This window comes from Fringilla coelebs (genome assembly GCF_963513975.1).
Source record: "Fringilla coelebs genome assembly, chromosome: 16".
Classification (NCBI taxonomy): domain Eukaryota; kingdom Metazoa; phylum Chordata; class Aves; order Passeriformes; family Fringillidae; genus Fringilla; species Fringilla coelebs.
In genome coordinates, this window is record NC_140042.1 from 9,674,886 (window position 1) to 9,809,967 (window position 135,082).

General features: G+C 38.5%; 1 protein-coding gene across 6 annotated transcripts; it reads left to right on the top strand.

The window, feature by feature from the left end:
* The first annotated feature begins 5,942 nt into the window (after nucleotides 1-5,942).
* Nucleotides 5,943-72,774, top strand: MRTFB (myocardin related transcription factor B). Of its 6 annotated transcripts, none has more exons than XM_084216870.1 (17): nucleotides 5,953-5,966; nucleotides 8,167-8,210; nucleotides 22,743-22,916; nucleotides 45,909-45,974; nucleotides 46,954-47,009; nucleotides 47,558-47,633; nucleotides 48,139-48,300; nucleotides 48,822-49,006; nucleotides 53,128-53,268; nucleotides 54,689-54,936; nucleotides 56,510-56,663; nucleotides 58,814-59,836; nucleotides 61,199-61,354; nucleotides 63,692-63,850; nucleotides 64,137-64,274; nucleotides 65,626-65,686; nucleotides 67,346-72,774. In XM_084216870.1, exons 3-17 carry the CDS (start codon nucleotides 22,763-22,765, stop codon nucleotides 67,882-67,884), a joined length of 3,318 nt encoding a protein of 1,105 aa, XP_084072996.1. In that variant the 5' UTR covers nucleotides 5,953-5,966; nucleotides 8,167-8,210; nucleotides 22,743-22,762; the 3' UTR covers nucleotides 67,885-72,774. The 6 variants fall into 6 exon arrangements, with proteins under 6 accessions (XP_084072995.1, XP_084072999.1, XP_084073000.1 ...); XM_084216871.1 differs by lacking the exon at nucleotides 5,953-5,966 and adding an exon at nucleotides 6,359-6,430; XM_084216869.1 differs by lacking the exon at nucleotides 8,167-8,210 and having other exon boundaries at nucleotides 5,943-5,966.
* The last annotated feature ends 62,308 nt before the right edge of the window (nucleotides 72,775-135,082 follow it).

Consider the following 135,082-nt stretch of genomic DNA (forward strand, 5'->3'; position numbering starts at 1 on the left):
ATGGGGGATGACAAAACTGGGTTACATGGCTGAGCCATCTCACAGTCCTCATCCCAAGAAACAAGCAGAACAGGGGCATGAAAAGGATGGGACTTAGAAGGCAGAATGAACATGCATAATTAATTTTCAGGGACTGCAAGATAATGTGATCACCTTCAGATTTTCCCCATCTGTTGCTAAGCAGCATTCTTAAGTCACAAGCTTTGCCTTACAAAATGAACAGCAGTCTCCTCACATTTTGCTGTTTTTCCATTTTACACCGTTCTTTTGCCAAGCTTACATTTTAACTATATTTCAAAATGCTTTAAAACAAAGATGAGCACTAATCTAGCTGCAATCTTTGGGAAAAGGTTTCAGTTACTACCTGGGACTAGCAGCCCAAGGACTTGCCAGTCACCAAAAAGGAGTTAGAAAAGCCTCCATCTCACATGTACCAAAGCAGTTCCTTTCTGTCTCTCATCCCTGAGCTTCACATGAGAAATTGAACTTGCATCATGGAAAAGGCAAAAGTATCATACATTTGGGCTATATTCATTATCAGTCTCAATCTGTATAAACAAAATCTTAGAATTTTTCCTGTGGTGGTAGCAAATTAATTGTATTTATTCATTTGATCTGTGCTAAGGATGTTGTCCCAATGATCAAACACCCATTCAATGCTCTGGGCATTCTGACAAAAATTAAAATTAAATCAAGGAGCTCTCTCTGTTAGAAATTCTCTCTCATTTAATTAGAAGTAGAGGGCTGGCTGCCAGTGTTCTAAAACTAATACCAAACATGCCCACTGCAAACACCCTCTCCACAAATTATTCACACCAGAAATTTCAGAAATCCTCATTCTTGAAGACCAAGAGAGGTAAGTGACAAAGAGTTCAGGATCTTTCAGCAACTGTGGGGAATTAATTCCTCACACTTAGGTCCCACATGTCTGCAGTTTAACCACTCTACACTGTTAGCTCAGTTACACAGAATGAGCAATCATTTTAAAGTGCAAAATGACCATTAGTTCCATCTTCAATATTCATGAAATGAACAAATCATAAAGCTGAATAACATCGGTGATCCTGTGGAGTATGCTCAACTCTCTAGAGCATGTACCCTCAGCTCTCTAGAAAAACATTTCGCAAAGGGATAGCCCAAAAGTTTCCCAAGTCTCCTTGGCTAACTGTAGCAGCCTTTAGAGCCCCACAGCCAACAAATGCTTCTCACACAGCCACTGGGCCCAAACCCACACACATTGGTCTATGACTTTTCGTAACCTTCCAGATGCCTCAGCACGCACCAAAGCAACAATTCTACCTGGTCACTCCCCTAGTTATAAACCCCAAACTTGAAATAGCTGCTGTTCTGCCACTGATTAAGCCATCACTGTTTTGGCAATGAATATTGCTTACTGAAGAAGATTTTTGTTTCACATAAATTCAGATATAAACAGAATAGCTTTAATGACCTAGGCATTTATATTCACCTATTTCCCAGAAGTAGCTGGGGATCTATACTTTACATTTACACAACTATATGTCCAAGCCAAATTTGTTCCACTAGCTCACCTGATAGTGCATTTCTCACTCTTTTTGGTATATCTGTAGGAAAGAGAAACAGAGTCAGTTTGGGTTTTTTTTTTCCTTTGTTCTTCTCTTTTTGTCTCTACCAGCTGTTAAGTAAAAGGACAGGGAGCAGGTAACAAACCTGCAGCCTAGGGGTAGATAGGCAGACTCCTGTTGCCAACTCAATCTCCTCCCTGCAAGCCTCCAATTTCTGCAAAACTTCAGGACTATGGCTGAGCCACGAAAGAACAGCAGTGTCCTGTTACTTAAAGGAACAGGCAAATGAGGAGAAAAGAGGCATGAGGAGGCTGCAGAGATAGAACATACACATATTCAAAGGTGAGGTTGCATCTACACAAGAGGAAAAACAGGCAGAAAGGTCTAATGCAGGCAAAATGGACTGATAGAGGGGATACAGGTACCCCATAGGAGAAAATAAAAGCATGTTATTAGGAGAATTAGAGGAAAGAAACTAATGGAAAGACCAAACAAAAATGAAAAAATAGAACTTAAATGCCATTAATAAATATCCATTTCTTGTGACAGACTATTAAAGCTTCAGTGCAAGACTGATTTTACAATTAGTATGAATAACCACTGTTTGGCAGTGTTAAAACCTAATGTAATAACAGCCAATGTGATCAGCTATATTATTTTCTCAGATATAACCTAAAGTGTAATGCTGTTTTCTTTTATGAGAAGCCACTGATGACCTGCAGTGAGCTCCATTCAGTAAGGTCAGCATGACTATAGTTGGCAATGGAAACCAAAACTGCAGGAAAGCTGCTCTCAGACATCGAGTCCCTTCTGTAGAATCACTGGGCTCAGATGTTTGCAAGTTTCTCTAGGGAATACCAAAAACATTATAGCAGAGATAAGGTCAGCCTAATGTTTCTGTAACATAGCTGTTTCAATATAATAATCATTTATAATGCTTATTTAACCTACTAATTTAACCTGTAAGCTGGTGAGAGGTTTTCATATTTTTTGCTTTTGTTTTTAGCTATGATGTTGATAAATTCTGCCTTTTCCTCTTTCAATTTCCTTGTCAAATAAGAACTGGTTCTGTGGTTTACACTGGAAGTCCATCTAGTCCAGCACGTCCCCTTGAAGAGTAGCTACAACAGGATACTCCACAAAGACATTCCTGTCCTTTGATTTCTACTGAACTCAAGGAGTTGTTCCCCAGTGAGAGAACCGCCCCTTGTTAACTATGCTGCCATTTTGTAACTAGAGTGTTAAAAGCTTATACAAATGCAAATAACGCTGTATCAACAACTCATCCACTTCCCCCTCACTTACAGCCCTTTGGAGAAAGCTCTGTGGAGAAAGTATTTATTTCTTCCTCGCATAACATGTTTTGTCAATCTTTTGATCTCAGACCATTAAGGAATATATTGAAACATAATAATTACAAATTATTGTAATAGGAGAAGCTGTAGTAGTTCTTGCCCTACTTTCAAAGTAGCTTGCTCAACTGCAAGCCAACTGCACTACTATTCTGTAATCCTGCAAATTAGGTGGCAAAATGGATGTCTTTACTCAATGAATTTCATCTAGAAATTTAATACCCCCATGGAATATGTAGTTGACACTACTACAGAATATATTATTGTACGTTTTAAATAATGAAGTCTTTATTAACAAATCTAACCACAGCGTTTACATCTCTAGAATAATCAAATTCTTTATATAAAGCCTGTACTAGACTTGAAAAGCATAGGTTATTTCTGAATAATTCCCAAAAGATATTTGAATTGTTTAATTAAACAAACAATCCTTCCCTAAAATATGCAGCTTACAATTGCATGATTAAATACATATTCACTATACATCACAACGTTTTCATTTGTGCATCAATTGGAATATTAAAATGCTGATATTGTGTCATTTATCTGCTTTTCATGTTCTGCAGTTTCTAACAGGAGAACACTAGTTTGAAAGCGAGAGGGAGAGGGGAGTTTATCCTTTCACTTCAGAGCACTGCATTGCTCTGCCAACTTCAACCACTGCACCAGTGCTTCTTATCCTTATCCTGTTATAAAAAAGGGGAATATAGAATCCATTGTTATTCTTGGAGGCATATGCCAAAGGCTCTTGTTGAACTATTCTGTAAGAAGAAGGAAGTGTTGCACATGTCCATGCCCAAGACAGGAAAGGCGGTGCTCAAAAGTCAAGAACAATTGTGTGCAGCTGAACAATTTCCATAGAGTGATCTTATGGAAGAAACTGTTTATAAGTAGTTAATTACCACTTTAAATGTGTCTTTTTCATTGACTCCTATCACCATGTGGCTTCATAAAGCACAAATACTTTCAAGAAATGAGCACCATCTGTGTTTAATGTCAAACCCTTTAACACACCTTTGTCTCAGACATCTTTTTTCCAGGCTTTTCAAGTTCTATAGTATTCTTTAGCAAGGAATACTCCATGTGTTCTGCAATATGATCCATGTCTATACCCTTCTAATCAATGAATGGGCAATGCCCATTAATGCAGCCATTGGAATAACTAGAATTATCAAGGCTGTATTGCAATATTAAAGAGATTTCCACCTCTTGCACAATGCAATGTACATTGTTGTTTTTAGTTTGCTTCTGGAATTGGATAAAAACTAATTAGCTAACTGGAATCTACTGAAATATAAGAGAAATTTACCCTGTTTAGCAAAGCTTAACAGAAAAATAACGTTCCAATCCATCTAAAACAATTTGAACAAGTAATTGTTTCACTGTCAAAGTATGCATTAGTAGTGAAGTGTATTGGAATGCTGTCTTAAAATCATAAGGAATCATAACTGATTCTTTTTCTGTGCCTGTGGTATCACTGCTGAACAAGTACACTGAAAAACTTTTGGAGCGGGGAACCATGTTTTGCTTGGTCAGCACATAGCATAAGCTCAATGCAGTCTCTTAGCAAGCTCCTGGACATCAGCAATGGCAAATAATTAAAAAGCTGTATTAGACCATAGCACCAAGTAGCAGCTTAGTACTTAATTTGTGAGCTAAAAAAAACCCCAAAAAACTCAAAAGCAGGGTTGCATAATACTGGGCCTGATGCAGTATTTACTTACAGAACAGGACTGGCTCAGTGTTAGTAAAAGTCAATTTGTTAGATTTTCGCTGGGAGCATAGTGTTGCACAATATGTGCAATAAATTACTGCGTGCATGCATGATCATATTCTGATCACAGAACAAATGCCTGTGTTCTCTATTGCACATTCTCAAATGTAAGTCATCAGGTTTCCAAAACTTCTTTGAAGAATTTTTTTTCCTCGTGATTGGTTTGATGTTGAATCAAGTTCAGCCACCTCAGACACTGACAGCTAAGCCTGAAGGTGAAATACACGAGGTATGAGTCCCATCTTGTTGGTGAATGTTTGCACAGCCAACATTTGAAGCCATACCCAATCTATCGGCTTCGAATTTCAAATCCGTGTGACTGCAGTATCCCCAGAAGAGACACTGGCACCGTCAGCCTCCGCCCGCCCCGGACAAAGCCCGGCGGTCGGGTCGGTCCGGCCCTCCCGCCAGTGCCCGGCGCCCCCAGGAAGAGGCGGGGCCGCCGTGGCCAAGGCACCGCTGTGAGGGACGGGGCGATTTGCCTGGGCCTGGGGAGTGATCCCAGAGAACTTTCAAAAATACCTGCACCAGGAATAGTGTGGCCAGCAGGACCGGGGAAATTATTGTCCTGTACTTGGCACTGGTGAGGGCACACCTCGAGTGCTACATCCTGTTCTGGACCCCTCAGTTAAGGAAGGACCTTGAGGTGCTGGTGTATGTCCAGAGAAAGGCAACGAGGTTTGGGAAGGATCTGAAGCACAACTCCTATGAAGAGCTGATGAGGGGGCTCAGCCTGGAGAAAAGCAGGCTCAGGGGGGACCTTATTGCTCTACAAGTACCTGAAAGGATGTTGTAGGAGTAGGGGTCGAACTCTTCTCCCAGGCAACCAGTGACAGGACGCGAGTACACAGTCTTGAACTACTCCAGTGGAGGCTTAGGTGGGACGCACCCGGAATTTCTTTCCAAAAAGGGTGATTAGACATTGGAATGGGCGGCCCAGGGAGGTGGTGGAGTCACCGTCCCTGGAGGTGTTTAAGGACAGGCTGGACGTGTCCCTAAGTGCCACAGTCTGGTTGACACGGTGGTGATCGGTCATAGGTTAGAGTCGATGATCTCAGAGTTCTTTTCCAACCTCAACGGTTCAGTAACCCCGTACCGGAGGAACCTGGGACCGGCACCCCCCAGCCTCGCTCTCTGAGGGCGCGAGTGCCCGGATGTGCCACCCCGCCTCCCGCACGTGCACGGCGCCAGCGCGCGCGGCTCCCCCGCCCGCGGGCCAACCGCCGGGGCGCGCGCCCGGGGAGGGCGGTCCCGGGCGCAGAGCTCGCGAGAGGAACATGGCCGCGGCGGGCCGGGGTGAGCGGGGCAGCGCGGGCGGGGGGCGCGGGGCGCTCACGGTCGGGTGCCGCCTCACCGGGTCCGCGCCGCACGGGGCGGCCGCGCTGCCGCGCGCTGGAATGGGTCGGGCAGGGCCGGACCGGGCCGCGCCGCTGAACGAGAGCGGCACCGCCGGCAGCCATCGCCGCCCGGCCCCGGGGTGGGCTGCGCGCCGCCCCGCCCGCAGAGCCTTCTGAAGGAGGTTGAGGGGGGCGGGAGTGCCGAGAGCGGCGGCCGCCCCTTCCCTGCCGGGGGCGGGCAGGGTCCCCGCGCGGCCGCAGCCGGGCACACGGTGGGGGGCGGCCCCCCAGCCCCGCCGGGCCGCTCTGGGCCCCGAGCAGGTGGAGGTGCCGGTGTCCGCACCGCGCCCTGGGACGCGGCTCGCACCGGCCCGGCCGCTGCCGTGCGGCCGCTGTGGATATGTCCCGTGTTATTATTTGCTGGTGAGGAACGCTCGCTCCCGGGGGAGGTGCGGGGCTGCGGGCAGCAGGGCGGCGCTGCGGGCCCGGCCCGAACCCTGCGGGCGTTGAGATGGGAGCGCCGCGCCCGGGGGAGACCGGAGCCCTCCGTGTCCCCGATCGTGGAGCTGCAGCGGAGGTCCCTGGGCTGTGAGGAGATCTGCGACCCTTAGACCAGGAGCTGTTAACGAGTTCGACTCGTTTTCTGCGACATGCGTGGATTTAGATGGAATTTGGTCAATTCACTTTAGCGTGGTCAAGCATTGCAATAGGTTGCCCAAGAAGGTGGTGGAGTCACCATCCGTAAGGCGTTTAAAAGACGATGTGGCGCTGGGTGATGCGGTTTAGAGGTTCAGTGGCGGTGCTGGTTTGATGGTGACTGGACGATATAAAAGGTCCCTTCCAAGCCTGATGATTCCACGATTCCGGAATCAGCGTTGTTAACAAGTGTATGTATCCACAGCACCTGTATGCGCAGATCCACATCGCGGGTGCAGGTCACTTGGCTGGCACTTGCGGCAGTGATATTCTTGGGGACACGGGGAGCCAGGTGGAGAGCTGTGCTGCCGTGCCGTGCCTTTGTGCCAGCGAATACATTTGCCTTTGTTTCATTTATGTGGGTTTTGTATTGTGTGCAAGTGTGCACTGCAGAAAACTGCTGTTAGTCAGTCAATCTCAGACTGTCAGTGCAGTCAAGAGATACCAGGACTTGTGCCTGCTGCAGACAATTGGCTGAAATAAAGGCCACAGGATTTAAAGTGAATAACTTGTTTAGCTATGAAGTAAATATCAGGAAAATGATCTTTTTATGAATGTTTCAAAAACACCTCCATAAGGTCTCGTATGTCAATATGTCTAAAATATTTAAAACTTAAACATTACTCACCTTTTAAGAAAAAAAGCCAAGATTTCATTGTCCTGTGAGTACAGCATGTTCTGAAGTTCTTATTTATGGGAAGGTGTTCACATTTCTTCCTCACGCTGTATCTTTTTCTTTATTTCTGGGACATTCTGAGTCTGATACCTGCGGGTTCAAAGCCAAAACTAGAAAACTCCATTAGTGTTATAGTATGAAACAGCATTTGATAAATGCCAGACTTTAAAATACCTGATTTTTTTAAACTTTTCCAAATACAGTGAGCAGTAGGTTTCTATTGACTTAATCATATGTGTTTGTATATGTATATATGTACGCACACAGTCTGAAATATTCCAATAAATGAAATGTTGATGTTGGAACAGGTCCATTTGAGTTGGTGACATGGCAGAAAGACAAAATGGGGATGGGAACAGTTTCCCTTTTTTGTAAACATTCCATTGTATTGGAATCAATAGAAAACTAAATTACATTTCTGTTTATAATTGGCAATTCCAAGTGTAAAGACTTGAAGCAACTAGGGCTGAGTTTGTGCATTGCAGTTGAGTTAAAAGGAGCAGATGATGCCCCTCTGGTACTGCTGTTCTTGCCAGAGGTAATTGGAAAGACAAATATCATCTTAGAATTTGAGCAGGAATATGAAAAGTGCTAAAAGATGCACATAGAGTACAGAAAAATCACTTTACTCTCAGGATTTTAACCTAATAACACACTTTTACATCTGAACTAGTATTCTTAAGGCTTTAATTTCTCAGGTAGAACAAAATATGTAACTTTTTAAATAACAAATCCTTGAGACATCTTTGTGATTTTTATTTTTCCTTTTTACTTTTCAACCAACCAGGAATGTGCTGAAACAGACACTCTAGAAGGGTGCTAGAATACAAGGTAAGTGCAGTATCTTGAAAAATTTTAACTTTTTAAATAATTTTTTTAATAAAGCTGCTGTGCTATTTTTTTTAGTGAGCAGTGTATCCCTTTAAGTTATGCTTAAGGTTTTATAATCCTGTTAAAATGGAAGGTTTTCCAGGAGATCTCTTCCTATACAAACAGAAATTTGGTTATATGTAGTACTAGTATTACATAAACTTAAGAGCAAGTTACTGTGATTTTATGCTTTGGCCTATGATATGAGTGGGTTTTAATCACCTCTTAAGATTTTGACTTAACTACTCATATGCTGATTAAACAATATTTTCTCTTTTTAAAGGGCTGTCATGCTTGCAAGCCTTCATAGATGTTAGCTGTTTTCCAAATGTGAATAGTTTTGATATTAAAACTTTGGCCTGTAGAACATTTTGTTTACTTTTGTTTACTTAGTTTTTCTACAGTGACTCAGACTTGTACCAGCACAGCACCTCCAGAAGGACTCCAGACCCCATATGGTTTGGTTAAATCAATCCAGTTATAGATGAGGAAAATTCTCTCTCAAAGGGGTCACCAAGGGTGTTTGCTACTGCTGATAGTGCTGTTTCAGGTGTTAGGAAGGGAAGTCCAGCAGCTCAGTAAAACAAGGAAGTTGGGTTATATTGACTAACACCTTCTCAGTTCTGGTACTGTGTGCTTCTGGAGTTTAGCTGGCTCCTAAATGGTGAAAATTCTGATCCTGCCCTTCCTTCCTCATCTTCAGTGTGGGAAAAGAGGGTGGGACAGGTTGCCTGATTTTCAGGATAACCAAGACTTAAAGCCTCTTGATAGTTTCCACTGAGGCCTCCTAGATGAACCAGAGCATTGGTTCCACCTCTACAGAAAAAGCAGACACTGCACACGACTGTCATGGCTAAGAGCTGCTGCAGAGACTGGAAGAACAAGCTGTACAGAACTGGATATACACAGAAGGGGGTATGTATCTGTAGCATTGATGTATTCCAACAAACCCCAGAACTGTGTTAGGCAAAAAATCCCAGCTAGAAACACTTAAAGGTAGGGGAGCTTCCCCTAACCTGAAGGCAAGGTGTGTTTAGGGTTGTATGCAGGCTCCATGAAGAGCAGGTTTGATTAGACTTGGCAAACCAGTTCACTTTGTGTCCTCCTTTAGTAAATCTACAACTTTTGGTTCTTATTGTGAATAAATCTGCTGCTTTTTTAGCTGCATGTCCAAAATAAAGATGAACCACTGAAATTAAGACTATTTGCACTTGACAGCCATGAATGTTTCATGTTTGCTTCTTCAAATGAAGAAATGCTTCTTTTTCCATGCTGTGCTGTACTCCTAGCATTGTTTTAAAACATTTTTAGCACCTGAAGTTCAAGAGTCAGAATTGCCCAGTGTTAGTTACAGAATACAACTTTTTTCAAACTTTCCTTCTGTGGCAAAGATTGATGTCTACCACAAAAATCTTCCATATCCTGAAACTCCAAAGCAAATGCACATTACAGAATTTATTGAAGTGTTCAGATTACTGTTATTAAATCCAGATGTTAATGTAACAGTTTTGCACTTGGGCAATAAACTGGATCTCTCTGATTGTTGACTCAGTAGAGAGTATTTTAAGATTTCCTATTTGGTACTTGGCTTAAGCGTTAATTAAATGTTTGAGAAGGGGCTTTTACCTGGGCATGGTGCCAAAAGCAACAAAGTGAGAGAGAAGTCCTAGTTACACTCAATTTTGATCTTTACATCAACTAGTGGAACACGAATTAACAAAACACAACATAAAGACAAAAAGGAAACTCACTAGTTTTCTATCCTGCTAAGTGAATTTATGACATAGGTAGTCCTAGTTACCTACCTGAGAAGGACATGCAGTTGTGTTCAGGTTTCCACATTTTATGTCTAATACTGGAAGCCTGCTGGAAGGCTAGGGAACTGTTGCTGAAAACTTGTTTACAAATTCTAGAGATATTAAAATTAGAGTCTTAGTCATTCTTTAATGTAAAAGAGGTAGCTCATAAAAATTCAGCAGAGAAACTCATTAAAATGAGTTCAAATTGTTAGTGTATTAAGTCCAGTTAATACTTAAAAATGGTTCTTACATCTCATGTAGAGGCAAATTTCTCAATATTTCCTACGCAAAAAAGCCAGAAGAGACAGAGAATTCCAGCTACTGAAATTCTATCTAATTACATTGCTGCAATGCTTAATTTTGTTCCCCATATTTTTAAAATTGAAAATGTGTATCTTGGTAAAGTTGCAATCCAGGAAAGCTTTAAGCCCGTGTTTCTGACACTAAATGGGTTGCACAAAGTTGAACACATGCTTAAGGCTTTTCATTATTTAGACCCACGTGTTAGTAAAGCTTTAGGAAAGCAATTGTGTGACTCAGGCAGAGCAGTGTGTGTGAGGGTGTGGCTGTGGTGGCTGTCTCCTTGGAGTTCATACTGCTGGTCCTTCCTGCACTGCTGCAGGTGCAGTCCTGTGTGCAGGGGCTGTCCTACACTGGCAGGGGTTTGTGCTTGGCTGTTGTCTGAGGGAATGCCTGATGTCACTGTTAATCTCACGCTGTGTTTTTAGAATGCTGCTAAGTGTCTTACCAGTCCTTTTGTGCATTGTGCCTTGGCTGTCTTGGCACATTCCCTTGTACCTGAGTGGCTGGAAGTGTGAAAGAAAGGAGTGTTTGTACTTTTATAATCTTCCCTTGGTGCTCAGGCAGGTGAGGGTTTCAGGATTGGTGTATTCTGAGAATGGAGCTTGCTGAATATACAGAGATGGCTATACAGAAACTAATGGGGATCTCCCTGTTCATTAAGGTTGGCCTGAATGATACCATTTGCATGTCATTTTAGGAGTTTTTGAATGGACCAATAGATCTCTCTGGACTATTTTTGAGTGTGTTTTTTCATTAGGTATCACTTGGTACGCTATTTTTTTTTAGGATTTCATCTTTAAAAATAAAGTTTTTAACATATTTTTCCATGGAAAGTACAACTAAGGTACCAAAAAAGAAAAGCCTTAATATTTGGCTAATGTTTTTGCTAATGTTTTTCAGTAATTTGTAATTTGTACTCTTTGTACAGCTATACTCTTTATAAGTATACTTAGTATGTTTATAAGTTTTTTGTTAAAGACTTGTAACCTGTATGATTTAGGAATTTATAAAAACAACTAGAAACCTCACCATTTTCCATGTAAGGTTTTCAACACTAATTTCGTTTGCAGTGTCTGGACTGCAGAAGGTTTTTAATTCCCAGTTTATGAGGTAGAGCTCAGTTATGGTCTTTCTAGTAAATACTTAATTAAAGAGAAGTTACTGCTTTATTTTGCAGTCTTTATTATTTCTGAATTTGTATGGGTTAATTACAGTAATGCTTCTTTATGTTAATGTCAAATAATACAGCAGCACTTAAATATAAAGTACTGAGCAAATACTGTCAGATTTTGCAAAATACAAACTGTCTCTATGGTTATGGGAATTATAAGTCTTCCAGTTTGAATCAAACCCTAAATAATTCTCTCTATATCTTCAGACAATTTTAACCAACTTTCTTTGCTTCTATGAATAACTGAGTTTAATTTGTGATTTCTTCTGGAATCAGATCCTTCCTCCTCTGCCAGATGTTCCACCCTTCCTCTGCTCTGCCAGTTAAACCATTTGATGATTCTTTTACCAGGTCCTGCATCAGAAGCCTAATTTTAAAAACTTGTTGTGCAAAATTGGTAAAAGAGAAAAGTGGAATCTCTTGGAAGGGGTGAAATGCAGGTGGTGAGAATCTGCTCTGGCCCATGGTTCGTCTTTGCTGTCCTGGGAAGGCTGTGGGCAGGAGCACAGGTGGGAATGTGGAGCCAGCCCAGCCATGTGACCTTGGGGATGGGTAAACTCTGGGACTGCTTCCCTTTGCTGCAGAGTAAACCACACTCACTGGAGACCCTAGGACACAGTTCTGCACCAACTGTTCCTCCAATACCTGGGGCAGCTGGGGCCTGAAGGTGGTGCAGATGAGAATTCCATAGTGTCTGCCATCTGCCTGTGGGTTCTTGGCATAGGTAGTAGACTTTGGAAAGCCTAAGCCAAGCCTTCTGCTGGCTGGCTGAGGAACATGGTCAAGAAAAGGTTATCAAGGGAGGATGGTATACAGAGCATTTTTGATAGGTAAAACTGAGTTGAGGTGATTTAGTGATAGATGGAGGATAGAAAAAATAGAGAATACACGAATAGAAATCGGGAAAGTGGGTATTGAAGTAATCTGGGGAAAAAATAACTATTGTCTGACACTAGAAAAAGAACAATGAAAATAAACCAAGAGAAAAAACTCCTTGGCTACAGTATTTATATCTGATACCAGATTATATTTAATGAATATCTTGTTTTCATCACATAATCAGTATTTTCCAACAGAGTTTCTAATAAAGCTTTGTAGTATCTTTTAAAAATATTTTGAGTGCTGCTCAAACTAAAAGAACTACAGAAAGTAAATGTGTGACAGCTGCTAAGTGCAGAAATTTGTAATCTACTGTAAACAATTTTATGTTACCATCTATTTCTTACTTATTTTTAAACAAGCAGCTTTGTATGGAATGAAATATTGGAACACAATAGTTTAACAGATAAGACTTCTTTGAAACTGGCCTTAGGCAACATAAACTCTCCTGACCCAGAGTTTCTGCCCTATTAGCTAATTTCAGTAGGGAAAATGGAATTCAAGTTCGTTTTAGCTTTGGAGATCGTGAGAAATTGGTTCTTAAAGTACTGAGGGCATGGACTGTGGATTATAGCATTAAACTGTTTGGAACATCAGAGTTTTCAGGCACCATACTAATAACATACTTTTTCTGATTATTTAGAATATGGGTGTTGATGAATCTTAGGCTTCATCAGTTATGACCTTGGATCTGTATTTATGAAGAAGCAATAAGTTATATTCCTTCCTGTGGTCTTACCCTTTTCCTTGTTAGAAGAAACGTGTTTGATTTGAAAAGTAAAAATTTGGCTTCTGTTAAGTGAAGAGTGTAATTTTGTCTTTATCAAATTACTTGTTATGCTGTTAGTCATAATACTATGTGTGTGGTATATCTTCGTGCTTAATTTCCAGTGTTTAGGAGTGTCAGGGCTGGGATTTTGTGGTTTGTTGTGGGATTTTTCTTCCTGAAGTGTGCTTAACTGTATGGAATTCAACATTGTTTCAATCTGCATCCTTGTTGTTTCTATTTAAAAAACCCCTGACTTTAATTCTTAGGAAGATGCTGTAAGGTGTCAGTCTAGTAGAAGTGATATAATTGCATTCAGATTGTGACCTTTTGTCACTGCTGTATAAAAATGAGGCCATGTAAGACGATGTGGGATTAGAAGAAAGAAACAGGAAACAATATTGTAGATGAACTCTAAAGCACTTGGTGTTAATCAGGTAAAGAATGTACAGTAAATAGCTGCTGCTTGTGATGTACCGCAAGTTGATTTATATATTTTTGCAATTAAATATTAATGTGTCACCTTCTAAGTTTTCCTTTTGTCCATTAGCAGATTAAATATTAGAAGTTTCATTTTCAGAAGTTGGGAGCAACAAGTTGACTGGTTTCCATGGGAGCTAATTCAAGTTACTGTTTGCATTGTTAATACCTCAAAGGAGCTGTGTTGGTCCAAGTCAATATGCAGCAAAAGGTTTGTGTGAGAGAGATTTTCTTAGCTTTCCTGAAGTTGTGTGTAGGGACTGCTTAATTGAGGACCTTCTGCACATTACACTGAATTTCATCTCAGACATAATGATTCCAATTTCTGCAAGATCCCCTAAATTGAAGTTGCTCGTAATCTCTAATTACACTTACATTATTTTGAATTAATGTCTAATTAGCACTTAGTTTCTTGCTGAATTTAAATAGTATGTTAAATTCTGTCCAATAGAAGTTGATTGTATTTTTAAAGACAAATTTAACCCCAAATATTACAATAATAAAATAATTACAATAATTAATAACCAAATTTCAATAATAAAACTTTGCTAATCTTTGTAAAGTGTATAGATATAAAAAGAAGCAAAGCATAGATTTTTCAAGAAATCTCATCTACTAGAAATAATTGTGCAATATTCAGTCCTACTTCTGACAGGAGGTAGAAAGCAGCACATTCAACGGGAGGCAGTCCTGCAGTTCCTTCCTCTTTGGTTTGAATCCTTGTGCTTTCCTTGCTTTGTTCAATTCAAGGGCTTGGTTTGCAGGCAGTAAAATAAACAGAGTAGCACCTGCAGCTTAGTCATAAATGGGAACATCTCGCAGTATCCAAGCAAACAAATGAAATCATGGAGTCATCTAACCTTTCCTGAAATGCCTTAAGAGCTTTACCAACATGCATTTTTAAGATGGACCTCTGTTTTGGCTATCAAAGGTCTCTGAACATATAGGGAAAGATTGTGATCCATTTCATTGATAAAAGTTACAAACTATGTCCAAGCCATCAAGTGCCTTTATTATGCAAAAACAAATACTTGGGTTTTGATTTTTTTTTCTATGTGGAAACTTCAATTACATAAATAGATTCTTCTGGCTACACCTTATGTTTGCTGGCCACAGAAAATCATGGATCACATGGGACCTTACTAATTCCTTTCACAAAGTTCTGTCATAGACCAGAAGAACTGAACTTGCTTTTGAGCAGGTTAATCTGAGTTGATGTTGTAATTACTCAAACACTCCTGCAAAGCACTTCATATTAAAACTGAATTTAATAACTTAGGGATTTTTGCTGATTGGAATTCAAGTAAGTTGCTTTTGAAGTCATACGTCACAGTGTTTCATTGGAGAAAGATATTATTTAAATATGTAGATATTTATGAGGGTGAGAAACTAGGAGCATCATTTGTTTGCACAGCACACTAATGCAGATAGCTGTTGTTTGGTTGGTTTCTTTGTTTCTTTGCCCTGCTAAATTTAGGTGTGAAACTGACCTTGTGTTGCTTTGTAAATTCAGCCTAAATGTATTTGTTGCCAGTGTTAATGTCAGCTTTTTAGAGTATTAAAACAAATTGAGAATATTGACAACCAACATCATCTTCACAGTAACATGTAAACAAGATACTACTTTATGTTTTGCCTATCTAGTTTTAAGTATTTTTATGAAGCTCTTTATTTTAATAGAACTAGTGAGGATATGTGCTATGACAGCTTTGTATTTATTTAATCAAGTGGAACCAGCTGAACCACTTAACATTGCCTTAAGAGGAGCATTGTTTATTAAGAATATCCACAGAAAAGATGAGATTAAATCAAATTATGTCTGCTCATATCGTGATTAAAAGTAAAAAGTTGTTGAGGACTGTTCCTGAAGTCCTTCACTTACAACAAGTTATGGGGCAATGTTTTCTACACTTCAGGTATTGTGGCCAGAATTCTGGTTGCTGCTGAGTGCTCAGGCAGCATCTTAGGGAAGATGGATTTAGTTGTAGATGAAATAAATCATTGTCTTCTCATGATTCAGAGTTTTCAGCACAAATCTTTGTGAACTCTGCTGCGAACACTGCAAGTGAACACAGCATAGCTTCTGTTTATGAAGCATTGTGTCAGTAGAAGGTGAATTGAAGGCTGTCCTGGCTTGTCAGGGTGGGTTAATGGATGTTTGCTTCCATGCCAGTCTTAAACAGCTCTCTAGAGATGAGCATCTCTCATGCAGAGTGGAATTACAGAGCAGTTCAGACTTCTCCTTAAAAATGGAGGTTGTTGACTGGGTGGTACCTTCATGAGGCAGCTAATATTAGACTTCACTTTTCCTTTGGTCCCTCAGACTGATTTATTGGTTTTGGTGCACACTGTGGAGCTTTCAGCTGTTTCTTAAAGGAGGATGACATAGTTGAACCGTTTTATATAATCAGTAAACAATTTAAACTTCACTTCTGTCTGAAGTTATGGGTTCTGTTTCAGTGATGACTGTTGTGCATATTGAACCTTTGCTTGCTATATTTAAAATATTTGTAAAAAGTTTAGCATTTTGAATAAATTCTATTATTATAATTTTAAAGCCCTTGAAATGTGAATACAGAAGATAGTTGTAATATTTACAATTACTTAAAACATTTGTATGAAACCTTCAGGTAGGTAAATACTAAGCTTCACAACATTGCTGTGAGGTAGTGAAGGTTCACGTGTCGCCCAGATTTCACGAACTCTTGTTTGAACAGGTTAGTTTGAGAAGGCAGTAATGTGAGAAAAGAATAGATAAATCATCTCTATGGCCCTGCACAGCGACAGGGTAGGCTTTAGTTTCCCCACACTTTAATGGAGCTGTGGGAGGCTGCCTTTATTCCTCACAGCCCCACACTGCAGGGTAATTAATTTGCACTTAGCAGGGCTCAGCTCCCATTACCAATTACTGTGATTTTTTTTTCCTGCCTGGAGGTAGCAGTGGAGGGAATGTATCATCAAGGATTCTCCTGACTCATCCCCAGCCTCTGTCCAGGTACAAGTAATTCTCTATACATTACCTCGATGTGCATTTGCCACTGTAGCTTATTCATTTTTCATTTTTGGATCAGTCCAAAGACTTAAGATTTCAAGACTTCCACTGAAGAATTAGTAAAGAGAATCTCAATGTAGCATTGTCATCAAAATATGCAGAAGTGCTAAATGATTTTCTGGAGATCTTTTGGTGTCTGCTCAGTGGTATTAATTTAGCTAGAGCAGACAGTTACAAAAATTTAATCTCAATTATTTAATAAAAGTGGATATTTTTCTGCACTATCAACCAGTCCAGGAGGACTCTGTGCTCCTGGAAGAAACACATTATTCCAGGTACTGGAACAGGGAGAAGCATGACAGGACCTCGGTTTTGTCAGATACTTCTGCACACTGTTTTTTAAAGAAATGAATAGTAATAGTGAGTTTTTCATAATGCATAATCCAAGGTGATTACTCATGGTTAGTCAGCTGCTGCTATTTCTCATCTTTTTCTGCTTTTGTATAATAACCTTCATAAAAATAACTGTGATTGATTTAAGTCCTTATTGCCCTGTGTTTGACCACAAAACTTAATTAAGTTGTGTTTTAACTGTGAGATTGCACTTTCTCTTTCAATATGGTAATTAAATGTGACTTTTCATGTCAAAGTTCCCGTGCTGCAGTAAGGTGGTGTCTGTAGGAAGGCTGTCAGCCCAGCAGAGGTGAGGCTGTGCCTGTCCCATTGGGGCTCGTGCCCCCACAGCCCTTGCTGCGTTTCTGAGCTCCAGCAGCCGCTGGGGCTGGCTGAGGAGCCTCACCCTCTTTGGAGCACAGCCTCTCTTTGGTGTTGCTCCAGGAGCTGATGGAGACTGCAGCCAAGCCATGATTTGTTTCTGTACTTCTCTTTACCCCTTGCTGATAGGCAGCATGCCGAGAGGAGCCATCCTTTAAAGCCCTGCAGCTCTTCCTCTCCTTGGAGTGGTGTTCCATCCCCAGGGCTTGTCTCCGGGAAGTCACTCCCGGAGCTTCCAATTCCCGGACTCTTCAGTGAGCTGAACGTTCCCGACTGCTTTGTTTATGTTCAGGCCTGATGTGTGTTGATCCTTGGAAGAAAGGAGAGACTGAGCATTCCAAGGGTCTGACCAGTGGACTGGACTAATTTGTAGCCTAGGAAGGAAGTTTGCTGCAGGCTTGTGTAGGCATAGGTAGGGTCTGCTGCATTCTGAAAGCACAGTCCTTGCCCTTCTTCATGAGAAGGGAGGGGGAATTGCCAAGTCAGTCTCAGATTGTCACTTTTCACATTCTCTCAGGTCATTAGTGCCCACTGTTCAAATAGGAGGAATATTTAAAACTCTAACAACCCCCAACGTGCTTATTGGCCTCAGTGTCAGAAATCACTGTTCCCACTGCACGGATCACCAAGTCCTTCCAGGCACTGACAGGGATGCTAAAAAGCATAATGCAATGGCCTGCCTTGGCAGCTGTTAGTTAACCTGCTGGATCTCACCATTTTTGAGGATCTTTTTTAGTGTTTTCCGATACATTGAAGAAAAAGGTAAGAAAAACAAAACAAACCCAACATTTTACATTTCTGGTATTCTCCCCACTAAAGATTCTGGTGTATTACAGACTGCTAGAGTTTTAAATTTTGCTGAGTTTTATAAATGGAGAACCAGAGTGCTCATGTTCACACTGTGATTCTGTAAATCCTGGAGCTGATATTCCTAATATCTGATGACTGTTAATTCAATATTGTACTGGGTACAGTGAGCCAGGTTCTGCAGGTGTGAGTGAGTGAGCAGTGTTAATGTCAGCCAGTTGACTTGGCCAAAGCTTGAATGCATTGTCATTCTCGAGCTGTTATTTTCCAGCAGATTGCTAAAATAAAAGCTGGTTTACTACTGAAGTGTCATCCAGATTTCAGAGCTTGTGCCAAATAACATACCCGTTCTGGTGTCTCAAGTAGCAGGGAAGTATAAGATGATAAGATTTTTCCAAGGAAATACATTTTGTCTTTTGAAGATAAAATGTTTAAAAATAAAAGGAGCGTTTGTCTTCAGCAGTTAAGAAGATAGCAACCACCTACAATCTGTGAGAACACTTACATAAGGCTCATACATTGTACAGGAGTTCTGGTTTGCCAGTGCTGGAACACTGTTCCTATGTACTTGTCAGGGAAATGTGCAGTGAAGCCTCCTAGCAGTGCTGGTGCAGATTCTATTTTGATAATGTATTCTAAAGGCTAAGCAGGAAATTTTTTTTTCTAATTTTCACTCTACTGTTAAACATTTTGCTGTTTCTATGTTTAAAAAAACCAAAAAAACAAAAAAACAACAAACCCAAACCAGCTACCTGTAATCATTTAAGATTATTGGAACAATTGAGTAATGTGATTTTTAGTTTCTGGAAATAAGTTGGTATTATGCTTTCCAACAGTTCATAAGCAGAAATGGAGCAGAGTGATGGCTCACACAATTTTGATTTCAGGTGTCTTAGTTGCAAGGAAGGAAGTGGAAACCCCTTGAGTGACAACTGATTTTTGTCAGATCAGCCTGGTATAAAAGATGTTTTCTTGGATTATGTTAAGTAGAATATTGAAACTTTAGTAGAATGGATTTTTTAAAATTGTATTTTCCTGTACATTTTTTAACTGTTGAGTTTCAGTTATGTTATTAATATACTTTGTGTGTAGGTCTGCTTCAGTTCAGGGGTTACACAGATAATGATTACCATCTGTAAATGCAGATGGCACATCTGAAATAATTCTTCAGGATTGAGGAGGCTTCAAACAAATGAGATAGGGGAGACAAATTGTTATCTTTAATATAAAATGTGAGAGTATCATGGGCTTTACATTCCAAATTAGAGGTTTCTCAGTTTTGCAGATGGTTGCTGGATAAAGTGTTGTACAGGGTTTGATTTTAAACAAGGTGTTTTCTACAACTCATTTTCCTGTTTGGATTGTTGATGTACAAACAATTGATTATATTAGAAGCATCAGAATGAAATGGCTTTTGAAGAGTGAAAATAGATGGGAAATTCTGCATATCGTTAGTTGAGTTTTATGTGAAGTAAATGCTGCTGGTTGTAGCCTGCACCTGATGCTAAAGCAGCTGTATGCATCTGGAGCTGTTAAAATGAGTGTGCTAGAAAATGGTAATGGTTTATTATCGTACACGAAGCAGTGTAAAAATACCTTTACAGCAATGTTTACAGATGGGTTTTGTCCTCATTTATTTCTTTTTTGTTTGTTTGTTTGGAAAGATATTTATTAAAGTTATTTTTACGTTCCTAAATTAGTTCTTTCAATCAATAAGGAAAACCTTATGTCAAAGGTAAACTATTAATTTCATGGAGGCCAGGTTCAGGAGTTGTCTTCAGAAAGTTGAACAGCTGAATGAATTCTTTATTAGATTCTAATAAAACAAGAGGTAAGAATCAAATTAATTGTTATTGCCAGTCTTCAATTTGCCATCTTTATAATATTTTTTAGGAGTTCTGTTCATTGATTCAGTAAGGAGCTGTAAGAATCCTAGTGTATCTATGCCAGATGTTCATGATGTAGGTCACTGATTTTTTTCCCCCTACAAAAAAACCCTGGAAATGTTGGGTGGGGATGTGTGTTTTCCTTTTTGGGGAAGGTTAAGAGAATTTGTTGTTCTTAGCTCAGAAATATTTCTGTAGTCTGATACAGCAGCAGTTCATAAGTAATAACAAAAAGAAATGAGAGCAAAATGTGATGCGAGATATGAGTAAAGAATTTGAGGAATTTAGACTTCCTGGGAATTCTAGAGTGTCTTTTGTTCAAAGATTATGTAGCAACATAGCAATAGGGTTGTTGTAGAGTTAAAGGATCATTTGAGAACATACCTGGGTTTTTAGCAGCCTATCTAAAAGATTTAGGAAAAGGGAAGTGCACTATCTGGGACTTTTCTGTGAATTGGAAAGTTTAAAATTAGGGTTAGAGTTCTGCACTGGAGAACTTTGGATTTAGAGGTCTCCTAATGATGATGTTCATGTACTGTATGAAACCACTGTGAAAATAGGGTCCTGAGAGTCATGATCAGCAGGAGAAGAAATTCTGTGTGAAGCAGGTGGGAGGAGCATTCATGCTGAGGTTACCCAGAGGTGGTGAAATTACCTGCTTTGGTGATTTTCAGAAGCTGACAAAGCAAGTTCCTGAGAGCTGGTAATCCCATGAGATGGGGGATGGACTAGATGACCTCCAGAAGGTCCCTTCCAACCTGACCTATTAATGTTCAAACCACCGATCAAGCACGCTCTGTGTGGGAAGTCAAACCTGTTCTGAGTTGTGCTGCTGTGCTGCAATCAACATCATTTAATTGCATGCTGTGTTCTCAGTTGGATCTGGACAATAAACCCACATTTCTGTACATTCCTGAAACAAAAATTAAGGGATGGACGTGTTACCAATTCTGCAGTGCATTGTAGATGTGGTGAAAGTCAAGCTAGTTTCATTCAAAGTATGATGTTTACTTATCTGTCATGGGGAAAATTAGTCAAAGCTAATCTGCAGCATAACAAATGCTGAGCCTTAGTACAAGAAAGTGTTTCTATTAATTTCATCTGGTTTAAAAGCATGAATACAGCTCACGTGGCTTAATCTCTTTGAAAAGTGACTCCAAGGCAACTCATAACTAGTAAATTGTGGATAAAATGCTGTGAATATGAACAGATAAGCAGCTAAATTTTCAGTTAAATTCTGCTTTGAAGAGACCTGCTTGGTTAATAATGTACTTAATTTGTATGAGTGAGTGGGAGTTTGAGGAGAGTGTAATGTCAGGAAATCGAGTGAGAGCTGAGTAAATTATGCTTCTAGAAGCTAAGAACAAAGAAGAAAAATCTTGCATAACAGTAAGTTAGTGTGTCTTCATTTAATGTGAAAGCTCCAGTTGGTAACTGGGGAAAATAATGAAAAATATGCACTTAACCATGATAATTGTTCTGTTTAGGTGTATATCAAGCAGTATTTGCTTATATTTCTTATTTTTCAATTCACACTTTCAGAACATGATTCTCTACCCCTCTGTAGTGTAGCCCATTCTTTGGTGGTCATGATAATTTTTTGTCATCTTGGTTTTTTAAATATCATGTTAACACTTGAAATATTTTGGTATTGATCATTGAAACATGTATTGCATTTTCAAAATTCTGAATACTCCCCCTAACACGTGGAGTGTTTATATTCGGAATATTTAAAGCTTAAGGCTGAGTATGGCAAGCAGTTGTCTTTCTTAAGAAAAAGAATTTAAAATTAACAAAAAATCTCACAATAATAAGACGTTTCTTCTTATTTTTTTATCTTTCTGAGTTGTTAATATTTTGTGTCATTCAAGTTTCCAAGAATCCAGGGATAGGACTTCACTGATGTCCATATTGATTTTAATGACTCAAGAGTTTTATGAGGTATAAAAAGCCTGTACCAGTAATTCATAGTTCTGTCTCTCCTTACTGTAGATTAAGTACTACACTAATGATAGAAAGGAAGGCTATAGTAAATTGGGACTTTTCTTCAACTATTCAATAAGTAGCTAATATGCAGTAAAATTAATGTTAAAATATTCATGGCTAAAAGTCTTCCTTGCTGGAGAGACTGAGGATTAACTAGTTCTGATATACTCCTTTGGTGGTGTGAAATCCTCTATAAATACTGACGTTGATCTGGGATCTGAAGGAGAGTTGTGTAGAGCTTCAAAATATTAAAAGCCATTTGTATGTTAGCACAATATATTAATTCAGCATTCTCTAATGGAAGCTATTGGGAAAAAGGGATGTTGTGCTGATACGCGGGTGGGGCACAGGGTGGGGCACAGGAGCTTCTGGACATCCATGGTGTGGGTAAACCCTGGGTGATTTCTGTCAGTGTGAGCGGAGAAACTGTCCTGCTTTCTGTTCAATTGCCTCTGAATCCATTCCCTGACTATATTTTTGCCAACCCCGTAATATTTGTGGGAAATCAGTAGGTAACGTCCATAATTGTGAAGCAGAATTTTGCGTGCAAAGGAACTGCCCAAAGCCCAGGTGTGAAGGCAGAGCAGTGTCCGAAGCGTTTGTCGGTGTTGCCGGAGCAGAGAGTGACCAGAGCCGCGTTGTTTCCGCAGAGCGCCGAGGCGTGCCCAGGATGGAGCCCGCGGGGCCGGCGGACGGCGAGGACGAGCCCGGGCCGCCGGCGCGGCTGGCGCCCAGCCCGCACAGCGAGGCCGTGGCGCACGAGCTGCGGGGGCTGTCGCTGCAGGCCAGCCCCTGCCTGCCGCCCCTCACCGAGCGCAAGAATGGTGAGTCATGGGGGGGACGGAGTGCCCGGGGCCGCGGGAGGGACCGGGCGCTGACCGCGAGGGACTCTCCTCGCCCGCTCTTACCTCGGCCGGCTGCTGCGGGATGTTGGGAAATGGGTCCCGGGAGCTTCACTCGCCAGGGCAGCTCTTGGAGCGGCAGCAGGCACTCTGGAACCTAGAATGGAGTTGAGGAGATTTTTAAGTTTTAGTTTAAAAACTTCAGCCGGTGTATGCTACAAGTATTGATGAAATATTTTTAAGAGTTGTATTCTTATCAGGCAAAAAGGGATAATTTTCAATAATGGAGTTTTTTTTCTGCATAAATAATACATAATTTATGTTTTGCATTCTATCCTACAAATTTTAATTCAATATTACAATACTTCTGGAAAAGGTGTTTTTTCTTAGTTGCCTGTAAAACTGAAATGGATGAGGTAAGTATGTGTGTCCCGTCAAACCTCCAGAGCAGCCAAACTGTTGCTCATCTGTAAGTTCAGATTTAGTAATTTTAGTTAATTTGGTTAGAAATAATTTTTTGTAGAACTGATGAAAGTCAGAAGCAAATTTGTAAAAGTGAACTTTGAACTTGATGGATTTGCATTTAGTTTTAATAATTTAGTATTTTTTACTTTTTACCAAAAATTGGATATTCGCAGGAGTATTTTAGCATGTCACTACTTTATAAAGACTATAAGCGTAAGAAATTGCAGTTCACAGAAATACAGTGGCACTTAAAAAAATGCTGAAATGTTTAAGGGTATTTTTTTGGTAGGATATTTTTATGCAGGAAGCATTATGCTTACTGTGAGCTCTGGTAGTGATCCTTTAAACCTTTTGTTTACTTGAATGAGTCTTTTGGCAGTAGTCCAGTAGGAGACTGAACTGTTCTAGTGTTGTTCTGCAGTGTTGTTAAGCTGACTTGCACAAGTTAGTACAGAAACTGTGTTTCCAGCTTTTCCAATGTCACTGCAAGGGTAGGAGGCTTCTGCTCTGGTTTGGTTTTGTTTACCGTGGAGGTAATCACAGCATGCCTGGGTGAGCCAGCAGTCACTGGAGCTGTTACTACCTTCTCCTTTTTCACATTTTCCTCCTCTCCCCTGCCCTCTGCCCCAGAGATCCCAGTCACAGAAAAAGCAGGAGTAAGAGTTCGGGTGGGCAGAGGTCGGTGGGTTTGCTGCAAATTCTCATGGTTAGCTTAAGCTCCAGTGGAATTATTGTCCCTTGAGTTTACAAAGGAACATTTATATGCTGTGCCAACTCTGTCAAAGAGGTTTTAACTTCCAGCAGAGGATCAATAACAAAACAGTTGGAGTGCATTCGGAGCTTAAGATTTTCTAGTCACTTATTACATGCAGGTATTTACTCCCCGAACAAAGACAAATGGATAATTTTGGGAGGTAGATGTTATATGTCAGTCACCTGGACTGTCATAATTTTAAGGTTCTCCTATTTCATTTGTTTTCAAGCTCATGGCTGTGGGCAATACTATATTGCTAATGAACCTAATTTCAGGTTCTCATTAGTCTGCATCTTTCTGGATAATTAGGCAGTACATTCAGTGCATTGATCATGTAAGCATGTGCCCTGTCTATTGCAGTGGTTTACCATGCCTGTTCTCTGGAGGCAACTCTTGCTCCACTTGATAAAAAGCAGCAAAAGTTATTATTTCATTGGTTCTGCTCTTCACACTTGTCACCTCGTGAGTGATGACAGAGATGTATCTGTGATCCTGGCAGTCTCATGACAGCCATGGGTGTACAGTCCCTCTCATGAGCAGTGGGCCTGCTCACATACATGGAGTTTGGGAAGAGGCTCTGCGTTTGCATCCCTGCCTGAAGGAGGCCAGGTTGGGTCCAGTATGTGCTTTTTAGGCTGTGCACTTAGGAAGGACAGCTTGGGGGAAAAGTGACATGGATGAGGCTCTTTGGAAGCAGGAGGGAGAAGACTGATGCCTGGGTGTTGAGTTGGGCTGCGGTGGAGGAAGGCTGACAAGAGCAGCAGCAGCGTGGCACGGCCCAAGTACCAGTCAGAACAATGTGCTGCCCACACACTGTGCCACAGTTTCATGAGCTTCTGTCTGAGAGCCAGGAGGTGGCAAGGGAGGGAAGGATAGGCTGTCTGCTGCTGACAGCAGGAGGGTGGATGGGAATGGTGCTGCCTGCAGTTTTCCAACCTGCTGTTTCAGAGCCAAATGATGGGAAGGGATCGCACATGTAGATGCCATCAAAAAAAGGAAGCAGTGCATGACCAGAGCTTTTTGCATGCTGAATTAATACTTTTCCAGAGCTGGTGATCATGCCACTTTGGCTGGAAGAGGGAGCAGTGAAGGGCTGGGTGTGAGGAGCCATACAATCATTATTTCCAGGTATACGTAAAATAGAAAGCTCCTAGCTTGTGTATTACAGCAGCCTCTCCTGGCTGTGCAGTGGCTTCCTTGACTATCTCATTGTGCCAAACTCTTCTTGTGACAGTGGCTACTAGTGTCTGATAGAGACATGTTTCTGAAAAAGAGACGTGTAAGTTGCTCTTGTGCAGTTGTCATCTGCAAGTGGGATTCTGGTTATATTCTTTAAAATGAGTGGGTAAGTGGCTGGCACCTGTCTGGGCCATTGAGTGCCCTTCGGCTCTCAATGGCCATTTATTTTGGCCATAAATCCTGTCAGAAGGAGTGTGCCCATTCCCTGCCCTTTGTGTGGTGTGGAAAAGCAGTTCTGTTCCAGGCAGTGGGAGCTGTGAGGTGTCTGCTCCTCCAAACTCACAGGCAGCATAGGAATGGGATTGCTTCTGCTTCCCTTTGGGGTTGTGCATCATCAGCTGGAGGAGGAGAGGGAAGGTGGTGCTGTGCCTCCCATGGCTGGCAGCAACTGTTCTCCAGCAGAATTGGGCTAATTGAGAGAAGAACCAAGAGTCTTGGATATTTTGTAGGAAAAAGGCCTTGGGACAGTAAACATCTTAAAGTAAAAGTAAGACTGGTAAAATCTCAGTTAGGAGAAAGCAGTTCCCCTGGCTCTCTAAGAACAGGAACACTCAGGAGCAGAGACCTTGAAGCATCGAAGGTCAGGTGAGAACTGCAGCTTCCTGTGGGGTTGGAGAACTTGTGGGGTACTGTGGGGAATTCAGAGGAAGGTGGAACACATACACACATAAAATCCAACACAAACCCAAACATAAACAAATACTCCAAATGGTGTATATTGAGTCCTCCTAAGGGACCAGTCAAGTCAGCTGGGAGACACAGTTCTTAAAATAACTCAATGAAATCCACATCCCACTTAACCTAATGGTATTACTTAAATAAATTTGATGATCCAAGGGATTTTTTCTGGCATCTAAGAGTTGTGGTATATTAGTTTGCCTGTTATCTCTTATCTTCCACTCCCTCAGTATGTAGCACTGGTAACATGCATTCTTGGCATAGTTTTATGGCTTCTGAACAAATTCTCAATCCTCTGTGCAGTTAATAGATTTGAACTGCAATTTTGATATTAGGGAATCAGGTGAGATTTGGGACATTCTTCTTGCATCTGTGTATGACAGGTTTTTCTCCATTCCTCTAAAATCAGTGATTAGGTGTGTTTTTTCCTCTTGTAATGATATATAGGTAGGTCACTGTGCTTAGAATTTTTCTTGAGAGAGCTGGGAGAGACGCAGTGTAGAAAAGATGGCTAGTGGAAAGACTAGAGAATAACAAATGGAAAACTTAGTTCTGATTAAAGTAATAGCGTGGCAGGGAATATAATTGAAAAAATCATCAAATCATCTTAAATTCAGCAGTTTCATAATCACTAAACTGAAAGCAGTGAGATCTGGAAAGCAGCATGCAGATATTCTGATTAACAGCAACACTACCAACAATAACATCAACAAACCAAACATAAAAATCTGCCACAAACCAGACCTCAAAGGAAGTGTATCCTGAAAGGCCAATCTAGATAAAGAAGTGCACAATTTCTGTAAGCTTACAGTAGAAATATGTGTGTGCATTTATAGTGTAATCATCATTGTGTGTGTGTGTACAGTGGTGGTCCAGAGAGGCTGTGCAATCTCCACGCATGGAAATACTAAAAGTCAGACTGGTCACTGTCCTGAGCAAGCCTGTTCCAGCTGACCCTGCTCCAGCAGGACTTGGGCCAAGGGATCTCAAGAGGCTGCTGCCAGCCTCAGTGATTCTGGGGTTTGCCTTTCCATGAAGGTTTTAATAGCCCATGGAACATCCAATGTAAATGTTATATTAAATAATCTTTACTAAGAACACGCAGCGTATTGTAATTAATATATATTTGTGTTTATGTGCTTTGGGGTTTTTTTTTGTAGTGCTCTGTTTTCTGGGGGAGTTTGTTTTTGGGTTTTGTGTGGTTTTTTAACATGTCCATAGAAAAACCCAGAAGTCCCTTGGTATATATTTGAATGTCATCCTATCTGTTCCGAGAGGAGAGCGCAAACTGAGTAGGTACTGATTTCCCAGTAAGTCTGTCTTTGTCATTGGTACTGCCAGTTCCCACAATCCTAGCATTCCCAGGCCATCAGTCAGTGTCTACAAGGAACAATTTTCAAATATTAAAGCATGTGAAAAGACACACAAGCCAAAACTCAGAGATCTCTAGGGACTGTGACCTCTTAAATGGAATATATTCTGACATTTTCACAGGCTACATGAAAGAATTCCAGCAGGGTCATTCCATTTGGTAAACTTCTAAACAAACATTCCATCATTTTAGTTTGATTTATAGATATTATTTTTTTAAATTATCTGCTTATTGTGAAGAGATTAACACAGGAGACATGACCTGTGACTGACTCAATTCAAGGCATCTGGTATATGTGAAATCCTGTTTGAGGGCCTGGCATTTGAGTGATTACAGGAGATACAGAAAGCATGTTTTCCTTTAAAGAGATCACTTGATCAAACTGTCTTATTCTGACCTTTTTTCTTGAAATTCCTTGTGCATAACTAAATGCATAGTTAGAAAAGAATGTTGAGTTAAATTCCACTGCATAATTGTTTTAATTTGTTAGAACTAAGTCCTAACTGCAGATGTTGTTGTTGAAGTGTCAGTTTGTGACAGAGCCACTACAAGAAGGTAGCAGGGAGCAAACAGAACTGGTAATTGGTGTGCAGCAGTTATTATAGGCAAATCAGAGGTAGCACAGTGGATGACTAAATATTCTCCTCTACAGGATATATATATGCAGTTAAATGTAGATCTGTGTAGTTAAACATATACAAAAATGCACATTTTTATGTACTCTATATACACATTTAAAAATATTTATTAATTTAGATATGTATATGGGTAAGACCAAATGGAAGGTGGTTTTCATTTAAGCAGTGAACACTGCCAACATATGTCCTCCCTTAAAAGGAATTTGTGTGGGTTTTAGTGGGAGTAGAAGAACATGCAGACTTATAAATTTGACATCACTGTAAGTGTTTGGTATTTTTCTGGGAAGGGTGACTGAGGTAGATGGTGACCATTATTTGTGTTGTTTGGGTCTTTATTGCCACAATAGTGGAGAATATAGGCAGAACAGAGCTCCCCCAAAGCAATTCCCCTTAATTAATAATTTGAAGTAATGTTCTTAATGTTTATAGAAGTAATAGAATAAATTATAATAGGGGTTATGTAAACTGATGCTTTAGTTTGTGTAGTCAGAGCACTGTTTTCCTATGTGAAGAAATTATTACACCATGATCGAGAACTAGATTATCCTAACACAATATAAAGCACCAAGATATTCATCAAGGTGTATGTAAAGCCAAGGTGAAATAGATATTTGAGTAATTAGGCTTTTTTCCCACTTGAAAATGTTATTATGGGAGTGAAAGAGTTTAAACACCCAAGGGCATTTGGTTTGGTTTTGTTTTTCTTTTTGATGGGATTGCAAAGGAATGAGTTCCATATGATGTGAAGAGTTGGAATGTACTGTTAAAGCAATTGTTGCTTAGTTACTTGGAGTTTAATAAGGTTGTGAAGCAGCTCCCAGTCAGTGATGTCACTCAGCACATCACTGATGCTTCACCCAGATAAGGGTTTGTTGTGAGGGACAGACAGGCAGGCACTGGGGAGGTACCATGGGGCTGCATTGCTTCCTCCTGTACTTTGGAATTTTAGTTTGTATCTACTAGACACTTCCACCTTTTAAATAACACTTTTGCTGTAGGCTGAAGGTTGGCAGAACACTTTAAAGTCTGTGCTGCAGAACAATGGAAGGAACAAGGGCTGATGACCTTAGATGTAAAGCAAATGTTTGTGAAAAACTTGTGCAATACATTGCTCTTAAATGAGATTCTGGCTTATGAAACTGACAGAAATGTTCCATTCTGAGGCCTTTTTTCTTCATTTCACCCACTCTTATGCAGTACATTCAACTGTAATTGAAATTCAAATGAGAGGTACTTCTGCCCTCTGAAAATAATGCAAATTCTAACATTTCATTTTCACTGAAACCAAGAGCTGCTTGTGTGTCTTTTACTTCAGCTTCTGGTTTGGATACACTGATTGTAATGGAGTTCAGACCTGTAACTGAAAAATACAACATGCAGGACTCAAGATTTTCTTCCCGCTGAAAGAGATCCTTTGGTTTTCTTGTTTGATAGAGACCAGACCCTCAGCCACAAGTTTTGTTTCTAGGTCATTATAGGTTTCTCTGTGATTCTCAGTTTCGTTTTGCTATTTGTAATGGTAAAAACAGCTCATTTGAAACAGGTACATGCTCAAATTGCAGAGGTTTTATGTCCAATGTTTAGTTTGGAAATGAGTAGTTCTCTCTATTACAAAACATTCTCTATTTAAATAGTCAGCTGCAAAAAGAGAAGATGAAAAATCTGCAATTTGAAAAAGTTTTCTGCCTGTTTTTAACAATGCCATCAATTTCAAATGACAATCCAAATTCCAGCTCAGTTTTAGACACTGAACACAAAATCATTTCAAACTCTGAGTGGAGTTGTAAGATCCCAAGCTTTCTCTGTCCCTGATTTATATTGTGCAATTCATGGGTTGTTCTATTACCTGTATTACTGCTAAAATAAAGAGCAGTAAAGGAACAAACAAGTTGCTATTGTTTCACTAATACTTACACTAGAGGATTTTTTGTGGCAGGCCAAAATGGGTTATTTGAATGGGAAGGTGGTAATTTCCCACCTGTAAATCACAATTTCTTTTCAGAAAAATGTGGAATTAGGGTCCTTTAAAACCACCAACAAAAGTAACTGAAATACAAAGCAGTTTTTATTTGTCAAAACAATCTTCAAGGCAGATACTGCCCAAACATAGGCAGTGTGTTTGATGTATCAGTGTGGTGGTAGTGGTTCATGACAGAAATTCTGCTATTTCATAAGAGCTTAAAAAATTACCATCAGATTTGAAAGTGTGTGAGTAAATCTGAGGAGTCATTGTGGTGCTTTAGCAGTCACAGGTAAGAACAAATGTAAACCATTCTAGAGGAGTTACAAATTTATTTCATTTGGCAGGGAAGAAGGAGTCCTTAAATGGCAGGTGGGTCAGACTCTGTTCACATGGGACCTGCTCATGGGACCTTTGAACACCTGGGTAGTGGTAGTGAGCATGTGAATTTGGTACTGGAATGTGCTAACAGTGTCTCTGTTCCTTCTAGTGCAGCTCTTAGGAATGTTGACAAAGTCCATCATAAGAGCATGCACTTTTCCCATGTTGCAGTGCTGTGAAGCTGGGAATTGGGAGATGCCTCCAGGTGAAGAACTATATTGTTGCACACTCAAATAGCCAGTAAAACCAAGTTATCAATTGAGCTTGGATTAAGGTAAATTCAAGACTGCTGGGAAAACAAAAGGTTGTTGGAATAGGAATATTTTTTCATTATGTGGGAGATAAATGTTATTCTTCATGTAGGGATTTAAGAGAAACTTATCCCTGAGCAGAATATCCAGATATTCTCCATATTCACAGTATAACTGAATCTGGAGCAGAACTATTTCCTCCTTCAAATGCATCTTTTCTTTGTCTTCATTTGTTATGTCTGCCCTCACCCAACGATTCCATATTGTATAGCATTTATTGGCAACGGCAGTATTTGGTTACATGAAAAATACACAGCATCATTTTGACCTTTCATATCTCCTAGTCTGTACAAGAATTTCCTCATTCTTATTTTTCATAAACTCTGTAATTCCTGCTTTTCATACTAAAGATTTTGCATGTTACTGTTGAGATTTTGATCAGACTTCTTAAGGGTCTTCTAAAATTTTCATTTCTGTGTTAAGCTCGTATTGAACTAAGAGGTGAAATTGAAGCAAAATATGAGGTATAACTTCAAGTAGCTGAAGCATAAGCATAAGGAGTGGATAGGCACCAACTCCTGGCTAAGCTCATCTTTCTGAACAAGAGAAAAGCTCCTGAAGGCTTGAACTGCTCCCAGCCAGCTGCTGTACTGTGGTCAGCTTTCACCTGAGCACTGGCCACTCCCAATTTATATAAAGCACTATAAAGGGACAGGAATGGATAGAACTTCCTTCAGAAATATGGTGTTTCTTTAATTACACACTTCCTCATTAGGGCATGGAATTTTTTAAATTTCAAAATACTGTTTTCTGAATCATTGGGAAATCAGTTCAGAGTGTGTGAAGTGCACTGTACCCTTTTCATAAAACAATTTGTGCTGTTATATATTGCTAAACTTAGAATATAATTCATCAATCCAAACAATTAAATTCTCTCTTGGTACAAGAAAAATGTGGAGTTATAATCTGTTATATCAGTAAGTGTGTAATACTCTGTTTATTGACTGTGTCAGAGTTTAATGTGTGTTTAAGTTTAAGCAGTATGTGTTTGTATTCTGCTTGTCTGTTTTTATTTTCTGAATGTGTGATGTTTCTCAACAGTAGTTTTGTTTCTTAGGCACAGTAAGTGTTCGGCTGCAGGCAGTGAGGAAGTTAATTTGATTTATGAAGGAGCTTTTCCGCAGTATTTTTTCCTTGCGTTCAGTAAAAATCACTGCAAAAGCAAATGTATTGGAATAGTCTGTAACTTGTATTTAAGCAGAACATAATTTAAGCTGATAATTTTTATACAAATGATGTGCAGACAACTGATTTTTAGGCTGGGAGAGTGGCCTCAAATCATTCATGCTGCAAAGAGTTTTTTGCCTGTATTGTCAGCTCCTTACATGTCAAGAGGTTGCTAAAGCCTGGTGAGCTCACTCCTCCTTGAGTCTGCAGTTCTGAGCAGATCTAGGTCTCCTTCTCCCAGCAGCAGGCAAACAGGGAGAGGCTTCCAAATCCTGCTGGCTGGGCCAGGCAGCTTCACACCCCGTGGTGTCACTTGCCCTGGGAGTGCACTGACTCTTCACTGTCAAGGTGAAGAGTCAGTGTTCAGTGACTGTCTTGTAGAAAGATCCAAAGAGGAAAAAATGGGGGTTTTTTTTCTAGTTTCCACTTGTAAAAATTCCGTCTCTCAATGTATATAGGTATTTTCAAATCTGATTCTATGGAAGTGAAACATTTTATCTGAATGGACATGTCCTTTATAATTTCAGGTTGAAGGATTTAAAACAGAAAGTAGAGGCATTGGAAATGTGTGCAATGATAGCATTTTTAGGCCAAAGGGAACGGAAAATACACCTGCCAGAGTTCCTAGTTGATATGTAGAGACTCTTTAACACTATGTATAGTTTCTTTTCTCTAAGTACAGGAAATTAAATGCAGACTTTTCTGCTGTTCCCTTATGGCCAATGCCAGGTAATTAGAGGGGATCAATTTCCCTGAAATCTTCCAGGTTGACACTGAAGTTGATGACTCATGGAAGATAAATGGGATATGCTGCAGAGAATGGCAGATCAGAAGCTGTGGGAGGAAATACTCCTGTAACTGTTGGGAATAATGAGATGTGTAACTAATGCAAAACGGAAAATAATAAAATACTCAGGGTTTTGACTTTTACAACAAGGAACAGAGGCTCTCATACTGCAGGGAAAGGCATGGAAATAATCACTGGTTTTCCCAGTTACCTCTGCCGGGTAAATGTCTCTGGAACCAGTCCTGGGCTTGATGGGTGGGAAGGTTCCTTAACATAACTAACTTTTTCAAATGCCGCTGTGCAGCTTTATTTACTGGTGAAACTTAATGAGTAATGAATGTGCCGGTCAGGCAAAGATGAAATATTTCTGCTGCCTGCAGCAGTGTTCCGAGGAGTGGGGGCAGGGAAAAGGAAAGGGGGAAAGGGAGAGAGACCTCAGCAGTAATTTGTCTTAGGTATCAGCGAATGCTCTCCAGCAACTGCTGGATTTATTTTTAACCGCTTGACTCATTCTTTGTCAGATGATTGACCACCGAGCTGCACATTGAACACCAATGTGCAGAGGAAGCGAGCGTAACTACAGGCAGAGGAGGAGTGTCTGTCTGGGAAGAGAGGCGGGGTTTGGGAGTTGTGCTTCACATGCTCTGTGCCCGCGGTGAGAACCGGCTGCGGGCTCGGAGCGGGCATAGCGAACTGGGCTGAGCCGAGCCGAGCCTAGCCGGGCCGGGCCGGGCCGGGTTGAGTCGAGCCGAGCCGAGCCGGGGTGGGCTGGGCCGGGCCGAGCTGAGCCGGGGTAGGCTGAGCCGAGCCGAGCCTAGCCGGGCCGGGCTGAGCCGAGCCGAGGCGAGCCGTCGGGGCAGCGCCATGGGCGGCGCGGCGGCGCCCGGGCTGCGGCCGTAGGAGACCGCGGCGGGCCCCGTGCGGACCGCGCTGCGCCGCTGCCCACTGCGGCCTGCGTTTTTTCGGTGCTGGATGTTGCCATTCTAAAGGATTCCACCATGATCGATAGCTCCAAGAAACAGCAGCAGGGCTTTTCCGAGATCTTACCTGCAGGAGATCTTAAGCCACTGAAGGAGAAGGAATGCCTTGAGGTGAACAGCCAGAAAAGTCTCAAGGAAGGTCAGTCACTTGCTGCTTGGGGGACAGAGAATGCAGAAGTCCTGGGCACATTCAGTTCACCAGCATGCCTGATGTAATGCTGTAGGTCAGAAAGAGTTTTTGTACGTTAAATGAGGTATTGTTTTCCCTCTGGAAAAAAAAAATCCTCTAAAAGCTGAATTTAAATTTTTCCTGAGACTAGTAAAATAATGATGATGATTCCTTGATAGGAATTGTAGTATGAAGAAAAACGAGCAATCAAGTAGTCTTTTCAGGGTATCATTTAGTGCTGAATTAATGAAAGACTCTGAAATTGTCCTGTAAATATTGCACAAAGTGCTTCAAAATGTCTCTATTGAAATAAATATAATGAAATAAACATCATTAAATATGGCATGTCAAAATAAAACCCCACACACCTTTAGCGTTAGACATATTGCTACCTCATTTTCAACAGTTCTTTTCTCAGCTCTTTTCTTTCTTTGGAATTCTGTTCTCCCCTCATACTTTGAATTTTAATACTGGTTTTGAGAAGTGTGCTTTTCAAACCCCATTGTCTTTTTAAATGATTGTATTTCAACTGGGCATTAAATTGATAAAATGACGGGCATTAGTTTCTGAAATAGCAGTAGTCTGAGAATATTTGGAACATCATTTAAAGCTGACAAATAGAACTCGATGAGATTCATTTAAAGTAATCTTTGTTAGCCTGAGGCAATAATGCTGCTGAGACAGGGAAATTGTTTTACTCCTGCGGGCAGGATTCTTCCTGCTGGCCTGGGTGAAGGAGGAGAAGGAAGAGACCTCTGGAGGTCGGCTGCCAGCCCTGCCCAGAGCCGTCTGACACGGGTGGGAGTGAACACACCAGGCTCTTGCAGCTCTGGGCTCAACTCCAGCTGCTTAATCAATAGGACACAAACTGTATTTGTAGTAGACAAAATTCCTGCTTTCCTTTTACAGCACTCTACTTTGGCTTTTCCTCCAGATATCTCTGGATTGTCTGGTGATTCAGAGATTTCTCCCTTGGTGTGGTGGCAAGAGTTCTATATGAGATCCTGCCTTTCTCAGAATTTAAATGCTGGGTTCGTTTGGGGGTTTTCTTAATTTCTTTTTTAAATTTGGACCTTAATAATGTTTCAAATGGCAAGAAGATAGCCCATATTCAGTATTAAATTCAGTACCTGACAGGTTAGTTTAAAACCCCCATTACTTAGCTTAAAGTTTGAGCTGGAGAAAACCCTGATCTTTGTGCAGTGTACTGATACCGAAGGTGTGTTGGTGATCAGGAAGGTAGGGAGAGGTTGAGTGTTGCTGCCTGTGGCAGTGGCTGAAAGCAGAACAGTTCTGCCTCCTTTGTGGCAGGATAAGTACTGACTGGGGGACAGTGACTGAAAGAAAGGGCCAGCAGCGGCCTCTGGCCTCTGGTTTTGCCTCACAACTTAGAACAGGCCCCATTAAAGCCCTGCTGCTGCTGCTGAGGCTCTGGGGACAGCAGCGAGAGAGAAGGGAGCCAGGAGGGTCAGAGGGGTGGGCAGTGCTGTAGGAAACAAAACCTGTCTGGGGTAAGCTACCAAGAAATAAAGGGCAGAAAACCATGGCAAAGCCAGCATGGTGGGTAGTGTAGGTGGGCTGATGAGTAACCACAGTAATGATTATCTTCAGGCCTCTTCAAGCATGTCAGTTATGGAGAAAGTGGATGAAAGAATGTACATTACAGTAATGATGGTCTGTCAGAGTAGCAAAAAACCTGCAATTATGGGATACTCTGCCAGTCTAAATTCATTAATATTTTAGAGCTTAAATTATTCAGTGCATACAAGAAGATATATTTTCCATAATCACTACTTTTGCTTCCTTTTCTGTTTTAGTACCTGTTCTCCATTTTCACTTTCCCCACTGAATATTGCTTATTCTTTTATCTCTCCCAGGTTTGGCAATGTAATGATTAAAATAATGAACCTCTTCTTGAGAGTTTGATTGACTACAGGATCTCCTCTTCCAGCCTTTCCTCCTTCTAAAGCTTAGAAAAACAATAATTTTCTTTCTTGTGGTATATAGAATGAGTTATTGAAAGCACTCCAAATCTTCTTGATTTACATCTAGAGGGACTAAAACAGAGCTTCATGTTTCCAGTTTATTATGTTATGAAATATGTAGTTCAGGCATTTTATAGATTTTTAAAAATTCAGTTGTAGTTGTTAGTTTAATCCTATTTAAATAATACTACAGGTAACAGATTTTACTTTTTTAAAAAGATAAATTGTAGGACAACTTATTTTACAGAACAGTATCTTCTAAATTAGCTTGTGCCATTCTCTCTTTTTTTTGCCCTCCTCTTTTCTCCTCCTTTCTTCTTCCTTGAAATGATGTGGCTGATTTTGCCACGAGTTCTCAAACGTTTCTTCCTTAGGACACAAAATACTTAAAAATATGATATATGAATTATAAAACTTGTAAAGCTTAAAAACGTAATTATGTAGAGATCCAGCAATTCAAAAGGTGCCTTTGTTTCATAAGCTACTTTGCACAGGTTTGATAAATCTAAAATCTTGAGATAGGGCAGTGCTTATTTCAGCAATGAATACCTTAAGAGAACTGCAAGGTGCAATTTTTTTTTACTTAGCATTTCTTTATAAGAAAAGGGATTTTTGATGGATGCAAAAACAATAACACTGTCTTCAGCAAATTAATATTAAGGACATTAGCAGTTTAGATTGCAAAGGTGAATTTTTTTCTTTCCTTAGGCTATTGATACACATTATAGCATCCTGTAGCATGGAAGGAAATCCTCTTAATGATCCTTCTTTCTTGTAAACAGCTCAGATACTATTGTTGCATATTGTATTTTTTGTGAAAAAAGTTCTTACTTTTATCTGTCTGATCAAAATTACCTTTTGTCTGAGCAAGGAACACAAGATATTTTCTGTCTCTGAGGTCAACCACACAGTGCTAACTAAACAGCTTTTTCAGAAATTCCTGTACCATTGACTGTACCTCCTGCAGCATCTTGTACCACTGTCAAGTAAGCAACCAAAACATTTGGAAAATTCAAGTGAGGAGCCTTAAATGTGCATACAGTTACTAAGGAATAATCAGTGCCATCAAACAGTGCATGTATTAGGACCTGGGAATATATCTGGACTGCAGATTGAAAGGTTTCCAACAGCACTGGAGAGAGTTGAGGAAATCTTGTTTTATACCCTGAATTGTTTCAGTATAAAGATGGATGAGCTGTATGAACATACAGAACTCTTGAAGACACAGTATTAAATTGGTGAAACAGATCAGTCTGGTGCTTAGGTGGGATTTAAAAGGAGGCTAAATCCCAGTTTGTTTGTACCATATTTTTCATAACATAATCTGAGTTTCAAAGTTACCAGTTGCCTGCAGGCTACTCTAATTTAAAAAAAAAATAGCCAGGAAGGAAATTTTATTTCCACCTTGAAACACAATTTCTTTCCAGGATTTGTTATGCATTTTAAATTTACTGGTTTGTGAGGAACTGGAGACTGGCAAGTGCTGGAAACAGGATACAGGGTGGAATGAGTGGATTTCTCAGGTGTGCACTAGAATTGTCTTTGTGCTGCCTGAGTAACAGATTACCAGGTGTAGTCAGGAAGGATTTCTTCCCTGATCCCTTGCAATCAAATCCATGTTGCATGAGACTTGTTTATTCAACAGACTTCCTCCTATTGCTGGCATGTTGAGTATTGATGATACTCTTGACCTCTTCTGCTCTCCTGTCCTGGCATGGTAAAGATTATGCTCTTGGTTTATTTGGGTTGGTTGTTTTTTATAAAGAAAAAGCTCCAAGTTGTGTTATCTGGTGTTTAGAGGTGTTTTTATAACCCCTTATCAGTGGTAGTCCATCAGGTATGTTTCTTGAGACACAGATAATGAGAAAAATACTGGCAAAAAAAGTGTTATTCCTTTGTTAATAAAGGAAGCACTGTAAATTCTGTGTACTGATCCTGCAGGGCTGTGCTAAACTCTACCATAAACAGGCTCTTTAATGTCATGGGATAATTGTGTGTCGTAAAAGTAAATCAGCACTTACTCCACAGAATTTTCCTCTTCTGTGTAGCACTTAATAATAAATATATTGTAATACCATTATAATAAACACATGCTTAACTACTTCAATAAACCAAGACTACTATGTACTAATTTGATTTTATATGTAATCTATATACAATTAGAAGACAATGGTGGCTAGCCAAGAGCTTTTAAAAAACTTGCTATGGCAACTCTAAGATTTCTTGAAGTTTTTACAAAAGGATTAGGACTGCTGCTGCCAAGAGCCAGGGATATTCCCATCCAGCCCCACCCTCTTCCATGCAGCCTCTTTCTCTTGTTGGCATTGAGAGTCACACAGCCCAAAGTGAGTGGATATTGCTGAAGAGCACTTCTTTCACGGTGCTGCCTGGCCAGAGCACGGACCTGACAGGAGGCACTTCTGCCAGTGTGAAAGCAGCAGAAACAGCTGGGGGTGGAGGGAGGCACAGACCATTGGCTTTTCCTTGGTAATCCTGTGTTAGATCATATTGAGTTATGAAACCACACTCTGAAACCACTGTCTGCTTTGCTGCTCTGCTGGGGATTCTTCTTTCCTGTCACATCCAACACAACACGTGGGAGCATCAGCCTCTAGTGCAGGGTCCTCCCTAATGCAGCAGCTTCCCCGTCCCTGTGATCAGCTGGACTCACCCACTGAGCATCTGCAGAGTCTGGAGCTGTCTGCAGCAGAGTTGACTCAGTACCATTGTTCACACCCCCATTTGCAAGCAGGCAGCTCGGTGGCAATCCACCTTGCTCTGTTTTGAATTAATGTGTAGTCTCCTGAGGTGGAGAATCTGCTTGGGTGTGTTTTTGTTTGCTGTGCCTAGGAATAGCATGGACAATGGAGGGGGCTTGGCTGGAAATCATCTGTCATCATTCTATGTAATACACTCCAAATTATCACAAAGGAAGTTGTAATAGACGTAGAATTTAAACTCAAGTTTCATGAGTCCCTTCACAGTACACTTTTTGGCTAATAGTAGTATTTGAAGAAATGCAGATTATTTTTTTAAAAAAATCAGAGGTCTGTGCTAAGCAGAGTAATATTTGCAGATTTAGATGTTATTGTTAATATACTGAAGTTATGCAATTTTACAGAAAATGGAAATATAAGCTTTAGTTTGTTAAGACTTCTCACCCAAGATGATAATGATTTTTCTCATTTTAAAGATGTAGACAGAATAATGAAAAGTATAGATTTTGCTTTTTACATATCCATGCATATATATATATATATTCATCCCAGCAGACATCCCAGCAATTTGTTTGAAGGCTTGTGTATGTTCTGGCTGGTTTCTAAGCAACATGTTCCATGGCAATAGGATACAACACAGATTGTCCTATATCCTAGTGATTTAAGCCTCTCAGCTAATGATATTGTTAGAGTTCATATGTTTGTTTGAAATGTTGAGTTTACATGCAGCTCTCTTTGCCATCTAGGTTTTCATTTTCTGCTTTCAGTGGATGCTGTTACTGCTGGAAGCACTCATCTGAGCATCAGCACTGGCTGCAGACAAAAGCTTTAAATCACAGTGGTATAATTTGAGAGATCTGGACGTCCTGCAGGGCTTCCCTCCAGAATTCTAGAGAGATGAACTGAAATGGCCCTCAGTAGTCTCCTCTCATTTACTTTACACTTACACAGTACATTTCTAAGCTGAAATGGAAGTATCGCTCAATAATTGTTTAAAATGAATATGCAAAAGAGCTGCTTCAACTTTTCTTAATTATTTTGGATATAGACTTAGCAGAAAAATCACTTACACAATAATGGAAAAAAGAACATTAAAATTATATAACAAGTAAGTAAGGGGTTTTTTTTAACAAAAGCAAGTTAAACTATGTAAAATAGTTCCTTTTTAAAATTATATCCTGGCATGCATGCAAGTTTTGAAGGCATTCACCCATGATTAGATGATATCTGGTACTTTTTACAAGATGAATTGATGATAAATTATTTTTGTTTTAAAACTAAGAGTAAACATGCTGTTATTACCATCTTCAGCTGATGGGGAATAAGTACCACAATTCAAAATGCAACTTATCTTAAAATTTCATACAACTTACTTAGAATCATTTCCAAGAAATTAAAGGTAGCTACTTCCATGATTTTCCCTCCTTTCCTTCTTTGACATGCCATATAAATGAAGTGAACATTATATTAACAAATTTCTGACTCTGGACTGGTGGAATGTGTAATACCATGTACAAACTACCATATTCCATAGCCTTCCTGAATTACGTACCTTGCATATCACTTGCTCTTTCTTTTACTTACTACACAAAATATACTTTCTAATATTTTTTTTTATTTGCAGAACAAATATTAGTGGGAAGAAAACCCCATTTTTAATAGATAGAATATAATACCTCATCATAGAGTTGAGGGAGGAATCTCAAATCAGGAGAAAGCAGAACCTATCTCTGGAAGATTAACCCAGCATGAAGTTACGGTGTTTAGAAAACACAGACTTTAGGATGTGAGCAGATGGGCTGTGGGGTGCAGGGCAGCAATGCAGGATGCCCAGAGAGCACTCGGTGCTCAGGTTCTGAGGGCTGGAGCTGCTGCCCTGTGAGGCTGGGCCACAATTCCAGGACAAAGGCGATGCTGGGGTCACTCCGTGGTTCACCTGCCCCCGGTGGAATTCTCTGCTCTGTGCAGTGCCACACGCTGGTGCCACCCTCGCGTTAAAGGCACAGCTTCAGCCCAGGGGACACTTCTGTGTGCACCCTCAGTGCCCCGTGCCACTGCAGCCTCTGCCGGGAGCCTCTGCCCTCTGTGCCCCAGCCTCCAAGGGGCGCCGGCTGCAGAAGAGCTGTTGGCAGCTGGCAGAAAGAAATGGAGGCTTTCAGTGTAACAGCTTCTCATTGAAAGGAAACGGCCCTGTTTCCAGCACTGTCTGTTTCCATGGCAGCCAGCCTAGCAGCCTGTGCTGGAGTTTCTGCCGCTCTTGGAAATTTCCAAGGGGTTATGGAGGAATGTTGGACATTAAATTTTCTCATTTCCACTTGCAGTTTTAAGTGTTTAAATAGGTAATATCTGTTGGATTTTAACTTCAAGAGAATAATGAGATGATTACATACAGAACATTAAAAAAATCTCAATGTGTTGTTTTTCCTCTTGCTGCCATTTGAAAGGACTGTGTGGTGTCTGCTGGACCCTGTGTTCATGGTGAAACGTTTGTTTCAGCTGTGTAATTGGGAAATGGCAACAACTATTTGCTGTTTCATAGTTCCTTCTATAAAAAGATTAAAATTTGATCTTAAATTAATAGGCTATGTAATTAACTGTGATAGATGTGGAATTATTAGTGCTGGAACTGTGCACAGTATATGTTCTGGTTTTTTTCAAGGCAGGAAGCAGTGGTGAAAGCTTGTCAATCAGTGTAGATAGCATTGTTCCTGCAGGACAACTATTGATTTATTTTTGGCCTCTTTACATTCCAGTGCTTGTGATTGTCTAGTACTACTTTGAGTCTGCTCTTCTATAGGATACACATTACTGATTCATAACAGGAGTCACTTGCTTAGCTCTGACAAAAGCTGTTTGTTGTGGGTGATTTAGTAATACACTTTATTTCACTCCTTCTGCCACTCACAGCTAGTAAGACATGCCCAGAGCACTCTGTTGTTGCCTTTCCAAGGTATACAGAACGTGCTGTGTCTCCTCAAGTGCCTGTTGGTGGCACTTCTCCTGCTCTCACCCCCTCGGAGCACTTCAGCAGGAGATTGAGGAGCTGCTGGTTCTGGTTATCCTCAATCTCTGCCCCTTTGGGGCACACTGTGTGAACCTGAACAGGACTCCTGGTGTGAGAATGGGGCATTGGCTTTATAAAAGTTGCTGCTTTACGAAAATACACTTCCACATAACCAAGTGCATTGGTTAACAGATGAGCTCCCCTTTCTGCACCATTACCTCTATTCCCTGGTCAGAAGTGTTGATTCCCTGGTGTGCTAACACTGGAAGGAGCTGGAAGAGTGGGAGCACCAGCCTCTGGCACCAGCCTCTGGCACCAGCTTTTGTGCTGGCTAAACACTTTACCTCTAGTGCAGTCACAAGACTTCTGCTGACTCTGAGAGTCAGATAACCAGATGTTCTTACTGTGAGGAGGGATTATGCTTTTTTGTTTTGTCAGTAAGTATTAAATAAGCTAGTCAAGCTTTAATGATCATTTTATTGACTTAAGAAGACACATGGAAATTTTGGAATCTCTCCACCTGGTGTTCAAGTGTTAAAATCGTATGCTTGGTTGAAAACAAAGAAGAATATCCTCCCTTCTCCCTCGGTCAAAGCAGGAATTGGTCTGGCCTCTCCGTGCATGGCTTTTATTCAGAAGCAGTTCACAGACAATTTTTAGAGTTGTGGTGGTGTGAAGGAGGATTCCTGCCAGATAATGTGAAGTGCAAAATATTTGTACTGTCTTTGAACAACTAGATTTGCTCAGCGGTGTTAACATTGCCCTTTTGCACGTGTACTTTAAATAGGGGGAACAGTACTAACAACATTAATCGTTTATCAGCATATGTAAATATTTGTTAACATTGTGCCTTCATTTTGGAGATCACTTATGATTTTAGATGTTATCTAGGTAGCTTCCTGATTTTAAAGGTGTAAAAGTGATCTGGCAGCAAGCTGAATGGATTTACTCGGCTAAAAACCATCTGGAAAACACAATGTTTGAGTAAATACTATTCCAGGGGCAATTTTGCTTTCGAGTTCTCCCTTCCCCACATCCCATGATGGTTTGTCTGTAAATGGTTCTTTAAAATAAAGGACAGAGGGAAAAACAAAAGGAAAAAAAATCCAAACCCTGACCCATACTAGAACAAGAGTAAAAAAAAAAAAAAATATATATATATATATATATATGTATGTTGTATTTGGGTAATGCTTCAGTAGTTTTTAGTTAGTTTGGTTTTTGGTGTTTTTTTTTTTTTTTAATCTGTGTCCTCTTATCTCATCCAGCTTTACTAGATTTACCACTTTGTCTGTTTCTGACTGTTCTAGAAATCTCTTGCTCTATGGATTTCCATATATATGATAAGTAAAGTCAGTATTAGCTTTAATTACATTAGATTTAAACCAACCTGCGTTCTGTTCTAGATAGTTTCTCACAGAAATACACGAGCAATTCTTTGCCATAAGTGGAATTCTCATATGGCTCATCCTTGTCTCTGAAGATAATTTCATTATATTTTCCTTATTGATTCAGTTTCCATGACTCCCATCCTCCTGTCAGGCTGGCTGTTCTTTGAGCCGCTTCTTGTGAGTGCCCATTTCCTTCTGAGCTTTTCCCAGACCTCACTCCTGTTCCCTTCATACCCACACCAGCTTCCCCTGCAGTATAAAGAGACAGACACATCTGTCTGCGCCTACAGAGACAGTGAAGGGTCACTCCTGACTCTGGTGTGACCACCTGCTCTGACACCCTGACTTGTAACCCAGGTGTGCTCTGACTGTGTGAAGTTTTGCAACTCACAGACAAGTGTTTCTGTTTCTTCCTTATAAACAGCTCTGCTTTTTACTTTGTGTCACTGTAGGGGCTGAAAGAAGCTGAAAGTATTTTAGATCCTCTAGATCCTTGTATCTCTTTTATAGAGATATCAGTATTGGCTTTTTTTCTGATTGATTTGCTTTGGAATAGCAAAACCTTTTTAGCTTTCCAACTTTAAAAAATAATATATTTAGAGGTTTTATTCAAGATTGCTTTCTGTTTGAAATCTTTCTATTATTTAATAATCCATTTGACTGCTCAATATTTATCTTTTTAAAAGTGTAGATATGAAACACTTTTTCAGCGTTAGTTTTGGAGTTGATTGCAAAAGCAAACATCTGGTTTTCATCCAGCTTGGTTTCTGTTTAACCTCCTTGCTCTGGTCAAGTCAAAATCTTCAGTTATTATCTTATACCATCTTTCTAACTATGAGTCATCTCTTCTTTAGCATTCCCCCTGCAGTGCTTTCCTATTAGTCATGCTACAGGCTGTCCTTTCCTTATTATGTAATATATAAGTTCATGATATTTATCTAGTAAGTGAATAACTACATGTTCTATGTCTTCTATAGCTCTAATTTTCTCACTCTTTCTATGACTTGTCCAGATACAGATGGGACAACTTCAGAATCATCCCTTATTGGTTTGTAATGCCCAGTGTAGATGAACAGATGATGGGCAGACAAGTAATGTTATGAGAGACAGACATGTTTTTCTTTAAAAATGCTAAAGGTTCACACATGAGCACATAAGGTTTATGTGCAGGTACATTCTTACTGTTCTCCTCTCCCTTTTGCTCTAGTCCCACTGCATATTCTCTTTCTACACTTTACGTTGTTTAGGATATGGCTCAGTTTTTAGTCTTTCTGTAAAGCTTAAGCCAAATATCTGACCATAATTGAAACCACAATTCATAGATACATTCCTAAACTACACAGCAGGGCTTCCCATCATTTATATTTAGAAATAATGTTCAGTATAATATATTCAATAATAATGTTTTTTCCCACTTGTGATTACTAATAGTGAAAGCACATCCCTAGCACTGCTTAGGTAGTTACAGCTGAACCAGCTCCACCTACAAAATGAGAAAGCTTAGTGAAAAAAAAATTGTAAAAGAAAATTTTAAAGTCTGAACAGATCTACTGTGCCACAGCCCTGAAATGTTTGTATTTGAACTCTCAATGTTTGTGTGATACAAGAAAATAATGTCCTTGTTTTCAGGACTTGCTATTCCCAGTCTTAATGCTTTCGCCAGAGGAATATCCTTCCTGTACTGCAGAACAGGAAATAAGCTGGTTCCTTTTAAATTCTGGAAACAATGAACTTTGTCCTTAGCTTAATTTTTTAGAAATTACATTCATTTTGATGTTTTGGACAATGCATTAGCTTGTTTTGCTTCCTTGTGAAATACAATAGAAACAGCATACCATAATCATACACCCATAATAAGCTCTCAAGTTGGAATTTCAGCATGTAAATATTACATCTTTAATATACTTTGTCTCTTAACTGTCCCTTGTTCAGAAGATGAAATTTCACTTTGGGGTAGTAGCTATATGTGTCAAAGAGATAATGAAGCATGATGATAAATTGATATAGAAACAAGGGGAAGGGAGGACTAGAAGAAAGAAACAACCTTTTTTTTTTTCTTTTCCCCCCCTCGGCACAAAAAGCCATAATCTTGAAAAGTATAAAACTTCTATGTCTGCCTCTTAACCCAGGTTTTGCGGTTTCTGTTGTAGTATTTAATATATGTCACACTGGTTGACACACAGAAATGTGTGAGAAATATTTCTTGTAATGTAATGAAATGTAAGAAGTTACCTCTGGAACTTTATAAGCTGTTTTTCCACATTGGATAGTACTGGATTTACTCTGTACTTTAAATAATTATGATAACACATATCTCAGTCAAAAAAACCAACATTTTCTGATGTTCAGAGAGAGAATAAGGTGTGTTCCTGATTGTAACACTTTTTTGTTGTTTTTAAATAAAGCAGATAAAATTCTGCTTCTCTTCAGTTTTTTGTGTTTCAGCAAGGTTTATTTAAATGTACAATCAGTCTTTATATTAAAAAAAAACCTTAAGAAGAAACAATCAGTGAGATACACACAGAGTTTTTCTTCTAAAATGCTCTGCACAGTTCATTTCTATTTCAGCACAGAGAAGTCATGTAAGATGGTTCAGGATACACAGTAAGGCTGTATAATCATTATGGGCTCCAGTTTATGGTTTAAACTCTTTTTACCTCACTGTTTTCTTGTTGTAAGCTTAAGACTCCTCATGAGGTCTGACTGATAGGAAAACTGGATGTACATGGGAAATAGAGTCCTGGCATCAGATGAGATTGAGAAGCAGCAAACTCCAGTGAAAGTGGGGGTGGAAGTAATCCCTGGGAACTGTTAACAGCAGCTGTTTCTAGGATGGCTCTTGGGGGGTTACTGTCAGGTCTGAATATACAGCAGAATGTATTTCTGAGGTTGAAATACTTGGTATCACTGGAATGGGGGTTTTGCACTCTATGAGGAGACTGTGCTCACACAGGAATCAATGTTTTCTTTTGTCAGTACTTCAGCTGAGGCTGCAACAGAGACGGACACGAGAACAGCTGGTGGACCAGGGCATCATGCCACGTAAGACCTACATTTAGTAATTTGTATTTCTGCAGTGTTAATTATGAATTGAATATATAAAATGATGAAGATAAGCATTTTTGTGGGATAATTAAAAATAACTTTAGCATTTGAAAAGACTTGTGGGATCCTTTTGATAACCTAAGTGAGCATGTAGTGAATTCACTGTGCTTCAGTGAATTCATGTGCATCATGTTTCAGTTAAAATAGCCATTGTGACAAAAATGCAAGGATTTGTAGACATGGTCTGATTCTGCTTTTATTTTCTCTATTTAAATAATTATGACTAATTTACTAAATAAACTAAATTACTTAAATAAGTTGACATTAATAATAAAACCAGCAGTTTTTAAAAAGTAGAATGACAAAGGTTGCCAAACAAATGAGGGGTGCGCAGAAAACATGGAGGATCTCTAAGTGGATAGCACTGAGATGGAGCACTCTACAGTTTATGTTATTGCTAGGTGAACAGTGGGTTTTTTACTCTTTTTGGTTATTTAGAAGATAGATATCATTCTGTTTTCTAAGATGAACATTTAAGGCCTCTACATTTTTCGACATCATTTTTAAATCAACGCATAGTTCTTAAGGGAAGGTTCTCTCTAATAACAGCCAGTATGAGGTATGGACAGCCAGAAAATTCAGTGGAATAAATTAAATTTAATTGCCATTTTGGCATTCTAAACCTTACCTCACAAAATTTCCTCTGTGGGACAGTTTTGATAAGTAAATAAACATCTTTGTAGATAGCGAAAAAGTTAACCATTACATGGTAATACTCTGTTAAATATTCCAGATATTCTATAAAGGAGTATTCCTCATCTCTGCTAAATATAGGTGGATACAACTAGCACAAATCAAATGTAATCCTGCAAACACAACTCTGAGGTGGTGTTAAACACTCATACACACATTCTGGTTAGCATATTTCTTTCGAAAATGACTTCCTGTCCGTTTAACTCTTGCTCTCCCTTCACAGCTTTGAAAAGTCCAGCTGCATTCCATGAGCAGATAAAGAGCCTGGAGCGAGCCAGGGTAAACCACTTTGTGTAAACTTGTGATTAACATCTGGAAATGGAGAGTCAGTTTTTTGTGATACTAAATTCCCTGAGTACATGGAAAAATTCTTACCATTACAGTAATAATGTGTGCTTTTATTTTGGGAGAATTTGTTAAAATAAAATATCAAATCTGAGAGGAACTTCTCTGAGCCTTCACAGATCAATGGGGATTAAACTTATGGGGGGTTAACCTCCAGTTAAGGATTGGATACTTGAGGAAATTATGCTTGTGCAGTTTTTTCTATGAAAAATCTATACTATTGTGATTATGTGGTGGTGTGGAATCAAATCCAGAAACATTCCCATCTTGTTTGGGGAAGTTGGAAATCCATAAGCCCTGCTTAACTGCTAGGAAAACAGAACAAAGCAAGAGGAACCCCTCTACTGCCTGTGTTCTGACAGTGCTACCCACCCATCTGAATGGAACTGCAAGTATTCATTGATTCGGTGTGGGTGATTTGTCAAACTGCTTTGAGTTTTTAAGTGAACAGTAGCTAATGGTGTTTCCTCCTTTCTTTTAAGACTGAAAATTTCTTGAAGCACAAGATCCGGAGCCGGCCGGACCGCTCGGAGCTGGTCAGAATGCACATCCTGGAAGGTATGTGCCAGCTCTGCTCAGAGCTGCTCACAGCGGGGCCTTGCTTGTGCTCTCAGTTGTCTCCCTGAATGACACTTTGATGGGAATTATTTCTAAAGGTTTATCTGCTCTATTTCTCTACTTCTACAGTGTCTGTGGTACTCTGTATTCTAAATCTGTATATTAAGAGGTACATCTATGGCAGTGAAGGTATTCTCAGCAGTGTATTTATTTGTTTGCTATTGCATATTGTTCTTGATCTATAATGGTAATTATAGCATGAGGTCTGTACATGGAGTGTTTCTATTGCTTCAGTTTCTACACATGCCCTAAAATGACCTGACAGCCTTGTGCTCTGCCCTGGCCCTAAAGAACCTTTAATAAATGTGACTGTTATCCTGTTATCTGTTATACTTGGCTGCTTTTTATACAAGTGGAATGGTTATTGCAAAGAAGAGACAATGTTGCTTGTCATGAAATTGGGGAACAATTGGAACAGAGTATTTGAATCAATTTATCCTTTTAGAGACCTTTGCAGAGCCTTCACTACAGGCCACTCAGATGAAACTGAAGAGAGCTCGGTTGGCAGATGATCTGAATGAGAAGATTGCTCAGAGACCTGGCCCTATGGAATTGGTAGAAAAAAACATTCTTCCTGTAGACTCCAGCGTTAAAGAAGCCATTATAGGCAAGTAGAAGTCCCACAGCTTCTGTTTGTGATCTATGTGGCATTGTGGAAAATAAATAATTTAACTCTTGAGGGTAAAGTTCACTAGAAGATCGTATATGCTAAGTTTATTACTACTTACTCTTTCAGCTTCTGAGACCTAAACTTTGTTATCATTTAAATGAAGTAATCCTATTTTTACATGAAACTTTGAAAATACCTTTTTTAAAATAAAAATCATTACAAAGTAATCAAACATCTGTAGCCATTCCTCAGCCTGTCATAGGTGCACTCCACATCTGTTGAACATACCTTTTAATCTCTTACTAAAACCACTTCTGCTCCACACTTGGTTTTATTGATTCCTTGAATATGATTTAATATGGCTCTCATATTAAAAACACAATAAATACTTAGGTGCTATATGTTTAGACTGCTGAAAACTGATCATTTTCCAGCAATTAGCTGATTCTGCTATGAATGTCTAAATTCAGTTTGTGCAATTTAAAAAAACGCTGTTTCTTTCTATGTAAACATTTTAGCAGTTGGACAAGAGAATTACCCTCAAGCTTTGGATGATTTTTCATTTGATGAAGACAGCAGTGATGCTTTATCACCAGATCAACCAGCCAGCCAAGAATCTCAGGGTTCAGCAGCTTCCCCTGGTGAACCAAAAACAAGTGACTCACCCTCACCAATAACCCCAAATGCTTCTACATCAACACAGGTACAGTTTTTAAATGTTAAGATCTTTACAGAATGGTTTTTGGTCTGGCACTGTAGAGATGGGGCATGGTTTCAAACTGAATGAATACATCTGCTGCTACAAAGGAGTATTTGGGACTCTCTTTTCTGGTTGGGAGTGTATAGAGTAGAACCCTGGCTTAGCTGGTGACAGTGATGAAATTCCCGTAGGCTGCAGTGAAGCCATAAATTCCCTGAAATTCATTATGACCCATACAAGATCTGCAGCTTTCCCAGAAGTTGTTTAAAAGGTCATGGCCATGGTTTACTCCAGCTGTTATTGATTACTTAATGTCTGTCTTCCTTCTGGGCAAGGTCTTGAACTCATTTAGAATTAAACTTAGCTGAAACAACAACAGTTGATGTCAGTTCCATTATCTTCAGAAAAGTCCATAAAAGAGGCTTCCCACATAATTTAAATATTCTTTCCTATATTTTTAAAATACTGCCTAAGGAATTTACTATTTAAGAAATCAGAATAGCGGTTGTGTTGATTTTTCTGAGGTTTTTAGTATTTTCTCAAGGTACTTACAAAGAAAGGAAGTAACTGTGTCATGGCAGATAAAATGTTATCTTTATAGCAGAGCATTTAAATGTGTGAGGATTTAGAGAGCTGTGGATTTGCTCCTTACTGCAGAAGGTAACGTAAAAGTCAACCGTTAAGTACGTAAAAAAGAGATAGCTCTTGTTAATGCTCCAAAGACTATATTGTCTCTATGACCATGGACACTTGACAGCTGAGTGGTTCAGGATCTGGTGTTACTCTCCTTGGTTGTCTTATTACCAAAGGAGATGGTAAAAGTATTGTAAAGTTCATATGCAGAAACAATGCTGGACACAAAGTACAGCACATCCATTTTATTTCATTGTTCCCTAACATACAGATTAAGATATGAGTTGGGTTTCACATTGAGAGAACATAATTTGTGTTGAATAAATTGAAAAGAAACCACATGAAATTAGATTCCTTAGCAAGGAATTAGGTTCCTAATGGAGAGTTACATAAACATACTCAAAGCAATACATGCCAAAAGCTTTTCAAGTAGGAAGCATAAGAGAGATCTGTGATTGCAGAAACAAAAAGTAAGGCACTTGAACTTGATTGAAAAAGCGCTTCAGATAGAACTTAAAGCCTTTGCTTCTGGATTTCATATCACATTACAGCCGCTTCTGTGCACACATCTAAAATGAAAAGTTGTTCTTTTGCAGAATAAAACAGATGCTCACCTTGTTGTTCCTTTTGAATTAAAGAATAACAGCACAGCAGGTCTCTACAGGAGATGTGTCTGGGAATGGCTCCTTTATTCTTTTAATTTCCCCTGATAAATTTTAAATTTTATTACAACAAAAAATACAAAGAAAGTTTTGAATAAAGCAGAGTGCATCCAGAGTTCTTTTCAAGGCTTCCTCCTCCGCACATTTCCAGACATCAGAGGATGTAGCATAATTTTGAAAACCTTCAGCTCTTGTTGACTGATGACCTAAAACTTGCTTTAACCAAGTGTACTTGCATCTGGTAAGGATTAGGCATTTTAGTCATACTCTAAACAGATCAAATTGGGGTATTCACAATTCAGAAGATATTAAATAGTTGTCTTCAAAACAGTTGAAGAATTTTGCTTAATGGCACAGAATGACAGTTTCCCTAATACATTCTCTGTAGCTTGTTGACCTGCTAGATTCTTGTTGGAATCTAGCAGGAAAGGTACAGAAATCATATTATTTGGAAATAGGGATCTGTTCAGATTAAATAACGACTAGTTTATGAAGTAATCAAGTGAAGAAGTCAAGACCTGTTAAATCTAAGTTTTTGAATTTAAAAATAAATTATGTGCATGGTTCATTGCCTCATCTAACACTTGCAGGTGAAATTGGGAAGTCTGTAAAAAGCTTTGTGTGTAGGTAAGGATAATGATTAGCATAAGGAAAAATAATTTACTCTCTGGCAAGAGGAAAATGTTTAACACCATGATTTTCACACAATGTTAAAAGAGGTAATTTGGGGTTTTGGCGGTGCTTTTTTTTTGTTGTGCAAGTCCGGCAAATAACAGATACTGTGTAGATACCAGATGCTTTCCAGAGCAAACACTTCGAAGCTTGGATATAAAAACAGAGACATTTGTATCTTTAGCCTGCCACCATAAACTGACAGGATCCCAGGCCAGGCATGTGCACAGTATTTCAGTGACTAGGGAGGGCATGGTAAATCTGCTGTTTAATAAAGCAATCAGCAGTAGCTGTTCCTCTGTGTGGCTGCAAGACAGGGATCAAACCCACTATTCAGTTTTGCTGGGTTATAGGAAGGCAGCTGTAGTTGCCTCTTGGCAGCTGATGGTTGGGAACACAGCGGGATGTCTAAATGAAACATGAAGATAAAATGGAAATTTCTTACAAATTAATTGTGAGCAAAAGTCGGAAAGCTTTGTTCATGCAGACTGGCACCTTGGGAACTGCTATCCCAGAAACACGAAAGAACCAGGACATAGAGCTGCAAAATGTGCACCAAGTTAAGTCCTTTGTGGTACAATCTCACAGAAAAATACAGGAAAGATACAGGAAGAAATGAAACAGAAAGTACCTGTCAGACTTCATTATAATGCAAATCTTGGAATTAATTTGGAAGAAAGAGGATGTTTACTGATAGGAATATAAAGAAGGGGCTTTTACAAAAGGAGCATTGTACTAGGTGATCTAATTGCTTTCTTAAACAATGGAAGTGCAACTGATGTCATCTGGTTGGATTTATTACTGGATGATATTAAACACTAAGAAAATGAGGATGGAGATTACCAGAAATGAGATAGAAAGAGGGAAGTCCTGGGCTGAAAGGAAGCTGGTACCAGTGCTCTGTGGGAGTTGATCTGGGACATTCTGGTTTCGTGTTACCATTAACAACCTTGACGTAGGAACAGGTCACCTAACAAAAGTAGGAAGGCATAGTCAGCACACAGGTGGATTGTTATTATGCAAAAAGAACTGATTGATTTGGCTTTTAGGAGAGAAATGCAATTCCAATAGAATGAATAGTTCTTGGAAAGAAAAATACACAATGCCCCTTTTTCCCATGACAAAAAAATGTGGAAACCTGGGGAGTCTTGACTCAAGAGAAAACTGAGGAGGAAGAGAGCTGGGCTGCAGTGTTCAGCAGTGGAGTCAGGGAGCTACTGTGGACATCCTCTGTAACACTGCAAGCCTGTCAGAAGAGATGATTCCAGTAAAAGTGCTAATGCCACTGTAAGGATGCAGTGAGACTCTACATGGAATATCCTGTACATTTTCAGTTACTTATATCCAAGAAAGACTAATGAAAACTGTTAACACAGTTAACTGTAACAGGAAGATAATCAGAGAATGAAAAATCTGTTTCTGAGAAAAGGGTAAAGATTTCTTTGTATATCTAGGAACACAAGGACTGAGATCTGTTTATGTAGAGTCTGTATTCCATCAGAGGATTATTCACCAGAGAAGGAAATAATAAGGTTTCTTTAAGACTTAAAATCACAAACCAATTTCAGCTCAATAAAAATTGGTATGACAAATTTAAGATGAGCAAAGTTTGGGTTTACACTTCTGCTGGCATAAGATACAGAAGAAGGGTACCTCCTGGCACAGTCAGAGGTGGGGTTCTGTGAAAATACCATAGGAAGGGTGAAAATACACCTTCTGTCCTGCTGCATGATCATTCTGAAGCAAGAAATTTGTTTGACTGTTGAAGTTTGACCTTTATGAAAGCAATGCTTTCCTGACAGTACTTGTTTGGGTGATAAGATTCTCCTTGTATACACAGAAATCTGACTTCACAGGCAAAAAAATATTGAAGGCCTCAATTTTATAGTAATAAAGGAGTGTTTTCTTAGCTAACTAAGAAATCAAAGTAAGAAACCATTTTATTTTATTTTCTGTGCTTGAAGTGTGCCAAAATGTGCCTTTACAGAATACTTATACACATGTACAGGAGTTCTGTTTTCACCATTCCTCCAAAAAAGTATTTTGTGAATTTGACTTGATAGTAAAATGTCTTAACTTTTTTCACATTTTTTCCAGTTACTCAGGCGGTCAATGTTTTTAATGTTTCTCTTTTTCCTTATATTTTTTTAATATTAGTATCCACCTTTAACCTCTCCAGTTCCTGAATTCCTCAAAACTCCCTCTACAATCGAACAGCACGTGACTCGTTCCACTGCTGCAACCACCCTGACCACAACCACTGTATCTGCAGCAAAGCCTGGGCCAACGTTAGTGAAGGTGGGTACCTGCAACTGTGGCCCCTGAGGACAACATTCTTCATCTGTGTCCTAAACACACTGTGCTGTGTTTAATGAAAAACTACACAAGTAACCTTACAGTGCCTGTAGCTAAGAACAACTTCTGCTGCTCTTCAGGGGAGCATCCTGGGCTGGTGACTCTTAAGTTTTTGTGTGCTAAGGTCAGCAAGTAGCCCAGAGACCAGCTTATTATTCCAAGAGGTCCTTACAGTACAGTTGATAAAAGTTTTCAGGCAGAATTGTGCATTACATTGCTATGGAAGTTTTTAAGAAATAAGGACAATGGACTTTGCAATACAGAGTTTCTACTTTCTATCTGCCTTCTAATCTAGTTTTATGTGGAGGATAGCTGAATAGAAAGAGTCAGTGCATTCACAGTCTGTCTGTAACCAAAGTGGTAAACAGCATTGCTCCTTTTCCACAACTATTTTCTTAATTGGTTTAATGTATAAGCAGAATGCATTGTGAGGGAGAAGTTACTGTATCTTTGTTGAAGATCAGAAGAACATACTTAATTCTCTTTTCTGCATTGACTTAGCCAGCAGCATTGAAAACCCTTTCAAAGTTAGAGAGGGATTTCTTTTAGATGCCCATTATGTTTCATTTCAGTAACTTCACTGTCTTCAGCTGTGTTAATGAATATATGTATGTAGACTTCTACTTACCTAAGTGAAATTAACTCAGTTAAATGTGCAAGATGACCTCTGGCAGTCATCTTCCAACATAAATTTGGCTATATCCTTTGAAATCACTGGATATGTACCAGCTTACTTAATGCAGGACCTTAATTTAGATGTGTCCCAAAAGAAGCTATCTGTGTAGTAAACAGGCATGGATCAACACAGCATTTCTACTTTGATACCTTCTGCATGATTAGGTAACTGCCTTCAATTTTTCCCTCAAAATAATTTCAAAGAGCTTGTAAAGGAAGAGTTTTAACCACTAGAGCATTGCTAATGAAGATATTGCTGTGTGTAATTTATAGGAGTGTCTGTCCATGCTTTCAGTCTAGACCTCTAAGTACCTCAGATGTTTACAGATGGAATTTAGAATACTGGCTTTTACTTCCACAAACTGCTAAGTGGCTTTGAACTTACCTGCTTAAGAAGAATGCCTCTTTGCAATGACAGGTCATGGCTAGTAGAATCCCTTAGCCGTGCCACCTTTAAAAAACCATTCACAAACTGTGATTTGATGACCCCTGCATGTGCAGAGGATAAGCCAACTGGAATATGTTAACCTTCCAAGGATGGTTCATTTGAGGATATTGTCAAGGACAATTGTTTTCACCCACTCTCTACAGTAAAAGTGCTCTGGTCTGCTGCATCTCTGAGCCATGCACAACTGCTTTAAGTGACATCTGTTGTGGTTTTGTTTCAATCTTTTCCATCCATAAACAGCAAAGCCACCCAAAGAACCCCAATGATAAACATCGGAGCAAGAAATGTAAAGAACCTAAGCCAAGGGTGAAAAAATTGAAGTATCATCAGTATATTCCACCTGATCAGAAAGGTGAGAAAAATGAGCCACAGATGGACTCCAACTATGCTCGTCTGCTACAACAGCAGCAACTGTTTTTGCAGCTGCAGATCCTGAGCCAACAGCAACAACACTACAACTACCAGACAATTCTACCTGCACTGCTGAAGTATGTGAAACATTGTTTGTTGTCCTTTTAAGAAAAAACATATACATCAGGTATAGGCTTAGGGCTTTAGAAGTAAACATGGTTTGCAAACATCAAAGAGACAGTTGGAACCCAAGAAAACTTTGAATGGTATTATGCATCACTGTGGGTATTATTTGCCTTATTTAACAAGGTGATGAGGTTGTTCTCTTGTTAAAATAACCCTGGAGTCTGAGAAGGTGAGGTGGTCCTAGTTATTTTTATGTGACATGGAAACAGAACATCTTACCTGTCAGATGCATTTTTTCTAACCCAAATGCATATTTGAAACTCAAAAGCACTTGTGCAAAATCAAGAAAGTTTTGACACCATTTTCACTCAAATGTGAGATAGGTAGGCAGGGGAGAGGCTTGCAGACCATGCCTTTAACAAAGGCATATACTATTCCTATGGGTTTATTTTTTTTACATCAAATTCACAAACCACATTCTTGCAGTTTTACAAATAAGACATAACAGTCATTTTAGATATTATAAGATCTGTCTGTTGTTTATAGCCTCATCTCTAATGCTTATATGAGTTCCTCATTAGTACTGATGTTTAGCACTTTTAACAGTGAGAAGTACAGTCACTGATTTATAGGTAGAAACAGTCAAAAAAATAAATGTTTAAAGAGTTGCCAGCATCCCATAACAAAACAAGAAGTTGATTATCTGCAGAGTTTCATTCTTATCATCCTAGACCAATCTTTTCTTAGAAGTGCTTAAAGTGTAACATGCCACAGTCACACAACCCTAAATTCAAATTGACTTTGAGCTATTTTTTTTAAATTAGTTTTCACTGAGTTCTTTTTCTTCAGCAAGTGAGGCTAGAGAAGTTAAAGCTACCATCTGTGGTTGTATTTATAATTACCATGTATCCTAACATTTGGACTGGCAATGTTTCTGCCTGCTTGCCCACGCTTCTTATGTTCCATTTACTGACATTTCAGAAACATTTCTTCATAAATCAGCTGAACAAAATAAAAGAGCTGACTTGTGATACCTAGTGTAAATGGTGGCATTTTTAATTTTTTATGATTACTTCAGAATCCTTATATGAGATTCTTGAGTACAGCTGATAAAAATGCATCATCTTCAAAGTGAACTGCTTTATATCAGTCCATACTGTGTGTGAACATTAGACATCTATGGAAGGGTTGCATCACAGAGTTCAGTTCTGGGGGTGGTTATTGATGCCAGACAAAAAAACTAACTAATTGCCCTGGCTGGTGATTAATTTGTGTAAATAGAGTTTGCAGTCCATAGTGTTCTTTGGAGATACCATGACAATAATCAAAACTATGAAGCATAAATTGGTATGCTTAACTACAAAACCAAACCAAAATAGCAACATACTACTCTCTGTTTTCCTGTCTGTTTTGTTTTACTGAAAATACTTAACAGTAATGTGTTAGGTTAAGCATGGATCTGTAAAAAAAGTTAATTTGTTCAGTACCTTCATAGACATGAGATTCAAAATCACAGCCTCTTGATTGAAAACATAATATATTTAGCATTGACGTTCTTGTCCCTCTTTTTCCTATTACTTGAAGGCCACTGAATGATAAACAGAGCAACAATGGGAATTCACCACTGAATACTCTGAACAACAGTACTCCAACATCAGCTGCCAGCTCACCAAGACAGAACAGTAATGTTCCTAGTAGGAAACCAGGTCCTCTGCCTTCAAGCTTGGATGACTTGAAGGTAAAAGATGGATTTGTCCATTCCTGTGCATTACCGTAATTCAAAACTTGTGAACTGTTACTGTTGAGAATATGCCTGCTAATGTACCAATGAAAACTGTCCTTTCCTCCTAATTGGTTAGAATAAGATTGTCAAAGTTTTCATACACAACCGTCCTGGACTGAAATATTTGATTCCTCATATGCGTATGTTCCAGAACTGACATTTCTTTCCCAAAGAATTAGAAGAGGAGGAATTTCAGACACATTGCATTGGTCCCTCACTTGACACCTTGGGTGAGCTGTGAGGTTCACTTCATGTGAAGTTTTTCAGCTCAGGCAGATTCAAACACAGGAGCAGTAATTTCCTCATGACAATTTCAGTGTATCAGTGAAGAGGTTTAGTTAAGCAATATAAATTAGAAGATGCCCTAATAAAAACATACTCTGAGAGGTCACTGCTATAAATAGAAACAGAAATAAGACTGTAAAGAGAGAACAGAAAAGATCTTACCAGAGTTCAACACATCTGAAAATGAATGCTAAATTCCAAAGTTTCTTGAACTTATAACTAACTGTTTAGATTGTTCAGCTTGCACTATGAGGGCATTGCATAGGATCTTCTTCCTTCTGAAATACATGAGAATGAATAAAGACTGTGAGGGACAAATCTGAAGCAGATTGTGGGGGTTTACGATTCAACAGCTGTAGGAATGTGCTAAACTTCAGCAGCAGCATAGGGACATCTAGTGGGCAATTAATTCCTTTCTCTCTGCCTTTACCAAGGTTTGTGAGGGGTGGGAGGGAGGTTTATTTTAGATTTGAAGGGATAAAAAGAAGAAATTTCAGAAGATTGGATTCTCAAGATGGTAATATATTGTCCTAAGTTAAAGCCAACCTTTTAATATAAAATAAGTCTACAAAATGCAATTCAAACAGCAGCGTTTGAAATCAGTTTTCCAGTCTTTAAATTTTTAACTAAAAAATTGTGAAGATATTTACGTTAATACCTGGAATTGTGCTTCACAGTGATTAAAGCTGTTCACTTATCTATTTCTTGGCACAATTTATTGGTATTCCTGTTGATGTGGTAACACTAACATAAGCCTTTCTTGCAGACCTGCTGGTGGTGGTTTTACCACTGAATCAGCTAAATCAGTTCTGAGTTCAGAAATGAATTGTTGAAAAAGGGAAAAATTAGAACACACTCTCAAGTGCAGAGGGTACCAGAATGGGGGAAACAGTTGATAGTCATTGGCTAGGGAGTTATTGAACATAAAATTGCTGTGGGTTTTAGAGATATAAAATGTATTGCTGTGAACTTTTCATAATTTCCAAATCAAAAATACCTCCAACTTAAATTCTAGGCTGGCTGAGTACTGAAATACTACTGAGGTCACTACCTTTTGTTCTATTAGAAGTAGCTCTATTATGCAGGGAGCCCCAACTCTGCAGTTAGTTGTGGTGCATGTTTATGATAAACAGAAGTCATTCTTTCTGACTGCTTTTCTTTAACTAATATTTTGAAGAATAGAATCAATTTACACTCAACTTACTGCACTTTACTTCGTCTGTAAGCTTATTGGATAAAACTGAGAATGTTTTTCTGTCAGAAAGTAATTTTGACTGCTTATACTGTTTTTGTAAAGGAAATACAGATGGCACATAGGGTGACTGTTTGGTTGCTAATTAGCAAGAGAGCCTTTTGTGTTTGATGGGTCTATTGAATCATCAGCTGACCTGATAAAGTTTCTCAGAAACAGATCTCTCTGTCCTGATGGTGTAACAAAGGGGTTCAGCGTGCTGCTGCTCACTGCTTTTATCTGCAGTGCTGCCATTGTCTGCTGGTTTGCTACAGAGGTTTTTAGCTCAGAACTGGAGCTGTAGGTGCATTTTTCCATGTTGAATATTTATGAAAAAACATCATTGGTTTGCTACTATTCACTGAACAACTGAACACTGCTAAGATTTTGGCCACTTAAACACTGAAATGAGTAGGAGGCCATGGAAATGTGTTCATAGATAATGCATGCTGTCAGAACCCAGAGGTTTATTAACCAGCAAATATGGGAATGAAAATAATTTTCATTATTAAGATGTAATAAGAATGCATACCAGTAAGTTTTAATATTTTCCTTTTTTATTATTGTGTTTTATTTTAATTTATTTCAGGTAGCAGAGCTTAAAATGGAGTTGAAACTGAGGGGATTACCAGTGTCTGGAACAAAAACAGATCTTATTGAGCGTCTGAAAACCTATCAAGATCTTAACAACAATGGGGTTGCTACAAGTACCTCTGTGACAGTGACCACTTCTAGTGGGGCCACAGGTAACACTGGGGAAGTGACTGTGGCATTTCCTGTTGCAACAGCAAATAAACCAGTGGCTAATACAACATCCAGCTTCCCTCCAGAAAAAACATCTACTGGACCTGGCGGCAAAGCAGTCAGTACTGAAAACATCAACTCTCCCCTGCCTATATCTCCCTCTCCCTCTGAACAGTCCAGTCTAAGCACAGATGATACGAGTATGGCAGACACTTTCCCAGAAATGACCATGATGTCACCATCCCAGTTCCTAAGTACTTCACCACTGAGGGCAAGTACAAATGAGGATAATCAGAATCGCGGCAGTGGAAACATCTCAACCATGGAGTTTGATGTAGCAGAAAAGGACCGCAAGCTTCAAGAAAAAGAAAAACAAATTGAAGAGCTCAAAAGAAAACTGGAACAAGAGCAAAAACTTGTGGAAGTATTGAAAATGCAACTTGAGGTTGAAAAAAGGGGGCAACAGCAACAGTCTCAGACTTTTGGTAACTCAGCTGCTTTGGAACAGAAGCAGTTCAGTGCTGCTGTCAAAGATGAAACTGCTCCTGCTGACTGCTCAAGTACCAGTCAATCTGTACCTGTAGCCAGCCATTCCTTAGGGCAGTCAGTGTACACTGCTGGCCAGAATCCAGTTGCCAAAAAGGCGGTTGTTATCAAGCAGGAGATACCTGTGGCCAAAGCTGAACCTCAGAATGCCATTTCTCAGTTTTATGTTAGTCCACAGAGGCAGCCACAAACTGCAGTTGTTGCCCAGCCTCAAGCTTTATTAACTACCCAAGGAACTGCCCAGCTGCTCCTCCCGCTGTCTATCCAGGGACCCAATGCTGCTACTGCAGTGCAGTTACCAGTTGGAAATATCAAGTTGCAGGTAAGGGTGTTTCTGGTTTTTTTATCATGTAACCTGCATGGCAGTATTTCATAACTTAGTGTAAATAGGTAAATGTGCTGCTTGTAAGATTAACTTAAAACTCAGGCTTAGCCTGTTTCTGCTTAAGGGAAACAGTGCAAAAGCTTGAGCTGATCTTGTAATACCTGCCTCTAATACTTGTTTCTTTGCAACTTTTGTTCCTAGATACTTTTTCCTGAAAAGCAATTGCCTTACCATTTACTGCTTCCATGCACAATTTGATTTAAAGTAGCATATACCGTCATTTTGTTAACTGCAAATTGCAATAGAGAACTACAGTCTCAATACTTTATTTTGAGACAGCCCTGTTTGCAAAACATATGTGAACTACCTACTATGTGGTGGTGCTTCAATATATTTAAAAATGTGAATGCCAGATTGTAGAACTCTCCTGTAGAAAAAGAAACCATGGTTGTGCAAATATTATTTCTAGGCTGATTATGGGTAGTGAATAAATACAGCATAAACCAAGACAGGCTATAAATACAGAGGTATAGGAGTAATCTGACCAAGCTGAATCAATGTAACCTGTTGGTCTGAACTAAGAATAGTAGAATTAAGCAGCAGTGCACTTCCCAGTGGCATTGTTTGAACATCCCCTGCCACCCATCACGGCCGCAAAGTATTCTTCCAGCTGCAGTGTGTCCCTGGCTGTTGTGCATACTGTGGGCCTAGGCTTGCTGCAAGCCTGTGCAGCAGCACATCCAGCAACCTTTATGAGGCATGGAAAATTCTGGCAAGGATGGGCCCCAGTCTGCAGTGCAAGAACTGTTCCTAGGAGTTATACACCCAGATCTCCACCTGAATTGTTCTAAAATCCTGCTAGAATTCTGTAACAACCTTAAGCTTGTCCTGGTATTTTACTTCATCTATACCCCAGGAAGTTTTCCAGTATCACTTAAAATGGTTTTTAATGAGGTTGGACACTTCTTGCCTTTCACTGGCAGTTAAAAATTACCATGGTCTTAAAAGCAAGCTTTTTCTTGCATTATCAGTTTTGTCTTCTGATTACTCAGGCCAGTTCTTATAGTCTTTTCTTACTGATATCTGCTTTCTCTGTGCCCTGTTATTTTTAGCATTTCCACTGGGCTCTCTCTCCTGTTTGTCTTTGTCTTAAACTCTGTCGGCAAAATAAACATCATCTTTTAGCTGGGAACTCCCCAGTACCAAACACAGTAACAGTTTGGTTTCCTGTACAGTTCCCACCCATCCCTCCCAGAAAACATGTTACTGCTATTCTGCATAAGGTGTGCAATAGATTTTTACATTATGTTACTTAGTGTGAGATACAAATAATTCAAATATTTTATCTTCATCCTTTAGGCTCAATCACAAGCTGGAATACAGACCCCATCACAAATACCTGCTCCTATTTCTTCCTCTGGCCTGGTGCAGACAGCACCGCAGATGCATGCTCCACAATCAAAACCAAATACCATCACGCAGCACGCACTTGGTCAGACCCAACAAATCAGAAAGGTTTGTGGATAGCAATAAACATTAAGATAAATAGCTGTATAATCTAGTTCTAGGCAGTGCTTTGAGAATCTTTTTTGTGTCATCTGTATTATATACAAATGATCAAGTCACCTAACGTCTGTACCATGTTTTTCTGTGTGATACAATTGGCTTCTAACTCCTTCTTTTTCCAAAATTTTAGTCTGTGCAGGACTAGTTTTCAGTTGCAGATAAATACATTGTCTAAAGACTTTTTATCTTAATGGTACACTTAGAGCATGACTCCTACTACATCCTTCCTCATGCTTGGCACAAGTTGTGTACACCAGGTATATTACAGTCGTTTTCTCTCATTTGCCACTGGCTCTAAATGGGAGATTCTCATAGGCAGTTCCTTAGAGAAAGCTTTTACTTATGACTTCAAAGATTTATTCTTTTATAGAAGTTAATTCTGGTTTTCTGACTTTCCTTGTTGATTTCACCCTCCTTATGAATAAAGCTATGGATTCAGATCCTGAGGATAGTAATTCCAGTGAGTCGAAACCCTACCATACCTCTTCCTAAGGAATGCAGGGTATGATTCAGAGAGATATTCTCTTCCTCTCTACAAAAACAATCAGCTCTGTCATGTCCTATTCCAACACATGTTCCTCAGCACTGCATATACAATTGTGAATGCCACTCCAGTCATGTTCATATGGGAACTGATACCAACCCATCAGCACCAGTCATCACAAAAGAAAAGGTTTTCTCCTCCTCTGATCCTCTTCTAGACTTGACCTCTATTATTAGGAATGTGGAGATTAGTTTTGGACCTTTATTGCATCCTTATCAGTGGACAGTAAGGTTTTCCAGCCTGCCCCTGCCCCAGAAACAACTCAAATTCCAAGATGAAGAGGGTCATTTTTACAGTATATTATGTAACTGTTACATCTCAGCCTTCGAAGTTCTTAATTCAGTTTACAAAAGTGCATCATGAACCCCATGTTCTGCTGTCATTTGGGGATTGTACCTGAGTAAGCTTATCTGCCCCTGCTTGGGCTCTTGTTGCAGATAACAACTTACCTTAGAAGATGTATTATTGTGCTTTGCCATTCTCTAGAGAGCTGGGTAATAAAGGGGGACACAGCTAAAGGAGCATCAATACTTTTCAGACTGCTTGTTCAATCTATGTTATTTCATGGACATTGAGGTTATCCTCCAGAAGTCAAAACTGACATACATCCAGAAAGCAGATTTAATGCAGGTTCCCTGGAATTTGGTGAGGGCTAATCTTACCTTGTTAATGTAACAGGTCCTATAGAGAAATTTTCCAGTCATCCTGAGGCATGTACTTGTACCAGAGACTGGCAGCTTGCTGCCATTGCTGCCTCTAAGTTCCTTGAAACGTCTGTAGGGCATAAGATCTGTACCCTCTAGTCCTCCCCACTAGTCAGATCAATTGTCATGAAGACCACAGTTCCCAGCAGAGTTTGCAGCCTGCTGTTGCACTGGTTTTAACATCAAAATGAAAATATTGATGGGATACAACAGATCGGGACACCCCTCATGCATTCAGCATTAGATCAGCCTCTCTCCATCCATGACCTAAGATTTGTCACCTTTTTTATAAAGGTATCTGGGAGTGATACTGAATTTACAACAGCCTTACAGGCTGATGCATTCATAGCTTCTCTTAATCTCCTTTTAACTCAAAAGTATGAGAGAAGCAAAAGTATGAGAAACAGGATACTGCTGGGAATCATTTGCAATGAGTATGTGGACTACCAGTTGAAGAAATAAAAAGTTTCATATACCAGTAACCAAACTTATAATTGATACCCATATTCATCAGTTTTATCTTTTGCCTCTCCCTCAATCCTCATAGATACCTGTAGTTGCTTTCCAAAAAAAAAAAAAAAAAAAATAGAATTATATGACAGACAAACCATTCTGTCTTAAAACTGGCAGGAGAGGGCAAATGTGGATATATGTACAGTTTGTATCAGGTCAGAAATAAGCTCATGCTATTGACTGTCCACTAGATGGGGAAATCATGGATATGCTATTGAACTGTTCCATACACTTTCCTCCTGCTTCCTGGGAAATTGCAGGAAAATGTTTTTAGTAATGAGTGATGAATGAAAGTATGTCAGAGCACAAAGTTTCTTTCAGAAACTAACTGTTCTGAATTTAGAAATTATTCCACTTAAAGGAAAAATTAGTATAAATAACATTCACTTAATAGGGAATTTAAGCAAGCAAGTATTTTAGAAAAAAAGGTCTTCTTTTTCATTAATGTTAATATATCCAATGTTTCCTTTTTTTTTTTTCAATAAAAAACCCACAATCTGAGACTAATCTGTTAATCCTTTTCAGGTTTTTCCACCTGCCACATCAAATACAGTATTTTCCTATCAGACTGCACCAGTTTCAACACCTTCACAATCTTTTATTAATAAAACATCAAACTCTAACATTCACCCTGCTGGTAATCAGGTCCCTTCTGTGCAGAATGGACCTGCTGCTCCCAACAAGGTAAGGATATCCTAACAATCTTCCATAAAGTTCAAGTTTACATTTTTATTCTTATATAACATGTGACTCTTTACATGACAGTTCAGTCAAGGAAGAATGTTTTGTAGATTGAAATAATGCTGATATGTGCATATGTGTTAGAGAGAGGGAGAAAGAGACTTATTTTATCCCTCTGATTACGCTAATACATGGACTGATGTGACAAAATAGAATAATCTGTAGAGCTTGATACATCCTGAATTCACTAAATCACATTATTTAGTCATTATTTTGTTATTTCATGCAGCCTGGGTCTCCATCTCAAGCCCAGCCTTACATTGTTCAGCAGCCCCTCTTCAACAATACTGTGTCCAAGACAAAAGATCCTCCTCGTTATGAAGAGGCCATAAAACAGACCCGCAGTATTCAGCCATCACACCGTGAGGTACTTGTTTTCTTTAGTCTGTTCAAAACTAAGCTTCTCTCTACAATTACCAAAACCATTGCTTGTTTTAGGTTTTGTTTGGTGTCAAGATTTTCTAACATACCTTGTCACTAGTTTCATAACAGTGTTTAACTACAGGACTCCTGTTTCATTATTCCTTTATTAAAGCAGCATATATGCAAATAAGTCTTACAGTTCCCAGTTGGTGATACATCTAATTGGGATAATGCTGCTGTTGGTACTAACAATAACTAGCCTTCAGATGACTTGTTTTGAGAATGTGTGATATGCAGACCTCACACTTAAGAGAGGAAATCGGTTTGTATTTTCCAAAGTGAGTAAGCTTGGGGAGAATGTGTGTAAATGTGTTTATACACATAGGAAACATGAGCATAGGTGCTTGCTTGAAAAGAGTCTGTATTGAGTGATCCTGGTGAATAATCCTGTGTAGTGCTTTGCCAGTATGAGTAATAATGAGTATTCTAATTTCGTGCATTTCAGAACTATCCCGAAAGGTAAAACCTTGTAGCCCCTTGTGTTGGTTGGGGTTTTGTGGTGGCAGATCTCAGGCACAGCTATGGGTGCCTAATGACCTTTCCTGTGTCCTTGGCATGTGTGGGACATCCCCACAGTGAGGGCACACAGGTTGTCTTAGGTCACTCTATCAGTACCAGTCAGCCAGGGGCTCCCCACTAGGTCTCCTGATGACAAATCACTTCCCATCCCTGGAGTATAAGCAATGGTTTAAAACACTTCTTCAGACCTTCATGAAAGTCTCCACTTTTTCTAGACTTTCTGAATGAGTGGGTTTGTGGGGGGTTTTCTTACCTTTTGCTTAAGGTTCAGTTATTTAGGGGATGGCTGTTTAAAATAAAGATGAGCAGTTCCTGAAAGCTTACCCCCCCCCCCCCCCCCTTTACAAAACAAAAGAACATAAATCTATAAATTGGGAAGAAACCCCAGAGACACCTGATTAAATGCATCTTACATGACGGACATTTACAGGCTATCTCTGAGAGACAGTAGAGCAGGGTTTGCAACCCCAGAGTGCTGCAGTTATTACCTGGTACAGAATGGGGTTAGTAACTCTCCTGATCCCTAGCTTCCTGCACCTCTCTCCTAGGTTGCCTTCATGAAGCCTTTGTTATGCTTTTTCCCTATTCCTTTGTACTGAAACCAACTACAGAGATTGCCAATGTCTCTCCAAAGTATCTGTTTTCTAGATAGACCATTTCCTGTTAAGGGTTTTAGTCTTTATTAAAGGTTAGTACTTACATACTGTTGATGGAAAAAATAAGCGTCGGAAAAAACACCACATGAAAGAGAATAACCCTGTTCTCCTGCACTACAGATTTCCAGTGCACACAGTCAGCAGATGGATGATCTTTTTGATATTCTCATCAAGAGTGGAGGTAAGCTCATTGACAGCTCTGTGATGTAAAGATTTAAATCCTGGTAGTAAAAACTTGCTGCTATAATCAAATGAGAATTCTTTTAGGAACGGGAGTTAGAATCTATCTAGCCTGAATGAAACTAAATTTTTGAAAGTTTGCTTAGTTCCTTATTAAAGATAACATCTACCAAAATACATACAGTCAACCTGCTGTGGAACTTTATGCTTGCAAATTAGCTCAGGCAGACCTTTACAATAATCTCTACAGCATTCAAATGATTAAAATAACACTTTAGGTTAGCACAGACATACTTTATCAAAATCAGAAAGGCTGAGCAAGTCCATAACATGTTTATTGAAATTATACAAAGAATAGAATAAGGTAAGAGTTAAAGCATGTTGATAGTAAAATTTCATTAAATATAACCATGTGTTATCAACTATAAGCATCAGAGATACATTACTGGGAAAAGTGTACATGAACTACATGGAGACATTAATGAATAACAACTTTATGTCAGTTAAAACAAGGGAGCCATCAGAAAGGCATTGATATAAAGTAATAAACAGAGTAGCTCAGCAATAAAAGAAGGAGGCTTTCAGCCATAATGAGGCTTAGTAGCCTAAGAAGCCATTGCAATAGTGAGATATGTTGTGGTGCCAAGCGATTCAATTAAGGGAACGGTTTGTAACTGCTGTCATATAAGGATCTTGACAGGAGGGAATGCCAGGGCAGAGGGGCTGGTTCTAGGCTATTGGAAGACTTCAGCCATATTCTAAACATCAGAGTATTTTTTTCTTTTTCAAATCAAATTGCAAGGTCACCTGCAGAAAATGTGAGTAGACTGAGATAAGTAACTTGAGTACTCAACAACTCAAGCTAAATTAATGATCATCTTTATGAAAAAACAAAGTAAAGCATTCAGGGCTGTTGCATATAATGTAGGTAAGCTCTGCACTGAAAAATGTTTTGTTTACTAATGTACTTCAGGAGAGTGAGAAGGCTGTGGGTTTTTGCTTGGAAAACCAGCACAAAATACATTGTCAGGTATATTTTTTCTGCTAGGAATATCACTTGTGCTAGAGGATTTATTTGCATATTTATCTGTCTTGTTTTTGGGCTTCATTCACATCTAAGAATAAATTGGAACTTAGGCTTTATTTCCCCTTATTGTTACTGCCACTGTCTTACATGGAACTTCTTGACAGAAGTGTAGTTTTAGATTCTGGAATTGGGAATAAATGCTTCTTAATCACATCATTTCATCTCATGGACTCTTAATTAACCAATGTGAACAGTAGTAAACAGGGATGAAACTGAAAATTGGTTCTATGCAAGGAAATGGGATGGTTCCATAATTATTGCAGTTAATGAGAAGAACTGTAAACATGAAGGAGGTTAAGGTAACATCTAGAGATACATTCCATTTTCATCAATACTCATGCTAATTTGCTGAGCTGTCACTGAAAGCAGAACTCTGGGACTTGCTTAAAATACTCTATTGTTCATGGAGGCCATGCCAGAGTCTGATGGATGTGAATATGAGTGGAGCAGCAAAGTGACTGTTACTGCGCTTAATTCACTGTGGATGCATCCCGAAGTGGGCTGGAAGTTCTAAGTATGAGGATATTATGTCATTATCTGTTTGAATTCAACAGTGGGGTTTTTTTATTACAGAGATTTCCCTTCCAATAAAGGAAGAACCATCTCCCATATCTAAAATGAGACCAGTAACAGCCAACATCACTACAATGCCAGTGAACACAGTGATATCCCGTCCACCTCCGCAGATCCAAATGGCCCCTCCTCCTGTGTCCTTAGAACCAACAACCAGCTTGTCTATAAGTTTGGAAAACCAACTTGAAGCCCTCTTGGATGGAACTTTACCATCAGGTAATGAAATTCCTCAACTGACAAGCAGTAATGAGGACAGAGAATCATTTTCTTTAATTGAAGACCTCCAGAATGATCTGCTTAATCACTCCAGCATTTTAGATCACTCTCATTCACCCATGGAAACATCTGACCCACAGTTTACTACTAATAATTCTTGTCTGTCTCTTGACCTTCCCGATACAAATTTGGACAATATGGAATGGCTGGACATTACAATGCCCAGCTCCTCATCTGGACTCACCCCTCTCAGTTCTGCTGCCCCAAGCGTGTTTTCCACTGACTTTCTGGATCCACAAGATCTACAGTTGCACTGGGATTAAGCTACAGCCAATGAGAACACAACCTGCGAGTCTCTCTACAGCAGAGGTCCATTATTATACCATTCTGATTGCAGTTAACATAAACTAAGACAGTAATGTTTGGAAGAACAAATGCTTGAAGCTAATTCCTTATTGATTTTCAAGTTTACAACAGTGAATCACTTTATGCACCTATCAGTAATGCAGATCAGGGCCCTCTGAAAGCTGTATTTCACAAGTCAAGAAAGGATGATTGTACTTCGTGATTAAAAGTACCCCAAGGTAAATGTATCACAAATATCTAAGAAAGATGTTACATCTCTGACTTTGTTATGCTTAAATGAGCAACACAACATCACTAAACTTAGAGTGTGATGTCAGTTCTCTGTATTGACCCAGTGAGCAAATGTCTGGGGGAGGGGAGGTATCACTGCACTTCATTGTTCCTGTGGAAAGCCTGAGCCAGGTTCAGAACTAATTGTGAGGGCAAAGGCAAATAGAAGCACTGGCTGGTTCAGTGAAATTACATATATCTAGTCTCTTAATTTGTTCAAATTGTTTTTATATTTTGCTTTTGTGGATTTTAAAACACTTCCCCCATTCTTTAATCATGAGGGAGGAATTTAACTGCGTCCAAAGGGATATTAAGTGTAACTGCAAGAAATCCACTGTAGCTAATGCCAGGTAATACTGAGAACACTGAATTTTCTATAGCAATGCTCTGGATTTAATAGCTAGGTTTTAATGTGTATATCAGACAGTTATTTGTATACTCTTTTAACTTTATATAGCTTATTTTTGTGAACAGAGGGGAACACAGTGGTCTTCAAACAAGAGATTATTATAATAGAAGTAAATATCCTGTTTTGCTTTGTGTTTGAGGATATTTGTTAGATCATTGAATCCAGTATCTCAGCATACTAGAAAAGTTTGAGGAAGTAGAAAAGTTTAATTAATAGTATTGTACACTTCAATCCTGCAGGCATCTATGCAAGAATAGTCCCAATGCCCTCAATAAAAGATGTTTGTAGGATGAGATCAAGTTGCAGGGGACAGTGCTGATAGGACAACCATAATTTCTTAATGAACACTTTGTCTGTTGAACAGCTTTGTCTGCCACTACATTAGATCAGGGAAACCAATAGAGAAGCTGCTCAGTACAAACCCTAAACACCAGGATCAGAATGTACTGTTTGTGATAAGAAGGCATATTGCATATCTGAAACAGAGAATAGCAAAAATTAAGCTCTTACCTCACAGCACAGCACATGAGTATTTTTTTGTTGTTTTAAAGCCCTTAATTGTTGTTTTCAGAGTCTATTTTGAAAGCAGTTAGAAAAACAAAAAAATCAAGTTGAACTAATGTACTTTGACATTCTATGGTTGTCTCTCAGGTAATAGCTGTTAAATGTTGCCATAGATCATGGAGGCTAATAATCAAACACAAAATTGGAATTTCCTATTAGGGAATTCCTAAATTAACATAAAAGGAAACACTCCGCATTTCCTGAAATGCGGGAATATTGTATGTTTTCTAGTCTGAAAACTGATCTCATTGCATGGTTCTTTCCTCACCAACAAGTTTCAAAAATAAAGTTTTGTAGGATTGAATGAAAAAATGCCCCACAGCTTTTGCCTACTTCTTCAAATAATGATACGTATCAAAGAAATACTGAAAAGAGTAAGTAGCTGTTATCCACTTAGCAACCCTCACTACATTTTTCAAAAATTAAAACACAACACAATCATGTTAGCATCAAACAAATACTTTTGTCAGAAAATGTTATGGAATTAACTGAAAATTTGCATCTCCAGATATAATGCACTCTGGTTTACTGATATGACAGAGTTCTATTGACTTCAGATAAAATAATGGATTGCATGATTGATCCAGGGTTTGAACTGATACCATATGTTTGCATCATATCAATTACAGCACTTTAAATCATTATGTATCTTCAGTGGTTTTACTGGCCAAGAATTACTGTAATATGAAACTAAGTACAAGAAAACAATCTTTGGAGATTTTCACTACCCACAGTTGAAAGACATAATTCCTTATTCCTTCTTGCTGTGCCTACAATACTTGAGTACAATATTACATATGGACTGTCTGCCTTAAGCTTTGATGGTATACGACTTTTCAATAACAGTGAACACTTCACATTCAACTTTTTGCATTCCTGTTCATCATCCTATCTTGGGAGCTGATACTCTGAGATACAAAGTGCCCTCGGCTGTTACGAGAATAAGAATTAAGGACTCTTAGTCTGATAGGAACAACTCTGAATGAAATTTAGTGTTCTGCAGTACTGTCAGTTTATTATGTGTGATACACCAGACATCATACAATATATGTGTGGTTAGAGTTATCCCTTTTTGACCCTGCCTCCTGATTAAATGAGAGGCAAGTAAATTAATTTTTAGAAGACAAATTAACCTAGAGCAACTGTACTGTAATTTTTGATGTGCATGTAAATACAGCTTGAAACTGGCAAAGTCATCTTGCTACAAAATTACCGTTATTGGCAGTGTAGAATGTTAATTAATCCATAGGAATCTTTGTGCAGAAATAAACCCAAACAGTTGAGATGTCTTGTTATCAGTACGGTATAGCTTTCTGCTCTGAACGTCTATTTGAAAAAAATTAAAATTAAGGGATCATTTTAGTTTCTGAAGTACAAATATTCTAGTGTAGGGAATGTGTGATTATTTTTCTGTACATTTCAGAATTGTGTATTAAACCTTCTATAAAATGGTTTGCTTTAGACTTTGTTCTGAAATGTGATATGTTCGCCATAGTTGTATATGCCTGTTTATGGCAGAAATAGGTTTTGCTTAGACTTTTGTGTGTGCATGTTTTACATGAAAATTTTTGTAGCACAAATACATCTTAGAAATTTAATCGTGACTGTGCAGTTTGACTGTACAGAACTGAATCTTTCTCATTAAGAGAACAGTTGCAAAGGAATGCATTGGCACTAAATTTGCCATTTAATGGCTGCAGTATACTAACAGAATGCATCCTATCAAATGTGGTGTTAGTGGGTCCTTCAAAATAATTAAGATTACCTTTTAATCAGTATGAAAATCAAAAGTTGGTTGTTTACACATCTAGACAGAGAGAGCTCAGACAATGTTTTCCTAGGCTGGTGTTACTCAAGAGGAGTCACATCCTGTGTTCAGTAGGAAAATGGAATTTGCTGCACACTTTAGTGCCCTTCAGCATCAGTTACAGCAAGGAAGTTTACAGGTAAAATTTTGTTTAACATTAGAAATAGTTAAAAAAGCATTGTCATACTCTCTCTGACAATAAAATTAATTTATGGCAGTTGTTCTCTACAGAAATTTACAGTGTAATCCAGCAATGTGGGCTTGCAGACCTGCAGAATCAGAACTTTAAAAAGCTGAGGCCACAGCTTTTAGAAATGATCACTACTTAATACTGACATTTATTTCCCAGGTATTTCTAAATTCACAAACAAGAGTCATGTTCAGAGAAGATGGTGATCCAAAGAGAAGTGTCAATATTAAACTTTTTCTGTTACATAATCTCAAACATTCAGATGCCTCAAAAGTGTAGGCACTGTAATCAGAACACCAAGTACAAGCTGCTGAACTATTTTCAAGGCAGAGAAACTGCAATTACAGGATACATTGAACTGGAAGGGCATTATGTAATCAAAACACAGGAAAGTTCACCAATGTAAACAATTATTATTTGGATGGCATCTTAAGTGTATTATAAACTTAAAGCAAACTCTGTTAAAACTGGAAAAAAATCTTCCACTTATCTCTAGCAAATGTTCTGTTGAAACTCTTTGTATTGTGGTGTATGAAATCACCTTTCAGGGACTTCTAGACCGTACCCCAGAAGGTATTTCATGTGAGATCCATGGAATTGAGTTACATATAGTGTATATATGGCCAATAAAGAGCATTCACTAAAACCTGAAATAATCTCAAATATTCCTTTTACACCAGTTTGCTAGGAATAAAGTGCAAAAAAGAGACACTTACATCATTCTGTATGTGTCCAATACTGAATAGAAAGTGTTTTTAAGTTAAAAGTGCATAAATGTATTTGTAGAAATCTAGCCAAAAAAAGCCATTCTAGCTATGAGAGCAAATTCTCAAAAAACAGCAGGGAATGGTTAATAACTATATAATCACACTATTTTTATAAAATTATACAGCTCAGATATTCAAAAGACAGCCTAAAATAAATTATAATAATATAAAAATTTAAATAGGAACCAAAGCATTGCCATTTATATTGCCAAAGGAGGCACTTTGTATTTTAAAACATAGGAAATTAAGTCCCCAGAAGTGTTATCTGTACTTTTTTTAAAATTAAGGATGTAGATATTTTCAAAGCTGTTTTTGATGTTTAACAGTACAGATTTGTTTTTGTTGTTTGAGAAATTTGTAGTAACTAATAGCACAGGCTTTTTTTCCAGATAGGATTTTCTTCACAGTACTGCTTGCAGTAGAAATAACGCTAACCCAAGTAGGTGTTTCTCTTCTTATTTTCATAGTCATAATTATGTCTTAGCATCTCATTTTGTGAAAAGAAGAAGATAAACACCCATCTCTGGGGCCCTCTTCATTTAAGCACTACTTTACTAAATGCAAATTATGGCAATCAGGGCGTCAGTTTATGTATTGCCTTTCTAGAACCATGATGCCTTTGTATTTGCTGTTTGCACCCCTAAAATCAATTCCATATGTTTGAATGCCATATGTTTTGCACATTGTACTGTATATATGTAATGCATACTGTATTTTTATATGTGTACTACATTTATCAAATATTTTGTACATAGTGGCAATATTGTAGCTACTGAGGAAATGTTTGATATTTCAGCATTTTTGCTAAGTGTCTCAAATAAAAAAGGAAAACTGTGTTCATTTGTCCATGGTTACTACTTAAAATGAAAATATCATTCTGACTTCTGGGTCTGATGGGTCTGATACATTTGGCCTATGTTCTAAGTACCTTTCTCACAAAAAGGAGTAAGAATGAGTCTGCACTTAGACAAACCACAAAAGAATTATGGTTTGTCTTTAAAATCAGAGCCAAAATCTGTAAGAATAGAGAGTTCCTGAACCCTTCAAGTTTATGTTTGGATTTCCATTTTTTTTTTTAGCAATTTTTAATGTAGCACCATTTTCTCACAGAATGGCCTGGGTTCCAATGGACATTAAAGTTCATCTTCTTCCCTGCCCTGGGCTGGGACACCTTCCACTATCCCAGGTTGCTCCAAGCCCTGTCAGTGCCAGGGATGGGGCAGCCACAGCTTCTCTGGGGGACCCACTCCAGTATCTCAGCAGCCTCAGTTTGAATCCATTCCCCCTTGCCCTCTCACTACAAACCTCTTGTAATGCACTTTAATACATGACTTTCCCAAATTCTTCCAAGGTTTTCAAGATGTTTTGGGTTGTGAGATTTTGTATTTTTGATTTGCATTCTGCTCAGCTTCTGGAACACCTGAATGCATTTTTTCAGGAGAATGAGCTATGAGCTATTTGCACAAGCTTCTTTTAAAGACGAAGCTGTTTGATTTAAATATTTAGTGTTACACTTCCCCTTGTGAAGGCAGTCCTGTATTAATCACCCACCCTTTCCTCATTAAAGTCTATTCTACACTGGTAACATCAGAAATTTTGATATTTGGCCAAATATTAAAAACTCCATAAAGTAGTAAGTAGTAATTAAGTGAGTAAAACTGAAAAAATTAAAAATTACTAATAAACACTAAATTTCATATAATACCTTTTCTCTGTGAACTTTAACCATTGTAAAAGTTTGTAGGCTGTATGGGCCACAACTTACCTTTGATATCACTAACCAGACACAAATGTTGCAAAACAAGTGCAGCACTTTTTTCACCATGTATTTGTGCATTAAAAAAATTACAGCTGGAGTACAACAGAGATAAAGCACTTGGTTTGCTGCCAGCTGACAGTCTGGGGGCTTCACTGTTTTACAGTGACAAAATATAAACACATAACCTTCTTTTACAAACTGTGTTCATATTACTATTTGATGTAAACACAAGACAAGGCTTGATAAAACTTGAGATTATGCTGAGTGAACTTCTTCCACAGGCTAAAACTTGATTTTCAATAAAAACTCAGTTTATTCAAACATGCTCTACAGATGGCCATCAGCACATTTGTCTTTACTCTGTACCATATTCAATGCCATTTGCTCCTGCCTATTGGCTTGTTGTTTATTGTACAGATGTTGCTAGAGGGACATATTTCTTAGAGTATTTGTAGTGTCTCAAGTAGGAGATGTTTCTTTGATGGCAAAGAAGTCACATGTATTTCCCCACACCTGTAAAGTATAGTCTGCAACTTTACCAAGACATTCCAAAATCAAAGTAACAAACTAGAGTGTCTGAGAGCCAACAGCCAGGGCCTGGGTTTTTTTTTTTCTTCAAGTGTTTATCCATAACTAAAATGAGAAACTCTTAAGATAAATACTTCCCTTCATCTAAAAAAATTACCTGTGAGTCTCTAGTCCTCTGTGCAGAAAAAGGACTGCAGGGCCATTCTGCCATCTCCTGCATCATTCTTAAACCCCTTCGAAGAGAAGTGCTGTGGATTAGAAAGTAAAACAGTGAACAGAAACATTCTTTCATACAGCTAAGACAAAGTCAAAGCTCAAGTAGCTGCAACTGAGGAGCATTCCAGCTCCTCAGCATCCCATAGCAAGTCTTTATAAGACTCAATTGCACCATATATACATAAATAGGGTTGTTCCCCTGTATGTATCTCAGAAGAGTCAGGGAATGTATTGAAAGGCCTTGATTTGCACATGGAAACAGATACCAAAGCCTCTCCTAAAGCAACACCTCCATCTCATATGTGTGAGACTAAGGAAACAAAGAAAAAAAAAACAACTGGTGATTATTTCTCCATCCAACAAAATCACTGACAGTATCTTTTCAGCAATAGAGTCCTCTAAGACTTCCCTTTTGAAAAGCCATGTTGTATTTAAAAGAAGCTTGTGTCAGAAGAGAACAGCCCTTAATGCACAAGGAGGATTCAGCAAGGAGGAAGGGCTTTAACACCCAGCTGAAACAAGGGTAAGGGCCAGCCTAAAAGACACTTCCAAACAAAAGTATCCAGACACCAAAAGGGCAATCACAGTTTTTTTTAAACCGAGTTAACTTTCTTAATTATAAAAACTCTTGCGACAAATCAGCTTACCATTAAACAACACTTTGTTTAGATAGAAACAGTTTCTCCAGACACACTAAGGAAGTTAGGCTCAGAGAGTAGACAAATTTTTTAAACCTTATCAAGAATTTCCTCTTAATCTAGTTAGAAGATCTTTATGAATTCAAACTGAAGTTTCCATCTCCCCACACAGTTAAGGAAGAACTTGATCAATAGAGGTTGATTTACCATTAAATACTACTCTCAATGCCAAGCGAATACATTTATTACAATGTAGAGTATTTGAAGACATAAAACTCACACAAATTCCACCAACAATTCAAACAGCCCTCGCACTCACCACAAAATTACCTCATAATGATCCAAAACCATTAATAAACACAGATGTGAGCTGCACAGGAACTGTGATGACAAGTTACAACTGGCAAGTATGGCACATAGAAAAGCATATTTTGTAATAAGCAAGTAGGCCAATAATGGCATATCATCAAACATGGATGGTTACAACTGAACTCCTTTCTGCTGCCAGGTTGGTAATACTAAGAGTAACTCCTTCAGCCGGGGGAGATAAGCGGCTCTCTGATGTCAGCCGTTCATAAACATTACAGGTGTGAGAGTTGAGGGAGGCAGCTTGCACTCCTACACACCATCACTCTTTGAAATGCTGCAGTGATTACACTGACAAGACAAAAGCAGAATACAACAGTGCTATTCTCATTTTCTAGCTTTCTATAGTCCAGATGAGGCCATGTGATGAACAAGACTAGCAGATAAATTCCAGCAAGCATTCAGACTGCCAGGCCATCAGTTATGCCGATAGGGACTGGAAAACCAGGTCAATTTCAGGGCAGCTTTACAAGGGCTGACTATCCAGTAAGGTAATTTAACTTAAACACTTTTCACTGCAGGGCAAGCTAATTCAAATCACTCTGTTTAAATACAGGCAGGCATAGAGTTATCACAGACAAACTAACAAATCATAATTTTTAAAGAACTAAAATATTTTCATACATTTAAGGCTTCAAACATGACTTTCCATGATGACAGTTGAAAGAACATCCCAAAAGGATACATAAGTATTTTCCTCCTCACTGCAGGGTGGTTCAAATAGTGGACCTCTGAAGGTCTCTTCCAAGCCAAGTTATTTTGGTTCTATATCAACCTTGTAACGCACCTGCATTACAGCACAACCAAATCAGTACTCTGATCTAAACCTTTACAATGCCACCTCTGCAATATGTTCACGTTCTCTTCCACAAGGAAACCAAAACCAAACGAAAAAGAATAGAAAACCTGGATATCAGCAACAGTTTCATGGAGAATTTAAACAGACCTCCACAACGTATTAAATGAAAACTAAAACCTTTGTTTTCACATCAAACTTGTAAAAATCTAGGAGATCCCGTCTAGAAAATATGTAGTATTTTTCTGCAATTCACAACACTGAGTTTTTGGAGGAACAGCTACCAGGCAGCAAGTGTGTTTAATTCAGTATTTACCATTTATTATCCCAACGTTTTGCATTCCTGCTTTTCTTCTTGGAGGAGGAAAACTTTAATCCCGCTTTTTTCTCCCTCTCTAAGTCGTGCTGGCCGATGTGAGGCAGCCCCTCGAGTGCTGTCTCCGGGTATCGCACCCTCACAGGCCCGGGGCGGACGCTACAGAGGGCGCTGCCCTCAGAACGCCTCCACAGCCGGAGGGGAGGCTTATGGCAGCTCCAAGAGCTAAAGAGAGCGAGAGCCAGAACGAGACCGGGAGCGGCGGCAGGCAGTCCTGGTCCGTCCGTCCGTCCCTCCCGTTCCGCCCCCTCAGCCGCTGCCGCGCCCTCAGCGCCTCAGGGCCGCGCGCCCCCGGCAGGTGGCAGCCCAGGCGCGCGCGAGGGCGGGCTGTGGGCGGGCGTGCGGGAGTGGCGCCAGCGATACAAAGGCGTCAGGGGAAGCCCTTAACGCAGGCGCGGTGGCCAAGTGGTAAGGCGTCGGTCTCGTAAACCGAAGATCACGGGTTCGAACCCCGTCCGTGCCTTGGCGGGTCCGCGCAGGCGGGAGCTCTCCTCCTCCTTTTTAGGGGAAGGCGGAGCCCCGGCCCGGCGGCCGCAGCCGGGACCCTCCAGGGAGCGTCCGGCACCGGGCATGGCGGCTCCGCAGAGCAGCGGCCGCCGCAGCGCACCCGGCAACAGTAGAGCCACGCCCCCGGGCTGATTCCCTGCTCCCCCCGAGTGCAGGTACCCAGCCACGAGGCTCGCACCCGCGGCAGCAAAGGGTTCTGGTGGATATCGTGCCAGCCTTGCCTCCACCTCGGTCGTTCCTGCCCACGCTTCAGCGGTTGCATGACCGCCCTTCTCACATCTGCAGGAACAGAACAGTTTTTCGTTTTTTCTTGGAGCCTAATCCTGCTTTCAAGAGACCCTCAGCTCAGCCTGAAGAAACAAAAAAATAGTTTGAAATGTGAAAGGCCAAGATGACTGCCGAGGTCTAGTGGAAGTCATGTCAAAAACCTTTTCTACACAGCACTATTGAGGCAAGTGCTGGTGCCTACCTTATCCTGCAGTCATTCCTGGGAGGAGTAAGTGGAGCCTCTGCAGGGTCTTGTTTGAAGAGATCCTCCAGCTCCTTCAAACTCTCGTTTGAAGAGAGCCTTCTCCAGAGGCTGCAGCTATCAAGATCATCCTGTAATCCCCCAGGTCCCTTTCATTGGTTCACCCCCACCCTGCCACCATGTAATAAAGTATTTATTAATTTGGTTCTTTCTTCTGATTGGTAAACCATGAGGTTTCTTCATCTCTATCACTAACCACTTAGAAGGATTATTTGCAATCTGATTAGTGTGTACTTTACATTCCCTATTTTCTAATAGAAAAAAACCTCCCTGTGACGCTGAAAATGGGTAAGGAAAGGGTGCGGTGGTTACGCTCACAGGAGCCCAGCAGTGCTCCCCTTCTCCAAGTGAAACACTGAGTGCTTTGGACACAGCTGATCCAGAAGCACTGCAAGGGGCCAGGAGGTCCAACTCAGTGACACTGACGGGACCAGGCACCAAACCTTAACTCACAGTTAAAGGGTTGGCAGCACTTAAGCGCATCCTAACAGTGTAAATAGGAAAAGAATTACTAATTGAAGGAAATATTTATTGATTCATGTTTGATATTTACTTACCATTTGAAATTTTACTGATCACTGTGTCTACAATCAATTTTGTTGTCTGCCTGACAAATCTTCCTCTCATATTCTGCACCATTGTTGTAAGAAATACAAACTGTATATTTGTTGTATGAACAGAAATAAATGTCCTTAACTATTTACACTGGATTTGTAAATATCCTTAGATATTTTTACTTAGGGATAAAAAGGACAGTAAGGTACATCCATGTCCCTTTCATAGGAGGGTTGTAAAAACTAAATGCAAAAATCAAACTCAAGGACAAAACACATATCTGATAAATACTGCTTTCTGTTTACTACAGTCTCAAGGATAAGCCTCTCAGGGACGGTGGAGATGAGCCACCTTGCCACTGATGAGTAAAGCTGTCATAAATTTGTGCTTGTTTTTTGGAAATCATATATTTCTAGGACAAAGCCAGGTATGCATAACAGCTGGGGCTGTGTCCAACCCTCTTAACGATGGTTTGAGGCCTGTGAGTCTGTGTTAGATGACACAGAAATCAGGTAACAGAGAGCCTGTTTTTCCACAGTTTGCAGACAGAACATAGATTTTGTTAAGTAACATTGCTGAACTACTAGCATGATAACAATGTTGCTAAGTAACATTTTAAAACATGTCTTGTGGTTATCTACTAGAAATTAATTTTGTAATTAAAAAACTATCTGTGCACTCAAAGCCTGGAGAAACTTGTGCAGCCCAGAAATAGTAACTCCAGCAGTTAAGAGGAAGAAATAATTAACATATTACACGTATCTACTGCCACAGTGGATTCCTTTACTTGACGTTAAACCTTTTTTCAGTGTTGCGCTATTCGCCTTCAACTTTCTTCTTTTCAGACAACACAATGCCCAAATTTAAAAATTTCTCCTTTTAGGCCAGGTTTCCTACACCTCCAGTCATCTTTGCTACAATCCCCCCAATCCTCTCCAGATGCTACATATTACTGTTGAAGTGTGCAGCCAGCGAGGCTTAGCAGCAGCGCTCAGAGAGGGCATTTGGCACAGCAGGGCTGCCAGGGACCCCGGCAGAGGCCGAGCGGGAATTGCATCACACGGCCCAGCAAAGGCCGGGCTGCCATCGTCACCGCGCCCGAGAGGCTGCCTGGCTGCCACGGCACACGGGTCACACACACGGGTCACACACTGAGCACTGACCAGCACACACGGCCCTGTCCCCAGAGCAGGCCGGGGGATGTGAAATTTAAAGCCCAAACTTCCTCTGTGGCCACACGTTTGCCAGCACTGCAGCCCTGGCTCCCAAGGGCACCTGCAGCTCACTGTGGCACCCACACGCTGGGCACAGAGGGTGTACCAACCTCTGTGGGCTGGGGAATGCCAGGGTAGAATTTGTACTACAGTCATGTGAAATGAGTCCTCTCCATAATCCAGTTTCTGTCATTGCATAATTTAAAAAAAAAATCCTTTACACTGTGCAGTGTTATTGGTGAATGCAGAAGGTGAAGCAAATTTAATTTCGTTTCATATTCTTTTTTTTTTTTTTTTTTTTTTTTGCCGCTATAACAGCCTCTTGCTGCCTTTTAAATTCAATTTTACTTGTGACAACCAGTATGACCAACAGAGGACAGCACATCCATTTCTTTTAATGATTAAAAGATCCGGAGCTTGAAGCTGCCATTCACTTTTTCACTCAGGAAATGAGAGTGACAGGCAGCGTGGAGCAGTATGCCGTTAAGTAAACCAGCCAGATTAAAAGGGCCTTTTTGCAATTAACTAGAGCTGTTTTGAATTCCAGGAGATTACTTAAAGTAAATCTACTTCTAACCGGGCATTATTGCTAACGAAACACTGTGGGTGCATGTTGGTGAAACCTGGGTCTGTATTTTGACGCAATTGTTTACTGAGCGCTGCAATAACAGTTAACACACTTAGGAGTAAAAGCACACTCAGGAGTGTCAGGTAAACTCAGCTAATTCCCCTTCAAAGCTGCAGAAAGACAAGGTGTCTGTAACCAAGTTTTGATTAAATGTGAGTGTTCATAAAACACTGAAGTGAAGCCAACTCCAGTGTTTTTATTGCATTTGATTTGGGGGCAGAGAAGACTCTGCAAGTCATAATGAAATTCAAAGAACAAACTCAAGGATTTCATGTGGCTGAGGGGAATTTCATTAAGGAAATCCAATTAACCTGCAAGAGTTGCACACATTGAAATCCATTATCTTCCCCCAAAAGCTGTCTTTGTGGTTTTTATTGCAACCTTTGCTATTCCTGGATAAATAATGCTTTATTACAAATGAACTGACATCTTTATATAATTAAGATTATAATAACATCTTCATTTGTCTCTGCTTTGCAAACATTCAATTCTACTTCCTATGAAACATATGAAATAGTGTTTTTAAAGAAGATATGAGTCAGGACTGGGTGTTAGACACTAGCACAAAGCAAACAGAGATTTAGGAGACACACAAGGAATAATGTGGCTCCTGACAGCGTGCGGGGCTGCGTTTGTCGGTCAGGGCCTGATCCTGTGAATTGCTGAGCTGAATTAATTAAGAGCCTAAGATACCATTAGGTCCGTGGGGACTGACAGTGCTCAGCAGTACTCGGTGTTAAAGCCCTTAAATAAAAGCCAACCTCCAAATTCCGATTCATGCGAGTAACAATATTGCACACATCTACAGTGGGGACATGAATTATTCACATCAGTGTACCATGAAAGATGCAAACGGCAAAGCCTGTTTAAAATAACACACAAACACTCGGTGTTTCTGTGATATGTGGGAGGGTTATCATTTGGCCCATTTTTCACTCATATGCATATTCCTTTTATTTGCTGAGTGCATAGGTCTGATACGAGGATCTGGAGAAAATAAATACAGGAAATAACCATCTAATAAAAATTATTAGAAAATGAGGAAAGGAGGTTACTGATTAGCATTCTTCCCATATAAAACTATTAGATTGTATCTGAGAAATGTGAGTTAAGTGTTTTACCGTTCTTTTTTTTTAACCATTATCTGATCAGAGAAGCATGAAAAGCACTTTATTGCCTTTTTTTTATCCCTGTGCTAGGAGCCCTCTGCAGGAAGTGAAGCTGAATTTCACAAATCTTCCCTTTCTGACGTCTCCCGAATTTCTAGGAATACCCCTTCCCTGTTACTATATTTGGTGGTAGTTTCTAGGAAAAAAAATAATTTTCGGACGGTCTTGGACTCACCACACCTCCTCGCAGAGGACTGTGCGCCCCGGGTCTCCTGGCACGGCCCCCGCGGAGTTGAGGAGCTCACGGCTCGGGCTCACAACTCCCGGCGCTGACTGCACGTCTTTGTAGCACTGTTGGAGGAATGAGCATGGAGAAGGAGTGGGAAGGGGAGAGGTGTCTTTGTGGCAACAATGAGTGAATCTTCTCTAGTTTTTTTCCCTGGCTGCTGCTCTTTGTTTTTTGGGTTTTTTTTGGTTGGGTTTTTTTTTTCCCCTCTGCACTTTTTTTTTTTTTTTTCTCTTTTCAAGGAAGAGGATCTTAATGAAAGAAAAAAAACCCTCTGGATTTTTTTTTTTTTCCTCTCCGCTTTCCCCCTCTCCCCCTCCCTTGATGTGGCCTCTTGTTTAGCTTGTGGCGTGACCGTGATGAAGAAATGTTTCAGGGCGCCTGGCAGGGTGATCTTTTTATGTAATGAGTCAGGATTTTGCCAACGGAAGGAGCCGGCTCGGAGCGAGGACCGGAGGGCTGTCTCCTTTCAAGAACGGGGACCTGCCGGGCGAGCGGCTCCCTGCGCGCGGGATCCCCGCTCGCTGCGGGCGCTGATCCATTCCCGTTCCCGGCTCGCCGGGGCACCGCCGCGGGCACCGACAAGTGGTGAGTTGCGCTCTCCCTCCGCGCCCCCGCTCCGCGCCTCCCGCCCGCCCGCGGGGAGCAGCGCGGCCCCGCGACGTCCCCGCCGAGGCCGCAGGTGCGGCCGCCGCCCCGCGCCCCCCTCCGCGGGCAGCCGGGGCCGCGCCCTGCGCGGGGATGGGGCGGCTCCGCGGCGGGTGGGCACCGGGGCGTGCGGGCGCGGCCGATGCAGCGCGGGCGCGGAAAGGCGCCCCGGGATGGCGGCGCCGCGGGGCCGCGCATCGGCGGGCGCGCGGCCCCGGGCAGCTCCCGGCGCGGCCCCGCGCCCACCTGCCGCAGGCCGCGCAGGGTGCGCGCCGGGCGGGGCGCCGGGCCCGCCGCGCCCCGCGGGGAAGGGGCGGTTCGCCGCCGGGCCGGCACCCTCGGGAGCTACAGGTGTCCGCTCCCCACGGTGTCCGCTCCCCACGGTGTCCGCTCCCCACGGTGTCCGGCCACCGGTCCCGTCCCGCTGCCTCCGCGTGGCTTCTGCGGCGACTTTGCCAGACACAAATAGCTACAAATGCGCGTGCGGAGGGGTGTCGATACGCACCGTCTGATCAGGTCGTGTGAATACCAGAAAAACCTCCTAAATCATCACAGCCGTAAACAAGTCAGTTAAAATGTATAGTCTGTAGAAATTATTTAAACATTTCTACTTAGCCAGAATTTCCATCAACTTCTCTGCGTTTTCCTTTCAGGATGTATTTGGTGTTTATAAAGCAGTTCAGCTAGGACAGCATTCTTCAGCTCCGCATTTTGATTATCAAAAGTAGAATGAATCTGATAGTGGCTTTTCAAGGACAGTAATTAATTTCTTTTGAAGTAACCGACAGCATTAACCTACTTCAGCCATCCAAGTGTAAACTATAATGCTTTTAAACATGGATTTTAAATAGAAGCTCTGTTGGAATTATAAAGTGAAGATTTAGAATATATGTTCCTTTTGTCTGTGAATTTCTACTTTTCCACTCATCTTTGAAAAATCTTATGAAACATAATATTGAGGGTAGTAAGACGATGATGTAGAGCTGAATACTTGAGACTATAATTGTTAGTAGGAAGAGACCTGTTTTCAAGTAAAGTGAAAATAATTTCTAGTTTATTGTACAAATAACAAATTTAGAATAATGACAGCTATTTCTCTATAATATGTCAACTTTAATCTGAACTACAGTGAAACAGATAAATAATAACTTGTTACACACTTTGAGAAGAAGTATTAATAGATATTTTGAGTGCTGGGTCTAATAACTGTTATTCTGTGTCATTTTATAGACACTTAGAAAAGGTACTTCTTACCTCCTTTATAAATATTAATAAAATCATTTAGTATCTCTTAGCAATTCCTGCTGTCCAGAAAATGAAGGAGGATGTATTGCAACTGGGCTATAACATTCTCGTTTGATTAGTCTGAAAATTACCCACTCTATAAGCAATGACTCAGTTGATTGGGCATATCTTACAAAGATACTTTACTTACAAATTGAATCTTGGAAGGCTGTGGTTCCAGAGTCGGGGTTTTGGGGGCGAGATGAGCTTATGTTTTATCCAACTGGCCCACAAAGTCCCGCTTTTGGTGGTCACTTTGTTCTGCAAAAGAAAACAGCACATTATGGCTCTTACACTGGACAGTAAACTTAGTAGTAAACTACTGCTGCACTTAGTAAAGGGCTATTACACACTTTAAATAAATAATCATGTTCTAGCTTTAATGTTGTCTTCAGCAATACAAAAGTGGATAGAAAATAAAATCATTCTGAAAGTTAAACATAAACGTTTTCTAACTATTGGTGGTGTTTTTCTCTTAAAAAGCCAGCAAAAGCTGAAGAAAAAGTCATCTTTCAAAGGGTGCAATACAGGGGAATTGGAAGAAAAGATGGTCCCTAGAAAAGAGAGACAGTTTAAACCTTGAAAAAGTCTTTTAAACACTGGTAGCATTTGTATTGTCAATCCCTGCCTCATTTTTTTTTTTGCTCACAAAGTATTCAGTTGTAATGTATCTCTTGAACGTTCCTTTCTGTGTGTCTGTGTGTGTCCACATGTGTATGGTCTTTATCTATGATTCAATTTAAAGACTGCTGATTTTTGTACTGTTAAAAGTTGTGAAATATATTATTGTGAGTAAGGCAGTGTAAACCTGAGCTTGGTAGAGCTGTTTAATTTAATGTTACTATTTACATTTTGGTATCAATATCCTAAAGAATTGAAGTATTATCTTTACTTAAAAGTTACATAGCTGTACTTTCCTCATGGGATTCTAGAAAGTGTTGAAAACACTGGTAGAGATACTGAACTTTCTCATGGTTCCAAATGTACTGCACAGATATTTAACACTGAATGAACACATGATACACGATGTAATTTATACAGTGTTTCATATATGCAGCATATTCACACAAAATACATGCAGGAGCTCAGCTAGTGTAAATGTGTCTGTCATAGTTTTGACATTTAATGCCAGCTAATCACCTGCTTGAGCGACACATAAACATCCAGATATTCACATTGTGATCACATTGTCACTGCAGTCAGGTTAGTTTTAAGTGTTGACCTACACCCACTGAATCAATTTGAGTATTTCAAAAAGGCCTGGCAATTCGGCTGAAGTGAGACAGTGACACACTGTTAAAGCAAAGTTGTTGGCATGTGATTTATCTGATGACTATGTGCAGGATCTGTACATTTATGCAAATGAATATCAGGATGAGTTATCAAGTTTTTCTATAGAATTCTCACATTTTACACTTTATAGCAACATAATTGCAACAAAAGTGGAATAGGATGTGTCCAAACCTCAGTGCAACAAATTCCTCACTTGTTTAAGACTGAAATCTGATTTGGAGGAGCTTAGGACAGAACTGTGGTGCTAATATGCTTTTTAGCTACTATTTTCCATAAAAATAATACTGTTCAGAAGCAGCATTTATGAAAGGTTAAATTTTCATACGCCAATTAAGTCAACAATGTAACCATAGAAATTTTTTATTTTTGACTTACACTAGAGTATATTAGTACTTAGTTTGTGAATACATTCCAGACTTGTCCAGTCTTCCTAGCTGTCAGATTTGGATTGGTTTAATTCCTGTGGTCTCTTCTCTAGTATTCTGAGAATGTAAGAGCAGAGAATCAGAGATGAGAAAGTGGATCAATGTGAGGATCTTGCTTTAAGGGGAAAGAGAAACACATCCAAACATCAGCAAAGATCAGCTCTGCTCTGCTGAAATACCACAGTTGCTTCTTACCAACTGTTACTTAAAAGCTCTTAAATTAAAACATAATTTTGTGCAGCTACTTCCAGTAAGATGTAAAGATCACACTTTGTTAATCAGCTATTTTTAGATTATCTTTTAAAATAGATTCTATCTGGCTCTCTACTGAGGATATATAAAATCCTCTTGCATTGCTCCTAGCACCAATAACCTAGCTATAGAATAAGTACACTATTTAAATGATTAATGAGCAGCAGTGTTAAAGAACACAGTTATGCTTCTGTAGGCCTTCTTCATACAATATTTTTATTCCCATTTTTTTCCCATCAATAAGCTTACAGAAAGAGCTCCTGTTTGTCTCTGGTGTGCAGTAGAACAGACAATTTTCTGCTGCTATAGATATCGTGCATATATTTTAAATTTTAAATGTATGTTCATTTTGTATGCGTTACTTAAATTAATGATGATTTGACAAAACATTGATAGACTTCCTAAACATCTGTGTTATAAAAATTTGATCTCTTTCCCTCACACTGGTTTTCCCAGCAGGTTTGCGTGCAGCTTGGGGTGCTGGCCTCAGAGCTGAGACTCCTGAAGTGCACTGTGTATCCACAGTATTAATAATTAAATACCTGGGATCAGTCTATCTTGCTATTTGGTATGAAAAAATAAATTTACAGGAGATAAAAAGTAGATGGTATGTGTGTAATAAAAATTAAATCATTTTCAGATAAAAATGTCATTAATTATTGAAAAAAAATTAGAAATATCAACCCCAATTATTTATTGCATTTATAATTTACAAAATTGAAAGTCCTACTAGCTGTTTTTCTATTTAGAATAAATTTAAAACTACATTTTTGGAATTACTTTTCTGCATTTTTAAGCAAACCTTTAAAAAACCAGCTCACAAACACACTGAATCAGCAGAGGATTACCAAATGGCCTAATCTGTTTACTTTTGAAATTTTATTGAAAGCAGTGAAAAGATCAGGATCTCCCCTGGAATCCTGTGGCATGGTTTGGAGCTTGCTCTGGGGCCTGTATTTTCTGAAGCAAGGCCTCAACCTTTGACACCTCCTGATCCCGTGTTGCAACAGAAAAGTTTTGTGACTCCCCTCTGATCCAGCCACAGAAAAAGAGACAGAGAGGTAACGACCCCAAGTTTGGAAACTCATGACCAGGAACAATTAAAATTTTGCCTTCCTAAAGGCTACAGAATCAGTTGTCCTTTCCTAGGAAGTTATCCAGAGTTTTTCCAGGGCAAGACCCCCGAGGTCTGAATTTTAAACGGTGCCTTGTTCTTTGCTCCCTATTGCAGTGTTACACACCAGCACTGCTGCTCTGTGGAGAACCTGGACCTCGTGCCACAGGAAAGGTCTATGCAAACAAAAACCAGTCTGTTCAGGCATATTTTTTAAGGACATTACTCAAAAGATAATTTTACCTGCTTTGGAAATTGTATTTAGAAGCCTATGAAGCAAAACCAAAACAAATAAGTGGATTTTTGTAAATGGGTTTGAGAGATTTGGGGAAGAACACTGCTGTCACCTGGAAGCTGCACCTGTAGTGGAAGACATGGTAGAAAAGTGGCTCAGACCCTGTGGCTTGAGCTTCTGGTGGAATCAATTAATTTAAAGCATCATTTGCCCAATTCACAGTGCACATCAGTTAATAACTACACTAATCCCTTGCTGCAATGCCATATGCTATTCCCAGTCAAACAGTGCAAACATGTAGGGAATTTGGTGAAGGTATAAACATGGAAAAAAGAAACAAAGAATCAAGGGGTTTTGCCTGTTGTCAAAATGCCCAAATAGTTCCTGTTTCCAAGTTTTGGGGGCAAGGGCATTCAAGTGTGAATGGATAGGCCTTATTCAGCTTGGGAATTTTTTTCAGGACCTTTCTTACAACACCTACAGAGTAAATAAAGATAATATCAGAAATACAGCCCCATGCATTAGTGAGGTAACTGGCTTTGTGAGGTAACTGACAGGACTACACATTAGCAGTTGGTTGCAGAAGGTTACCCCTGATCTCTGACTCCCTGTTGGACATAAGGCTCTTTAATTACCAACATTTTTTTAAATACTGGAATCATAATTCTCTATAGATAGGCTCCAGAGTTTTGTTGGGTTTTTTTTCCTGTTTGGAGTATACCTGCTCCTAGCTCAGCTCAAAAGAAGTCTTAAAAATTTGAGTCCTATCTGATTTCCTAGTATGCTGAATACTTATATTGTTGATATAAATGGAAAACTTTTAAACAAAACTGTTTTGATATTTTCAGTTATTATTGTTAAATTTAATTTAGCTGTTAATGGGGGAGACTACAATTCAACAGTATAAAGTAGTATTTTTGCTATTTGAAATATCTCAGCTTCAGTCAGACAGTCCAAATCTTCTACTGCAATCATGGCCTTTCTATATGAACCAATATGAAATAGTATCTAAACACTAATTTTTTAAGTAAAGATTTTCATTTGTAGGTCAGGACAAGAATTAAAACAGAACACACACAACCTGCCCGAAAATTTACAATGTGTTTTGTCATCTAGAACAAGGCATGTATTGGCAAGGCAAAGTTGTAGGACAAGGTGAGAAAAATAATTTCAGGATGTTTCAGGACTGGCCCACGTGCATCAGGAAAAATAAATGAATGCAGTAATTGTACTGAAAGGGCATTTCTAGATGTTACACATTGCTGCTGTTAAAAATTTCTGTTTTATGGTCAGCAAAATCTGGCTTTCTGCTTTGATGCTGCTGCTGTTTGTATTAAAGCCTTTTTTTGTAATCAAAGGCCTATTTCAAATCACACAAAGCACACACACCTCTGTCAGTAGGTGCCTGGATGCTGCTCTAGGTCAGAAGTATCTCCACTGAATTCACTGGATTTACATCCATAAAAAATGCAAGCGAGATCATGTTAAAATTTCTGGAACCTGAGGAAAGAATTTAGTTAATTTTTCATATTTTAACATGAACAAAGAGCAAAGGTATTACACAGAACATAGTACAAAATAATGTGAAGAATTGAGCATTGCTTTTTTCAACAATATTATTGTTATATTTTATGCTTTGTACTACAAGAATCTGTGAAGAATATGCCTGTTAGGTGCTATTCAGTGTGGATTATTTTAAAATAGTAACTTTCCATTGGGCATGCCAATTGAATGGGCATAACTTAAAATTCAAATGTGCTACCTGTTTTACTAATGATATTTATAAATATGGATAATTCAGCCTACTAAACTGGGATTCCACTTTGTATTTTCACTCTGACTGGTCCTTCTGTATGTATGGAAAACTGTCCAAAGAGCTCATTGGAAAATATCTTAAAATTCTTTAAAAGGAAAGATGTTCTATAATTCTATTATGTATAATTTTCTTCTATGAACTAATGTTCACTCTGTCACAAAGTATCCTTGAAAATGAGAAATGCAGGTCAACAGTTAATGATGATTATCCTGGGGTTTTGTTTTGGTGGGGTTTTTTGAGGGTTGTTTTTTTTCTGAAAGAAGAAAACTTGTCCTGTCTTGTCTTCATGCAAAATGCATTTTGCTTCCCAAAAATAGTATTTCAAAGATAGCTGCCTCAAAATCCACTTTATTGCATGGATAGAACCATTTTCTACATCCAGAGCTAATGAATTAGAGGATCCTTGAAAAACTACAGTTTTACTCTCCAGTGGACTAACAGAAAATGATGAAATCCTGAGGTATTGTTGGAAAGTTGTTCTAACTTAAAAATCTTTTCTTTATAGTTTCATTCTTGATGTTCCACAGCATTCACCACTTCCTGCATGGCTTTTAACCGCAGGGAAAATGAGGGACTTTTGGGGGCAGATGTGTTTCCATTACACTATCATAATGCCCCTAAAAATCCTTATTGCTCTTGCAGTATTCTTCTGTATTGCTGGGCCTGGTGAGAACTACTTGAAGACCTAGCTTATAAATACAGCTTTTCTCTAAAAACACTTTAAAAACACCACTGAGTTTTATTTTGCCTGTCTTATATTATTTTTAGTTGTGTTTACTGTTGCTTAAAATATAAATGGCAAGATATGCAACCACCTGTTGGTAAATAAATGTCATAAGTCATAAATCCAAGGGACATGCTGATAACTGCATGGGATTGTGAAGAGGGGTCTGTTTTGGCTTAAGAGTGAGAGCTTCAGTTTTTTGGTACAACTAACTTGTTTTTTACATAAGAATTTAGCATTTATGTATCTGAAAATATGACAGATGTTTTGCAAGCTAACTCAAATGACTGCTGTAAGTGAGCCTCACTTAGAATATTTACTGCTTTTGGAAACACACATCAGGTCATTTATCAAATGCATAGATCTGTCCAGTACATTTATTTAAATGCGCCAAAATATTAAAATCATGTTTTTATACAGTCTCAAAAGAAAATTATTATTATACCTGAAGAAGACATTGTGGGTTGTCAGGTATTCTATGCTTACTCAACTCAGGTCTTTGTATGGCTGTACCTCTTGCTGAGGCTTCTGAGGAAGACACAGTCCATTGGGAATGCAGTCCTGCCCTATGGCTCCTCCCAGGAAGGGAGAGATGGCCAGGGATGTCCCAGGTACAGTTTCTTCCTGCTGGCTGGTAGGTTCCCCTGGAGCCTGCATCTTCCAGTTCTGGAAGGTGAAGGCACAACATACACATGTAAACATAGTTTGTTGTTGTCTTGGTCTTGCAGAGCAATACATCATCAGTTTGACATGTGCAGTGCTGGTAACATTTATTTCAGTAGCTGAGTGTGGGGCACACAGAGTACTGTCACTGCTTTGTGTTAAATGTACTCTTGACTTCACTGACTATTTTAACAGAAATTACAGATGGTGTCGCATGGTCCCTCTGACAGGGTCTGCTAATATCTTTAAATACTCTTCAAAATATTTGGTAACATAGGAAAGAAACTAACTGGGTGGATTCACCATACTATTTTTATATAAAAGTTTAATCTCCAGGGAGATGCTTTTCTTCATTCTGCTAGAGGAATGTGTCTCATTTTTCACGCAGCAAAATCTTACAGGTCAAGTCAAGTCCCTCAGGTCACAAAGCAGGCTTGCTGATATGACTGAGGCTCAGAACTTGTGCTGCCCAGAGAAATACTACAGTAACAAGAAAATTCCTTTCTAGAAAGATGGAATGAACAGTGTTGAACAATTTTATATTCACAGGTGAAAACATGCTGGAATATGTCCTTCAACATAAAACACTGCAAGATGCAACGCCATTTCAAATTAATGTATACACAGAGAATAGAAAACAGTCATTACATAATTTTGAAATTTTCATATCAATATTTCAGCACTCCTATTTGGACTACTGATCACAAGATGATCCCTTGCACCTTCTGACATAAATGGAAGGTATAACTCAGACTGGCTTGAGGCTTATCCAGCCTTTATATTTACAGTTACTTACAAGGTATGAAACTAATTGAACTATTAATATTAGTCATTAGTCAAAAACTCATTAGAGTTTTTTTGCATGTTTTTATTCTAAACATGCCAAGGTGTATGATCAGCATTCTTTTTGTTTCCAAGTGACACTCCTAAGTAAAGACTAAGTTTTGAACAGTGCCTCAACTGTATGTAGACTACTTGAAACATTATTCAGAATACAGAACTTGGCTGATCCATTGTAATAGTATTTATTTATTTATTTGCTATGTTATTTCACTTCCAGTGTGTTAGATCCAGTTTGTCACCAAATTAAGAGAGTGTCAGTTCTGCTCCAGCCCGTTCTGAGGGGTCCCTGTGCAGCTCCTGCGCTGTCACCTGTGGGGAGGTGACTCCAGAGCCAGGCTTTGAGCACAGGCAGCAGCTCTGGGCTGTGGCACAAGGAGGTGGGAAAGGGAAGAGCTATAGCAAAGGGAGTAGCAACTGCAAGAGAGAAACCACTACTCACATGCTGTAAATAAGTCTATAGAATAAAGAACAGAATAAATATAGAATGCAGAATAACATATAAAATATAGAATAAAGCAGAAGAATGTGGCCAGAAGTAAAGGGAAGGAAGGATTCATCACAGCTCCAATGGAGCTTTTCATTGAATGCTTAGTTATGGAAGCAGAAGTGCATACAAAAATAAGCTCCATGAATAAACGGTTACTACTACATTTCTCAATTATATTAAACTGTTTCAGACTTTGTTAATTTATTGCCATTTATGGCTGATTAAAGATGTTTAAATGGTTTTATTTTTCCTTAACTTTTGAACGTACACAACTTTATTCCCATATTTAAATAATTAGAGCCAAGATTTTGGCTAAAGTGGATCTTTATCACTGTATTATCAACAAATGCAAATGTCAGTTATGAAGTCCATGGCTGACAGAATTTCAGCTATAGCTGGAAGAAAACTGTGTACATACACTTTAGCAACACAAGGAATCAATGAAAGTGAATATAAATCATTAAAAGAAACCACATGTTTTGTAATCAGACTTTCATCAAGATAGGACCTATTTTCTACTTAAGAAATTAAAATAGAAGCTGAAATGTTAAGAGATTATTAATTTATTCAGTAGTCAGATATAATAGGTGAGATTACTCAATAATTTACTGAAAAACTGGAATTCTTAACCAAAATTATTTTGTTGACTACTGGGGTTTGGGTTTTTTTAAGGAAAAGCCACTTCAAGATTTTCCTTACTTTTCCAATGACAGATTGTATTTTGTATATTCCTTTAAAAGCAAAATCTACAGCCTTGCTATGACTACTGTCTGAGGCTTTTAGAGATCTCAGCTGTGAGAACAGTGTAAATACCAAACAAGATTGCAGCAGGTTAATTTTGATTCAGAGGAAGCAATAAGATATTCCTACATGATTCCAGGGAATCTGTGCTAGTCATTTTGGAGTGCTGAACTAATCCATAACAAAATTATCCCATGACTGCAGTTGGCAGTATGGAGAACTGAGTGAGCCCACAAGATCCCTAGACTATAGTCTGACTCAAATGTGGACTTTATGATATAATCTGGGCTCATACTCAAATAGTCTAGCTTTAGTATTTTGATAATTCATATAAAATCTTATTTTATGGATTTATTCTAACTTGTACCAAGAATGCCACCATTTTATTCTTTTAAGACTCTGGGTGTGTCTAAAACAAAAAAGCAAACAAATCCCTTCTTCAAACATATCTGAAATGAAAACATATCCAGAGTTCTGGTTCCAGTCTGAGCATCAGGAGGTGAATGTTTCAGCAGGAGGTTCTGCATTCAAGGTCTAGGCCCAGATTTGCCCTCTGGCCAGTGACAGGGAGGTGCCAAATGCCCTGACTGGAACCCAGGTGGCATGTGCCAGCACTTCACCTGTCAGAGGGAGCAATGCAGCTGCCACCTGATTCCAGAATGTGTTTTGATCTGGAATGGTCAGTTCTGGCCTTAAACACCGTATCTTTCTGTACCAGCTCCATTCCTACCTCCTCCTTTCCAGACTATCTAGCTCATAAACAGAAAGTTCCAAGAAGTCAAAAAACCCACCCAAAACCAGAGGTAAGTAAAGACGGAGCCACAGCTGCAATTTCCTGATAACAGCCCTTGCACACATCCCGGAGGGGGCTGTGTGTGTGGAAAAATGGCACCCATTGGGCTGCTCGAGGCTCTGCATTCTCGTGTAAAGCAGGACCCGGCCGTGCCTGTAGTGTGGAGGCAGTGTCCCAAAGGCCACCTTTAGCAGGCTGGCACAGCACAGGCAGTGTGGAGGCAGTGTCCCAAAGGCCACCTTTAGCAGGCTGGCACACCGCACCCAGGGCCGGCGGCGGGGCTGGGGCCGTGCCTGGCAGCCCCCGGGTGGCTCCGGCAGGGCCGCCCTGTGCCTCTGTCCTTTGTGCTGCAGCTGCGGCTGCTCAGCAGGCACAGCACACTGCGCTTCTGTCACTGCTATTTTATCGTTTCACTGACTTTTTCTCAGATGTCACCCACAAGATAGCAGGAGATGGTGAACTGCTGCATCTTGAGTTTCATCTCGACCAACTCCCAAGGAGAATTTCCTTTATCACTGTTAATAATGGAACTGAAAATCTGCCTACGCTTCTGGCTGGCAAACAAAACAGTCATGCTTTAATGACACAGTTTTAACTGATTTCTCTAGGAGTTAATACCAGCAGAGTATTATATATTATATATATATCCTTGAACAGCAAATCCACAGAGTATATTACAATTCCTGTAATAGCAAGTTTTATCTCATTGCACAAAAAAATCCCAAAACATTTCTAATAAAGCACGATATTGGGTGGTATTGACATTAATATAAAATTTCATCTTTTTATGGAGAACAGAAAAATATATTTTCCTATTCTGCCTCCAGAAAACTTGAAAATAGTTGAGTATTTTATGCTGAGGCACCAGACTGTTGCAGTGTTACAGCAGAAACATGGAGTTTTAGATATATTTGAGAGACAGGGTCTTTGTTTCTGTTCTGTATGATTCTGCATCTCCCAGTCCTGATGTATGCATTTAACACTCAGGTGTTAAAAAGTTGGAAAGAACAAATAATAAATTCAAGGTACTGTACCTGATTTTGGAATATTTTTTAGGCTGTAAATTATTATTGCAAATCTTTAGCATCAGGAATACAGAAAAATTTGGGCTGAGAAAAGCCATTGGAACTAAAAAATAGAAGAGTAGAGCAAAGTTTCTAGACCTCAGGCCACTTGCCAGCTGCTCCTTACATCAACTTTCAGTTCTGCTGCTTGCTTTGACTGTAGCAAAAAGATAAACATTTTCTTGTTGCAAGTTAACAAACACTGCCATTCGTGACAATTTGATAAGGGGTATTAAGAGTTGTATCAGGAGTTTATTAGTTCATTTAAATAAGAAATAAACATGGTTGAAAGTTCTGATGTGCTGCAGAAAAATGAAAAATGACTGGTCAATGCCAAAAACAGTTCTGCTGAAAAAAGGGTTTCTATTCTTAGTGACTGGAGCTTTCATTGCTATAGACAATTTTTCTTTCTGTTTGTAGTAAATTCCTCAATGTGTCTGCCTCCTTTGTAAACTTACACCACTGCTCTGTGGGTCTGTATTTTCAGGTGGTACAGATATAGCAGACTGAATTCTACACTCCCAAGGAACTCTGTTACAGTCATGGCACAACAGGCAGAATTTGGTTTAGTGACATAGTCTCTTCTGCTTGGTGTCTTTTCACATTAACTGTAGATGTTGAGATCTTGTTTCCATGTTTTTGTCTGTTGTAGTTATTGAAAACTAAATACAGTGTACTTAAGTATGCTTTCATTTAGCACTTGCCTAATTAAATTCTTGCCTGATGATTTTTCTGATGTAGGCATACATGCCTTACAACAACTTGATAATGTTTGACTCTTGATATTGTTACCAAATCTGTATTTGAACTAAGATCTGCCAAAACAAATATTAAAAATCCTGCCATACATCCCAAATGGTACTTTTAGTTTGGCAATGCAGTATAATATAAACAAGGAGAAGCAAAGAGATAACTCAGTGATGTAGGATCAGCGTGTACTGGCAAAACTTGAATGTGGGTATATTAATCACAGATGATAAAAACATAAGCAAAAAGGTCTTACTAGATTGCAGGAAGAGTCCTATATCTGTAATGACTTTTTTTGTATCGTTTGTTTTATTGAACAATTATTTTAGAAAAATGTTGGGGTTTTTTCCCTTACAAAAGTAACCATACTATTCTATAGTCCCTTTCCCCCACTAAGACAGACTTTAAGGCACCGTTGACGTTTGTGGTATGCCAATTTTTATGGCTCTGGAGAAATAATAACAACACATCTAGGAGAAAATTCTGACGTTTTGTCTGGCAAATGTTGTTATACTTTGTCAAAGGCATAAGAACTTACTTTAATATCCTGTCTCACAATATGGGGTAAAAGGGACAAGAAAATTAGGATAAGATCAAATATACATGTTAGCAAGATGTGATCAGTGACCAGTCAGGTAATATTTTCAGTTATTTGCAAGACTTCAATGATTCCCAGATGCCTGAAGTAGGGCAAGGGTAAGGACTAGGAACTTCTGGATTTGATGGTTGCTTGGCACTGTGGAATGTAGGTACCTTTGCCCATTGTATAAGAATTGTGTCCTTTGCCTTGGCTTCCCACTGGGAGCTCAGACTGAATACACTGACAGTCTTTCAGGGCTTCCTTCCTCCTTTACTGAGGGCACAGTCATGGGAGATGCATGTGCAGGATGTTTTTGGAAAAGAATGAAAAGTTTTATAGCAACTTAATGCTCATGACAGAGTGTCACACATGCAGATATTTGGTGAAAGTAAACACACTCCTGTCTGTTTTGAAGGAGAAAGAGCAAGGGCTTTTTCCCCCTCTGTATTCTTAGACACTAAATCACAGTCTGCTAAAAGGCAGTAATTGTTTATGTGCAGATGCTTAGCTTCCTTGAAAATATTAAATTTTCTTGGTAGCATATGTATTCACCATATTAATATTAGTCAACTAGGGTTACTATTTTTGAAGCTGAACTACTCTGAGGCTAATAGCACAGAAGTATTGCTATTGGCATGTTAGATATTTTCCATTAACTAAATAAGTTCAATCATTTAATAAATTATTTTTCACTCAGTTATTTATGAAATTCACATATTTAGTTGCTTATTCTGGCTTCCTCTTATTCTCCAGTCTAGAATATTAAAACTTAGACAAGAGACCAGACAGTGACATACATGTAAATTGAGGGGTGGGATATGGCCTTTATAAAACAGGGCACTAAAACTAAGGTCTCTTGGTACAGGAGACAGTTCCACTATTAAACAACTGGTGCTAAGAGCAGTTCTAAGATTCAGAACGTGAGCAGTCTGAGAAGATGGTCTATAAGGTGTACATTTCAATTTAAGTCTTTCGTGAAGTTAAAAGCTTCTTGCAGGGCAATGAAATTCCTCCAAAGGATGTGGTATTTAACAGCAGCAGACCTTTGTGTGACAATCAGCAGATTTTGTCAAAGTCTGTATTGTGATAATCAGCAGGCAACACATCTTATGAAACTACTGTACCTTGACTGTGGCATGAAGAAAGCAGGATACAAATGGATCATTATGGGAATTTATGCAGGCCTGTATCATAAATAGTAACTTATGAGAATGAAGGAATAAGGAGAAGTGTCCCAGATGAGCTGACTGGCTGCCTACAGGAGCATCACACTGCTTAAAGAATCAACTGTCTTTCAACTTCACACCAACTTAGCTTAGGGTATTTTGTAAGATGAATAGATCATATATGGCAAGCACAGAAAACAGACAGATAGCATTTTTCTTTTGAGGTTTAAGAATGTTTTGCTTAGTCTGTGCTGTAAGGAGCTAATAAAATGAAGATAAAATGGAAGAGAATATTGTTTGATAACATTTGTCTTATATTGGGTCTGACAGATTCAATGTTTAGGGTAGAATAAAGCTCATATATCATAAATGATCACTTATCTAGCACTTTAGACTCATTTTCCTGCCTAAAGCAGATTTTTTTTTTTTACTTTTTAAATCAGGTTCTATTAGATTAGGTTGGGTCTCACACATCATTGCAAAAGTAATCTACAAAGGCACTTCAAGGACCCCTTCATTTAAAACAATAGGCCAGCAGGGATTTTTTTTGTTTGGTTGATTTTTTTTGGAGGATGCATATTGGAAGCAGGCCCTGATTCTGAAACTCCTCATTTCAGAATGTGTTGTAGGGAATTTGGAGGTGGAGAAGCTGTTCTGAAGTAATGGCTCTGAGGTGGTGCACAGGATTTCATCCCAACAAGCTCTGATGTTTATCTCAGCCCAGATAATGCACTTAGTCTGCTCTTTCATCATGTATTTCAGTTGTGATTAGAATTACATAGAGTTCCTTCTGAATTTTAAAAGTAATATAGTAGGAATTAAGAATCCTCACAGATTATTATGAAACAAACATAAATCTTGCAATATATAAATTGCAAGAAATAAACAGTATCTTTCATGCAAAGATGCTATTTTGTTGTACTTGTGGCCTTACTCACCTTGTACAACTGCAAACATAATTTGATCTTCTACATTTAAAACTGTACGTTTCCATATTGAAATTGTTTTAAGAAGAGATGTGTTAGGCATTGCTAAACACATATTATGTTCCTGAGCAATAGTTCAATATTTATTACTGCAGTAAAAGGGCTCCAAGACACAAGAATGGGGTAGCAAATGGGTCCCAAATCCATGCAACCCAAGTACTGTCAGAATCATTCTCTAAGTATGTGCTGCTTCAGTAGGTGGTTTTTAATCATTAAAAAGTGCAGTGTTTTGTAACTTGAAGATAAGGACTTTAATGAGAATTTTTGTGAATGTATTACTTTCCTGTTACAATACTTGGAATGCTTTGTTAATCCTGTGTGCCCTAAACCAGGACATCCTAGTAAAGGAGCAAATGGAATGTAACGATGAATGGAACTGAAAGATTATAGTCCTTCTCTATGGAAAGAAATACTACAGAGCTGACTCATTACAGAGGAGTATAAACTGAGGAGAGTATTAGAAAGCATTTCTACAGAGCATGACTAGTTTAGTTCTTAGTGAAGTAACATATTAAAAAAATTTAATAAATCTTTATTAAGTGATTTTTGATAATATGGGAAGTACATTATATGTAGTCCTATAAATGAAATATCTATTTCTACTTAATTTTTAGATTTACAGCCATATTGATTGTTAGCCAAAGTCTAAATGTAAGTGATTAAAATAATGAGCAAAATCAGAATGCAGGTAATACATTGTACCTAGTTCTGCCTCATGGCAACAAATGATCATTTAAGGAACAAGACCTAACCAGTACCTATTTAGTTATATATAGCTATATATATATATATATACACACTTATGGTTTGCTTTAGGAGATGCAAAGGCAATACCTCTTTTCTATAAAACCCATGTTTTAATGTTTGTAGGGTGACTTAACAGCTTAACCCCCCTAAGGATGGTGTCTGGTTTGTAGGTAAATCCAGATTCAGAGTAGAATCTTTCAAACACAGCAAATTCCTCTTTGAGTCCTACCTACCTTAGAGGCTTATCATGTGAGGGGATGAATAACTCTTTGACAGTACCATTACTCTTCACTGATAAATAGTCCTCTTGTTCATCATGGTCCCTAGATTTCAGACACCCAAAATAAGGAGGTAGTAATTATCCCTGAAGTCACTATGTTCTTTAGAGGATTAAAAAAATGAAAAGTCAGCACATTATTTTTAGCACATTATTTTTCTTACATGCAAGATCAGAAGAAATCCTGAAAAAAAGTATTCTAATATTGTCTCATTGTGGCTGCCTATTCTATATATGACACCACTTTATAAACTGCACAAATCTATTCCTGCAACCTAAATATACTCTAAATGACAAAATAAAAATGAGCATCAATATAGAAAACATAATTCATTTATCATGCAGAAGTAATTTCCACCTATAAACACATTCTAAATTGAACTAGACAAAGCTAGTACCACATAAAAAAATAAAGCAACTAGACATTTAACTCACAGGAAGTAACATGATCAAAGATAAAGTCTAAATACAGTCAGTAATTGTCTCCATAAAATTACCAGCAGTAAGATTTTATGTTATTATTATCATATTGGTAAAACTTTCTACAGTATAAAAGTATACACTAAACATTGTGTTGTAAAAATCCCTGTGGCATGAGTCATAAAAAACCCCAGCAGAAACAGGTGTGTCTATTACCTGACAGCTCTACAAGGCTTTGAAATCAGAAACTGATCTGCATAACCATAAGTTTATGGTCTCACAAATCTACTTTAAATAAGTAGATTTGTGAGACCATTTTACTTGTAATGAAATACAGCAAAATATTCTTTTGACGGAATGTTTTATCCTGAGTCCCTATTTCTATATTTCATCCTAAAAATCACTTGTATAAATTACAAGTGTCACAGAGACCAGTGTGAATTAAAAACCACATCTCAATCTATGAAAAGAGTCTTGATTTGAATAGGCTGTTTTGCTTTTAAATCAACAGGAAATCCAGACCATAGCATAAGGTTTATCCATAAGCAACTGCTTGACTAGAATGAATAATATAAAAATCACATTTTCAAACAATGGCATACATGAATCACTAGTATTTAGTGACAGAAAACAACGTGGTTATAGCTCACTGTAAGATCTTTGAATTCTTGGATTGAAGTTTTCTGACAAAATGTTCACTAGCTTGAATTAATTGTGATAACTACTTATTCACCAAAACAAAGAAGTACCTATACACAATTCCATCAGAATTCCTCAAGTTCTTACCAGTATGGACAAATTACAATAGAAAATCTTTTAAGGATTTACTGGAAAAGGCAAACTCAGTTGTTAGCCTAAGAGTCTGTCCTAAAATGCAATAGTTTAGTTAAAATGCATAGGAGAAGCCTTCATGGTGCTCTCTGCACTTGACTGCAGCCAATACTATTAATCCTCTAATGTCATAAATACTGTAGGAAAGACATGCTAATAAAAAAGACAGCACTGACACCATTTATCATGTGTAGGAGTATATAAATAATGCAGAAATCTCTCTCACTTTTACAAGAAAATCAGCTTTACAACAATTTTCTGAGAGAATTGACTATAATTTCACTGCAAAAATATTTATACTCTGAAAATAAATGTATTTTTAAATAACCACATGACTTTAATTGTCATTATTATATCCATGTCAGCTTTTAATGAAAGACTTATGGATGTGTTATTAGTGTTCCTATCTGTTCTGTTTGTGGAAAGGTTTGATTTAATAATGAAATCTGCTCCATTTGAAAAATGCATTTCAGCCTAATGTCACAGCTTTGAAACCCTGGATTGGTTCAATATCTAAAATGACTTATAGTTTGGAAAAATGGGTTTTCTCCTAATTAAGACACATTACAATGAGATTGTTCAAATCAACTACTGCTAACAAAAATGCCCAAGTTACATTTATTTAGAAAAGATTTAGCAAATAGCTGTTTTCTGATACAAGCCTGCTGCAGAGCACTCTGTAGGGAACCCCACTCTGTGGAATTTAAGGGCACTGGTGGAATTCACAGAGTCCATACACCACATTCCTAAAATGTTGATAAAGACTGAATTTCAGTTACTTAACATCAAATTTTTAAAGGTTCTCAAAATAAATACTGCAAGATAAAACTCAGCAAAATGCAGCATTGTTTTTACCATAATCTCTGTTTTCCAGATATTTGTAAAATTGAGTTGTTCAGCCCATTTCCTATTATGAAGAAATCCTTTAAAATTCTGAGTTATGGATAGTGGCAATCCCCATTAAGAAGCAGACAATAAGTATAGTGGTAGCTTTGGCTCAAAATCGAAATCCTAAACCTGTATAACATTGTAGAAGTAGATTTTTTATGATATATAAATGTGTTGTTCTTCCCTGTGCAGACTGTGCTTTTACAAGGAGCCCTGTAATCTTCATTGAACATAATTCAGTGATGGAACTCCACAGAGGAACAGAACTGCCTGGATACAATGCCATGTAGAACTGAGGAATTTTTATTCTTTTTACTCAACAGAAAATAAACAAAAATATATTTTGCTATTGTTTTGCAATGCCCTTGGGAAAATTTTAAAAATCTAAATTTTGTCATAATCCCTGTTTTGCTTATTCTTTTCTTATGGGTAAAATATTCTATTCTGTTATTTAAAGCTGTGTTGAAAAGTGAGGTGATTCATGTCTGTGCAAGTGTCAGGATTATGTATATTCTGTATATTTAGATATTCATAATGAGTATAACTTTGGAATGAGAATAAAATATGAATTAAATACTTTTCCCAATACAAACTGTAAAGATTTTTGAAGGACTATATAATCCTCACAAAACTTCTAGCGCCCACTTTTGTCTGTGGCAGACACCTTCTGGCACTTACACTGATTAAATGAATAGGTGCTAGTAAATAAAACATCTTTAGCTAATAGTACCAAAGATATAATTTATAGTAGCACTGGAACTTGCTGTATGTACTGCTATGGATTATAGTTTTCATTTTATAACTTTTTTATTTCAACCACAACTCAACAGGATGGAAAAGGAAAGTGTGAATACACATAAATGTGAGATGATGTGACTAAGCACAGGAGTGTAACGATGGAAAATTTTTCCTACAAATCATCTCTTTGCATGAAGCTTTAAATGTATTTCCTCCACAGAACTCAAACCAACCCCCTGATGTAACATTAAAGTGAGTGGCCTGTCTGTGTATGTCCCTTACATCATCATTCCTTATAACTGCTTTGTATGGTACACGACTGCACAGGAAGGAGTTTGCTGTGACCCCACCTCTGCAGTTCCCACAAAAGCTACCACTGAAACCCTCAAATGCCTGCCAGAAATCTCAGCAGTGAGAATTCTAAGGAATTTGCCAGCATGGTTTTAAAAGAAGCCAAGAGGATCATAAGTTTACATACAATGATTACATTTTTGCCTGCTGATATTAATCCATTTTTTAAAAGAAATGAAAGCAATATGTGTTTTACTTTTCTCATGCTTGTGACTGCAGATTCCAGTTAAAAAGTGATGATTTGGGTTACAGCTTTTATACTTCCATTTTCCCCTTCAATTTGTCAAATGCAGTGAGAGCACTAAAAAAAGGAGAGAAGAATAGAGGTGGCAAGGCTTCTAAATATAACCAAGATTGTTTATGTCAATGAGCTCTGCAAAAGGATAGTGTGCTTATGTGACTGTCTCAGTGAGTTGGTTTGCAATGCTCACTGTGCATCCCTTATTGTTCATATTTCAAAGGCTTTTTTTCCCAAGGCTCTAAACATACATATCAAAAGTTTAAAAATTAACTCAGTTGTGGAAATTGAAGTATTGAAGCTGACTCTGTCAAGTCAATATTTACTATTAGAAGGATTTCATGTCATGCCTCCAAATCTTACATCCAGAATTGTCCACCTACCACACTGTGATAAATGTTCATGTGTTTGGGTTTAAGTGCTTAGATCCCATGGAAGAGCAATCAAGAAAATTACTAAAAATTTCTTAAGGATAACTCAGATGTTGAACATAAAACCCCCACACATTTCATGTTACAATTCTCCTCACTACCATTTCTCCGGAATATTCTGATTCACCCCTGTGGAACACTTTGTGTGCTGCAGTTGAACTTTGTATTTCTATCATGGTACCAGCAATGTGCCAAACCAACGATTCCTACAGCCCGCGTGTTGCTCATTCCTAAGCCAAACGTGTCCTGTCTGCTCCCATCCCTGCTGTCTGTCACAAGTATAAGTTTTAGTAAGATAAGAAAATCCCATTTTTACCACAGGAGAGCCAGGCTGCTTAGGTCACAAGATTCTCCTGGCTTAATCCTGACGTATGAATCATGAACTTTCCCTAATAAGTACCAGCATTCTTCAAATGATCAAGCTAGCTTATGAAGGCTTCCAGAGCTTTCCACATTAATTATCACCATGGTTAAAGGATCCAAAGTAGCAGCTAATTAAGAATTATTAAGGCTGTAAGTTGTTTATTCTTACTTTTCCTTTGTGTCCTCTATTCCTTACTCTTATTTGGGTTGATATTGTAAATGGCAATAATATAACTCAGTTAAAAGATAACAACATTTGAAAAGGATTATGAAAAATATAAATTGAACTGAAAATTAGCTCTATGAAAAATTGGGAACAAATTTGCTTGTTTTCTACACTAGAATGGGTCAAAAGTAAGCTATACATGACCACAATTTCTGTTCAGAAAAAGCTTTTTTCTCACATTAATTATCAGAAAATTGTAAGATAATCAGACTAATAGTAAGTCTCTACTCTGGAAATAAATGACTTCTGCACCTTTTGCAGAACCACACACACTATTGAGAAGTCATAGTAAATACTATGTGATTAGGTAAGTATTCTGTTCAAAATAAATAAGATCATGACTTTTAAAAGAAAAAGAAACTATTTCTTAACATTTGAAAGTGCAAACAGAACATTCACTCTAGATTCAGAGTACAGAAAAGTGCTGAAATAAGTCTGGACTTCTAAGTACTTTCAGTATGGAAACCTGACAATCCTGGGCATCTCAGGAAAAGATTTATATTTGTGCACTAAATTCAGATACTAAGTCTAGTAAAAGTAGACCAATTAAAAGCATATTATGTTTACCTACCAAAAACATATTTTTTATCTTTTACCAGGATGAGCATATCTAAATAAAGATTGGGGAAATTCCTTAAACACTATTTTAAATGTGACACAGCATGATAGAAAAAAAGTGTATTTTATATTTGGAAAAAATCAGAAGACTTGTACTTAACTGGCAGTTAATTAGCAACATGTATAGGTGGATCAATTACATATGTATGAATAACAGGACACACCCAAGTCATAGTCAAAAATCCTTTGGGAACTTCTGTGAAGACAGCAAATATTTCTACAATAGCAGTGATTAAGCCCGAAAATAAAAGGAGAAAGCCCTGAAAGGAAATCAGAAGTGAGTCAAAATCATTAGTGGTTACTCTCATATTTATGATCCAAAGTGAGTCAAAATCAGCAGGCGTTACTCTCATATTTATCATTCTATAAACTGTACTGTAAGAATGCAGTGAAGAGGAAATGAAGAAATGAGATTAGGAGAGCAAATCCATCTTTAATATTCTTTCCAAAGAAAGAATATTTGAGAAGAGTACTGAAATTTGAGAAGAGTACTACTAAAGAAGTATTAAAAGGAAAGTTCTTTAAGCACTCAAATGAGTTCTGAAAAAGAACTAAAACCAGTGGAATAACATTCTAGTTTATGTTTTCCAGACAAATCCTTTGAAATAAAATTCAGATACTGTATGTAGATATTTACAAATTTTTAAAATGCATAAAGTTATCATAAACATTCAATATAGCCCTTTTTTGAGGCATAATTCAGAGACATACTTGAACAAGTGAGTAGCTGAACATGAGTCTTGCTTCCAAGGGCTTGCATAATTTAGCAACCAGGTTCAGGAAATGACTAAGTAATACCAGCCTGATTCAATAAACTATTTGAAGACACAGGGTACTGAGCATTGAATTTAATGTTTGCTATGTCTGTAAACAGATAAACAGAATCTTGCTCTAGAATGAAGGTGTCTCTGCAGAAAAAGAAACATTCTCTAGTTCTAGTAAGTGTTTTCCTGAATAATACAGTATACAGCAATCAGGCAGGAAACCTAGCATCTGTGGGTAGAGATCAATACCATCCCTGTCTTAAAAACCATTTGTTAGGGATAAGCTCAAGCCACTTAAGTAAGAGCTACAGAGAGATAAGCAACACTTCTGCTAAAAAAGCTACCAGTTTTTTTCCAAACTTAGTGAATAACACTGCAAAGTCTTATAAACACTTCATACCATCATGCAAAAATTTAAATTAAAATTTTAGGCTACCACTGTGCTGAATGATTAGAGGAGAAGTTTAAAGCTCTCCAGAAGCTGTTCTGTTTGATTATTAACTCTTTTTGTCCTGTTCCTCACTACCTCTGAAAATATTTTGGGGTTTTCTTATGTAAGGGTACAAATCTGCAGAAATTGTTTCACAATTCATATTAAAAAACCCCAACTCTAAAGCTATGCTTTCAACAAAACACAGCATAACATCTTAACCTAATAAAGTACTGCCCTACTTTCTGATTTGCAGACTTCAAAAAAGGAATATAAATATTTTACTTTGGCATTGGGGCAAAATTACTTCCTAAGAAAAAAAAAATTGAAAAAATTACCTTATCTTGGTATTTGTTTCAGTCCTAGAAACTGCAGAACCAGACTGTTTTGAGATGTAACAGTGTACATGATGCAGATCAGTAACAGGAGCCACACTCAACTGCTGTTCTACAATGGCATTAAGTAATCAGAAAGGACAACAGAAAAGAAACATTTCCAGTGCTGGTTTTTTCCTTCGGATGAAATGAGCTTGTGTAGAATTACAAAAATGAACTAAAATTATAAGGCCAGAGAACAGGCATGGCATGATCCTAAAGAAGAATCTGTTTCTATCTTCCATATGCTGTACAAGCACAAAAATAATGATGTATCTGAGCAAAAATACTTTCTATTTATGAAAATTATTAATAAAAACTATTTTGAGATAGCGTTAAAAGCAACAATGAAAACAAAATAAAGGTAAGTATAGAGCAAAAAGCAAGATGATTTTGAATGCTAGACAGATATAGAAATGATTTCCTAAAACTTCTATCAGTTACTATTAAGTGTGTCATTCTTTGTGGCTCATCTTTGCCCAGAGAGCTCCAGCACTGATCCAGTGCAGATTGTTCATTAATTTTTCATGTTCTCTATGTATCACTATATTAAAGTATAGGAAAGCAAAGATACACAGGGTTTACACCATCTTTCTTTTCAGTCAGCAGTTACTTCTCTTATTGGTTTTGTTTAATCTCTCAAAGGGACAACGGAAGGAGAACAATAGATTTTCTCTGAAAAATACTCCCCGTAATATATGAGATCTACTTCCAGGTATTAAATTCAACTCAATATATGCAGTGATCAATAGATACGAACTTCATGGGGCAGTGGGGCAGGAAGGCTACAGCAATTAAACTCTATCATAAGTCACAAGGACTGCTGGTGGCTGTTCTCTTTCTACCCTAAGGGTTTTCTCTTGCTTGATATACCAGTAAATTTACATTATAAACCTGATTTTTTCTTATGCATGTAATATATTTTAATATTATAAGTTCAGCAATGGCAATTGCATCAGTTTAACATTCAACATTTATCTCTTCTTGATGATCTTCATTTATCTACCTTATTTATTATCAGATAATGCATATGTATATGCATAGGATTCCTACCACATTAAATTACTGCTTATGATTTAAAAGCAAATGAGTTAATTTTTTCTTTATAACAAAGAATGCAGCATGTTATTTTTATGTACCACTAGGAGAAAAATGATAAAGAGGAAATGAAGCAGGGGAACAGAAAAACAAAGTGAGAAATGAAATCCAAGTTTCTAATGCAGCGATGTAATGCCAAGAAACTGCTCCAGAGAAAATGAGTAACTGCCAGCTTTTCTACCTGTTGCCAAGAAAATGTTGCTGTGTTCACTGATCCTGTAATTAAACTGAGTATGTTCTGAAACAACTTCTTCTGAATTGTGCCATCTTCTGTGAAGGGGGAGGGAGCTTCATTCCTATAATACACCAATAAAAAGATGGTTCTTCTCTAAAAAATTAGGTAGAAGAGCAAGCTTGGTTTAATCATGTACACACATTCTTTAAAGAAAAAAGTAACATTTGGAAAGAGAAATCTTATTGCCTACAGACCTTTGAAGGGAAGCACAGAACTGTAATTTGCATCGTTCAAAATACTCATGTACAGGGCAAAAAGTTTTAATAGCTATCCTTTAATATCCTGTAAAAACAGCAGTATTGCTGACTTCTGCTGTTTTGTCAACATTTTAAAATGTGACCTATTAATTGCAGTGTCTTATAGCAATTCCTTGCTAGGATTTTTAATAAATTTAAGTTACTGCTATTACCCATGCTGGTCAAGGTATTTGTATACAAGTATGTCAATAAACCAGATCTTACCAGTATACTTCTGTTGCCACATTTTATCTTGTTCAGCCCAATGTTGCTTGACCAAGAATTCGTAAAGGCTGACTATATTCTCTTCAGCTCTACTATGGTCCTCTGGGATCTTCTGGTAAGGTTTCATTGTACTCTGCACAGCTTTTCTGCATTCCTCATGCTTTTACACCTGATGAGTTAATGAAATGTTGCCTTTTCTTAGCTGAGTCATTCTTTGCTCTGTGGCTGGCTGTGCTAGGCAGGACAATGGCCCTCTCTGACATCTGTCACACAGAAGCATTGAACAGCTGGGATTGGAAGGGAACCCTGGAGATTGTGCAGTCCAATCCCCCTGCTGAAACAGGTCCACCTAGAGCAGATTGCCTAGGATCACATCTTTATTGGATCAAGAAATGTCTGGATCAGCTAATAAAAGTGTCAGAAAGCCTTGGCTTCCAAAACAGTTCCCCAGTCGTCTTCCCCACATACAGTGATAACAACTGTCTGAACGTGCAGGCTGACAGGCTCACTCTGGAGCAAGAGCTGGGCACAGCTGGCACCCACACTCTGCTTCATTTGTGGGAGAGTTGCTTTGTTTTAATTCTGTGTTGGCTTGTTTAGTTGAGGAGTAACAGATCAGAGTCATTCACCAGCCAGAAAATTGCTACTAATCTATCTCCAAAACAAAACTCAGAAGCAGAGCCAAATCACTCTTACTTTCCTGGCTTGCATCAGTCCTGCTCTCCTCTGCTGCTATCAGCGTTATCCACTGACTTCAGTGGACATGAATAGGCCCAGGTGGTCCATTGCTGATCATTGTTTCTAATATTGACATCAGCTAATTAATTCTTGTACTTCTAAGCCAAGCTTTGGACAGTTTAGTGGAGAATGAACAGTTAGCTGTTGGTGCTGATTCATTATTACCTGTTATTTCTCAAGCTATCAGCATTGATTCCAAATACATCTCTTCACATTTTCACTGCTGAGCAGTTCCACTTGCTATGGACCGAAAAGCAAGAGGTTTCCACAGTTGATAACATTATAAGTACTTTTCAATCACTACTAAATGTTCAGCAAGAGTAACACAAAAACTGTATGTATTTTGACTTTCTGCAAGAAAGGCCAGAAGATGGATGCACAGTTATACTGCACCTGTTCAAAGGAGGCCACATAAATATTGGGTTTTCAGCAGCCTTTCCAGTTGCCACCAGGAGAGCTAATAAAGCTGGCTAACAGGCAGAGCTCAGCTTCTGGGAGCTACTGCTTGTTACAGTGCTCTCAACCCTCCATTTGTGTCTCTGTTCTTGTGCCTACCCTGCCAGCAGGGCTCACTGCACACTCACAGGGATACATGTGAGGAGCCACCGTCTTTACAGAGGTGACATTAGCAGCACAAAGCATCTTGTGTGAGATGTGACATCTCACAACTTGCACTAGGTTCTTAATCACAGAATTTGGAGAGGGAAATTAAATCTGGCATACAGCCCTTAATGTTGCCAATGTATGACCTAGATTGCACTTCCCTAGATGGTTTATGAGAATGTTATTTGTGAGATTTTTCAAAATGGTTATAAAAATTAAAATATACAACTGCCTATCCCTCATTCACAAGAGCTGCTACCCTGTCGTAGAGAGAAATCCAACTTGATTAACTTGGTTTGTTGTTCACAAATCTATCCTGTTACTTCCTACTTATCTTCTAGATGACAGCAAATTATTTTTCTTAGTTTATTCTAGATTTTTTAATTTTTATACTTAGTGAAAGAGAAATGAGTTGGATTCCTGAATCAAAGTAGTACTTGAAGTTAAGTTACAAGAAAAATCACCTGTTCTTTGTAGTCTGCAAAACTGATCTAATTTGATCAAGTGCATTTAAAATGGGTTTGGTTCTTCCCTTTAACCTTATATTGTCTTTAACATGCCTGACTACCCTTTACAACTCCAACAGGGTAATGCCGTAGCAGCTTTGTGTTCTGCTGTCTCCTTCCTTTTTGACCATCCCCCACAAAATTCAAATTGATGTTATCCTATTACTAAGCATTTTTAAATCTTCCACTTTTTTAACAAATACATTATTAATGACTTTAATATTAAAATATGTTTCTAATATTGCTAATCTTCAAAACAATTTAAAAATCCACAATCAGTTAATGCCTAAAATCCTTTGCAATAATATTGTCATGTGAAAACTCTTCTTTCTATTCCAATGTACAGAAGCAAAGCCTTTACAGCTGCACATGGCTTTAAGAAATAAAAGAAATAACACCTTGAACTTTTTATTTATGACATGTTTTGATAATTCAGTCAAGCTCTGCAACAGGTGAAATTGTCTTTGAGATTGAAGGCCACACCAAGCTCTTTTAGAGCCATGAAGACATTAAATCATCTTTTTGTGAGGCAGATTGCATACTTGCCATTGTTTTACTGGTGTTACAGGATAAAATTAATTTGCAGGGAGTTTTGGATTTCTTTTTAACATCAATCTACAAACTATAAAATCTAAAGTAGTTTTTCTCTATGGATGTTTATTTTATGTACCACTACATGCCCCATTTGGAATATAACAGTAAGAAATGCTTTTTATGTACTCAAATGCATTAGTTTATAAGAAAAGATTTGACACAGTGTATAGGTTAGTTCAGTTGCTTACTTAACTGCGCTGATTGCAAAATGCTGAACTCAAACCAGCTCACACAGGATTTGTTTTAATTTCTCTCTGTTGGAAGAAATAAAACAGATAATTTGATCCAAATTCCAATGCTGTGCTCTGACTTTTACATGCCATCTAAAATGTACTAATAATGCCAAAAAATGAAACACTGAATGTTCTTCTATTTATTCTCCATGTATCATTTTCTCATTTGGGGAATCAGGCTCTGAAGCGCTGGCAATTGAAATAATCTGAACCATAAGCTCTTGAAAGCTATTCCTTAATATAGATCTTGATTACCTTTGTGGGTGGTGTTTCTTTGTACATACATGAAAAAAAAAAATTGTCAATTGACACTTTCTTTTTGATGTCCCACCTACAACTCCCCTATTCTTACTAAAGTTTCAGATAGAAGGCTGTGTTTTTCTCCCTAGATTTCCTGAGAAATATGAAAAGTGCATTTCATCTGTTTAGAAAGATGAATAGGCTTCAATTATGACAAAGTAATATTGGCACACATTTTTGTTGGGTCTGAATTGTAAGGGATTAACTATTACATTTATAAAGATTTCTGGACTATTACAAGTAAACACTTTGCTCAATGGATTTAGATGCCAATTTACTAAGTAAATCTGCAGGCTTGTTCAATTACAGTTTAGAGTGAATTTAGAGTGAAACAAGGATGAGAAATTCTTTCTGGACAATGCAAAAGAAAAGGTCTTTCCTTTTTTAGTTCCTACCACGTATGCATATTTCACACAGGCTTTCTAAAGAGGACTCTGCCAGCATAAAATACTCATTGGAAGACTTTCTCAGTGCCTTCTATCATTGTAAGAAAACAAAGCAGAAGAAGCAGGACCATTACTATCATGATTTGGGGGAACTGATTTTTTGTGGATATGCCAATAAAATTGTTCATTTAAATCTGCACTGTCTGTATAGTCTGGGGAAAGATGGAAAGCAGAAAAGCTGCCTTCCAGAAGTGACTGCTTCTTTACAGGAAACAACCTGTAAGCAGCCATTCCCTGGGAACTGACTCCAGGAACTCCAGAGTAACAGCTGAGACTAAACAGCCAATATTTAAAAAGGTGGAGTGAGAACATTGTTACAGGAGAGATACAAACCTAATCTATGAGTTAGCAAGAACGAGAATAATCAGCTCACAGAAATTACCTGGGGACTGGTCCATCAGAAATGGATGTTTGAATACACACAGCTCACAGCTCTGAAATTAATACTGGTTTTTGGTGGTTTTTTAAAATTGGTGATTCCTTAGAAGCAATCCTACAGAACTACAGACAGCTGCAAACCAAATGTAAGCCTACAGGCAATAGGCCAGTTTGTATGGTGTAGCACATCATGCAGCATTGAATTCACATCAACAACATTGCAACTAGGAATTTGTAATCATAATGGTAGCAAAAAATTATTTTAAACTAATGCTTACTCTTCAAATTTGCAGCTAAATGCAGGTTTCATCTGAATGCGCGTAGGGCAATGTCAGTAATTCCACCTCCCTCCAAAAGTCACATAAAGGACGCACCTTGACTTATCAAAAAAATTGCTGAGAAGTTTAGACTCACATTCTTCACAAGTGAGAAATGTTCCTTAACCTTAACATTTAAACTTTTTCATTAGAACAATACATAGGAAATACCTAAGATAAATACATGCCACAGTACAACTGTGATTTTAAATCCACACATGTATATAAATAAATGCAACCAAAATTATTGGTAACAGTAATACCATGTTTTCACACTGCAAAGCCTGTGCCCAGAAGTTTAGAAATCTCATATTAATGCTGTAAAACATTCAAATGGCTCATCTTTACAGCCACATTCTTAGTCTGTTTTGAACTGCTGCCTTCAAACTCTGCATAGTCTTAAAGAGCAATTTTCATTATCTAAGAATTCTAAGTTCCTCTAAGAATGGCACTTCCTTTCCAGTGCTTTGGCAATTTAGGGCTACTGTTGTTTGGCTTTAAATCACAAAGCTAAGAGTGTCTCAAATATTCTATGTCATTATTTTATCAATAAATCTTATCAAAGTCTATATGCCAGGAAGACAGCAAATCTGCTTTTAAGCACCAATATATCTCTGAAGCTTTAGGTGTTATTTCTAAAAATTACATGCCTATGTGACAATACCACTATTTTAAGATGCACCACCTTCTGAAGGTAGCCCCAGTACAATTCAAGAAAATAATTGGGATTACTTATGTATGAAATCTATACATAAGTATGCACACTAAAAGGTACCCAAGTCCTAACCTTGTCCAGCTGTATCCATTTAAGCAAGTTCCTTTTCAGCTTTCAGAACACAGCCACTTCCCTCTTGATATTACCTCCCTGCTTTTGTAAACTTCTGACACTTTTCTTTCTGTTCTATTTTCCTCTCAACAACAGCAGCTCCTTCACTCTGTTTAATTAAAGGAGAATGCTGTGACTAACACAGTGCATGAGCTTAACAGCATCCTCAGAAACATCAATTTCAAGGACTTTTATATGTTAATTTGGTAATATACTAATTTTTAAGCATATTGCACATATTCAAGGACAAATAAGATTTCTATTAAGATAGTGGATTGAACTATATGATGTGAAAATTGCAAACAGGATGGAAGGAGCAGTAATGGCAACTGGCCATCATTAGACAAGGTAGAGGCAACAAAGAGGCAGGGAGCAGGTACCAGGGAACGGGTACCAGAGATAGATGCCCTTGAAGTACAGAAAGCCACAAAATAATAATAGGACAAGTAAAGAAACGGGGCAGATAAACAGGCCTGTGGCAGAAGAGCAAGCGTTACCTCATGGTATTTAGCACAGCATTTATTTCAAAGTAGCCTGGATATGTCAAGGGGCATAAAACCTGAGATTATGTAGTACTTCAGTCCTGGAAGCCTTCTGAACCCAAATGCTTCATCTCCTCCTGAATTATGCGGGTTGGTATAGACAACACAATTATTTGCTTTAGCACAGGATAAGCTACAGGGCACAGATGAGCTTGTGGAGCATCTCAGGTTTCTGACATTTCCTAGTGCCAAGCAAGTTCCTGGGAATCACCTTGCTAAGTTCATAAAGGTGTAAAACTCTTCCTACTGCTCTGAATGACGGAGATAGAAAAATGTGTCAAAAATCATCCTTTAATATGCAAATACTAGTTTGCTGAAAATGTAAGATAATAAAAGCTCATAGTGATTCACAATTGCTCCAGGAGTTCTTTGAACTACTGGGAGTAACTTGAACTGGTTTTTTAAGCAGGAAGTCAGTATTTCTCAGTAAGCATTCCTGATCAGAGTCATGGCTTTGTTTTATTTTTTTTTAAACTTTTTTGACCTTTTCTATCTGGGACAACATATTTGTGTTTTGTGAGCTTCCAAGGATGAAGGTTTTATTTCTTCTTTTCTTTCTCCCAATTCTTGTGTGAGTAGGACAAATTCTTTGGGAATGAATAGAAGTTATTTGGCCTGCAAAACTTATCCTTTTTTGGTTCTGTCTTTCTCCCATGATGTCATGCAGTTATTTTTCTGAATGACTTCAATGTGTGTGCCTCAACAAGTCTGCTATTTTATAATTATTATTGTACTTTTCATCTTTTTAAAAGGAAAGTTCTACCTTTTCATTAAAAAAACCCTCAAAACCTAAAACAAAAAAATCCCAAACAAAAGAACTTTTTTTTTTCTTTTTTTCCTCTTTTGGTTCATCATAATATCTGGGAATTGTCTTGTAAGGACTATTAAGATGGTAAGTACTACATGTGTCCTGCAAATATAAACTCCTGCTAGAATTTCTGTATTGAAAATCTCTGATAACATCAAGCTGACTGTAAATAATTAGTAGGACTCCTGTAATTTTAATCTTAGGTTTTCAATATGTTATTGTCAATGCCTCTCTACTCCATTCTAATATTTAATGATGATGATAATGATGATAGTATGTTAGATTTGATACAATTATATTAGTAGGAATTTTTTTTAAATTCCCTGCCACTCCCTCAAAACAAATTAATAAAATTTCCTAAAAGAACAGATTCAGTAGAAAGGAAATTATAAAAGAATGATGATGAAGATGTAAAAGATTTCTGTGATAACTGGAAATAAACAGACATCTCCCTCTCATCTGCCTTCAGAAGTAAAGGGGACAAATTCCAGATTGCTAAAATGGAATTTATCAATGTAGAGTTTGGAACAGTTAAGTGGGATAGCAAACCTGAATCTGATAAGAAGATAATTTGTGACACTGACTAACTTTCCTGCCTAGCTTCTTGGTAAAACAAATTTGTATAATCTGATTGTTGGCCTGTCAGTGCTAAAATAAGTACAAAGTATTTCCTGAGAAGCTTGAGGAAAAGCACTGTGATCCTAGCACGACATTTTTTCTCTACTAGTGAGAAATTATAACAGGACCTTGTTTCTTGGGAGTACACTGGATTTAACAGGCTACTGTGTACACATTCGGGTACTTTAGGGTGGATACAGTCAGAAATAACCCAGCCAGGTGCCCCAGAATGTGTGCCAGCAGCAGTTGTGACCTCGGGGACACAGGTGTCCTTTCCACTGCACTTTCCTGGGAGGCTGCTCCTCAAGAGAAGATGACACTCACGGAGGGGACTCAGGGACACTCATGGCCGTGGACTACAGTAGTGTGGAACACACCTCCCCTGAGAAGAACATCAATGGCTGCACAAATCTGTCCTGAGTATCTCTGATGTACCCTGTAACATTGCTTCAAAGATGGTACAGGCTATTTATATAATATTTAAAATCCCCACAAATATTCAGTTGCTGTTAGCTTATTTCTCCTTTATCCACTCAAGTCCCTGACATACCACAGCTGTTCAAAGAATCATTTTCACATCTTGAAAATTATTCTAAACCACACATATTCACTCCTTTTTTGTTGTTTCTCACTATCCAAAAGGCTTATGAAACTAAAATATAACCATTAGGAATTTTAACCTATTTTGACATAGAAGATATATTCTTCTGTACAATTGATCACTGACAAAATTACATACCTTTGCAAAGTCCTTTAACTAGCTTTTAGATTTGAACAATTTGAAATAAAAACATCTGAATTAAACACTCCACAAAATCCTGAGTAATTTCAGAAGTTTTAAACATGACTTCTAATTCTTCTTCCATAGTCCCAAATCACACATACAAAAGAATGCCCCTCGGTTAGAACCTCTGCTTTCTGAAACTCTTTATACACCTCTGTTATGTGCTGTGCCTTTGTTTGTATTATCTCACTGTGCATTTATAACACAGCAGGTAAAGGTAATCAGGAGCTGTAAAATAACATGAGAAATAAAATCTTTGTGCTTCTCTCACGTTCTTCAATACATCTCTAGGAAAAGCCCAGAAGAAATCCACATTAGAAAGCCACCCAGAAAAGCTGTCAAGGACTCAGAGTAGGCAAAAAAAGAACCAGAAAACCTAGTCAAACAAATATTTGCACTATGGGGATGTGGTGAGTGTCTCTCTCTCTGGTTATCAAGATAAATTACATTGTAACTGCCATTTCTCTCATTCTCCAAGTTTTCAATGAAATTCAGCTGGTTAAAATCTAACCTTTCCAATCAAAGCTCAGACTGTGGTCTCCATGGCCCAGAAGTTGCTCTATGAAATAACTGCAATTGTTTTGGGGAGTCCTTTTTTGGTGGTTTTTTTTTTTGTTGTTGTTTTTGGTTTTTTTTTTTTTTTTTTGTTGTTGTTGGTTTGTTTGGGGTTTGTTTGTTTGGGGTTTTTTGTTTGTTTTTTTTTCTTAATTTATGCACTTTCATTGCCGCTCAAACAAAAAAAACCCATCCCATTCTCCAAGGGAAAGCATAAGGAATGGAATTCAACACTTACACTATTTTTATTCATTTATAAGTCATGCTTTTGGCAGCAATGCATGGGATTGTCTGTGTATTTCTTTTTTCACTAAATGGAGACCTTCTGCTTTATATTTTCTTCATATTTAAAATTCAACTGTCCCCCTCATTACCATAAACTACCACTAGCATACAAAAAACCTGCTTAGTTTCTTATTGGAATATATATAAAACTATTTGAATACTTATATTGTGGAGTAGGGAGACCATGGAATAATTACTCACTAACTGGAATGCTTAAAAAGAAAAGCAAAAGCAAAAATACCACTTCATTTTCTGTCTCTTTAGTTCTAATTTTCTAATAGATTGCCCATACAGATTGACTGATATAAAGGACAAATTGTTAATTTCTTTTGAAGTAACATTATGTAATAGTAATTTCATATTTTTAAAATACAAATAACCTTGCTGTTTTCAGGAAATGCAGTATTACTGAAAAGATTTTTTTTTAAAGGGTGGATCTAATAGATGAGATGCAAAGGATGCAGCAAACTCACTGGAGTTTAATTATGGCACTGACTTATCAAAAAAACAAGTAATCCAAAATATTTTGAGTTACAAGGAAAATAGGATTTTCCAAAGACTGACAGGAACTGAGAAGCTTTTTAGCACAACTGGAGAGTGTTCTTGGCAGACAAACCTAATATTGAGGAGCATTCCAGAATCCCTCCACAAGCTTTGTAAAGACTGAATCGGCTCAGGAGAAAAAGATAATCAACAGAAAAGAATTGTTTACGTGTAGGTTATTTAATTCTAAATATTATGTTTATGTCAGTAAAAATTAAAGCATAAAATAACAAGTACCTGGAGTTAAAAGAAACTGATTCTTGGGGCCTTATTCTCTCCTTTGTGGCACTTGACATACATGATCATTTGTGTGCAAACTGTAAGTTAAACAAAGATTTTGTACTCAGTATTTCTAACAATCATTTGCATTCATTTTTGACAGACGCTGGAGACAGCACAAAATGAGAGGTGATTTCTTGATTCCCCTTTGCAAGCTCCACTCGTAGCTTTACATATGCACTTATGTGTGCTTATGAGATGATTGGAATTTTGTTGCTTGAGATTTATTTCACTGCACAGTTTTGTATGAATGATGAATTCTTTCTGCTCTCAATTTAAGCTGTAAGCATCTACACTGCTTATTCATAGTGCAGTCAGAAACCCAACATTTAAACAGAGTAATCATAACAAATTAGTCAACAAAAATCTTTAGAAATTAAGAGATGATAAAGGCTTGAGAAAGACATTAAACTGATGTTCCTAGTGAATTATTTCTTTTTAAAAATGCGTTTTTAAAGCATTCTTCATTCTGGATTCTTAAATAAATCCAAAATTACTTACAAGTTCTGTAAAATTAAAATCATTACTCTCCATACTTATTTAATAACTACTACAAGGAGTGACAGGAATTACAGAGAGCAGGATTAATGATAAATCATTGAAAACAATTCACTTATACATACAGTAACTCATAAAAGGTGGTTCATACATAAAGTTGATTCTGTAAAGAAAAATCTCTAACTGACAAAGCGAGTTCAGAACTTTTGTAATTCAGTATTGCAGAATTCATTGGACAGAACACATCCTTTAAACCATTAAAATCAGATTTAACTGTCATGTCTCTTAACTATCTCAGCAGCAGGTGAAAAGGTTGAGTAACTGCAAACACTTTGTAACCATTAACTGCTGGTAATATCAAATAAGGCCAACCTTTCACACACTACTTTTTTCATGCTAGCCACATCCAAAATTTAGGTTCATAATCTTTTATGCTAATTCCTCAGGATAAAAACTGGGGAGGAAATCTACAGTCCAGTGCTGAGCAAGTGAAAAAAAGCTGCTATTTGTTAAATTTTAACACACAGACCCATGACCTGCAATAACCACAAAGCCAACATTCCTTTGGTTCTGCAGCCCTGGAATGGGACAGCTGAGCTGCAGAACTGACAGATGAATTGAACTCTGGAACCAAGAAATGCACCTACCTGGGCTCTTCAGCTGTGGTCAAACACTGCAGAGACAGTTGTGATAAATCTAAAAATGTTACCCCTTTTACTAACTTTGTATCATCTTCAAGCTCCAGTAAATGGAACTGCCTTCCTGAGCCATTTGGGTTCAGCTGAATTACCTTCACCTACCAGCAGTTAAAGATTTCTCATTTCATTATCCCAGAATATCTGCAGTCCAGTCACACTGAGACCTGTGAGGGGACAGAGTGTATCCAACAGCTCAGTGGAGCTCGTATGCACATGCTTCATTTGGAGAGATTATGGAAATCATCTGGAATAAAAGTATCAAAGATGTCACTGTTTAATTCTAGCAAGCAGAGATCATACTAGGAGTTATCCTCAAAAGGGTTAAAACTTGGTTAAATATGTAGATTTTTCACAGAAATAACAAAAAGCACATGCTCAACAGGCAGGTCACTTTCCTGCCAACATCAAATCTCAATTCCAAGCCTTCGGGTCATTCCAGTATGTCAAAGAATAAAGTTGCCAGACCTTTTTTTTTCAATAAGGACAGTATAGAACACACATCCCTAGCTTACATAAAAGAAAAAATTTTGAAGACGTTTACCATGTTGATTTTTCTAAGTTGTTTCTTTGGATTTTGTTTGTTTCAAAGATTGCTATGCTATTCATAGTTACCCAAACTACATCCCAGACTATCACATGTGGATATTGGGTAGAGCAGCATAACTTCTAGGAGTACTCATTTAGAATTTGTAGACATTTGGACTGAGTGCCAAAACATGAATTCTGCACAATCTGAAGTTTAAAATTTCTTTCAATTATATTCTTACATGCAAGAAATATATTTAACATTACACGAGACAAGCAGATATAATGTACACTAATATAAAATTAGAACACTTCAAATTGCCTCTTAGTAATTCTTCCTTCTCAGTGCACTTTCAATTTCTAAAGAGTTTTTAGCACAATGGGTTTTAGCTAATAAGTTCATATGTCCAATAGTGTGGGAAAATCTAAGTACAGCAACTTAATTTGAAAATAGTCAACATGACAGAGAAAGTGGGGATCACGGAGCTAATACAATGCAATTCCTTAGGCACTAACATTAGGGGCTTCCTTTGTCTCTGGTCACACATTCTTATTCCCTCTCCCCAAACCAGCATTTCCTGACATGATACTGGTCAGAAAGACTCTGCCCATCTTTTTAAGTAAGCTCAAGGAGTGAAGCAAGAAAGATGTTATCCTTACAAACAAGGGAATTATTTTCTGCTGGTTCATTTCCCTGAACTAGTATAACAGTGAGGTAGGAATATGAAGCCAGGATCAAGATGACCATTCCCATCATGATGTTTACTATGTGCAAGTCAAAAATAACAGATCATGCTATTTGAAACAACAGCAGAGAAAAAAAAGATGTGGCTTTTGAAGCCACAACTTCTGAAGCCAAAATTTTGCTTCCAAGTTTCTAGCCTTCTATGCATCCATTAGTTTTTCTCATATTTCTGATTCATAATCAGTCTGAGATTCTTTTGCTTAGAGAAGTATTGGCTATATCTTAAGATTTATATAAACCAGCTGCTGGCATTGAGAATCACCTTTCTACTTAGAAGTTATGTGGTGTGATAATGCTCACTTTTCATATTTTATTCTGCTCTTACACCTCTTACAATACTCTGCTCATAAGAAGCGGTGAGGTGAATAAGTATTTTATGAAATAGAGAATGCCACCAGTACAGCTTGTAGGTAAAATACTCAGAACTGTTAAGAAACTGCCTTTGAAAAAGCATCTGTGCCGACGTGGGAAATCTATCTGTGTGCAAAGCAGGAATCGTGGTTGTGGTTATGAAACTGCTGTATCATTAAATATCTCAGAGGATGTGAAATCAGCCATATGCTGTCAGGGCTGAGTCATCCATGTCTCAGACATGGGGCTGTGGAACATGTCCCACCCTAGCAGCTCCCACTTAAGAGGGAACATAAAAGGACAATAGGGTGTCTGAGCCAGATGACCACAAATTCACCCAGAGTCTTCCTGCAAGCCAGGGTTTTAAGCTACAGATTTTCCCCAAATTTGAAAGGAAGATCAACACCTACAACCCTTAAAAGCTAAAGCATTTGAGAAATGCTATGAATCACAGAAAGAAAGAAAACTTGTGCATGGAGAAGGAACAGTGAGGTGTGCTTTGCTAACTGAGGCCAAGCCAAATGAGAAGGAAACTGGCTTCAGAACTGTGACACAGACATGTATGCAACATAATTTAGCAAAGTTCTGTACAGAAGTGGATGGCACAGAGTGCACAGACTATGCCCAAAACAACATTAGAACTGAGGAAGGGAAGTACACACAGTATAGCCAGTGTTTTCTCAGCTGTATGATAGATGCCAGCTAATACAAAGAATCATTGATTTTATGAAAATTTTACACCTCTGCTTGTCTCCCTCAACTATCACATCTTTCTATAAACCCTGAGTGCATAAAAGGGGGGCAAAAGGAAAAGCTGTGCTTCATCTTTCAGAGAATGTAGCAACACAGCTGTCAGTGCTCATCCTTGGGGCTGGGGCACAAGTGCAAGCTGCCAGCAAAGTCTCAAATTTACCAAGGAATAGAAGACAAATAATCTGACTGGAAAATGAACCAGAGAGAAATCTGCTTTCCACTTACATGAAACAAAGCTTAAAGGTATATGGGCTTCAAGAGAAATGATGGAAACAAAGTAATCCTGTCCATTTGCAGCTGACTGGACATTATTATGTCTGTGACAAGCCTGTTTCTTATCACTATTCCATCAGTTGAAATTTGCAGGCCAGTTGTCAAATTTTAACTTTCAATAAAAGTTAACATAATTATGATTATTTTAGGAAACCTTCCATGCATTCACCTACAAATGGTTCTTCACTACAGAGATGCTCTTCATTAAATAATTTTTACAAAATTTGTGCTGTTACTTGTTTATTCTTCCTATGATTTTAGCCAAATGCCAGAGGAAAATTTCCTACCTGAGACACATACTTGCTCCCAATAAAATCTATATTCTTCCCTATTGTAAAATTACACCCAAGCTACTAAGCTGGAGTTTCAAGCTATTTGTAGATATACTAAAAATAGGGTCAGGACAACATTCAGAGTAATTTCCTTGACATTACAGGTAACTAATTCTGTCCTTGGCTTCTTTACTCATAAGAATAATTTATTTGTAAGATAGCAGTTTGCATTTTTAGTGTTTTCAATACTTCTTCATCATAATGTATTTCTTATTTGTTCGTAGGAAAAAAGTATGAGGATGCATTGTGATTGTCTTCTTTTTTCCTGGGTGGAGAACCACAAGCAAGAACTTTGGAAATCACACATTAGCACAACATTCAAGTCAAACCATGTCCAAACAGCTCTGGCTGCCTGCACTTCAAAGCACTGGCAAAGCACCACACAGTGTTCTTCCAAGGTTTGCTCGATTGCCATAGTGGTGAATCATGACCATAAAAGAAGCTGTGTGAATGTTGGTTGGATTTTTTCTCTCCATACAGGAAACAATAAAACATTAATAAAGAAGTGGGGTCAAGAGAGAACTATAGAACTATTCTTCAGTGAGATCTAAGTGGCTGTTTTTTTTTTCTACCAGGGACACCCAGTCAAAACATTAGTTATTGAAGATCTTGCTGTGACTCACATGTTAAAATTCCAGATACAGATTTAACTCAGTCATAACTCTGACAAACTCTGACAAACAAACCCTGAAACATTTTATATCAATACATCTGACAGAGTTTGGTGTAAGTCACTTCTGAGCATTCTAGCTTGTTTTGCATTTATTACTCAGAAAAAAATTAAAATATGGAAAAATTTATGTCACTTAGCTCACAGAAAATTTAATGTTTTGCAAAATTAGACATCAAAGCTAATGAAGGAAGCATTAACATACATTATGAATTTGCATTGCCACAAATTCTAGTACAGAGATTATGAAATGTTTGTATTTTCTTTTGAAAAGCATTTCAAGTTTAATAAAAGATCTGCATGTCCTCAAAAAAATTGCTCATCTGTCCAAACATTCAGAAGCAAACCGATCTTTCAACTGTACAGCAAATCCTGCAAAATCTTGCTTAGTACAATACTTCTCCAGAAATATTTCCTCTATGGCATTTTATTTTTTTTTCTTGCAGATATAAACCTGATTTATTATTTCAGCTATATAAGGGAACACACTTATTTCAGTGTAGGATAGGATATACCCTATAAAATCTTCATATGAAAGAAATATTTTTTGAAAGAAAAAAGGATTATGCAATTGAATGTAAAACCCCTTACATTACAAATAAAAAATTATATAATTCAAATAGCTAAGACCTGTAACTAGTACTCCTAACATTACAGAATGCATTCTAATTTATTTTCTGAGTATCTACTAGAGGAAACATTTGAATTGGAGGCTTGAATCTCAAGGGAGAAGAACATGGAAAAGCAAAGCTGAGTGAAATATGAAGTTCAGATATCTTTTGGAACTCCATACCCATGTAGAAAATAGCCCTTCACTCCAGGATGTCAAAGTCAGCCTCTGAGATTATTCACTGAATTACCATGTTTCTATACCAAAAGCACACAGCAACAGTACAACAGCAGTTGCTGTGTGCTGACATCCAAAAAATCACTATTTGAGGATAATTAATCAAGTATGAAAATAGCAGGAAATTTAAGACTTCTGTACAGCATTAAATATTACCCATTTAACTGTCGGTCCTACTCAAAAACCTGGTTTTATTTAATAATTTTTAAAGTAAGCATTAAGCTAATAAACAGCTTTCAGGAGATAAATTTTACAGCTTCAACTCTTGTCTAAATTAAGAATATTGAAACTGAAATAGCATAAAAATGTAAAAGTAAAGCTGTAACTTTTCAAATAAAAGACTTCCTACTTCCAGTGAACATATATCTGCATGAAATGTGATTGCTGTTGACAGGGGCTGATGAGAGCCACTGGATTCAGCATTAATTTACAATTGTTTCAAACATACATAATACAGAACATTATGCCAAATTCAGATGAGAACAGTAAAGCTCCTTTACAAAATACAGCTATGTTTAACAATTTCCATTAAGTTGGTTTTTGGCACCAGAAGGATTCCTATGACCCAATTTCCACCTGCTTATTGGCTTTATATACCATCCAAAGTAAAGTACCAAATGGGAAACTGCTAAGTAAAAAGTAACAAAACATGAGGTTTTTAACAGTTTGCCATGTGTATGACATTATTTCTCCATTTAACTTATGAAAAATAATTATAGGTTAGGAAAGTGATGGAGACTGTGAACGTTACAGTTCTTTAGGGAAAGGAGAGTTAGGAGACCAACTGATTGATGTTCTGAAAATTTATAGCAGCAAACAAACAATCACAAACATTTATTAGAGTTACTATATAAACCCCCATATTTTTATAGCCTGTGTGTGGGTTTCATGTAATTATGAAAACAAGAGTCAACAATGCAATACCAGTTAATGCAGACAAAAATGTTAGTTTCCAAGTCCTAGATCTTTTTTAAACAGATGGCTTCCTAATGATTTTGTTCATTGAAATAAAATTCCATTTTTGAGCTTTTCAGGGGAAAATTGTTTAACGGAAGCCTATTTAATTATTTCTAATTGTATATGTGCAAAATAGCTGAAGCTAATGCGCAGTAAGTTAGGCGATTTCATGCTGCAAATGTGACAACGTTGGAAGGGCAACAATGGCAAATTTATAACATTTCAAATCGAAAATTTCCCCAGGAGGTAAAACATCCTAGAATTCTGTGGGGAAACACACTGGCAACTGCCCCTTATGTGCAGCCTTTCAAAAAGCTTTATCTCAGTCTCTTTCAGCTTCCCAAGAAATGTCAATAATCAGATCCATTCAAGTCACTTCAATTGCACCTGTTTGCACAAGGCTTGAACTCTAACTTGTCTGAAGTTGATTTGGTTACCAAAATCTCATTAAATACTGCTATTTATTGATTCAGTCATTTCAAACATCTATTGGTTTGCATAGCCCTGTGCAAAAGTAAAATTCCCAGCCCTGAATACATTTGGTTTCAGTGTCTTTTTTACAAAATTGGTCTTTTAATTAAAGTGCATTTAATAACACACAGTATGTACTTACTCTATGCAAAGTCTCTAAAGACTTTGAATTCTGTACTAAAGAATATTTAAATTGAGGTCAAAGAAATTACAGTGCGCTTTTGGGAAAGAAGCAAAAGTTTTCAGGAAGGTCAAACCAATGAATCTTTGGAAACCCTGGCCTTAATGTCGTAATTAGGTCATCCTGAAATAAAAAGTAGCTTTTTACATCACTTGGCTCTTCTGCAAATAAAAATGATATTCTGTTATTTCCCACTTATTTTTTATGTATTTTCATGGAATCATAGAATATCCTGTGTTGGAAGGGACCCACAAGGATCATTGAGTCCAAGTCCTGGCCCTGCACAGGACACCCCAACAATCCCACCATGCCACCAAGAGCGTTGTGCAAATGCTTCTTGAACTCCTAAGCACCATACTGTAAAGGAAAATTTGCTATCTACTTCAAAATTATTTTAAATAGGTGGTTTAAATACACTTTTCCTGCCTGCTATCTTCCACCAAAGGGAAAGCTTGCTATGTAAAATCACCCAGATGTTTTAACCACAGTCACATTTTGATGTGTACCTTTATTCAAAGGGATTTGTCATATAAAAGTAATGAATTATTAATCACAAAGTCCAGCTCTTTTGCATATGATCAATCCCTCATAAAATCCAAATAATTCAATGTTAACATGGTTTGAAGATTAGTCTGATTGCTTTTAGTGCAATGGTAATTGTTCATCTCACATGTAGCTATTTCTTTAGAGGAGATAATTCCTACAATTCAGTTCGGAACATCTTCATATTCCCTCATCATGGAAAAAGTCCTGATCTCATTTATGTGATCTACACTAAAGAAACTAATTAAAGGTTGCTTTTTAAAAAAAAATTTTTTTAAAGTATTTGTAGTTTTACTTTATATTAACAAATCTACTCCGTATATTTAAGGAGAAAGAACCTCAAACTGCAGTAAGCCTGTTTCAGTACTGCAGTTCCATCAGTCTTGATCACACTTGTTTTTCCTACTCCCCCTTTCTTTACCTCCAAGGCTTCATAAGGTGCTCAAGTCACTCCTCACGCCCACTCATTTCCCAGCAATGCCTTGTGTCCCATTGTCACATGAGGGCCCAACAGCCCCTAGGACATGAAAGGTTTCTCAAGAAGTTCTTGCGGTACTAAAGCTACCTGCATGTCTGCACACTACTTCAGGGCAAGGGAAATAATGTGAAAACTAACAATCACCTTTTAAATTGAGAGCACTGCGTCCACTAGGACTACACAAGCTTTTAATCAGAAGTGTTAATTATATTATTTCTGTTTATAAAGGTGATTTTCTGTTGCAGCAATCTAAGAATGCAACATGGAAAAAAGTCAGTTGAAGGTCAGGAAGCTGTAAATGCTAAAGTTAATTTGTACAAAAGTCCCTCTCTTACTGCACACATTCAACATTGATATCATAGCAAAATATTTTCAAATTTTACACAGTAAATTGAAAAAAAAAATTGTATAAGTGACTTATGTATGGTTCAACTTGGCTAAATTATTTTGCACCAAATTAAGTTCAAGTGTGAGGTGCTTCTATTCCAGAGCTGGATACTGAACTTTGCAGGCACTGCATATATTACATGAAGAGTTATATCCTAAGCAAATTAAAAATATTTTTTATAGTTAGCTACCTTTCTTTGTGAGTCCCAGAGACTTTTCTCTACACTCAAAGAACTCTGTCTGCATAAATAATGTATTTTATGAGTGTCTACTCTGCATGGTTTTTAAATCCTAGACACTTTGAAGCCACCTTCATAAGCCCTCTCCTGGAGATATCTGGCTCAGCAGCAATGTGCATAGTTGGCAGAATGTACATGACCTTTAAAAAAAACATTTAGTTTTTGCTTAGATGCCCTAATAGGTCCAAACACAGCACAAGAGAAAACACTGTATTGGAATAAAAAGAAAGAAAGACTTTGTTGAAACTTAAAAAAAAAAAAAAATTATGTAAAATTAATGTTATAATTTTCATTCAAGAAATAAAACTATAAGTACACAAAGAGAGCACACGTGGAAGTTGAAAAGAAAAAAAATTGAAGGACACTTTCTTTTTTGCTACGCTCTGTCTTCCACACAAACTCAAAAGCAAAAATTATAATTAGATTATTGAAACAAACAAACAAAAATCCAAACTAAATTTACTCCCATTTGTAATGCAATCAGAGCATTACAAATAAGTGGCCTGAACCTTAGAGTCCTGGTCTATCTGCTAGGGAAGAGAGAATGCACTGGATATGAACTGAAATTAGTATGTCTCACAACACTGACCACAGACAACAGGATAAACCCTTCTCTTTATGCTTACGGGATGCTTAAACTACACCAGGAAAATATTTAAAGAGAACTGTAGCAGATACTAAACGTCACTGGAAAGTATTTTTGCGTATTTGTTCAAGGAAATTTAAAAAAACTTTGTGCCTTTTCCTACAAATATCAAGATGAAAAGGCTGTGTTGTCCCACGGCCCTCCATTTCTACACAAATACACAAATATTATCCAAGAAAACGTAGACTATGATTTCAAAGAACAGCTATTCTAACTGTTCTTTTACTTCATTTCCCCTGCCTCCTCCCAGTACGGCATAATTCCTGAGTAGCATTCAGCTGCATAAAAAACCAGTTTCAGCGTAGCAGAGTAACTGCCCAGGTTAGGTTTACAGTGAATATTTCTCTGCGGGACCTCGGCCATGCTTTCGGTGCCTACTGTTGTGAAGACATCTCAAAAAGTAAGAGTTTGTCTTTTTTGCCTAAGGCAACTGCTCAGAACAAACTTCTCTAAGAGATCTCTTACGCAGTAACTAACTTCCAAATTCACAAAGCATTAGTGCACATTGTTCAAATCAATGTCCTCACCGAATGAACACACATTTCTAACTCCATGCTCTGAGCTGGGAGTTTACAATACCAGGAAAAGCTGCACTGCAGGTCTTTTTAGGACAAGAAGGTGGTGGGGGGGCAGGGAGTGAGATCACTGCATAAACTAAGACTATAAAACAACACTGTCCCTATGCATCGAATTAGAATACAGAATAACAGAGTTTAGTTAAATAACACAGTTTAGTTAAAACACCGTGGAGGCAGAGGGAAGGGGAAAGGAATAAGACACAAAAAAATGGTATTTCACATATTTTCTGCAGATGGATCCTGGAAAGATTTCAGAAAGAACAAATGAGGCAGAATATCTTTCAGTGTGTATGGTCATATTGGTCAAAGGAAATTGAAGAACACTGTCATACCTGATTTTGTCAAACACTTTATAATAGATGTAAAACAAGTTAATTCACCATGCACTGCTTTCATGGAAAAAATTCACATAATCATGAGTAAATAAGTACTAAATTCATTTAAGCAATGACTCTTTTAATATGCAATAATGCCTCACATGAGAATAAAATATACTTTTGGAGCTTAACTGAATTCAACCTCAGAGAAACATCAGATATGTAACTATCACTTCCATTTTACAGATGGAGAAACCAGAGACACAGAAGGGTTAAAGTGTGCTGCCCAATGGCACCCTAAAAACTGGTGGCTAAGCTGATGGTGACAAAAATCAGATTATCCAGCACCATCCTACCAGGGAAAGAAATTGTCTGTCTCATAAATAACAGAGCAGCTCAGAAGTGTTTCTCCACTTTGCCAACATTGTGGATAAATGTTGGCAGTGTAAATGTGTGGAATTTGGCATAGAGCCTCTTTCCTTACAATGTGTCATTCATCCTCATTTTTAGCAATTCAGTGGCTGTTCCTTTTAGGTGGCTATTAAAGGGAAGAATAACAGAACAAACCCAGACAATAGAACACACTTACATTACACTAATGAAACATAAGTTAAGTTGAACATCCTCTAGAAAGCTTGTAGCATTAAAACAGATCTACAATGCTCTACACTCAGGTTAAATGTTGGAGCCGTTCTAGCCCTCGGATATATTGAAATACTAATTTTTCTGCCTTGATTTTGTTGGAAAAATGTGAAATTCATTGTGATATGATTTTATAGCAAACTGAAAGAAGTGCCAGTAAAATTGACAGAGCAATTACTCTATGTAGAGCTAGCAAAGACAGGAAATACTGTACAGTTTCCCCCTAGAATGCTGTAAATCTTCACAGGTTCCCTGAAGAACCATCCTCCACTAAAAGCTTTAGCTGAATACAGTATTAAATTCACATTTACAAAACACTTTAAATCTCTTCAGGCTGACTCAGTGTTGAGTATCCCAGCCATAGCTACTTACATACAAAAATGAAGGATTTCTGTCTTTTGAGAATAGGATTATGTCACAAGAATAAGAAGCACTGTGAAAGCAAGAGCTCCCTTAAATTGTATCTTATTCTACACTAAGTTTGAAAATACATTTGTGAACTGTTCTGGTAAAGTTGTATGCTGCTGTATAATCCTCAACAGAGCAGTGGAAATACAAATAAACTAAAAGAGAAGAAAAATTGATTATTCATATTGGTTATAAAATCTCAAGTAAGTACATATAAAAACAAAGATCAAAATGTTTGCAGATTCCCACCAACCATGAATTTCAGTGTCAAACTTGTGATAAACGTCCCAGGGTGGAATAGAGACAAATCACTCTATGAAGAATTGCTTTCATTTCTGAATCTTTTTAGCTTCCAAGTTCTGGATTCTGTAGAATATAATATTCAGTAGCATGTATGGCATAAGAATTGGGTGTTGTACAAGGGAACTCATGCAGCTGCTCAAACTCCAAGCCTTGCATTTGTAGCTCCCACTCAAGTCAGTGCTAAAAGGAAAAAAAAAGAGTATGAAAGGTGCGAGACAGTTGCAGCCACGTGAGAGTGAGCTGGATCACAGAAGCACATGAACTGGCATGTCTGAGTATGACTAAGTGCCAAGCAGTTCTACAGTGATTTAAACAGGGCTCAAACTTCAGGAAATGAAGGGGGAGTGGGAGACTGTGCTTTTGAATGTGGCATAATATTATTTAATCAGTAAGCCATTACCTTCTTCTAATGAAACATAAGTAAAGCACTCATGATTTTTAACTAAACTATGTCAATTCTCCATTTGTTCTTCTGTTTGGATATTCAAATTTTATAAAGGCTGTTAAGTCCCTGCCTTGGTTTTTTTATTAAGCAGATACTGTGTAGCTATCATTATGGATGCTTTAACTTATTTATATTACCCATTTTTTCCATTCCAGTTTCCAGTAGTAATTTCAGTTACCTAAAACCCAGCCAGAGCATGCTAAAATGGATCCACCCAGCCAGAGGGATCACTGTCACTGTTCAGATTTTCTCTCAGGATCATTCACATTGATTTCTATTCCACAGAAAAAAGTCTGGAACATGGCAGCACTCCCAGTTTGTTATCTACAATAATAACTCTGTGCTGCTTACACTAAAAGCTTTGAAAACTCAGTGTGATGGTTTTTTTTTTGTTTGAATGTGGATAGATCTTAGTAGGGCTCTCCTAATCTATAGAGTAAACACTGATGTCTGGTAGGTTCCAAATACACAAAGCAAGAGCAGCAATAGAAAATTAATAAAAGTGACAAGTCCTGAAAACTTTTCTGATCTACAAGTACTTGTATTTACATCTCACTACAGTAAAAATTTTTACTTTCTGTTTTTCTAGCTTAGACTACATTAAACTTGACAAGCAACTCACTTCTCCTTAGAGGAAACTTAAAAATAATCTGACCCTTTTGCTAGACTGAACTCTAAACCTATGTGAGATGCAAATGCATTTCAGCATTTAGAAAAAAGGACAAACCCCCAAGTTTCCTGAAAAGGAGTCAGCTGGCACTTACATTACTCAGAACACTAGACAAGTGTCAGCTTCCTGCTGTTTTTTCCCAGAAGTTTCTACAGTTGGACTGTTAGCAAATATAACTCCAGTCAGATTTATGGGCCAGAAAGATCACTTACTCCGTTCTGTTTCCCACAGTACTGAGATGCCAATGCTTGGCCTTATTCTTCCTGTGCATATCATATACACATCTGCACTCATCACATATGCCCATCTAGAGCTAGACAACACAATTTTGTATCTTATTTTTAGAATATGTATTGCAATACAACCAAGACTTCCCAAGACCAGGATGGAATAGAAATTGAATATTCTCTTCAAAGACTGCTCAGACAAACATGTCTTCTTACAGTGACGTCTCTCTCAGCAAAATCTGCTCAGTGCCAGTAATTATCTATAAACTGAAAAACTAAACAGAGAGCAGAAAAACTTGAAGTATATACAGCATCTTCCAATTATCTCAAAGAAACATACAGATAGCAAACGTACTAGGAATGCTTGATAAGAAAATATTTCTCACCTTTACAAACTAAAATTAAATGATCAAATGTGGTGCCAGGGTTCTTTTTAAGGATATAAAAAGAATCAAGTAAAGGATTTTGGATAATACAAACCATTTGTTCATGTTCCTGTGTCTATTTGACTAAAAGTTTGTGTATTGTTTGCTAACATAAAACAAAGTAGGTTCTTGTAAAGGTTTGTGACATAAATTCCATAGTATTGGCATTTAAGAGAAAAGCTGTGTAAACAAGTAGTAGTAACCTTAGAGCTTGTTACACTATTAATGCATGTTAAACAGTAATGTCAGTGAGTATGTATAACTGTCCCTAATAAGGACAAGACACATAAAATCTTCTTCAGTGTGAAACATCTACACCCTGTGGTCCAGCTGAGTGCTCAACACTTCCAGGCAGCGTTGATAGAGTTACATGCTATTCAACAAGACAGGAAAACAATTTTACTTTTTTTCACTCTAGTGTCACATTTCTCAAAGGGCATCCCTGCATGAAATCTTGCCTGCACAAGACTTTTCAGTTCTGTTTAAGAAACATTAAATGTGAAGACACAGGCAAGAGTTCAACAACTAACTAACGTCTCATGTTTACTGATAACCTCTGTTAATTTTCTTTCAGCAGTGGTGGGATTTTTTTGGGGTTTGGGTTAGCTCTTCAGCCTCCAAACAATACACTTGCAGTTTTCTGTAGCTTTTATCATGTTTGACAATGTACAGCTCTCAGAATGCTAGATGAGCTGTTTGTCAGTGTCCCCAGCCTTCCTGCTCGCAGGAATCCCTTTGCACTGGTGGCAGCCTGGCTGAACACAATCCTTGCAGGACATTAACAGTCATCATGCCAGATTATTCATTTTATCTTCCACTTCCCATAAATATTCTGCATGTGGAAATGTAGCGCTCTACCCACGAACACACTGAGATTACACAGGTTGCCTGAGTCATACAACAGCCTGTGAGAGGTAAAGAGACTGCAATTTTAAACACAGTGATAATTTCAGTTCTTGCAGAGAGAAACAACATGAAACCTATTTGTCAAAATGAGTAATGGAGCAATAAATACTGATTACAGTTCACAAATCTACCTTAAACCGTGTGAATACATTTAAAATTGTACTCCATTATCAATTCGCAGCAGAATTTTTTATGCCAATAATTTATCCCCAAAAGATAAAATATACACAAGCAAAACTCTATGTAATGCAAACATTCAATATTTTTCAAAGTTTTTTTAACAGCATTTTTAACTGCTGTGTTTATGTGTCCGCTTGCTTTTCAGAAATGCATTCAAGAAATAAGAAAGTGGTTTCTTTAACATAAGCAAGCAATTTGTATAGAGAAATAGATGAGAATGTGATACCCACCTTTAAATTTGTTGTGCATTACCTTAAACTGTTGAGATATGTTGAGATGCTTGGGATGGAAGGCAGGGAAGTACCTTTATTTAAGAAACTGGAATTCTGAATTTATCACAATTCTTGTCTTGTCTGAACTCCTGTAGAAGCAGAACACAGAACTTTCCAAATCCCATCTATGCACTGAGAAAACATCTACCCTAGATTGAAAAGCATCTGCTGACAGAAAATCTGTTTCACCAAAATACACAGGCTTGAGTGCCTGTTTAATCTGTTATAGTAACAATTACTGTAAAACCAGGGGAGTGTGGCACACCCCAGCAGAAAGGATTACCAGTCTATGGGTAAGGGAGACCAGGAATACTGAGGGGAAATTCTCTGGCAAATCATCTCTTTGCGACACTGCATTATTCATTGAAGACAACATGCTCAGCACAGGAGCAAACAACTGAACTATTATTTCCACTTTCAGCAGTTTTACACCATTGTAGCAAGTTTCTGATGGTAACTGGCAGCTTCTCAACAGCTCATCAAAAACCGGATAACTGAAATTAAATCGAGCATATGAGAGAATTGGAAGGGAAGGCTGAAGCATAGACCTTTTCTGAACAGAATGGAGGGTCAATTTTAAATTGCTGTGGTAATGTTAGCAAACATGTATCAGTTATTTATTGCAAATGAGGCAAGCAACCGCCCCTAATGCAAAAATTTTAAATTGTAGACACATGCATATGCTTGGAGCAGACTTATTTTTAAAGTAAGAAGCATCCTACAATTAAGTCACCTAATATCAAATAAAAACAGAACAACAAATTTAAAAAACCCCACCCCTGAGTATATACATGAACTAAACATGTTCAGTCATCTTTAAGTTTAAAACCCCATCTGAAAGAAATATTCAAAGTTATAATAAATATTTAGAATCAAATAAAATAGCCATTCTTACCTCAGTAACAGTGCAAAGGTGTTTGAGGCTAATAAAAGGAGTTGGTAACTTCAAAAGTTTTATTTTTAAGCAATCAGCTTCAATACAATTGTATTTTCAGTCATTTGATGGGTTGAAAACCCGTCACAGATTAGGGTTCAAGTGTCTCAGCACAGCCACAGCCTCCAGACATTCATGTTCACCTGCAAACCACTACCTGCCCCATCACACAGGGTCACTCCGGTAATAAACCACAACATTGTTTGCAAAACTTGCAGACCGTAGACTGCTCATGTACAACTACAACTATCAGCTCTTTTAAGAAATTAACAGAAGTGCAGGGAAATCTAACTTTTCCCAGTTTGGCTGAATGTTTTCTATACTGCATTTCTGAATAGATGCGTTCCATACGAGTTTGCCTTGAGCCGAGACTGACCTGTGATCTGCTATAGCACTCATGGAAGCACATAACTGCCAATAATTACTCTGATGGAAAAAAAAAATTAAAACGAGCTTCCTGCATACCTATTGCAGCAAAAAGAACATCCTAAATATGAACACATTGACCCTATAAAACTTAGTCTAACCCACCATCTATTGCTCCTCATCCAATCAACATGTAGCAGTATATCTGTAAAGCACACATGTAGTGTTAGTTTAGTGTGTTTAAAGCTATAACAGTACATTACAAACAAGAAAATGTTTATTCATTTACTAAATGTACTGTGGAGTAACTTGAGGAATCTTCTTCAATGTACACATCTGCTCAGCTGGCAGTAGTCTAAATACATTGGAAGCCAAGAACTTTTGATTGTCAGGAGTCTTTTTGCTCCAACACTGAATTGCAGAGGACATTTTTGTCTGCATTACATTTACTATGATTTAAAGACAGTGAACACATCCAGGGTACCAGACATTTTCTGGGCACCATGACAGAACTCAAAAGTTTAAAGAAAGAAAGAATTACAACATTTACTTTTTCCCACAATCACCAGAAGTTTTAGCTTTCTATCTCCCTCTTGGTTTTACCCCTGGTTTCATAATAAAATTCAGTCTCCATCTAAATCATCTGAAGCTTTTAACTTTTTGCTCCAAACCATAAGCTCAAATCTGAGACCAACAACAGGCTATTGCACTCACAGCAATCTTAATTTCATATAAGATTCATTCAGTCTCTCACCTGTCCCCACTCAAATCCATGCTTTAGGGACACTTACACTCTTCCCTTAATCTACACAACACAATTATCTCTATTTCTTTTTACCAGCAACTTCCTTCATCCTGTGCTGCAATCCCGGGCATTTTGACTCATTAACACTTCCCAAACACAAATACTTGAGATGAATTTGAAAATTATTATATCAAATACAATTTTAGCATGCTTTCTGAGGTGAGCGGTTAAGTACTCCATCACCACAGATAAATAATCACTGTAAAGTCAAAGTTCCAGCCAAACAAGCCAATTCTCGTTTCTGTGCAGTGGCAGGGTTTCAGCTCACCTCCCTCATGTTTCTCCACACCATTTCGTCAGATACTCCCATGTTCAGGCCTACACTTCAAGTGTCTTTTTTTTAATCACGTCTTACAAAATTCCCTCATTTTCTCACGGCAATTCCTCAGTCCCTTCAACGCCTCCTTCCAGCACTTCTATACATTGTTGCTTGCTGCTTCCTACACCCTCCTGAGAGTCCCCCCAGCTCCGTCCCCTCAGAGCCAGCGGTGAGGACTGAGCGCTCCTGACCCTGCCCCAAGCAGGAAGGCGCGGAACCCACCGCCGCGGCACGGCCGCTGCACGGCTGCTGAGGAAAATGTTCCACGTCAGCACTACTGAGGGCAAGGTCATGTCGGCTCCTTCAGACAGTCGGAAGGCACAAGCACGGCTCCTCAGGGCGCCTGCAGCCCCCAGCCCCACACGGCGGCGGGGAGGGGAGGGGCGGCGGCCGCGCCGCCGGCGCCCGCCCGGCCCTGAGGGGAGCGGAGCGCCTGAGGGCGAGAGGCGGCGGGACAGCGCTCTCAGGCACACGGCGGAGCTCAGGGCTGGCCGGTGCAGGGCCAGGAGCTGGACTCGACGATCCTCAGGATATTCCGTGATTCACTGACCTCTGGAGTCAGTAACAGCACAAACCCCCAGCGAGCAGAAATCCCCAGAGCCATCACAACTAGTGATGACAGCTTTGCTTTCCCAAAACAAATTCTATACACATCTTTTAAACATACATTATGAAATAAATGTGGATCTAATTTAAGCTACATTCTCTCCCTCCTAGAATTAATGATTTCATTTAAGGCGCAGGGAAGCACACCAAACCCCACACACCAGCGGGGTCTGGTGCAGGGTGAGTGGTGTCAGCCCTGCCTAGGACACCGCCGGCCCTGACCTCCGACACTCATCCAGCCAAATTCAGTGTCAGAAATATTACAGCCCCATCCAGCACAGTGTAGTCGCTTACCCAGGTGTCAACTGGTAAAATCAAACACACGTAAAGACTAGGGCATGCAAGAACCCTGTTTTCTTAAGTGGTATTAATTACTGATGGAGATCAGTAACATCCAGCCTCTCAAAATGACACCTGAGAGGAGGTGCATAGAAATAGTGGGTATAGCTGTTAACCTTTGTAGTGTAGCCTACTCTGAAGAAACAAGGTTTAAGGGATTGGATTGTAATGTAATTAAGACATATATTTTCCCTGCAGGTATGTAAGCATTGCTGTTCAAGAGCAAAGAAGATCCTAATGGCCTCAGGGTACAGACTCCAGGTGGATTCTCTGTGACACTGTGGCCCTCTGTCTCTTGAGCAGCTAATTCCTTGCCCCTTAACCCATACTTCTGACAATCCCCTTAAATGCTTCTGTACCCTTTTGTCATCATGACTCAAGCTCTGTTCCAAATCATGCTAAGCCAGTTCTTTAGGATATACAGTGAACAACTCACTCCAACATTTGAACAGAACACCATGTGATTTACCTGAATTACCTCAACGAGAGATGAAGACTCCATTTGACTGTTACTAGGTGTTGCACACATCCTGAGAACTAAATTTACAATTGGTTTGGATACTCAAGATGAAAGTGATTTAAGTATTTAGTTCCAAGGT

Coding starts and splice junctions, on each gene's coding strand:
- MRTFB (XM_084216869.1), top strand. Junction 54,937..56,509: donor ATTCTACCTGCACTGCTGAA/GTATGTGAAACA, acceptor TATTACTTGAAG/GCCACTGAATGATAAACAGA. Junction 65,687..67,345: donor TATTCTCATCAAGAGTGGAG/GTAAGCTCATTG, acceptor TTTTTATTACAG/AGATTTCCCTTCCAATAAAG.